Source organism: Electrona antarctica (assembly GCF_951216825.1).
Source record: "Electrona antarctica genome assembly, chromosome: 5".
Taxonomy (NCBI): domain Eukaryota; kingdom Metazoa; phylum Chordata; class Actinopteri; order Myctophiformes; family Myctophidae; genus Electrona; species Electrona antarctica.
In genome coordinates, this window is record NC_136810.1 from 7,118,800 (window position 1) to 7,262,978 (window position 144,179).

Below are 144,179 nucleotides of genomic sequence, written 5' to 3' on the forward strand. Positions count from 1 at the left end.
ATTTTTTAAATTTCAACATCAGGCCTAAATGGGTTAAACGTGAATTTTAGACTCTTGGTTTGTTTCAGGCCATTGTACTGTGTGGTATATAGAACATAGAGTACCGCGTTATGGTGTCATGCCTCTGCCAACCAGTGTCTGCAGTATCATGTAGTGAAATTTAATGAGTGTGTTTAGGTCACAGTGACCTTGAACTTTGACCTTTGACCACCTACCTCTAATCAGTTCATCCTTTAGTCCAAGTGGACTTTTCGACCAGATTTCATGACATTCACTCAGGTGTTCCTGAGATATTGCATTAAGAAGGTCAGTGCGGATGTACATTGTCTAAAAACGGAGGAGGGAGGGAAGCCCCCCCCCGACCTGTGGGTCGGGTCCCCACGTGATTTTTTTCTTCCTGTGGCATGTGGAATTGACTCGTCAAACAAAATGTAACACCTCAACTGCTACAATTCCAAGTTCTTGTCAGGGTGGCGGGTCCTGCCGTGGAATTCTGGATCAATCAGCTTGATGAGGCAAATTAATAGGAGTGGAGACAATATTCTAAGAAGTGGTGATGTTTATGCTTTAAAAAATGGTGCATTTATATAGCGCCTTTATCCAAGGCGCTTTACAGAGATTGTGCATTACATTCACCCATTCATACACCGATGGCAGCGGAAACCAAAGGCACCAACTAGCACATCTGGAGCAATTAGGGGTTCAGTGTCTTGCTCAAGGACACTTTGACAGTAACTCTGGGGGAGCCCGGGTTCGAACTGGCAACCTTACGGTTACCATCCAGACACTCTACCCCTGAGCCACCGCCGCCCCTTTATGTGCATGATATCATGGGGAGAAATACAAGAGACTAGAGGGTAGAGTGGTATGGTAGTTCTGCCAAGAGCACAGGGCTGAGATCATAGGACGAACTGAACCACAACAAGATAGGCTGTACCAAAACAATAGCTGTCAGGCCTGGTGGAGAGTAAGACAGATTCTATAGGCTCTTACAAGCTACCAAATAATAAATGTCATAATGCATTATATATAAGTACTATAGTTATTAGAAAGTGATTGTACAATATAAAGGTTACATAATAGAATAATTCTTCTGCAGTCCCCAGTTAAAATATTATTACTTTGGGGGTGAAAAGGTTGAGAACCACTCGCTGCCCTAAGAGATGAGATCACTGACTCCTCTCACTGGTCTAATCTGGACCCATGAAGACTCACAGTGCCCTCTTCAGAGATGAGATCACTCCTCCTCTCACTGGTCTAATCTTGACCCATGAAGACTCACAGTGCCCTCTTCAGACCGGCATCCCTCTGGTCTGTCAGACAGACAGGAAACACTGCAGTTTTTCTGTGTGTGTGTGTGTCTACATGCATGGTTCCAAGCCCATGCCTGTGTGTGTGTGTGTGTGTGTGTGTGTGTGTGTGTGTGTGTGTGTGTGTGTGTGTGTGTGTGTGTGTGTGTGTGTGTGTGTGTGTGTGTGTGTGTGTGTGTGTGTGTGTGTGTGTGTGTGTGTGTGTGTGTGTGTGTGTGTGTGTGTGTCTACATGCATGGTTCCAAGCGTGTGTGTGTGTGTGTGTGTGTGTGTGTGTGTGTGTGTGTGTGTCTACATGCATGGTTCCAAGCGCATGCCTGTGTGTGTGTGTCTACATGCATGGTTCCAAGCGTGTGTGTGTGTGTGTGTGTGTGTGTGTGTGTGTGTGTGTGTGTGTGTGTGTGTGTGTGTGTGTGTGTGTGTGTGTGTCTACATGCATGGTTCCAAGCGTGTGTGTGTGTGTGTGTGTGTGTGTGTGTGTGTGTGTGTGTGTGTCTACATGCATGGTTCCAAGGGCATGCCTGTGTGTGTGTCTTCATGCATGGTGTGTGTGTGTGTGTGTGTGACAACTCAGGTGTGTTCTGTACTTCAGTCCTCTCCTGTTGCTTCGTGATTTATTTTTTCTCTTTTGATAATTTTCTTTCATTCATCTACAGAAACATTAGGAATTTTTGTGAGTTCAACTCTCAACAAGAATGCAGTCTAATTTAAACAAGCTAACAATAAGCTAACAGTAGAGGACATGCGCGTGACATCATCATCATACACGGAAGTTATGCGGGAACGCCTACTGAGTGGCAAAAAACTATACTTTCTGGCCTTGAAAGCCCATACATCCACACTGAAAAGTCATATTTGATTGCATTAAATTACTTTAAACAACATTAAATTCACTTTGTCACTCACATTGCCACTCGATTGCCACTCGATCTGCCATTCACGTTGTGCATGCGCATACCCTCTATAACCTCCCCAGATGGAGGTTCAAATGCATTTGGGCTCCACACAGCTTCGCCAGGCTTTCAGTAAAGAGGAAACATTAACCCATGAACGCAGCTGTAGGTTTTATTTAAATCATTTTAAATCTGTTTAAATCACTTTAAATTGGATTTGACGCAAAGGCCGGTGATGGTATGAGATTTCCGATTTGTCCCTGGGGACACCGGAGAGAGGTTAGCTCAAAGAATGTAAGAGAATGAGAGGGGGCGAGAGACAGAGGGGTGGGGGGGAGAGAGAGAGAGAGAGAGAGAGAGAGAGAGAGAGAGGAGGAGGGGTGGAGGAGAGAGAGAGAGAGAGAGAGAGAGAGAGAGAGAGAGAGGAGGGGTGGAGGAGAGAGAGAGAGAGAGAGAGAGAGAGAGAGAGAGGAGGGGTGGAGGAGAGAGAGAGAGAGAGAGAGAGAGAGAGAGGAGGGGTGGAGGAGAGAGAGAGAGAGAGAGAGAGAGAGAGAGGAGGGGTGGAGGAGAGAGAGAGAGAGAGGAGGGGTGGAGGAGAGAGAGAGAGAGAGAGAGAGAGAGGAGGGGTGGAGGAGAGAGAGAGAGAGAGAGAAGGGGGAGAGCACAGAGAGAGTGGTGGGAGAGAGACGGGAGAGAGAGAGAGAGAAAGAGAGAGAGAGAGAGAGAGACAGAGAGAGAGAGGAGAGAGAGAGAGAGAGAGAGAGAGAGAGAGAGAGAGAGAGAGAGAGAGAGAGAGAGAGAGGAGACAGAGAGAACTTGAAGAGAGGAGATCAAACAGATACAGAAAGGGGAGTGTGTGGGTTGTGTACAATGCTGTCAGGACAGGAGAATGAGATTATGAGGATGATAGGATGTGTTTGTTGGAACCATGCGTGTGTGTCATCTAATGTGTGTAATTGTGTTCAGGCCCTCGTCTGGCTTTTAGGCTGAAAGTTACACTCCAACACTTATGTCATGACTGCTGCTGTTGTTTGATAGAAGCAGTACACGTTTCACAGATTAAAACCACTCATCCATTGTGATTCATTCATTAAAACCACTCTAAAGGTTTTCATTCATTAAAGTAAAAAGTAAAATAAATCAGAAATTGGAAAAATTGTCAATTTGGCGTGCTGTAAACCTGACTCGATCCAATTCTATAAATGCCTTCTAAATCAGTAGTTCTCAAACTTTTTTGTTATTCAAAATTATTAAAAAAAATGTAAACACTTTTAAATAGGTTCAAAAATAGCCAACGCAAAAATCTATGCTTTCCTGGAATGGTTTCAGTGGGTATGAACTAAGAACCAACCAAACCAGCCTATACATACCTGCCCCACCAAGAGTATTGTTGGTAGAGCGGTGGACTGTACTGCATAGTGTCAACGCATCTCTACCCAGAAGGACATAGATAACAGAAAATGCATGTCTGTCTGCTTAATATATTTCAGGAAGTTCAAACTAAAGAGACCATTCCAGTGCTGCTGTCAAATTATAAATTAAAAACAGATCCCAGAAGAATGAACTTTCTTTTCCATAGCGGTTGTCTTTGTGTCTCTGGACACACACACACACACACACACACACACACACACACACACACACACACACACACACACACACACACACACACACACACACACACACACACACACACACACACACACACACACACAAAACATATTTATATTACTCCCAAACATCACACACACTCCTATCCTCCTGGTGGAGACCTGTGCCTTGAAGAGGACTTTTTTCTAGTTATCTCTATCTTTCTATCCATTTATCTCTCTATCTGTCTGCTGGGAAACCATAGCCGTCTGTCTGGCATAAAGCCTCTTGAAGTCAAGTCAACCCTTCTCTCTGTCGACTGCAGGAATCAACATCTGGAAAATCAGTTCATTATTCAAACAGGTTAGAGGAAGGAGAGAGAGTGAGAGAGCATACTGTATCAGAAACTGGTAAAATGTCTCTTCTCTTCTCTTCTCTTCTCTTCTCTTCTCTTCTCTTCTCTTCTCCTCTCCTCTCCTCTCCTCTCCTCTCCTCTCCTCTCCTCTCCTCTTCTCTTCTCTTCTCTCCTCTGCTCAGGCAGAAACAAATTCCTGCCGCCAAAACTCTCGGACCTCCAACAGAAAAGAACCTCTGACTTCGTCTCTGGTGTCTTGACATTTTGATGGATGTTTGTTTTCCTTCGTGGACACAGTCCGACAGTCTGTTCGATTTTTCTGATGTACAATTTGTACATGAATGGAATGTTGTTTGTCTGTACTGTACTGTCCTGTCCTGTCCCGCTACATAAAGAGGGAAACATGTGCATGTTTTTGTTTTTATAGGATTCAAAACGGTGTCCTTTACACCTCTGCATGTCATCCCCTGAACCATGCAGCAGGTGGTCCTGTGGGGTAAGGCTGTTCTACTGAGACTTGGGCCTCAGTAGAAGATCTGAGGTCTACCGGGATCTATAAGCTAGGGGCCTCAGTAGGAGCCCTGTGGTGTGCCAGGGTCTATAAGCTAGAGGCCTCAGTAGGAGCCCTGTGGTGTGCCAGGGTCTATAAGCTAGAGGCCTCAGTAGGAGCCCTGTGGTGTGCCAGGGTCTATAAGCTAGAGGCCTCAGTAGGAGCCCTGTGGTGTGCCAGGGTCTATAATCTATAGGGGCCTCAGTAGGAGCCCTGTGGTGTGCCAGGGTCTATAAGCTATAGGGGCCTCAGTAGGAGCCCTGTGGTGTGCCAGGGTCTATAAGCTAGAGGCCTCAGTAGGAGCCCTGTGGTGTGCCAGGGTCTATAAGCTAGAGGCCTCAGTAGGAGCCCTGTGGTGTGCCAGCAGGGTCTATAAGCTAGAGGCCTCAGTAGGAGCCCTGTGGTGTGCCAGGGTCTATAAGCTAGAGGCCTCAGTAGGAGCCCTGTGGTGTGCCAGCAGGGTCTATAAGCTAGAGGCCTCAGTAGGAGCCCTGTGGTGTGCCAGGGTCTATAAGCTAGAGGCCTCAGTAGGAGCCCTGTGGTGTGCCAGCAGGGTCTATAAGCTAGAGGCCTCAGTAGGAGCCCTGTGGTGTGCCAGGGTCTATAAGCTAGAGGCCTCAGTAGGAGCCCTGTGGTGTGCCAGCAGGGTCTATAAGCTAGAGGCCTCAGTAGGAGCCCTGTGGTGTGCCAGCGTCTATAAGCTATAGGGGCCTCAGTAGGAGCCCTGTGGTGTGCCAGGGTCTATAAGTTAGGGGCCTCAGTAGGAGCCCTGTGGTGTGCCAGGGTCTATAAGCTATAGGCCTCAGTAGGAGCCCTGTGGTGTGCCAGGGTCTATAAGCTAGAGGCCTCAGTAGGAGCCCTGTGGTGTGCCAGCAGGGTCTATAAGCTAGAGGCCTCAGTAGGAGCCCTGTGGTGTGCCAGCAGGGTCTATAAGCTAGAGGCCTCAGTAGGAGCCCTGTGGTGTGCCAGGGTCTATAAGCTAGGGGCCTCAGTAGGAGCCCTGTGGTGTGCCAGCAGGGTCTATAAGCTAGAGGCCTCAGTAGGAGCCCTGTGGTGTGCCAGGGTCTATAAGCTATAGGGGCCTCAATAGGAGCCCTGTGGTGTGCCAGGGTCTATAAGCTATAGGGGCCTCAGTAGGAGCCCTGTGGTGTGCCAGGGTCTATAAGCTAGGGGCCTCAGTAGGAGCCCTGTGGTGTGCCAGGGTCTATAAGCTAGAGGCCTCAGTAGGAGCCCTGTGGTGTGCCAGGGTCTATAAGCTAGGGGCCTCAATAGGAGCCCTGTGGTGTGCCAGGGTCTATAAGCTATAGGGGCCTCAATAGGAGCCCTGTGGTGTGCCAGGGTCTATAAGCTAGGGGCCTCCGTAGGAGCCCTGTGGTGTGCCAGGGTCTATAAGCTATAGGGGCCTCAATAGGAGCCCTGTGGTGTGCCAGGGTCTATAAGCTAGGGGCCTCCGTAGGAGCCCTGTGGTGTGCCAGGGTCTATAAGCTATAGGGGCCTCAATAGGAGCCCTGTGGTGTGCCAGGGTCTATAAGCTATAGGGGCCTCCGTAGGAGCCCTGTGGTGTGCCAGGGTCTATAAGCTAGGGGCCTCAGTAGGAGCCCTGTGGTGTACCAGGGTCTATAAGCTATAGGGGTGTCAGTAGGAGCCCTGTGGTGTGCCAGGGTCTATAAGCTATAGGGGCCTCAGTAGGAGCCCTGTGGTGTGCCAGGGTCTATAAGCTAGGGGCCTCAGTAGGAGCCCTGTGGTGTGCCAGGGTCTATAAGCTAGAGGCCTCAGTAGGAGCCCTGTGGTGTGCCAGCAGGGTTTTTAAGCTAGGGGCCTCAGTAGGAGCCCTGTGGTGTGCCAGGGTCTATAAGCTATAGGGGCCTCAGTAGGAGCCCTGTGGTGTGCCAGGGTCTATCAGTTAGGGGCCTCAGTAGGAGCCCTGTGGTGTGCCAGGGTCTATCAGTTAGGGGCCTCAACAGGAGCCCTGTGGTGTGCCAGCGTCTATAAGCTAGGGGCCTCAGTAGGAGCCCTGTGGTGTGCCAGGGTCTATAAGCTATAGGGGCCTCAGTAGGAGCCCTGTGGTGTGCCAGGGTCTATAAGCTAGAGGCCTCAATAGGAGCCCTGTGGTGTGCCAGGGTCTATAAGCTATAGGGGCCTCAGTAGGAGCCCTGTGGTGTGCCAGGGTCTATAAGCTATAGGGGCCTCAGTAGGAGCCCTGTGGTGTGCCAGGGTCTATACGTTAGGGGCCTCAGTAGGAGCCCTGTGGTGTGCCAGGGTCTATAAGCTATAGGGGCCTCAGTAGGAGCCCTGTGGTGTGCCAGGGTCTATACGTTAGGGGCCTCAATAGGAGCCCTGTGGTGTGCCAGGGTCTATAAGCTATAGGGGCCTCCGTAGGAGCCCTGTGGTGTGCCAGTGTCTATAAGCTATAGGGGCCTCAGTAGGAGCCCTGTGGTGTGCCAGGGTCTATAAGCTAGAGGCCTCAGTAGGAGCCCTGTGGTGTGCCAGTGTCTATAAGCTATAGGGGCCTCAGTAGGAGCCCTGTGGTGTGCCAGGGTCTATAAGCTATAGAGGCCTCAGTAGGAGCCCTGTGGTGTGCCAGGGTCTATAAGCTAGAGGCCTCAGTAGGAGCCCTGTGGTGTGCCAGGGTCTATAAGCTAGGGGCCTCAGTAGGAGCCCTGTGGTGTGCCAGGGTCTATAAGCTAGAGGCCTCAGTAGGAGCCCTGTGGTGTGCCAGGGTCTATAAGCTAGGGGCCTCAGTAGGAGCCCTGTGGTGTGCCAGCATCTATAAGCCAGGGTTTGTAAGCCTGCTGAATTTATGGAGCTCACTTTTGGATAGCATTGTATCTGGATCACTGATAGACTTTCTGCATATTTTTTAAATATGATTACTTTAAAAGATGTTTTATTTCCTCTTTCTGCATTCCTGCATCTTGCTCTTTTACTTTATTCTACCACTTTCTTTCTGTTGCTCTTCTGCTTCCTTGTCTTTCATTCTGTTCAATTTAATACATTTTTTCCTCTCTGTCCTTTTCTTGCTTCTTCTCCATCTCTCTGACTATCTGTACAATAGTAAAGAAAACAATAAGAATGCATGAAAAGATACAAGGGATACAGAGATGAAGAGATGGAGGTGTAGAGAGGACGCAGGACACCGGGAGAGACAGGACTTAATCTGTCCTGTCCTGTCCTGTCCTGTCCTGTCCTGTCCTGTCCTGTCCTGTCCTGTCCTGTCCTGTCCCTGTCCCATACCGTCCTGTCCCATTCCATCCTGATCCAGTAATAATAATAAAAAGTGAAGATTTTGTGTGAGTAATTATTTCCCATAGATCACTGTTTCCTGTTTCCTGTCAGGGAAAATGAAACAGGAAAAGAGACGTGATGTCATCATCTTGATATCCTGATGGTTTCCATTCCTATTGGCACCAGTCGAACGTCTTCTATCTGATAACAATTATAACAGTTTAAACTGGACCCAGATGACAGACGGACAGACAACGCTTAAAAATTGCCTCATTTCACTGGTTTATGTCTGTTTGTTAACACGGAGAAAACAATATAATCACTTGACTTTTTCGTAAACGTACTGATTAAATAATGTGTTTACTCATGTGTTCTTGCCCCTTTAGATTATGCTAGTTAAGTTATTCATTTTCAAAGATTTGCACTGTCATGTTGATCTGTGTGTGTTGTCTGTGTGTGTGTTGTGCTCTTGTGTCACAGGTCTTCATCTGTGTTTCAACTTTGACACCAAGAACCCCAAGGTAATTCTGGGCTCCAAGGATGCACAGTTTGGTTACACAATCCAACAGCATCAAGTGGGAGGACGACAATGGTAACACACACACGCATGCACGCACTCACGCACAGACACACACAGACACACACACACACACACACACACACACACACACACACACACACACACACACACACACACACACACACACTCTGTTATGCCTGTGCAAGATTAGCTGAGAATTCAGTCTCAAGGCAGAAGTTAGGTGCATGTTCTAAATCCACTGTTTGGAGTTTAATTATTCCTTACAGACAGACAAGGACACATAAGGTTTTGTCCACTTTGTTTTACAAGTTCTCCCTTCCTGTCCCAAGCTGTCCTCCACACTCCTTCCTCTGTGTGTGTGTGGGAGACGAGAGCAGACTAGAGGAGAGGAGACTGTAGCCAATCAGAAGGACATGACACGTACAGATTTGATGGACGGTGTTGTCATGACTGTGTCAGCTTAGCTAGCAACCACATCAGGTGATGGCTAACGGCAACTTCACAATGTATATTAAAGCATGGGTTCCCAAACTGTGGTCCGGGGACCCCTAGGGGTACTTGAGGGAGTTCCAGGGGGTACCTAGCTCAATTAGAGATAGTTAGGAACCAAATGGACCCTTATGGGTCTGTAACTCAGAGAGTGTACAAATGGAACCAAATGGACCCTAACGGGTCCATTTGGTTCCATTTGTACACTCTCAGAGTTAAATTAACAGTGGATTTACGATATAAATTGGGGTACCAGAGATAGAAATGCCATTACATCGGGGGTCCGTAGCATAATGTGTGTGAAACTGGGGGTCCATGAAATTAATATGTTTTGGAATCACTGCTAGAGCTGTAAAAATCCTCCCTTATCGGGGTCACTGGCATATGTTTTCAAATGGGGGGTCCGTGGGCTAAAAAATGTTGATTTGGGGGTCCTTGACACGAAAAAGTTTGGGAACCACTGTATCAAAGAAAGACATTCCAGGACCAGTGGCCTTAACACAATGAGTGTACAGTATGTGTTCAATGTTTATGGACTTTCTTAGATGTATTAATTGTTTGTTTGGGAACCAGTGAGCTAGAGCACAGTGCTTCAAGCTGCTTCTGATTGGTCAAACTATGGTGTACTGTACAGACCTCTTCTCTATACTGTACATGTGTGACTCTGCAGTGCTGCCTGTATCAACAACTGTAAATAAACACTTCATCCCTCCTCTTAAACCCCCCATTCAAACAACACATCACCTATGCTAGGTGTAAGGAGTTCTTTACCAGATGAGCTCTGGGATATGGGGACCATTAAGGGGATTCCAGGGGTCCCTGGTTAACAGTTTAAGGGCCCCAGACGGAGATCACCGTCAAGTTCAAGTTCATGGTCAAGTGCCCCAGACAGAGATTGATAAATGGGACGGAGATTAATGATATCAAAACCGGTCGCATCGCTCCACAGCCTAGGAGCGCTTGTTGCCCAATCCTCGGTGTTGCACAACAGTGACACGTCATCGAAAATGTTCCCTGCCTGTTTAGCGGACGAAAACGAAAATATTAAAACGTTCATAACTCGCGATCTAAATCATCCCGTCTAATTATGAAAAAAGATCCTGTGTTAGACGGCGCTCCGCGGTCCAGTCGCTAGTCGCGATAGATTTATTCTTACCTCCCGTTGTTGTCGATCGACTCTAGAGTGGTGTGGCTATTGTTAGCTGCTTCACAGACATTCACAACAACTTCCGGTGCGCCGGAAAAAGCGGTCCGGGCGCTATAAATGATGGGCACATTTTATTAATGGATTAAATAGGTCCGGGCCCTCAAGGTGTTAAATGATTGATGGTTAAGAACCAAATGTGTGTAACTTTGGTCCCAGGGATAAGTGTTGATTTAAATGAGGCCTAATAGGCCTAATCAAACTGGCAGTCCTTTAAATGAAGAAAGCTTGAGAAACACTGCTGTAAAGAGAGGGTGGATGATACACAACACGAGTCCTATTCAAATCCACAGGATCATGACTTCTTATTAGGGGTGTAAAAAAAATCGATTCGAATTAGAATCGCGATTCCATTATGAACGATTCAAAATCGATTCATAATTTCCAAAAATCGATTTTTTTTTTTTTTTTTTTTTTTAGATTTCTTTTTCTGGTTACAGTTACAGGAGTTTTCACTACATGGTGTTTGTGGTATGAAATGTAAGCTCACCCTAATCACAGTAAACATCATGTCTTCAGTCATTTTCAAGTTACTGTAGTCACTTCAGTTCAAGACTGGAGTAGATTGTGATGAAATCCTATGTATTGAATCGAGAATCATTTTGAATAGAAAATCGTTTTGAATCTGGAAAAAAAAATGCTTTTGAATTTGATTTTTTTTTTTGGGATTGAGAATCGAATCGAATCGAATCGTGACCCCAAGAATCGGAATCGAATCGAATCGTGGGAGACCCAAAGATTCACAGCCCTACTTCTTATGTATGTGTCTTGTTTGAAACATTTTGTGTTGTCACTGCTGTTGTATCCTACTGGCTCACCTGCCAGTGAGGAGCCTCCACCAGGAGGACTCTGTCCTACTCCTCCCGCTCTAACACACCCCGCTGAGGTGCCGCCCCAGCCGTAAGAGTACGTGCAGTAACAAATATCACCCTAACCGCCAGGCTTCCCTCCCCCAATCACGGGCCAATTGTGTTTGTATAGACGCTCAACAACGCCGGATACACTGCGGTGGATTCAAACCCTCAGCTTCTGCGGTGGTGGGCCAGTACTTTTACCACTACGCCACCAGGCTGAGTGCCTTCCCAGATGTGAGTCTTGACTAGCGGTTTGGCTGCTGTTTGATAAAGAAGGACTTTAAATCAACAGTACACCAACCACCTGCTAGTGGCTACTGGAACATTTGGGTTTCGGACGGTTGATAGCTTAGTTTGTCCTACCACTTTGACTTCCAAACATCATTTACACTACAGGTTGTTGTCCATCCATCCATCCATCTTCAACCGCTTATCCGTAGTCGGGTCAGGCTAAGGAGCAGCGGTTCTACTCCGAGTCTCTCTCGTGTGACTGAACTTCTCACCCTATCTCTAAGGGAGATGCCAGCCACCCGTCGAAGAAAACTCATTTTGGCCGCTTGTATTTCGCTCATGACCCACACTTCATGACCATATGTGAGAGTAGGAACAAAGATTGCTCGGTAGACAGAGAGCTTTGCCTTCTGGCTCAACTCTCTTTTCGTCACAACAGTGCGGTACAGCGACTGCAATACCGCCCCTGCCGCTCCGATTCTCCGGCTGATTTACAAATCCACCAGCCACATGGACAATTAATCACTCATAATTCTGTGTTATTCTGTTCTCAATTTCTTGTTTAGCTGCTTATTAGCTACTGGTTATAGATGCCAGCAGACAACAACACATCCTTGTCTCCTGTCATGGGAAAGAGAGAGAGTGAAAGAACCTGGAGGAGACTTTATTGCTGTGTTGTCTTCCAATGAATCACGGCGACGTCGGCGAGATGATGGAAGACCTCGGGACAGCTAGGTCCTCTGGTGACACAGCGACGTCGGCGAGATGATGGAGGACCTCGGGACAGCTAGGTCCTCTGGTGACACAGCACTTGGCAGCGTTGACAGAGGTTCCATTACCGTACGACCGTGGGATGTGGAGCATTAACACAGCTTGACTGTATTAATCTCCTCTGTCCACTAAATTACAGTTTGATAATCTGTGTCTGATGTATATCTGATGCTTCTCAGACAGGGTCTGTGAGGGACTCCCTGTCAGCTCTGTAATGGCTGTATAACGCCAGCAATGGAATCTACGGTTCTGTAAACTGTACGAGTACGACACACACAAGTTATAGTCGTAATACCGTACACATTGTTATGATACTTTACGCTTGCTTCTTGGCTGCAGTGGGTCTCAGTCTCTGGTGGAACATCTCATCCCTCAACTTCATGTCTGTGTGGCTGCTTTCCATGGTTAGAAGACACTGAAATAAGTTGATAAATAGAGAGCACGGTAATGCCAGGGTTGATGGTTTCATTCCCTGTAAATATAGGCATTAGCACGGCCAGGTTCTATGATCTCATTGTTGTGTGATTTCCCCCCGCCTGTGCCTGGGTTGCTCCCATGGGACTTTTAAGGACAGATAAATGATAGCAGATATACGGCCAGTCGGCCCACTAGTCATAGGTAAATATACGAGCTCTCTGTCATTCTCTCTCCTCAGTAAAACCCTGTGGTTGTGGACGCCAGGTGAGATTTCCCAACATTCCTTTCCCCCCCTTTTTTCTCTCTCTCTTTTGACCTGGAAGTCTCTCAGCCGTGATGGGGTGTTTGGGCTCTTCCAGGATTGCCTAATATGTTGGCCTTTGAAGTAGCAGGTAAATAAGTGGAAAATATTTCGTTCTGTCTGGCGACCTGTTCTGCTGCATCCTCAGGCTCACTGATGACTCTGGAAACTATGTGATGTGGTCTGTCATGCTGCTGCCTCCCTCTGGGATGAGGCGGGGAAGTAGAGCAAACAAAGCGTGCATCGCTCCAGGTTTGAAGCGTGTTTTTCATCTGTTGTTGTTGTCGTCTGGTGGGGTTGATCATTCCAAGGATGCAGGATCATTCGTTACATGTGTTACCAGTATTTATAGTGTTTTTGCTTACAGCAGATGTTGGAAGATCGCAGGAAAACTATTCTTGGTTCCGTTTAATGGCTCTGCTCTTTAAGATGTTCCCTAAATTTTGCTAAGCAGTATGCTAAGCAAAATCATGAAACGCTATGCAAAACCCCCCACAAGAGCGGGCCCATAGCAAGACATGAATGCGACTTTGAATGATCTTTTGTCAAATACATTTTGGGATTAGAAATCTATCTTTAGAATTTTGGGTCCACCTCCTTGGCCAACATCGTGATCTCAGTGTTGGTGGCTGAGAGAAGTTGAAATGATTTTGAAATCTATTGGGTGTTGACCTTTAAACTCCTTTACTGTTGTCTGGGTCAGAGCCTCTGCTCAGTGAGCAGATGATGTAAGATTATGTGCTGCCAACCAGTGAATGTTGTTGTGGTATGTGGATAGGGGTCAAGGGTCAAAGTAATTGACCTGTGCAGGTACCAGTCAAAGACGAGGTCAGACTGTATAGGCGGTAGGTTCCTGCAGCTGTGTGTGTGTGTGTGTGTGTGTGTGTGTGTGTGTGTGTGTGTGTGTGTGTGTGTGTGTGTGTGTGTGTGTGTGTGTGTGTGTGTGTGTGTGTGTGTGTGTGTGTGCACTGTGTGATGTGTGGTCGTGTTTTTATCTGCTCATGCCTTTGACTTGTGTCTGTGTAAACATGCTACTGTATATGTCTGCACTACAAAGTCTTTACATTCCGCTGTACATACCCAGCATGCTTTGTGGTTACAGCTCTTGTCATCTGGGACACGTTAACACATTAGCAGATTTAGCACCATCCATCCACCAAACCTCCAAACCTCACATTCCATCACTGTCACACAACCAATGCTCCCCTAAATCCTCTAAACCCAGAGTCTCTTGCAGACCGGCGCTGCTACTGACTGGACCGGGTCCAAATACAATCTTCTCATCTCTGAACAATTCTGTCCTACTGAGACACAACACTGTCTGTACTATATTAGACAACGTCTGTCCTATAGAAACAAAACAAAACAGAACGGTCTGTCCTGCAGACAGTAAAGAGACGAGCATTAAATGGTAAATGGTGCATTTATATAGCGCCTTTATCCAAGGTGCTTTACATAAATTGTGCATTACATTCACCCATTCACACACACATTCATACACCAATTGCGGCGGAAGCCATGCAAGGTACCAACCAGCACATCGGGAGCAATTTGGGGTTCAGTGTCTTGCCCAAGGACACTTCGACATGTAGACAGGAGGAGCCGGGATTCGAACTGCTGACCCATGGATCATTGGACGACCTGCTCTACCTCTTGAGCCACAGTCGCCCAAGCATTACTCATTTTAGACAGACAGACAGACAGACAGACAGACAGACAGGACTATACCCCAAACGACCAACCAGTTTGATTGTACCTTCGTGTTAACCCATTCGAACCTGGAAAGTATCTCTGTCATTTTAGATTTTAGCTATATATAAATAGCAACATAATTATGTTTTCAGAAAGCTCTTAGGATTTAGAACAACATGGTTTTAGAATAGTGGTTCTCAAAAATAGCAGATATAAAAACTCACAGCGCACCACTTGCAAGCTTTTGAAAATTATGAAAGTGTTTTTTGTTTATTTTGAAACACAAAACTCTTCTCTTGGGGGAGGGGGGTCCCTGGGTCCCTGCCACAAACATTTTCAGATGGGGTGAGCAGCTAAATACATATCATTTTATGGATCCTTCTTGGCACAAAATGGTTTGAGAACTAGGCCTACTACTGATTTAGAAGGCTTTTTGTAGAGTCGGCCTCGGGTCTTAACAGTAAGTGTACCAGTGAGAATTCTAATAGTAGGCCCAATAGAAAATAGTGAAAAAAAAGAGGCCGAGTCATGTGGTGTCAGACCGGGAAGTGGATCACCGGAGGACAGGGGTCAGTCAGACACCCAGAATGTGTGGTTTGTCTGTTTGTTTGATGTGGCTGTGAAAAGCATCAGTTCTCGTTTCGACCCTCTGTGACTCAGCTGAGTTCCCAAACGGCTCTCCAGAGCACAGAACCTGCTGTTTACTCTGTGCTCTACGCTAATACTGGACAGAACCTGCTGTTTACTCTGTGCTCTACGCTAATACTGGACAGAACCTGCTGTTTACTCTGTGCTCTACGCTAATACTGGACAGAACCTGCTGTTTACTCTGCTCTACGCTAATGCTGTTTACTCTGCTCTACGCTAATACTGGACAGAACCTGCTGTTTACTCTGCTCTACGCTAATACTGGACAGGAGACGTCCCAAGTCCACTGGTCACTGTTTACTCTGCTCTACGCTAATACTGGACAGGAGACGTCCCAAGTCCACTGGTCACTTCAGCAGCTATAGGACTTTAAATGGGCCACAGCATCATCACCCTGTCAGGATAGATGGATGGATATAGACCGATATATTGATCCTTTATGGGTGTAGTTCACTGTAGTAGAACACAGTCAAATCCTCAGTTTGAATTTCACTCTGAGAGTACAGTACAAATATACCCAGATGGGTTGATTTGGTTGAATTTGTACACTCTCAGAGTTACAAATGGATAAAATGACTGATTGTACTAGCTGTGCTCTTCTTGCCTTTTTGTTTTTATACCGTATACTTTATTGGCACCATGGGAGACCAAGTATGTCAACAACACAAGGTACTCTTTAATGACTCATACAGTATACTATAGTCATCAAATGATGGTTGGACGAGTTTATTATAGACGTCAACAACACTGTAGTCACATTGATATAAAATTACTGGTTTTATAGGTGATGTCTCTCATCCGGGAGGTTCTTGAAACACATTGAGGAACCTTTGGTACAGCAGCTTCATATATTTATTTTTTATATATATCTTTTATATTTCTCAGATTCAGCTAGAAAAGGTGGTTTAATGTGTTTTGATGTCACACTGTATATCTCTCTACCATTATCCCAGAGTAATCTAGTAAGAGAGTAATGACACTCCCGTTGACTCTCATTGTAACAATGGAATGCGGAAGTGCTCATTCTATCTCAATGGAATAGTTCCAGCCATAGGAGCAATGTTTGGAACTATCGCCCATAGGTACCCGCTTTGCGGCGAGATCAAAGCGTGTCACCACTCTCTTACTAGATTACTCTGCATTAGCCCTACCTTATCCCTATCTCTCTGCCTCTGTCTTTATATCTCTGTACAGTATCTCTGTCTATCTGTCTTCCAATGTCTCTGTCTATCTCTAACTCTGTATCTGTCCGTCTATCTGTCTCTGCTGTCTCTGTGTCTCAGCTTGTGTTGTCTGTGTCCTCCACAGGCTTCTGGTTGGAGCTCCGTTTGAGACCACTGGGAAACATGAGACAGGAGATGTCTACCGCTGTCCATTGGACACCAACGGCAACTGTTCCAGACTCAACCTGGGTACAACACACACATGGTCGCACGCACGCACGCACGCACGCACGCACGCAGGCAGGCACGCACGCGCACACACACACACCACCAGACACCACACTTCTTGACCCAAACCCAGAGTTAGAACCACATGACCACATGAGAGAGACAGCTGCAATGTGGTGTTGCAGTTTGTTCACATTTGTCTGCTTACAGTATGGTTTGAATTGTGGTATGTGCTTGATTCCTTGTTCCATCTATTTCTCGGCGCTGGTCTTGCATGCAGACTGGTTTTCTATTATTTCAGTTAATTCATTATGTTACATTATATTACACTACTTGTAAACCAGTAGGCCTCCTACCAGATACCAGAGTCAACATTTCTGTCATGATTGTTATCTGTGTGTAAGTGTGACGTGTGGCCGATTAAGTCACAAGAAACTATTAATAAAGTGCACTGTTTTAAAGTGCGGGTGCATATTCACTGTGATACTCTATAAAAACTCTGTAGCCGAACTACGCCACCTTTGAGAGGTCTGGTCCTCTATTAAATAATACAAAATATAAAAACAAGGCAACACAGGTTCGAGTTTAAAACCAGGTAAAAGAGCATAAAAATAGCTAAAAACACAGGGAAGGACTGAAACCGAAACCAGCTATAAGGAAGATAGAGAATTACAATATTTATTATAAAATTAGGCCTAATTACATGGGTACCTAAAACACCAATTAAAGACAAGACACATGCTAAAAACTCTTAAAACAATCTAGTCCTTCAACATGTGCAACATTAGCTCAGAGGTAGGGATTGGTGCAGGGGAGGTTCTCTGGAAGAGTAGCCTGGAATATCCTGGTCCTCTTCACAAACAGCTCCTGCAATCACATACACAGGTAGGCCAGTACAACGGTTCCAACATCTCCTATTAAGCAAACGGCTCTGGTAGACAGGTATGTGAGCGAGTACTGCATCAGAAGGTTACTTACAGCGGCGGCCGGCATCAGAACCGGCCACCTACACTGACACGTAAGCAGCACTCGCTCCCTCTCTCCAGCCTCGTCCGTCTGGGTCGTCTCTCTCGGTCCCCTCGCTCCGTCACTCTTTCCGTCCCCTGCTGCATTCTGTGGGTCTCTCTCATGTTCTCCGGACAGCCCCCCCATGGGCAAGGCCAAGCCGGGCACACACCAGCCTGGGGCCGCGGTCGTGGCGCTTACAGTGTCGAAGGCATGGCTCTCATGGCACTTACAACCCATCTGTGGTCGACGAACATGGCTACCGCTGGCCCCCAGCTGGGGTGTCCTGGCCCCAGCCCATGGAGCTGCCCCCATTCCTCCTTCTCCCAACACAGCCTTCTCCTTCCTCTGTTTTCTCTCTCTGTCCCAAACACTGTCTTCTCTTATATAGAGGCTCCTGGTTGACCACACCCAACCCAGGTGCAGGTCCTTAAAGCTGCAGGGCCTTAATTAGTCAGTGGGTTAGTGGCAGTCAGTGGAAACAAGGTTATATAATATCATGCAACTCAAAACACAAATGCATAAGCAAAACAATAAAGTAAAATCACTCGACAATAATCTCACTCTACAGCAACTTAAAGAAAACATTTCAAACATGCAAAAGGATAACACAGCAAAAGCACAAATATCACAATAAACCAAACATCTACATTTCCACCGGCTCACATAAGTGCCAAGTGGTTCTCAACCTTCAATCAAACAATCGATTGTGTTCCACCTTGGATCAATGGAACTAAAATAGTACATTTTAAGTTCTTACTGGTGTCAATATTATGGTATATTATGATTCAAATCTAAGTGTCGTAGTTATTTGCCCACCATTGGGCCCGGCCCACAGGTTGAGAACCAGTGGTTTAGTGTCACTTTGAAGTTTTCTTCTTTCTTTTTGTTACTGTCCAGGGAAGATGTCCTTGGACAATGTGTCTGAAAGGAAGGATAAGATGAGGCTGGGGATGACTCTGTCCTCCAACCCTAAAGACAGCAGCTTTGTGGTGAGTTCAGTCTAAAGACAGCAGCTTTGTGGTGAGTTCAGTCTAAAGACAGCAGCTTTGTGGTGAGTTCAGTGGCACATCTGTATTCACAGCAGCTTTGTGGTGAGTTCAGTGGCACACCTGTATTCACGGCAGCTTTGTGGTGAGTTCAGTGGCACACCTGTATTCACAGCGAAAAGAGCCGATCTACAAGCTCAGAAGATGTCGCGATGCAATGCTTTGTGAGTTTGTAGATCAGCTATTTTAGCTAATTTGTGACATATTAACAGAACAAAAGAAACATTCTCCCATAATGTACAACATAGGGAAATGAGTGCACAAAGTATTGGTCTAGTAAATGAAAGATAATTAATAATAATTAACTGTATAGAGGGTATGCGCATGCTTAAAGTGAATGGCACATCGAGTGGCAAATCGAGTGGCAAAGCAACATGCAAAGTGAGTTTAACATTGTTTAACGTTGTTTAATGCAATCAGATAGGACTTTTCTGTTTGGATGCATGGGCTGTCAAGGCCAGAAAGTAGTTTTTTGCCAGTCAGTAGGCATTCCTGCATAATTTCCGGGTTTGATGATGATGTCACACGCATACCCTCTATTGTTTTATATACAATTTATTGCTATAATAATGTGTGCTTTTCACAAAATCCCAAGGCAACACCAGGACTTTTCTCACGGCACACCAAACGTTTGGGAGCCACTGTACTGTAAACTACAACATAATCTTTGTCTTTATTCAACTGGTTTCCAACGCTCTGTCTCCATGCAGACGTGCGGTCCACTGTGGTCTCATGAGTGTGGCAGTTCCTACTACAGCACGGGCATCTGTTCCAGGGTCAGCCGGAACTTCAAGTTCTCCCGAACCATCGCCCCCGCCCTGCAGAGTAATAATGACCTTTTTCCGTCATACAGTACTGCATGACGGAAGCATTTGTGTCAGTTGTCAGTTTCTTCTTAATGCTTATTGCTAAGCTTATATAGCTTGCTGCTTATCAGAAATGGACATCTCTAGATATTTTTTAATATATTTTCGTGAACAAAAATGACGAACAGATAACAGCTTTCAGGGGATGTAGTTCCAGACTCTATATACCGTATACGTAGCATTCAGAGATGATGGAATATCTGTCTGGCTATGCGACCATACCCTTTCTCGCCTCTGGCGTTTTTTTGCGAACTCACAGACTACTACTGTCTCAGGAGACATTGCTTTGCCAATGGGTTCCCAGATTGCCCTCACACTAACCCCCGCCCTGCAGAGTAAATGACCCCATGTCCCCACTGACCTCTGCGACCCCCTCACTGACCCCTTATGTCACATGTTTCAATATAATACGAAAAACTACCAAAAGGCTAAATAGCATAAAAAATAAACTTGGGACTAGTGGAAAAAAACACTTACCCCTGGGCCTGGGTTCCAGACTATATTTTTAAAATGTATATTTTGGTCTGTGTATTTTTAAATGCACCTGTGAAAATATAGTTAAAATCTAGTATATTTTCTTTTGGCGTGTGTCCCCTGTGACCTTCGCCCTTCAGCCTGTTTTCGGCCCTGTTAAACACGAGGGTTTCTCATAAAGTTTGAGACACAAACACACGCACGCACGCACGCACGCACGCACGCACGCACGCACGCACGCACGCATGCACACACACACACACACACCAGTGAAACTCAACAGAATCCTCAGTGTTCATTTTACTCTGAGAGAGTGTACAGATATTTGGAACAAATGGATACATGACTGTGTACTGGTGGTATTTGAGTTTGCTGTGTTTGTTGTTCCGTTGTGTCTGCAGGATGTGAGACATTCATGGACATTGTCATTGTTCTGGACGGTTCCAACTCCATATACCCCTGGTACGAGGTCCAGCACTTCCTCATCAACATTCTGAACAAGTTCTACATTGGACCTGGACAGACCCAGGTGTGTTCACACACACAACCATTAAAACACTTGCCCACTACCTCCCACGGAGGCCCGGGCTCCATTCCTGGCAGTGGACACAACCAACAGCAATTATCAGTGTTCACGGGTGGGAAGCCAGCAGGCTATGGAGTGGCTAGGTTTTTGGTTAGATGCCTGAAATAAAGTATGTAGTTAACGCAGGCTTAATAGATTTGAATGGTTTGTTCTACCACATAAAATAGGTCAGCAATTACCACATGGGTTCTAATGCATTGCATTTGTACACTCGAGTTAAGATGAAGCTGCTGTGTTGTTGTTGCTGCTAGGTGGGGGTGGTGCAGTACGGCTCCAGGGTGGTGCATGAGTTCAACCTGAAGGACTACCAGACCGTAGAGGACGTGGTGGATGCAGCGCGCAACATCCACCAGAGAGGTGGAGAGGAGACCCGCACCGCGCTGGGGATCAATGTGGCTCGGTACAACCACATCTACAGTATATTAAACTGGCTTATTCATTAGTATTGATGATGTTTTATTGCACTTTCCTTTGAATTATGTAGAAAGGTACTAAGGACACTAAAGCCCCTAACCACACCAAAGGGTCAAGACGGTTTTAGCAAGGGGCACGGTGGCACAGTCGGTAGTGCTGTCACCTCACAGCTAGAAGGTCCTGGGTTCGATTCCCGCTGGGGACGCTGTGGGCGCTGGGGGTGTGTTCCCTCCTCCGCGTCATCAGTGCCCATACCCGAGGTGGGGTTGGCGAAAGGGCCTTTCTGTGTGGAGTTTGCATGTTCTCCCCTAGGGTAGGTACCCTCACAAAAACATGCAGTAATCCTGGTCTCTAAAACTACCTCCCCCTGGCCTGATGGAGGGGAAAGGAACTGGTCGGAATAACGTGTTCCTTCCACGCGCTACGTCCGGCCAGGGAAATTCCCCCCTGTCAGGTGAAAAGAAGCAGCTTGGACTCCTCATGCATAGAAGGAGGCATGAGGTCAGTCCGCTGCCCCCCCCAGGTTGGCAGAGGAAGTGTAGCGCCCAGGATTACATTAGATAATTGGCACTGGGTGAAAGAACTGGGTTGCAAAATCGTGGGATAAAAAAAAAAAAAAAAAAAAAAAAGACTGTTTTAGCGTTGTCCCTGCGGACGGTGTGATATGTCTTGTTGTACGTTGACCCACGTTGACCCTAGTGATTCAACGCATGGAATTCAATGGCCCAAACCACACCAAAGGGTCGAGAGACGGTTTTAGCGTTAACTCCTTGCAACCGTTTGGACCCAAGGAGTTGCATGGTGACCCTTTGGTGTGGTTAGGGCTTAAGGGCGACATGTAACACAGGCTGGAATTGAATTGGGGAATTGCAGTTACATGATGGAAGCCTGTACAATCTCTGTTTATGGCATGCCATTGTAGTATGTGATACCTGACCCAGAAGAGTACTCTGTCATTACTCCATATTGAAATAAAATCACACCCGTGTGAACTGAGTGGTGCAACTCCCAACCCCAACCCCCCCCCCCCCCCCCCTCTCTCTCTCTCTCATTAGCAGGCAACAGTGCAGCACTATCTCTCTCTCTCTGTTTCTGGCACAACAGCGACCCTACTGGTACTCATGTGTCACACATGAGTCACACACATAGTCACAAACATAGGTTAACGTCACAGACATTGCTGTTCCTTGGAGTGGTTGCACCACTCAAAAACCTGCGTTCAATCCTTCAATATGTAAGAGTTAATCGGTAATGAGCCGTGCAATCATAGAACATTAGGCTAATAGCCTCCACGTCGTGTACTGTATAATGTCTTCATAACCATGTGGCGCTCAGAAGACGATCCCACTTTTACACCATGTTGCAACCATTAAAAAGTATTTTCATATTCTGAGACACTCTTTAAATAGATACTCTTATTGGGACTGTGTGCATCATAATTTACTACTCCTGCAAGTTGGATAAGCTGTAGAAAGTACCAGCTGAGTACAACCATTTAGTACCACGTTAACAAAACATACATACATACATACATTGTGCATGATTTCTTTGAGAACCGCATACTGTTTGTTGTGAAATATCCCTTACATACTGTTCTCCTGTATTCTTCTACTGTATATTCCAGTGTGGTTTTTGGCAGCAAAATGTGATTTTAGTTTTAGTCATAGTCTTTTGAATAGTTTTCATATAGTTTTAGTCACATTTCAGTCACCTGGAATGCCTTAGTGTTAGTCTAGTTTTAGTCGACTAAATGTCATGCGATTTTAGTCGACTAAATCGACAGTTGATTTAGTCGACTAAAATGTATTTTGGTGGGCCTTGATGCAGTCGTAATGACTGATTTTACACTTGCTGAAAATAGCCGATCTACAAGTTTACACAATGCGTCGCAGCGCGACGCATTGTGTAAACCAAGCATGCAACCAAGTGTAAAATGACTTATACTGGATCTCTAGTCCACTAGTCGCTTCCTAACATTTTAGTCTAGTTTTTATTTGTTGACGAAATTGTCAGTATATTTAGTCTTAGTTTTAGTCACCATAGCTTAGTTTTCATGTAGTTTCCATTTAGTTTTCGTCAGTGAAAAAGGGTAGTCGACGAACATTTTTCGTCTTAGTTTTAGTCGACGAAAACAACACTGGTATATTCTGTATGCGACTGCTACATTTTCCCTATTCTGGCCATGTCATTCAGTGAAAATAGACGATCTAGTTACAAACTCAGATTTGGTGTAGAGGGGGAAAAGGAGGGGTCAAATCACAGACCCCTAGGGGAGTGTATATATAGGGTGGTTAGGTGGTTACCGTGGTTCATATATTACTGTAGATCTTTTATTGTTGTTTCGTCTCCTCTCCCTGTTCAGTTCGGAGGCGTTTGAGCGTGGGGGCCGTCCAGGAGCGAAGAAAGTCATGATCGTGATCACAGATGGAGAGTCGCATGACAGCCAGGATCTGGTGCAGGCTGTGGGCGACAGCGAGAGAGACAACATCACCATGTATGCCATCGCTGTGAGTCTGAACGTCTACACAACAACAGCCACAACCACACATCCAGACTCACAGAAAACAACCACACATCCAGACAGACAACCGCCATGATTCAGTGGCGGTCAATTTTATTTATAAAGCACATTTAAAAACAGCCGACGGAAATAAAAACTGATTCTGGTTCTGACTCACAAACAACAACCATAATGTTGTTGTCGGGCAGAAACTCCATATTCCCAAACTCCATCCATACTCCATCCATACTCCATATTCTCCATATTCCCAAACTCCATCCATACTCCATCCATACTCCATATTCTCCATATTCCCAAACTCCATCCATACTCCATCCATACTCCATATTCTCCATATTCCCAAACTCCATCCATACTCCATCCATACTCCATATTCTCCATATTCCACATTCTCCTTTTTTTGTTTTACTTTTTTTGTTAATTAATGCTCTACTTCTACTTGATCGTACTACAGCGTCACACAAAAGTGGCAGATCTGCAAGCTCGAGACACGGCACAAAGATATGCGTGTTGAGCTTGTAGATCTGGTATTTTTGCCACTTTAGAATTTGAATCCTGAAAAGTAACAGTTTTGGACATACAGTGTTCAGTTTCCACCCAACATAGTCGATATTGAAAACCAGTCTAATCACCAAATCTAGTAGTAGATACAGATCAGAATTGTACACCATCACGTTGAGTTGTGTTGTCTCCAAGTGGTGTTGGGTTGTTGGTCGGCATGTAACGATTCACTCAACTCACGATACGATTCGTATCACGATATGAGGTTCACGATAAGATTTTTCACGATATTAAAAAATATATATATTTTAAAGAGAAATGTTTTTTTAATTTTATATAATTTATCTTCCCCCATGAGATTTTTTATTTAACTACATTGCAAAAGAAGTAGCATTACTTTTGACAGTGCAGAAACATAATTGCCTTCCTTGATGAGCATCAACGACCATCATCACCTGGGCACAGTCACAGACACACACAGCTCCCCTCTACAGTGCTCTACTACTGAAAGTGACTCTCATTTCTCTCCAAAAGCACTTGAATATGATGGAATATGACTAAAGCTCACATTTCACATCACATACTAGCCCCCCCTAAAAAAAGATTTTTTTTATTTCAATGAATCAATTCATATCGTTGGGATTAATATCGATATATATCGATATACGATATATCGTTACATGCCTAGTTGTTGGTGGTGTTGTTGACTTGCAGTTTGTCTTTAGGCTGTTGTTGACTTGTGTTGCTGTGTTGTCACTACTGTAGGTGTTGGGTTACTATAATCGGCGTGGGATCAACCCAGAGTCCTTCCTGAAGGAGATCAAATTCATCGCTAGCGATCCTGACGAGGACCACTTCTTCAACGTGACGGACGAGTCAGCCCTGAAAGATATCGTGGACGCTTTGGGAGAGAGGATCTTCAGTCTGGAAGGTTCTAACATAACCTTTGACCTCTTAGTGGTTAGGGTTTGCATAATGAACTCCCTGTGCTTCATAAAATACAAATAATAAATCTATATACAAACACATACAGTATAAACACACTACAGTAGTCCCTCTCCTTGAATAAAATATATATATCTCTGCTGTCGGGACTAGGAAACCTCATAACTCCAAAATGTTCATTTTTCAGGAAATGAAAAATATACATTTTTCAGGAAATAAAGAAAACCTTATATTTTGAAAACAAAGCAATACAGCCTCATCAACGTTGGTGTTGTAACTTTTTATATTGTCAATTACTTCCATGAGATGGGGAGAGGTGGTGGAGTTAGTTGCTTTAGCAGACATTTTGAGGGTGTTCAATAGCACTGATTTATGCCAAGAAAATTTAGTTATGAGGTTTCTCCCGACAGCAACGATATTATGCATACTATGCTATACAAATGTGTAAACACGCTACAGTAATCCTATATGTGACTGACAATGGTGTTTATTTGTTCATTAGGATCAAAGAGTTCAGGTCAAGGGTTTAACCTCCAGATGGCTCAGGCTGGTTTCTCCTCTCATATCGTCCAGGTGAGACCTTTAATACATCTTTTAATTTGCTTATAAAGGTGATAGATTTTAATTTGCTTATAAAGGTGATAGATTTTTATGGAATAACCATCTTGCCACAATGTGAATATAAGCAGGGCCTTTTTTGGTATTCACTATTCAGCAATACTGCTGGGAATATACATATAAAAGCATCAGGAACACACGCGTGAGCCAGCTCTCCCCAGAATGAATAGCCTACTACTGATGACCTGTTTCTGCTGTAGCTGAGAGAGAAAGAAAAGGAAAACCAGAAGGGTATGGCTCCACGTAATTCTTCCCAAGATGAGTTTTCTCTCTCCCTCGTTCTTTCGCCTCGCCGTTCAACTCCGTCTTGCTTAAAGACACTTGATATTTTATTGTTTTTCTTTTTAACATAAATGATGAGTCTCTCAGCATTTGCGTCAGCATGTTGAACATGAGTGATGTGTTGAAAGTCATGCCCTGTAAGTAAGTTTGGAGGGATTTAGGTTTTGCAAGCAGAGTGTGCACTCACTTTCCACCGGTTGGTTCCCAATGGGAACCGGTTCAGTTCTTTTTGGTTCTTAGTCCATGAGCCAGAGCTCCAAAACTGGAACGTTAATTATGAATTGAGTGGGAAAAACCATACCTATATCAGATTGTTATCACCATGAAACTTCCCTGGTTGATTACTTACACGAAGACAATGATTTATTGTATTACACATTTTACATTTTTAAATTATGTAGGAAAATATGCAAAATAATAAAAAATATGAAAAAGCTACTACTGTGGAAGGGTTATCATCTATTGATTTACTTGTATTGATCCTATAAACAATTTAATATAGGTCTAGTTTTTACCACCAATTTTGGAGCTCTGGCTCATGGACTAAGAACCAAAAAGAACTGAACCGGTTCCCATTGGGAACCAACCGGTGGAAAGGGGGTCATTGTGAACACGCCTGTGTAGACGCATCTTACTGAATCTGAATAATGTGCCCTGCTGTGCTTGGATTTAGACGAGCACAATTGCTTCCTGCTCCCTCTAATTAGATGCACCAACCACCACTTGACTCATTTTAAGAACAATGCGCGCAAAGCCGCGCATTGCTGCTCCGATGGATGCAACAAATACATTGCAACTTACGCAATGTCGGGGGCGTGACCGTGACAATCTCGTGTCGGTTGAAATATCTGGTGGTGGAAGATGTAAAGTAGCAGTACCACAATATAAATAATATACTCTGTTACAAGTAAAGGTCCTGTATTAGAATGTTTACTTGAGTGAACGTACAAAATATACTTATTACAAAGTACTTTGTCGAAAATAGGGCTTAAGTGTTAATGTGTGATAGTGTGTGATGTGTGAAAGTAATTGTTAACTACAGATTTCAAAATACTAGTAATGTTAAAGTACCTCAAAAGTAGAGTAGAGTAAAATATACTTTCCAATTTCCTTTTGTCCCTTACTGTTAACTTGCAGAGGTGACCGATTCTAAGCAACATCATGAATGGAGTGTGAATGTATGGATACTGCCTCTCGCTGTTGGGAGGACAGAGGCTTTGTATGGATACTGCCTCTCGCTGTTGGGAGGACAGAGTGTGAATGTATGGATACTGCCTCTCGCTGCTGGGAGGACAGAGGCTGGAGTGGAACAGATTCCTGAAATATTATTTCTTCTGTTCATTAGGAAAAAACAAATTCATACCTGACATGATCACAGTGTTCCAGGAATGTTAGAGTGAGCGAGGTTTAGTGTGCTGGGAGAGTAACTGGAGAAGGAGAGAAGATGGCGTTGTGGAAAGTATTTTTTCTAACAGAGAGCAGATGGTTCAGCATAGAAGATCACTGCCAATTGAACTCACCAGTGATGGAAGTACTCACATGTTTTACTTAAAGTAAAAGTATCTATACTGCAATGTAGATGTACTCACTGTAGAAGTCACCTATTATTCTAAATGTACTTGAGTAAATTACAAAAGTATTGGCATCATATACTTCACAAAAGTACTCGATGCGCAGAATATCTCTAAGTTCAAAATATATATACGTCTGAAGTGGTTAGTGTTCTTGTAATAGTAATCCTCTGAGATGTAGTGGGGTAGAAGTAATCCTCTGAGATGTAGTGGGGTAGAAGTAATCCTCTGAGATGTAGTGGGGTAGAAGTAATCCTCTGAGATGTAGTGGGGTAGAAGTAATCCTCTGAGATGTAGTGGGGTAGAAGTAATCCTCTGAGATGTAGTGGGGTAGAAGTAAAAGTATTGACATTTATAAAAGAAAGTAAAGAAAATACCTCAAAATTGTACTTAAATACAGCACTTGAGTACATGTACTTAGTTTCTTCACACCACTGGAACTCACACACACACACACACACACACACACACACACACACACACACACACACACACACACACACACACACACACACACACACACACAGTAGTAGTGACTATTATTCCAGGTATCCAGTATTAGCAGCTCCTGTTGTCTGTTGGCTGATGTGACTAAATGTCTCTCTCTCTCTGCATACCTCACCTCTGTCTCACGACCTCACTATTACAAAAACAGACTGAGACTACACATATTTATTACTCGGTACCTCAGAAGTACACATAAATCCTGCCTCAGAACTATTATGTAACTAAGGACTTATTATGTCAAATACAGAGTGTCTTTTTTTTCATGGGAGAAACAAATTAAGAGCATAACTTTAGTAATATTCACTGTTTAATGGCCCAGAAGGTGATGTATTGTTTTTACTAGCTGTTGGCTTCTTCTCTTACTATGCCTCTTTGTTGGAATGAAAGATTATGAAAGCTTAACATCTAAACCAGGGGTTCTCAACGTTTTTGGCCGGGGACCCCTGGAAATGCTTTGGCAATGTCTCGGGACCCCCGCCCCGCCCCCTCCCGACCCCCAATATATATTTACTGCTACAATAACCTTAATAATAGAGACAATACACCATAAATACTGAAACCAGATCATTAGGGAAGGTGTATGCATGTACTATGTGTACTATATGTAAACTCTTCATTTCCACTTTCCAGCCATTCAGTTGCAAATGCCCCCCCCTCCCCCCCTCCCCCCCCCCCCCCCCCCCCCCGAGGGGTCGCGACCCACGGGTTGAGAACCCCTGATCTAAACTATTGACTGTTATCAATCGTTAATATGTTACCAGTAAATGTATTTATTTCCCGCCTGGAGTTAAATAAACACTCAGATTTTGGGAGCCCCTATAAGCCCATGGCAGTGACGGCACCATGCTCTGGGTGGCTTCACATGGGAAAAAAAAATCCAAAGCAAATGTGATGTGAAAAGAAAGTTGTAAAATAGGGTGAACTTTCCCACTGTTGCCCTGCAGTGTCCTGGACACATCAGTCCAAACTGAACCGCAAATGCTAGAGTTTTATTGCAGATTTAAATTCCCGGGCAGTGTGCTGCATGTGCTGGACGGGACAGCCGTCCATGTGTCCCCCAGCCGCAGAGCTTGGCTGGGGCCAGAGAAACGTTGCAGCTCCACGCAGACTGCTGGAACTAACTACATATGCCAAGGATTGGGTCAGCAGTCAGCACCTTCAAACTGAGAGAGATTCAGGCTTTAATCACCTCCATCTTTAGATGATAAAGTTGATGTGGCTACGTCAGCCTCAGCTGGTCTTGTGTGTATAGCAGAGTCTGAGTGTATAAAGCTGAGAGGTGGGACAGACAGACATAGGGAAAGCTGACAGGGAGACAGTGTAGGAGAGACAGACAGAAGTGAGCCTGACAGGGAGACAGTGTAGGAGAGACAGACAGAAGTGAGCCTGACAGGGAGACAGTGTAGGAGAGACAGACAGAAGGGAGGCTGACTGGGAGACAGTGTAGGAGAGACAGACAGAAGGGAGGCTGACTGGGAGACAGTGTAGGAGAGACAGACAGAAGGGAGGCTGACTGGGAGACAGTGTAGGAGAGACAGACAGAAGGGAGGCTGACAGGGAGACAGTGTAGGAGAGACAGACAGAAGGGAAGCTGACAGGGAGACAGTGTAGGAGAGACAGACAGTAGGGAAGCTGAGAGGGAGACGGTGTAGGAGAGACAGACAGAAGGGAGGCTGACAGGGAGACAGACAGTGGGAAAGCAGATAGCGAGACACAGGAGAGAAGGTTCTGGTGGATTCTAATCCTATACCAGCTGGGTCTTGAGATAGATGGAGGTCTTAAGTACACAACGGTGGATATTGACAATATGCAAATGTCAATTAATCTCTCTGTCTTCTGTTCTGTGTAATAAAGAAAAAAATCTTCAAAATAAAAGCCTCTGCTAGTTTCTGTTTTGGTGCAGGAGTTGCATTGTATGCATTAAAAAAAACAAAAAAAACATCACATGGATGCACCTGGGACGTATCCTCAGTGATGTATCCCAAGGTCATCAGGGTTTCGGGTCTCGCAACATCATACCCCTCACTCAGGTGACCCAGCCGGGGTGATCAAGTCCCGACTTACGTCCCAGTAGCTACCCTCGATCAGTCCCATTAGGGAAAGACCAGGGCCACACAATCCGTTCCTCCGGAACTACTCTACCGGGACTGGATATGCGGGAGGATCGCATCAATCTGGCACGTGGAAGGACTAGGCTCTGTGGGTTGACTCCTGTCCGGGCCCCTCCTACATCTCACCAGGCCCAGCACCTTTATAAGTTTGCTATAAAAATATTAAGTGAATTATTTTTGTTATTGCTATTGTTGTTGTTTAGGACGGGGTCCTGGTTGGGGCAGTCGGTGCGTACGATTGGACCGGAGCCGTTTTGAAGGACACCAAACATGGGAAGGTGGTCCCACCTAGGTCCTCATATCTGGAAGAATTCCCAGAGGAACTGAAGAACCACGGAGCTTATCTTGGTGAGTTCAAGGTTGTACTTTATTGTTACATCTTGTGTACAGGTACATAAGAGTCAAACTTTATTGTTACATCTTGTGTACACGTATATATGAGTCAAACTTATTTTGGTTTGGCTTCCTTCAGACAATGCAGCAGCAAGACAACAGCAACAACAATAATGATAAAACTGTAAAAAGATCAATAGGAAGAAAGATAACATGTGCATAAAATCTTGCATTATAGTATATTGTATACTACACCAACAGCATTGAGGGGTGTTCAGGCTGAGCATCTTAACTGTTTCCTGTCTGTCTGTCTGTCTCTAGGTTACTCCGTCAGCAGTTTGATGACACGTGGGCGGGGCCAGCTGTATGTGGGTGGGGCTCCTCGTTTCAACCACACGGGGAAAGTCATCATCTTCACCCTCACTAACCAAGGCAACCTCACCATCCTTCAGGCGTTGCTGGGGGAGCAGGTCAGAGCACACATAGACACACACTTTTGGATGGAGCAATGCCCCTTGGGTGTGATATAAGGGTAATATGCTGTCTGTGAGTTACTGTTTTTAGAAAATGTTTACCAAATATGGCAACATGAAAACTATAGATACAAATCTTATTACAAGCACTATTAGAGAAGTAGTGCCTAATTGCCTGCACATAAGAATTGGTTGCTATGCAATGTTTACAATTAGAACTTTCTTCATCTTAATGCACAGTTATGCCTGTCTTACTTTGTTGTTTCCTCATAATGCATGGCATAGAAACGCAAATATCATTAAATCCCACCAGGCTTTAGTTTAGACATACTATTGGTCCGACTGTCATTAGACCGACAACCTGCCTCAAGCCCTAACCTAACCCTAACTGCAAGCACGGAGCAGCGCATGTTCGACCTCATGTCCGACTGTTATTTCCGCATGTCGATCTGTTGGTGTGTCTAATCTGCGAATGCATCCCTTAACTGGAACCCCTTTTGGTGTTTTTCATTCATATGATGCTGCTATATAAATATTTGAAGTTTTTCAGAAAGCTTAGGTCAGGATTTAGAGGCCTTTTTAGAATCGGCCTCAGGCCTAAATGGGTTAAATCCCACCTTTTATACTGTTTGAAAATGTAAAACTACACCTTTTACAGTCACCAAAGCATTTAACCCATGATATATACCTGAGGTAGATTCTAAAAAAATCCTTCTAAACCGTTTTCTGAAGTGAAAAATATGTTGCCATATTATACTGAATTGCTGAAATCTAAAATGAAACGGATGCTTTCCCTTATTGAATAGGTTACATTTGAATTCAAATTAGCATTTGACATGCTTTAACCGTTAAAGCATTTGTCGGCCCATAACAGTTTTATCTTTTCCCCCCTCAAGCTTCAGCTTCAATTCAGCTGTGGATAACACCTTGACCTACAGTTAGCAGAGTGTAGTGTGGTCTCACATAACATAAGCGGTTGCAGAGGAATGAATGGCCAACACCTTCCAAGGCTAAATTGAAAAAAGGTTCAAAGTTGAACACCACCTGCTGAGGCATGTAATGCAAATTTGCTTCACCACCGGAAGCTCTGCCCATCCGTCACTCATATAGAAGCTCTGCCCATCCATCACTCATATAGAAAGCTCTGCCCATCCGTCACTCATATAGAAGCTCTGCCCATCCATCACTCATATAGAAGCTCTGCCCCTCCGTCACTCATATAGAAGCTCTGCCCATCCATCACTCATATAGAAGCTCTGCCCCTCCGTCACTCATATAGAAGCTCTGCCCATCCATCACTCATATAGAAGCTCTGCCCATCCATCACTCATATAGAAGCTCTGCCCATCCATCACTCATATAGAAAGCTCTGCCCCTCCGTCACTCATATAGAAGCTCTGCCCATCCATCACTCATATAGAAGCTCTGCCCCTCCGTCACTCATATAGAAGCTCTGCCCATCCATCACTCATATAGAAGCTCTGCCCATCCGTCACTCATATAGAAAGCTCTGCCCATCCGTCACTCATATAGAAGCTCTGCCCATCAGTCACTCATATAGAAAGCTCTGCCCATCTGTCACTCATATAGAAAGCTCTGCCCATCCATCACTCATATAGAAGCTCTGCCCATCCATCACTCATATAGAAAGCTCTGCCCATCCATCACTCATATAGAAGCTCTGCCCCTCCGTCACTCATATAGAAAGCTCTGCCCATCTGTCACTCATATAGAAAGCTCTGCCCATCCATCACTCATATAGAAGCTCTGCCCCTCCGTCACTCATATAGAAAGCTCTGCCCATCAGTCACTCATATAGAAAGCTCTGCCCATCTGTCACTCATATAGAAAGCTCTGCCCATCCGTCACTCATATAGAAGCTCTGCCCATCCATCACTCATATAGAAGCTCTGCCCCTCCGTCACTCATATAGAAGCTCTGCCCAGCCATCACTCATATAGAAGCTCTGCCCATCTGTTACTCATATAGAAAGCTCTGCCCATCCATCACTCATATAGAAGCTCTGCCCCTCCGTCACTCATATAGAAAGCTCTGCCCATCCATCACTCATATAGAAGCTCTGCCCCTCCGTCACTCATATAGAAAGCTCTGCTCATCCGTCACTCATATAGAAAGCTCTGCCCATCCGTCACTCATATAGAAAGCTCTGCCCATCCGTCACTCATATAGAAGCTCTGCCCCTCCGTCACTCATATAGAAAGCTCTGCCCATCCGTCACTCATATAGAAGCTCTGCCCCTCCGTCACTCATATAGAAAGCTCTGCCCATCCGTCACTCATATAGAAAGCTCTGCCCATCCGTCACTCATATAGAAAGCTCTGCCCATCTGTCACTCATATAGAAGCTCTGCCCATCCATCACTCATATAGAAAGCTCTGCCCCTCCGTCACTCATATAGAAAGCTCTGCCCATCCGTCACTCATATAGAAAGCTCTGCCCATCTGTCACTCATATAGAAAGCTCTGCCCCTCCGTCACTCATATAGAAAGGAAGTCAACGGGAAGCGAATATATAACTTGCGTGAGTGGGACAGTATACTCTAATGGGGCTTCTTAGCTGCTGCAGTGATATCCAATCCAATCCACTTTATTTATAAAGCACATTTTACAAAGTGCTGTACAGAAGAATAAAACTAAATACACTGTAGCTAAACCTCTGCTGCAAGCTGTACCTTAGCTATGTTTTGCTTTTAACTATGTTTGTATAAACTGTTTTAACCTGTTGTACGGCGACCTTGAGTGCCCTGAAAGGCGCCTTATGAATAAAATGTATTATTATTATTATTATTAAACACAGAGAACAACAGCAAACACACGAAAAATACAAAACGGATAGAAAACATGGACCATAGAAACTCAACCGGGGTTAAAATCCACAGTGTAGAGGTGGGTCTTTGATATAGAACTGAGACAGATTTATCAACGTCGTAGTCATCTTATAGTTATTATACCATAGCTATCAATCTGTCACGTGCGTGCGTGCATGCACACGCACGTGCATGACACATGGTCATTTATGTGACAATCTACTAGTTGGCTGGCCATGTGCTCCTCAGCTGTCCAATCAATTACTGATGTTCTGTTGCCATCGGCAACAGCCGACAGAACACAACCAACCACTGGAGAGGGAGAGGGAGAGGGAAAGAGTGAGGATAATTCCATCCAATTGTAACACAAGCATTATTTTCAAGTATTCTTTTCAAAAGCCACAAAAGAATATATAATTATTTCATTGTGCAACCATTGCTGTTGATCACATTCATTATTTTCCAAATTCAAGTGATCATAAAAGCTTTTCCAGTTTTTCTCAGTTCATCTAAAGCAGGGGTGCCCAAAAGGTAGATCGCGATCTACCAGTAGATCACAAAGGCTGTGCAGGTAGATCACATAACATGCCCCTAAAGAGTATTTCATTTAAATATATTGAAGAAAAAAATCGATTAAAAAAAAACATTTCTCCCCCTCCATTTCCCATTCCAAGTGCATTTGTCTTATACTGTACAGAATGTAACACAAACTCTACTATTCCGAAGCCCCCTCAGGTACATATTGAAACTATTTTCAGCAATGGTATAATAATTGATTTGGTGGGTAGATCTTGCCGAGCCGGTCATTTTGAAAGTAGCTCTCAAGTCAAAAAGTGTGGGCACCCCTGATCTAAAGTACCTTGGATGGAGAAATGGCAGAGAGATAGAAGGACATGGGGTTTCTGTCCTGGGAGAGACAGAATCAAAGCATTCACAGAGAACACTTACTGCACTGTTTCGCGGATGTCATTTTGAAATGACAGAGTGCGTTTGTGATGTTTTAACGGGTTTCTAAGATCAATGAAACTCTCCTCTCCTCTCCTCTCCTCTCCTCTCCTCTCCTCTCCTCTCCTCTCCTCCCCTCAGATCGGTTCATATTTTGGCAGTGAGCTGCTCTCTGTGGACATTGACGCTGATGGACAGACAGACGTGTTGCTGGTCTCGGCTCCCATGTACCTCAGCGGGGGATGGGAGAGAGGGAGGGTCTATATTTACACTGTCAGACCACAGGTACACACACACACACACACACACACACACACACACACACACACACACACACACACACACACACACACACACACACACACACACACACACACACACACACACACACACACACACACACACACACAGTCACAGTCACAGTCACAACACATGACCCACCTTGTTTCTTCTTGTTTCAATCCTTTCATTCTCTCTCTCTCTCTCTCTCTCTCTCTCTCTCTCTCTCTCTTCAAGGCTCCATTTGTTGCAGACAAACACACAACAACACACAATTGTATATAACCTTATCACCAGGGGACTATGGTCCAGTACAATCAGTAAAATGCATTGAACAAATCAACAATTGGCTGTGCCTGAATTGTCTGAATGTTGTAGCCTGCCTCCCCCTGGCCAGCCGGGGCGCCTGATGGAGGGGAAAGGAACTGGTTGGAATAATGTGTTCCTTCCACGCGCTACGTCCAACCAGGGAAACTCCCCCCTGTCAGGTGTAAAGGAGCAACTTGAACACTCAGGCATGAAGGAAGCATGAGTTCAAGTCCGTTGCTCTCCCCAGGTTGGTGGAGGGTGTGTAGAGCCCAGGATCACATTAGATAATTGACACAGGGGTGAAAAATGGGTTACAAAATCGTGGGATAAAAATTATAGGAAAAAAGAAATTGTAGCCAAGAAAGAAAAAACTCAACTTCAAATAAAAACCACAACCCCTGCCACAAATCTTGGGGAAGTCATGGACTCTGACCTGAATTTCAACAGCCACGTTACAAATTCAGCTTAACATGCTGCAGTCCCCAGATGACAGTGAAGTGATAATTGAAGGACTTTTTTAAGAGCCTAGTCCTTCCATGCGCCAGAAGCGTACCTCCCAGCCCTGGCAGAGTAGTTCTGGAGTAGTTCCAACGGATTGTGTGGCCCTGGTTTTTCCCTAATGGGGCTGATTGAGGGTAGCTACTGGGACGTAAGTCGGGAATTGATCACCCCGGCTGGGTCGCCTGAGTGAGGGGTATGATGTTCGAGAGACCCGAAAACCCGATGACCTCAGGATACATCACTGAGGATACGTCCCAGGTTTTTTTTTGTTATCTCTCTTGGACACATGTATTTACAATACACGCACACATTCTTGTTTTGATTGTGTTGTTCCACTTCATGCTTTGGCGACGATGTAAACGTATGTTTTCTCATGCCAAGCAAGTCCCTTTGAATTGAATCGAATCCTATATAAACCCATAGGACATTAGACTCATTGAAAACAGACGTCCCTTTTTCTGGTGACTGATATTGTCCTTCATGAGGGGGCCGTGTTTTTACAATCCTTTTTTCCTTTCTTTTCTTTACAAGGACAAGTCAGCAGAACTATAAGGACTTGTGTTTTCAATGAGTCAATGGTTAAATTGGGGTTTGAAGTTCAGCGAGTTTATAGGAGGGGGATATGTCTGATAAAACAAATATCAAACATCTCATCTAAATATTGAATCAATGAATCAAGCAACTTAAAAACTTTGTAGGGTGCACACAAAAGCCAGAGTATAATGTAAAATGAGCCCAGAAGTGTTTGGTTAATTACCCTTGAAGAGCACATTGCACAACATATCTGGAACAAACTGTAATTTTCTGCTTTATTTCAACTCCTTATTTTTAATTGTATTCAAATGTCCTTTCATAGTGTGTTGGCTTTTGCGTTATGTATCTTAATACTGTTTTATCTTAACCCATCAGAGAGCAGATCTACAGCAGATCTACAGCAGATCTACAAGCTCATAGCACGGCACCGAGTACCGCGCTACAAGCTTGTAGATCTGCTATTTATTTTTTTTAATCGTGAAAATGTGGCGCAAATCTTTATATATATTCTTTCAGAGCGAACGTTTTTAACTCATATCTTTGCTTCTGGGGGGTCGCTGGAACAACATATTTTCAGACGGGGGTCGGCGGCCAATTACATATATTTTTGGGGGTCCTTGACATGAAAATGTTTGAGAACGTCTGACATAGAAACTCAGAAAACTTATACGGCATTTTGTAGAATCGTCCTCCGGTCCAAATGGGTTAAAGCACCTTGCATTACATTGTTGGTTGAAATGAACTGTCCTGACCTTGCCTGGCCTTGCCTTCTCTGCCTGTGTTTGCAGAGACCACTGGTAGCCCAGGGCTTCCTGGAGGTGACTGAGCGCTCTCAGAACTCCCGGCTGGGTTCGGCCCTCACCTCTATCCCTGACATGAATGGAGACGGGTTGAGGGAGGTGGTGGTCGGAGCACCGCTGGAGGACGACCACCAGGGGGCCATCTACGTCTTCTACGGAAAGAACCGCACCATCCAGCACCACTACATGCAGGTGAGAAGCTGTACCATATAAATAAGTAATTCTTTATAAAATAAACCCAGTTACCCCGATCATCACCCATCGTGTTGTTATATTGTGAGCACAGTCTCTGGATCATGTCATGTCAAGATTTCACTGCACATTGTTGTGTGAGGGAGTGATACATTAAACCTCTTTGAGTCTTTAAATTCTCATTGACAATGAATGGAGAATTTTACGTCAGTGTCTGAGCAAATAGACAATGTTATACGTCATGATGATGTACGATGATAAGAGCGCCCCTCACTTCACACGGGTGTGATTTTTTGTATCTCTGCCTGGCTGTCCAGAGAGTATCGGCGTCAGGGATGTCGTTGGGTCTGCAGTACTTCGGTCGCAGCGTCCATGGAGTGTTGGACGTCAACAGAGACGGGCTGGTTGACCTGGCTGTGGGAGCGCTGGGAGCTGCAGTCATCATCTGGTTAGACACGCACGCACGCACGCACGCACGCACGCACGCACGCGCGCGCGCACGCACGCACGCACACACCCCATCTGAAAATATGTTGTTCCAGGGACACCCCCCAGAAGCAAAGATTTGAGTTAAAAGCGTTCGCTCTGAAAAAATATATATATTCAAAGATTTGCGCCACATTTTCACGACTTTTCAAAAATAGCAGACCTCCGCGCTACGAGCTTGTAGATCTGCTATTTTTCAATAGTACAACATAATGCTTAGTTAAAACACCAAAAGGGGTTCCACACACACACACACTAGTGCTGTGTGGCTCAGGGTTGTTTATGACCCGCAGGTCCCGGGTGTTCCAACCACCGATGCGATGCCATTCATTGGTCACACATGTGTGCGACATGGCAGAGATTCAGAGAGGTTGAGGAGAGAAAAGAGAGACTCACCTGTGCGTCACGGACATACAGTAGAGTTATACAACAACAAGACTGGAGGCACACAGACGCTGAAAGAAAACACCACTAAAGACCTGAGAAAAAGTCTTTGAAAACGTTCGGTGTTAATGTTGTCCTTCTCACTTATAATCTGAGCGGCCACGCGCACGCACAATCACACACACACACACACTCACTCACACACACACACACACACACACACACACACACACACACACACACACACACACACACGCACACACACATGCACACACTTGCGCGCGCCGTGGAAGTAGGCAACAGTCACAGTCACGCTGTTTTGGGATTTATTGGTGAGCGGAGGATATCGACCAGCAGTGCAGCTCCACAACACTATCGTAGGCTCCGCAAATTTCCTTCCAGGACAATCATTTGTAAAATCCCAGTATACATTATCTAACCCGCCTTAGCCCGCCGCCAGTTAAAAGTTAAAATGTCGGCTCGGCTCAGCCCACCCTGCGAGGTAACCCGTGGGACCTGGGGGTTACAGGTCAGCCCGCACAACACTAACACACACACACTCACACACACGCACATAGTTCATGCTTGTTCAAACATTTTCATGTCAAGGACCGTGTGTGTGTGTGTGTGTGTGTGTGTGTGTGTGTGTGTGTGTGTGTGTGTGTGTGTGTGTGTGCGTGTGCGTGTGTGTGTGTGCGTGTGTGCGTGTGCGTGCGTGCGTGTTGTGTACAGGTCTCGTGGCATGGTGCGTATCCAGACCAGACTCACCTTTGAACCTGAGAAGGTCAACATCTTCAACCGAGACTGTCGTTATGGAGGGAAGGAAGTGACCTGTATGTCTGCCATCGCCTGCCTGAGTCTGGAGCCCAAGACGGGCATAGGAAACACCTCTGTAGGTAGGTGGACACTACAGACATAGGACACACATCTAATAATAATAATAATAATATCTCAAACTTATATAGCGCTTTTCTGAGTACCCAAAGACGCTTTACATGGGGGGGGCTTTACAGAGGTAACAACAAAATAAAAACAACTTTATTAGAAAAAGGAAAAACACTAAAAGCTATAAAAAAAAAAACATTAAAAAAAGAAAGACAGTGAGAAGGGTTAGCTAGGGAAGGCAATATTGAAGAGGTGGGTCTTGAGGGCAGTTTTGAAAGTTTGGAGGGTGGGGGCATCTCTGAGTGCCTTACAGCCGGGCTCCACCGGGCGCGTCAGCGTCGCGTCTCCGTCACCGTCAGGGAATGTTCCCTTTTTAATCAATGAAGGGTGGCTCCACTGCCCGCGTTGCGTTGCGTTGACGGAGACGCGACGCGTGCATTAAAATTGAACCGGTGCGTTTTTTGACGCACGCGACGGAGACGCAACGCGTCCGGTGGAGCCCTGGCGTTAGGGAGGGCATTCCACAGGGTTGGGCCAGCAAAGGCAAAAGCTCTGTCACCCCACGTACGGAGTTTGGTTTTGGGGATGTCGAGGAGGTTTGCATCACCAGACCTGAGGGAGCGAGAGGGGACATGACACTTGAGGAGGTCACAGAGGTATGGGGGAGCCAGGTTGTTGCTTTGTGGATTCTTTGTTTAACCGGTAGCCAGTGAAGGTCACGGAGGACTGGTGTAATATGATCTCTGGAACGGGTATACGGGTATTGGTGAGTAGACGTGCAGCTGGAGGTAGGTGGACAGACATAGGAGGACACACATCTGTAGGCAGGTGGACAGACATAGGAGGACACACATCTGTAGGCAGGTGGACAGACATAGGAGGACACACATCTGTAGGCAGGTGGACAGACATAGGAGGACACACATCTGTAGGCAGGTGGACAGACATAGGACACATCTGTAGGCAGGTGGACAGACATAGGAGGACACACATCTGTAGGCAGGTGGACAGACATAGGACACACATCTGTAGGCAGGTGGACAGACATAGGAGGACACACATCTGTAGGCAGGTGGACAGACATAGGAGGACACACATCTGTAGGCAGGTGGACAGACATAGGACACACATCTGTAGGCAGGTGGACAGACATAGGACACACATCTGTAGGCAGGTGGACAGACATAGGACACACATCTGTAGGTAGGTGGACAGACATACTGTAGGACACACATCTGTAGGCAGGTGGACAGACCTAGGACACACATCTGTAGGCAGGTGGACAGACATAGGACACACATCTGTAGGCAGGTGGACAGACATAGGACACACATCTGTAGGCAGGTGGACAGACATAGGACACACATCTGTAGGCAGGTGGACAGACATAGGACACACATCTGTAGGCAGGTGGACAGACAGACATAGGACACACATCTGTAGGCAGGTGGACAGACATAGGACACACATCTGTAGGCAGGTGGACAGACAGGACACACATCTGTAGGCAGGTGGACAGACATAGGACACACATCTGTAGGCAGGTGGACAGACATAGGACACACATCTGTAGGCAGGTGGACAGACATAGGACACACATCTGTACGTAGGTGGACAGACATAGGACACACATCTGTAGGCAGGTGGACAGACATGATAGGACACACATCTGTAGACAGGTGGACAGACATACTGTAGGACACACATCTGTAGGCAGGTGGACAGACAGACATAGGACACACATCTGTAGGCAGGTGGACAGACATAGGACACACATCTGTAGGTAGGTGGACAGACATAGGACACACATCTGTAGGCAGGTGGACAGACATAGGACACACATCTGTAGGCAGGTGGACAGACAGGACACACATCTGTAGGCAGGTGGACAGACATAGGACACACATCTGTAGGCAGGTGGACAGACATAGGACACACATCTGTAGGCAGGTGGACAGACATAGGACACACATCTGTACGTAGGTGGACAGACATAGGACACACATCTGTAGGCAGGTGGACAGACATGATAGGACACACATCTGTAGACAGGTGGACAGACATACTGTAGGACACACATCTGTAGGCAGGTGGACAGACAGACATAGGACACACATCTGTAGGCAGGTGGACAGACATAGGACACACATCTGTAGGTAGGTGGACAGACATAGGACACACATCTGTAGGCAGGTGGACAGACATAGGACACACATCTGTAGGCAGGTGGACAGACATAGGACACACATCTGTAGGTAGGTGGACAGACATGATAGGACACACATCTGTAGGCAGGTGGACAGACATAGGACACACATCTGTAGGCAGGTGGACAGACAGACATAGGAGACACATCTGTAGGCAGGTGGACAGACAGACATAGGAGACACATCTGTAGGCAGGTGGACAGACAGACATAGGAGACACATCTGTAGGCAGGTGGACAGACATAGGAGACACGGTCCCTGGAACAACATATTTTGGGGGTCGGCAGCCAATTACATATGATTTTGGGGGGTCCTTTGACATGAAATATTGAGAACCACTGACATAGAAACATGAGTTTTTTTCAGAAAACTGTCATGATTTAGAAGACATTTTTAAAATGTCGACGTCAGGCCTAAATGGGTTAAGCTAATCTACCCTGACCCCGACCTACAGGTTGAGAACCACTGACATATATAAATGCAGGTGTCTTCCACACACCCCACTGAGATACAAAACAAACTCAATGTGAGCCAGGCCACCTCAGCAGGTGGTCTATAGCTGGCGTCAGATCTCCTTGCAGCCTAATATCTGACTTGAGAGCATGCATACCTCGCAGTTAATGTAGCCTGGGGAGATCAAATGCACCAGGTCACATTGAAAGGTTAGGTGTAACTACATACATATATATATAGTCTGTATGTAGGTAGGTACATTTAAGCCTGCCTATTTTTATTATTGTTTTTTTGGCGGGGGTATTGTGGAAGCCATATGTACAGGAGACAAATACCTGGCATAGCACAGAATTAAAACCAAGTGAGTGTTGGCTAGACTGCAATGGTTAAATCATTGTCACACTTGTCACAGGGTGATTTAAACGAGGGGGGGACACAGCCGGCCAGAAGAAGGGGAGGATTTATCAGAGGTCTGTCCCAGAGGCCGACATCCACTGACTCAGACTAACGTGTGATGTATTACTATAAATAATGCTTTTATAGCAGGTTATTAGTTTAATAAGAAAGACCGTTCCTGTTGTCTGTGTCATTCTTTCCTACAAAGGAAAACGGCTCCAGCTATTTTTATTATGTTTAAGGCATTTAGGGACTTTGTTTTCGTGTTCAACACAACTATCCCCGCTAAACTATCTACCATGCATCCACGCCTGCACCATCAATGCTTTTATTGGGTCAGGAGATAAACTTTGAAGTCCGTTTCAGCTCCAAAGAGTAACGGCTGCTCGCTTTATTAGAGCAGAGTCTGTTCCGTTCCGCCGCGGCGCAGAGTCCGTTCAACAGTACCTTGTGTGAGTCAATGTAGTAGCTGTTGGTGTGGTGTGTGTGCTGCGTGTGTGCGTGTGTGCGTGTGTGCCTGTGCGTGTGCGTGCGTGTGCGTGGTGCGCGTGTGTGTGGATAATTGGATAATTGGGTTCAGATGTGTCGGCTGAGGCCAGTGGAAACCTCGCTAACGTGCTAAGCCTGCAGGCTCAGGAGACTCCTTACAACACACACACACACACACACACACACACACACACACACACACACACACACACACACAAACAGCCCTGTCAATCTAACCTCTCCCGCCTCCTCCCTTCATCCCTTCTGTCTCCTATCCATCCATCCGTTAGACCCTCATATGGATGCCATTAGACACACGCACGCACGCACGCACGCACGCATGCACGCACGCACGCACGCACGCACGCACGCACACACACACACACACTCATACACATGCATGCATGCAATACACACCGCATATATTCAAAGAACGCAATTATGAGATTCAATGAGATTCAAGATTCAAAGTATTCTTTGTCCCTGTCTGTCTGCAGTGTTGTTTTTGGCAGCACATTTTGATTGTAGTTTTAGTTTTAGTCTCTTGAATAGTTTTCTTTTAGTTTCAGTCATGTTTTAGTCACCTGGAATGACTTAGTGTTAGTCTACTCTAGTTTTAGTCGACTAAATATCATACGATTTTTGTCGACTAAATCTACAGGTGATTTAGTCGACTAAAATGTATTCTGGCGGGCCTTGATGGTGTTGTGTTGAGCTTGTAGATCTGCTATATTCAGCATGCAACTAATTATATAATGACTTATACTGGATCTCTTGTCCACTAGTCGCTTCCTATCATTTTAGTCTAGTTTTTATTTGTTGATGAAATTGGAAGTATATTTAGTCTTAGTTTTAGTCATCATAGCTTAGTTTTTATTTAGTTTCCATTTAGTTTCCGTCAGTGGAAAAAGTTAGTCGACGAACATTTTTCGTCTTAGTTTTAGTCGACAAAATCAACACTGTCTGTCTGTCTGTCTGTCTGTCTGTCTGTCTGTCTGTCTGTCTGTCTGTCTGTCTGTCTGTCTGTCTTTCCATGTCTTCCTGTCTCCTTGGCCAGGGCTGTTAGACAGTATTTGCTGCCTGTAACTAAAGAAGCCCAACCAATGAAGAATCCTAGTCTGTAAATGTTTTGAAGGTTATTTTGTAAAAAAGTGCTAAATCTGGGTCTGGACATTCCATGTGCGCCGCACAGGATTGGACTTCTGTATAGTGTTGCTTTTTATTTGTTTTGTATTTGTGAGTATGGTTGGATTGCAAAATGTTCTAATCAATTTGAAAAATATTTTATTAACCACTTTAAACCTGGCATCCCTAGTATTTTGGTATATCGTAAAATCCGGCCTCTAGCTCAGGCTGCAACCAACAGTGATGAGCTCATATATAGAGTTACACTTGTACTCCACATTATGCCAGCATGTCATTTATACAAATAAAAACGAACGACTCTGAGCCAATTTAATGAGTCTTACCTCAGCCTCCCAAAGCTGTTATATAAGCACACACTCAACCAGCTCACTTAAGAACAGTTGTGAGGTCAGCGTCACTGCCAGACAGTGCCAGAGAGACAGACTGCTTGTTGGACGAAGAAGAAGACAGGTTGAGGTCTAACAGAGAGACAGCTGAGAAATGCATCGCATCAGCATATACACTTTATATTCCTACTCTAAAAAGCCTTGCTTGGAGTCAAAGGGATATATCTTGAGCCACCCCTTAACCCTTATTCCTAAACAAATTTGCCATTTTTTAACTATTTTAAAAAACCTTTTAAAATAGCCGATCTACAAGTAAATGGTAAATGGTAAATGGTGCATTTATATAGCGCCTTTATCCAAGGCGCTTTACATAGATTGTGCATTACATTCACCCATTCACACACACATTCATACACCGATTGCGGCGGAAGCCATGCAAGGTTAGCCTGACACTCAGCCTGAATTTTCATTTCGTTTCACTCCATTATTCAGTCTGAACGCCCTCCCTACTACAGCCGTTTCTGAGATGGGCGTTGACAAAGAGGCAGTCTTCGGCGATTGGTTCACCCTTAACCAATCACAATAGTAGCAAAGCAGATGACAAGGCTCCGACCGCAGCAGGCTGAACTTAGCCGTGGTTGAGGGCATGTCAGCGGTTATGCGATTATGCAACAGTTACCAAAAAAAACAAACACGTCAACTCAATGTCATTGTAACTAACATTTTCGAGCGAAAAAATATTTTTTTGAATGAGACTTTCACCCAGTATGAAGCTAAATGTGACACCAAAAGAGTAGCATAAGTTGCTATGCTACTGGCGCAGCCATGTTTGTTTGTGTCTGGACGGCGCTGTTGTTTTGACGTCATCGAGTTGAAACGACGCTGATTCGTCGGTCAGATTTCCAACCGAGTCTCAGACCTCCTTCGAGAGCGTCACCAGACCCTGAATCGCCTGAATATATTTTTTTAATGGGCGTGGCTAGCGATTCAGGGGCTGGAGCCAGGCTAATGCAAGGTACCAACCAGCACATCGGGAGCAATTTGGGGTTCAGTGTCTTGCCCAAGGACACTTCGACATGTAGACAGGAGGAGCCTGGATTCAAACCGCCGACCCATGGATCATTGGACGACCTGCTCTACCTCCTGAGCCACAGCCGCCTACAAGCTCACAAATGTCTCAATGTAGATTGGCTAGTTGAACTATTTTAAAATGTTTTTTCAAAATAGTAAAAAATGGTAAAATACATTTAGGGATAAGGGATAAGGGATAAGGGTGGCGCAAGATGGAGGAGCACAAAGACTTTTCATTTAAGTGCAAATATAGAATACAGAAATACAGAAATAAGAATACAGTGTGATGATGTTACCATCCAGGTTGCAACATCCATACATTTGTCTACAACATATTTTCAGATGGGGGTCGGCAGCCAATTACATATCATTTTGGGGGTCCTTGACATGAAAATGTTTGAGAACGACTGACATAGAATCATCAAATCATCAAACTGTCAGGATTTATAAGACATTTTGTAGAATGGTCCTCATGTCTAAATGGGTGAATCTCCTCTCCTCAGAGGCGTGGTACAGTGTGGTGTTGGATGTTAAATGGATGAATCTCCTCTCCTCAGAGGCGTGGTACAGTGTGGTGTTGGATGTTAAATGGGTGAATCTCCTCTCCTCAGAGGCGTGGTACAGTGTGGTGTTGGATGTTAAATGGGTGCATCTCCTCTCCTCAGAGGCGTGGTACAGTGTGGTGTTGGATGTTAAATGGATGAATCTCCTCTCCTCAGAGGCGTGGTACAGTGTGGTGTTGGATGTTAAATGGATGAATCTCCTCTCCTCAGAGGTGTGGTACAGTGTGGTGTTGGATGTTAAATGGGTGAATCTCCTCTCCTCAGAGGCCTGGTACAGTGTGGTGTTGGATGTTAAATGGGTGAATCTCCTCTCCTCAGAGGCGTGGTACAGTGTGGTGTTGGATGAGGTCTAAATGGGTGAATCTCCTCTCTCCTCAGAGGCGTGGTACAGTGTGGTGTTGGATGTTAAATGGGTGAATCTCCTCTCCTCAGAGGCGTGGTACAGTGTGGTGTTGGATGTTAAATGGGTGAATCTCCTCTCCTCAGAGGCGTGGTACAGTGTGGTGTTGGATGTTAAATGGGTGAATCTCCTCTCCTCAGAGGCGTGGTACAGTGTGGTGTTGGATGTTAAATGGGTGCATCTCCTCTCCTCAGAGGCGTGGTACAGTGTGGTGTTGGATGTTAAATGGATGAATCTCCTCTCAGAGGCGTGGTACAGTGTGGTGTTGGATGTTAAATGGGTGAATCTCCTCTCCTCAGAGGCGTGGTACAGTGTGGTGTTGGATGAGAAGAGGTTCCCTGCCAGAGCGGTTCTGGACGAGTCCGAGAGACAGCAGCAGCCCAGGAGACTCACCCTGCAGACTGGACAGCAGAGCTGTGACCGCCTGTCTTTCTACGTCCAGGTAGAATATGGAACAAGACGAGACGAGACACATTCACTCACCGGACAATACTATGGTTTTTAACCCATTTTGGGCGGGAACCCCTTTTGGTGTTAGCATTATGTTATGCTTTAGCTATTGAAAAATAGAAAATCTACAAGCTAGGTCTGCTATTTTTGAAAAATCGTGAAAATGTGCCTCAAAATTGGAATATTTTTTTTCAGAACAAACGTTTTTAACTCAAATCTTTGCTTCTGGGGAGGTCCCTGGAACAACATATTTTCAGATGGGGGTCGGAGGCCAATTACAGATCATTTTTGGGGTCCTTGACATGAAATATTGAGTGATATAGGCCTAGAAACATAGGTATTTCAGAAAACTGTCAGGATTTAGAAGACATTTTTTTCAGGCCTAAATGGGTTAATCAGACATGATTAGATTTACATGTTATCTCATTTATTTTGTTATCTTTTACTCGATGATGTACCAATCTTGTACATCAGTCATCAGTCATGTACTGCTGTGGTTCTCAGCCTTTTCAGGAAATAATCATATGTGACTAAATTTGACTGAGGGGCTGCCATTGGATTTTTTTTTTAATTTTCGTTTTTTCATGTCATATGAAAGCAGGGAATCATAGCTTCAAATTGACATATTGGTTGTTCAGTTTGACCCACCAGTTTTGGAGATATGGCTTATAGAGTAATGTCTTGCAGAAAACAGCGAGTTGAGAAAACAGGCTTCAAAGGTTCACTTCTGTGGACTCTAACATTACACCTAGCTACATGTTTGGGCACTTATTTCATATTTACATGACGATTTCAGCTCTGACACTTATTTCAGACATACTCTAGTATGTGAAGAGTCTGCCTGTGCTATTAACTCATTAAAAAAAAGGGGGGAAAAAATGGATTTTTCTCCTCTGGTGAAAAGCTGTAATTTGCGCGATGGCAGTCTCTCAGTCAAATCTGGTCACATATTTGTACTGAGGACCCCACCCCGACAAGTACTTGTAGAAGTTGAGGCATTACATTTAGTTTGACTTGGTTCCACAGATAAACATTGTGAAAATATATTATAATATTATTTGACAATTTGGCCAATGTTTAACCAGTTTTTATAGTGTAGTTTGTTGTCTACTTTTGATGCAGTAATGTTCTTTTTTTAATTTAATTTGCCGTATTTTCTTTTATTTTGAACGGTGCACACCGCTCCAATGACTGGCGGCGTGTGTCCCTATGTCCTGTGTATGTCCCTGTATGTTTGAACAGCTGCAATACCACTGGGTGACCTAAAGTGGCACTGTTGAGCCTAAAACACACACACACACGCACACACACACACACACACACACACACACACACACACACACACACACACACACACACACACACACACACACACACACACAACACACACACACACACACACACACACACACACACACACACACACACACACACACACACACACAGTCCAGGGAGGAGGGCAGACACACAGCATATGGTACAATAAAATACGTTTTAACTTAATCTCTCTCTCTCTCTCTCTCTCTCTCTCTCTCTCTCTCTCTCCCTCTTACTCCTCCCAACAGGAGACAACAGATTATGGTCGCCCCATCATGGTTTTCATGGAGACAGGCCTACAGACCCCAGACGACGGTCCGGTGTTGGACCCAGACTGGCCCACAAGCCTCAGAACCCAGGTCTGGCCTGGTGGTACTGATTCTAGTTCAAACATAATACAAAATGCTTCTATCTTTTCTCCTGCCTTTTGGGACATGAGTGTGAGACAAACTTATGTTAAAACGTGTAAGTGTCAACTGTCACACAAGATACCATCGAAACATGTCAAGATTGAATGTGACTTGATATATGATTCCCATCATGTAATATTTATTCATATGGAGGTGTTTTGATCCTCGTCTCTCCCCGTAGCTTCCCTTCTGGAACGGCTGTGAACAGGAAGAGAGATGTGTGCCCGATCTTATCCTACAGACACGCACCGATCTGCTGGATGTCAGGTCTGACACACACACACACACACACACACACACACACGCGCGCACACACACACACACACACACAGTCCCAGACACATTTTGTCGCTCACAGGTGGAACACCATCATTACTTTTCAGGAAATGTTACAAAAATAACCTTTATCCAGTTCACCATCATCAATAATCAAAAGTTAACCCCTTTTGGTGTTAGCATTATGTTATGCTTTAGCTATTGAAAAATAGCAGATCTACAAGCTCATAGAGCGCCACCGAGTGGCGCGCTACGAGCTTGTAGGTCTGCTATTTTTGAAAAATCGAAGAACGACTGACACAGAAACATAGCTTTTTCAGAAAACTGTCAGGATGTAGAAGACATTTTTAGAATCTGATCTCAGGTCAAAATGGGTTAATACTGTTACTAATAAGATAAGTAAGTTCTACTTTCACTTTGATTTTCAAAATGTTTCCAAAACAGCATAGATTAATACAAGCTCGCAACATACAGCAGCTCATGACACATTGTGATTTGTGAGCTTGTAGATCGGCTATTATCGCTACTTTTGTGCGTCACTCTTATAGTAGGGTAACCATTAAAACCAGAAAAGTGTTATTTTTGTATTGGCTATTCAAAAATAGCAGAAATACAAGCTCACAGCACGTCACTTTGTGCAGCGCTGCGAGCTGGGTTAGGGTTAGTTAGGGTAAGTTTGAGAACTAACTTGTTTAGAAGTCGTTTGTAGAATCTGCCTCAGGTCTTCATGGGTTCATTATCTTAGTCGTGTTATAACGGTTCCAATCCTCCCCTCTGCTCTATGCTCCCAGACAGTTCTGTAGCGTGAAGGAGGAGAGAGCTGGCTGGGCTCTGTGTGGCCACCAGGGGGCGGCCCTGGACCCCGGGTACGTGGTGGAGGCCGGGCGGAGGAGGATGGTGGTGTACGCTCGCTTGGAGAACCAGGGAGAGAACGCCTACAGAACCACACTGAACATCAGCCACTCCACCAACCTGCTCTTCTCTTCGCTCATCGTCAAGGTACACGGGAGCAGGATTCAGTCGTGGAGGGGTGGAGTCAAGGGGTAGTGTAGCCCCTCTCGGGACCCCCCGGTTGAGCTCTTTTCGTCATCACCCGGAGGGTCCCTTCTCATCGGTGTCATACTAAATGGAAATTATGGAATACAGACAGACTTACCGTCACAAACGCCTTTGCTGCGCTGAATGTGTGATAGTGACATGTTCCAAAAGAAGCATATATCGGCTATAGGAGACAACGGAAACATCAACGAACTTTCCTTTGGCGCAGAAGCCGTTAGGTATTTGTAATCTTTGTTTGACCGTTTTGGCAGCTCTGAAATTCTCTCTTCCTTCCTTCCTTGACTTCATTATTGACATCCCATTGTACCGCCTCCAGCACCAGGTTGGCTAGCTGCGCGTCCCTACGTTCCTGCCTCTGATCTGCTCTGTCGCAGATAGCCTAGGCTAGGGGTAGTGGTACTTTAGGCATGTACTGTACTGTATATATTTGTAGGTAATAATAATAATAATAATAATAATAATAATAATAATAATAATAATAATAATAATAATAATAATAAAATTGTATTTGTATAGCATACAGTATATGAAATGCAGCTCCTCTCCACACTGCAGGACCAATCCGATATCCAGATGGAGTGTCACTCTGTGGAGAGACGGTCCAATCAGAAGATGTGTAACATCAGCACTCCCTTCTTGAAGTCCTTGGCCCAGGTAAGTACAGTACCAGCAGTGACGTAGACTCTGTGGGGGGCGGCGGGGCTCCAGCCCCCATGAGGAATTAGACCTGAATATATATATTCGCCTCCGCCCGTTCGCGCAATTCTCGTCTTTGCATTGACTTTGTAATGTAATCGCGCCGCTCTAACCATCCAAGTCTGAACGCACCTTAACACCTCTTTTGTCCTCACTGTCACTGCCTGTCCTCTTGTACACAATAGATAGATAGATAGTTTTTATTAAAGTGTCCTACATCATAAGATGCCCAGCCCGCACAGGCTTACAAGACACTCACAAAATTGTACATATACACAAATAGACAGTTACTCATGGATACATCGTTCTCCAACGTAACTGCCATGCCTTCTCAATACATGCAGATCAGGCATTCAAATGCTAATCTGGTGGCTTGTTTTCACCTGCCAGGTAGGGTATGCATACAGTACTGTACTCTGCTTAGGCTACTAGTTCACAATGAAACCACCACCAGGTAGGGTATGCATATAGTACTGTACTCTGCTTAGGCTACTAGTTCACAATGAAACCACCACCAGCAAGAACACCCTGGCTGGCAACAGCGATGCCAGCCTGCCGTTGAAACCTGCCGCCGACCCAGCGACAGAACACAGAACCGTCTCTGTCTACATTCACTGCACCTGCATTTAGTTATGCAGGATGTTGTCCACAACATCAAAGAGTGTCAGGATTTCATGGTAGTTGTTCGTGACATAATAATACTGATCAGAAATTCACCAAAGCGACTAGCCTGGTTTAAGGAGTAGCCTACCATGATGACTCAGTGCAATCATGGTATTTAAACATGCTCTTCTGTTTATAATCTAAACACTGTGACACGTTTAAAAAGTGTTACAAATAAGTGTATAGAACCTAAACGCTTGGGTTTAGTGTGAAAACAAAAAAACCTGAGACGCTTCCCAGCCTGGAGAATAGACTTTTTCATAGGTCTAGCAAGCTTTGTTTCGGTGAGTAGCTACCTGGTTTTGTTAATTTTCGGGAAATTCTAAACCCTCCACAAGCAGCGGAGGCGGTCCCCACAGGGCGTCAGTGAGAAACTCGCTGACGCACTGGACCAGGGCTAGGTCAAACATATATTAGCATTATTACATGGAACATCAGTTTATCCCTAAACCCCTCTAGACTAATAAACTGGACCTGAGTTGGCTCTAGTCTGTATTCCGTCTACACAAAATCTCACACAAAAATTTGTTATGTTGTGAAACACAATATAAAAACATCAGCAATTCAGCACTGATTTCCACTAAATGTATTGGACTGTAATATGTCATTAACAGTGTTACTGTAACTTTTTTACAGATTAGGTATTTGGCGATTATAGCAGGACATAATACAATCACTACATCAATTTCTAGAGTTGTTACACAATATGACTAATAATAGTTATTAAACAGGAAAAGGAATATGCTTTGAACAGCAGCCATTGACTTGGTGGCTCATTAGCCTAACGACCATTCCTATAAACCTGATCACAGCCCCACCCCTCTCTCTCTCTAAGGCCCCCGAGGGCTGACTTCAGAGCTGCCTGTCTGAAAAGGCTCTGTTTTATTATCTGGGTCCAGGGCAGCAGCAGGTTATTACTGGCTGTTCCTTTACAAGGCGTTGGCTGTGTGCTGGATGCTGTGGGACGTTAGCCAGGGGCAGGCAGGCAGAGTGCTGCCTGGAACAGCCTGTCAGCTGCTGTACTGGGGGAACATCTGAGCTGTACAACTTACATTCAATTTCAGTTCCTCCTCTCTGGTTGGAGGTGTGTTGATTAGCCCGTGCAAGGGGTCTAATTGCGAACGCAGTGAGCACTAACTATGAGACCTAGCAGAACATGTCTGTCTGTCTGTGTGTGTGTGTCACGCTGTAACACCACCCGCCCGCCACCAGAGGGCGCAGCTGTATCACACACACACACACACACACACACACACACACACACACACACACACACACACACACACACACACACACACACACACACACACACACACACACAAAACTTGACTTAAAAAAAAAACTTAAAGAAAACTTTTTTTTAAAACACACGCATGCACACACACACACAAAAAAAACGTGTAAAAAAACGTAACTTAAAAAAAGATCTAAAAAAAACCTTTAAAAAGTACGTAATTTATTCTAATTGTTGTTATTGCCATTTACGAGCTGCGTTCGCTTCCCGCGTTTGCGCGTCTTACTGGTAATAAATGATGTACAGTAGCTGTTCCCACAGCAACAACAACAGTATGTGAATGTTTCCATAGCGACAGTAAAACACTGTGCCTGTTGTGTTGGCAGGTGTCCTTCCGTCTGGAGTTTGAGTTCAGTCGCTCCGTCGTCCTGGACCACATACGGATCGTCATGGAGAGTGGCAGGTGTGTATGTGCGTGCATGATGCGTGTGTGTGTTTGTGCGTGCGCCTGTGCGGGGAGATCGTTTCATCCAGGGCCGTTCACTCTAGTCTTAAAATGAGGATGTACAGTGCTGTAGACTCCCCACTCGGTGTTTACCAATGAATTGAGACCTGTGTGTGTGTGTGTGTGTGTGTGTGTGTGTGTGTGTGTGTGTGTGTGTGTGTGTGTGTGTGTGTGTGTGTGTCTGTGTCTGTGTCTGTGTCTGTGTCTGTGTGTGTGTGTGTGTGTGTGTGTGTGTGTGTGTGTGTGTGTGTGTCTGCGTGTGTCTGCGTTTGTCTGCGTGCGTGCGTGTGTGTGTGCGTGCGTGCGTGCGTGCGTACCAGTGAGGGGGAGGAGGGTTACCCAGAAGACAACATCAGTGACCTGTACCTCCCTCTGAGATACCAGGCTGACCTGCTCTTCACCAGGTGAATCTCAACAGCTACACTCACCTCCTAGTAGCATCTGACTGATTCAACTACACTCACCTCCTAGTAGCATCTGACTGATTCAACTACACTCACCTCCTAGTAGCATCTGACTGATTCAACTACACTCACCTCCTAGTAGCATCTGACTGATTCAACTACACTCACCTCCTAGTAGCATCTGACTGATTCAACTACACTCACCTCCTAGTAGCATCTGACTGATTCAACTACACTCACCTCCTAGTAGCGTCTGACTGATTCAACTACACTCACCTCCTAGTAGCGTCTGACTGATTCAACTACACTCACCTCCTAGTAGCATCTGACTGATTCAACTACACTCACCTCCTAGTAGCATCTGACTGATTCAACTACACTCACCTCCTAGTAGCATCTGACTGATTCAACTACACTCACCTCCTAGTAGCATCTGACTGATTCAACTACACTCACCTCCTAGTAGCATCTGACTGATTCAACTACACTCACCTCCTAGTAGCATCTGACTGATTCAACTACACTCACCTCCTAGTAGCATCTGACTGATTCAACTACACTCACCTCCTAGTAGCATCTGACTGATTCAACTACACTCACCTCCTAGTAGCATCTGACTGATTCACCACCAGACACTCATGGGCAGAACAGGAGTTAAATATAAGATAGGACTTTAACAATGAAATATCTCTCTCTCCATCAGAGATGCCAGCCTTCCTCCTCATTTTGACATCAGAGCGGGTTCCTCCTCAGCTTCCTGGAGCCAGACAGACTTCAACCTCACCTACCAGGTCAGTGACAACACTACCCACACCTACAACCACCATGTCAGAACCTCACCTACCAGGTCAGTGACAACACTACCCACACCTACACCTACCAGGTCAGTGACAACACTACCCACACCTACACCTACCAGGTCAGTGACAACACTACCCACACCTACACCTACCAGGTCAGTGACAACACTACCTACACCTACAACCACCATGTCAGACAACACTACCCACACCTACACCTACCAGGTCCGTGACAACACTACCCACACCTACACCTACCAGGTCAGTGACAACACAACACTACCCACACCTACACCTACCAGGTCAGTGACAACACAACACTACCCACACCTACACCTACCAGGTCAGTGACAACACTACCCACACCTACACCTACCAGGTCAGTGACAACACTACCCACACCTACACCTACCAGGTCAGTGACAACACGACCCTCACCTACACCTACCAGGTCAGTGACAACAACACTACCCACACCTACACCTACCAGGTCAGTGACAACACTACCCACACCTACACCTACCAGGTCAGTGACAACACTACCCACACCTACACCTACCAGGTCAGTGACAACACGACCCTCACCTACACCTACCAGGTCAGTGACAACACTACCCACACCTACACCTACCAGGTCAGTGAGAACACTACCCACACCTACACCTACCAGGTCAGTGACAACACTACCCACACCTACAACCACCATGTCATCACTCCCCGAACCTCATCAGACATCCCCCCATGTGTCGTCTGCACAGGAGACAACCTCACCATCCTCCACGGAAATTAACCCCCGACCAACGATCCTTGACTGCAACATACACATCACAAATTACATCACCTCAAAAGGACACTACCACCCGAATGCCACAGAGGAGTCTATGCAACCAGTTCTTATATTAGAATTGGTTGCATAGAGCTAGCTCCCTGGACCAGAGCTAGCTCCCTGGCCAGACGAAGGGAAGAGATCCACCGCAAACCTCGTTAGGGAAGGTACCCTCTGAGTCGTTACCTTTGAGATCAATCTACTGTAAATGGTGGATTCGAATATCGAACCCACGGGGTGGCTGTTGCCAAAGAAACAAGGCTCAGCATGAAAGCACCTAATTCGGTGACGTCACAGCATGACCTCACATCGCCTTATACGGTATAAACTGGCGTACCTCGAGGAGCAGTGCAGAAGTGCAAGTGTAAATAATAGCCTATCAGTAATAGAAGTTTAAGTAATAGCTTATCAGCTGAACTCAACCAAACAAAGACCTCTAATAAACCCTAATAAATACTACTAATAATGAATAACATCAACGAGGCATCACCAGCGTTTCCAGCAAATCTGTCTCAACCATAGTGATCCGCTCACCCCCCATAAAAACTAGCTACCTTTATACAGTCCTAATTATCATATGCAGATTCCTAGAAGTAATAGGAATACCTTAATTGTCGAATGTTTAAGCATGTTCTAATCATGTATACTTTACTTACTTTTTTACATTTTGGAAAGAATAGCCAATTTAACACAGAGGTCCCCACTCACCTATCCTGTCACCGGTGAGCCTACCAGTAGAGATTGGCTCTTTTCAGCGGCGGAGGGAATGTCCCACAGGCGGAGGGAATGTCCCACGGGCCCTGATGCGAGATTGACAGCCCAGCGGCGGGCGGGCGAGCACCGTGAAGGGCCCTTCACAATAAAGCGTCTCCCTTTACCTTTACCTCCCAATGAACTATATTTTACACTGGTTACTATTGACAGGAAATGTAGTCTTAGTCATGGTAACTTAACAGCGTGTGTTTGTGGGAGAGAGAGCCAGAGAGAGAGAGAGAGAGAGTTTACAGTATACTACGGTAGGAGCGCCCCCCCGTGGGCCCTCTTCCCCCGCGGGCCCTCTCCCCCCGCGGGCCCTCTCCCCCCGCGGGCCCTGATGCGACCCCTATATCGGCTCTATTGGTACTAAGTGAACCATGCAGTGCCAGTGCAGTCTTTCACAGGTTCTGGATTTGTTTCCATACACTACGGTGCAGTTTCAGATACGTTTCTCAGAACCTCATTTGGGACCTGCTCAGGAGGTGCACATCCCACGTTTTTTTTCTTCTCCTAAAATAGCGAATATAGCACATCTACAAGTTTGCAGATCTTTTTTTTTTAATGACGTATACCTCCTCCTTCAGGCGTCGTTCTGGTCATAATGGAAACATTAAAACGGGTTCTGGAAGGTTCTATAGGTTCCTTTGTAGCTGAAAAGAACCATGTGTTGATACTGGTCCCTCCCTGTTCTCCCTGCTGCAGGTCCAGAACCTGGGCTTCTTCTCTGTGTCAGAGGTCATGTTCTGGGTTGATGTCTGGGCTGTGACCTCTTCTGGGAACCAGCTGGTGAACATCACAGACTACAGCATCGAGCCGGTGAGACCAGACTTGCTTCAGTTTGACGTTACTGAATTAAAGGAGAATTCCATGCTAGAAGGCTTTCTTACCTTTCTTACTTTTCTTTGTAGTCGTTACGTCCCCACCAAAGAGGTCCAGGTGTTTTTTTGTGCAAAAACTCCTTATTGGTTATTTCCCCTACCATAAGCCCTCAGTGAATTGCAGAAAGGTAAGAAAGCCTTTTAGTATGGAATTCTCCTTTAAACACAAGTCTATTTGTGTTCAAAAGCGTTGTATGTCCAAAAGCGTTACATTTCAGTAAAATTTGCTCATAAGCTCTTGTTACTTCATTGGTTAAATACTTTATAAAAACCCCAGACAAACATAAGGAACAGAAAGAGGAAATATACAAGGTGTCTGCCTGACAGCAGTGATGTGTCAATGGAACTGACATGACCCTTACATGACCTCTCCTCTCAGCCTACAGCCTCTCACTGTGTTGTGCCCGACCAGCAGAGTTCCATTCACACCCCAGAAGACCTGTCTCACCTCTCACAGCTGGTACTACATTCCACCTGTCTGTCTGTCTGTCTGTCTGTCTGTCTGTCTGTCTGTCTGTCTGTCTGTCTGTCTGTCTGTCTGTCTGTCTGTCTGTCTGTCTGTCTGTCTGTCTGTCTGTCTGTCTGTCTGTCTGTCTGTCTGTCTGTCTGTCTGTTCATTTCTCTCATCATACAGTACTGTACACTACACACGCCATAATATTTTAGTCACCGTGTGTGTGTGTGTGTGTGTGTGTGTGTGTGTGTGTGTGTGTGTGTGTGTGTGTGTGTGTGTGTGTGTGTGTGTGTGTGTGTGTGTGTGTGTGTGTGTGTGTGTGTGTGTGTGTGTGTGTGTGTGTGTGTGTGTGTGTGTGTGTGTGTGTGTGTGTGTGTGTGCGTGTGTGTTGTAGAACCACAGTAACAGTGTGAGTATAGGTGTTGAGTGCAGTCTCAGTGTTCCAGCCTACAGAGAAGTCAAAGTGATGGTCAGAGGACAACTACAACTCCACACTCTACTGTCTGTAAGTTGATGTGTGTGTGTGTGTGTGTGTGTGTGTGTGTGTGTGTGTGTGTGTGTGTGTGTGTGTGTGTGTGTGTGTGTGTGTGTGTGTGTGTGTGTGTGTGTGTGTTGTACCAGGTGAGGTTGTAATTGTCTGTCTCTGTATATTGTTGTTATACAGGGTTATGTTTGTCTGTATCGTATCCATATGTCCGTCCATAAACCAAGTTTAACCGCCGCTAATCTGTTTATGGGCATATTTCTGTACCATTGATCAGATTTATATTACAGTATGGTACTGATGGTGTGTGTGTGTGTGTGTGTGTGTGTGTGTGTGTGTGTGTGTGTGTGTGTGTGTGTGTGTGTGTGTGTGTGTGTGTGTGTGTGTGTGTGTGTGTGTGTGTGTGTGTGTGTGTGTGTGTGTGTGTGTGTGTGTGTGCTGTACCAGGTGAGGTTCAGATCTCTAGGCATGCTGGTCTCTGCTTCTATCCAGCTGAGTCCCTCCAGTCCCATGTTCCTACAGGAGGAGCGGCCGCTTAGACAGGTATCACAATAACACACTAACAAAATACATTTGATCTACCGGTACACACAACTACAATACAGTACAACACAAGATGATGTATCACAGTTGTCCAGTTGTGGACAAAACACAACAGCCTCACTTTCACCTTTGCTTCTGTCTCTCTCTGTCTCCTCTTAGAGTTCTTATACTGTCTGTCCCTGCTACACTGTCTCCTCCTTAGCTTTTCTTCTGTCTCTCTCTGTCTCCTCTTAGAGTGCTTACTGTCTGTCCCTGCTACACTGTCTCCTCCTTAGCTTTTCTTCTGTCTCTCTCTGTCTCCTCTTAGAGTGCTTACTGTCTGTCCCTGCTACACTGTCTCCTCCTTAGCTTTTCTTCTGTCTCTCTCTGTCTCCTCTTAGAGTTCTATACTGTCTGTCCCTGCTACACTGTCTCCTCCTTAGCTTTTCTTCTGTCTCTCTCTGTCTCCTCTTAGAGTGCTTACTGTCTGTCCCTGCTACACTGTCTCCTCCTTAGCTTTTCTTCTGTCTCTCTCTGTCTCCTCTTAGAGTTCTATACTGTCTGTCCCTGCTACACTGTCTCCCCCTTAGCTTTTCCTCTGTCTCTCTCTGTCTCCTTTTAGAGTTCTATACTGTCTGTCCCTGCTACACTGTCTCCTCCTTAGCTTTTCTTCTGTCTCTCTCTGTCTCCTCTTAGAGTGCTTACTGTCTGTCCCTGCTACACTGTCTCCTCCTTAGCTTTTCTTCTGTCTCTCTCTGTCTCCTCTTAGAGTTCTATACTGTCTGTCCCTGCTACACTGTCTCCCCCTTAGCTTTCCTCTGTCTCTCTCTGTCTCCTTTTAGAGTTCTTACTGTCTCCCCCTGCTACACTGTCTCCCCCTTAGCTTTTCTTCTGTCTCTCTCTTACACTCTCACTCTCAGATTTCCTACTGTCCTAGACAGTCCCCCTATCAGCTTTACTATGGTCTACTAAGAAAGAAAATGCTTTAACAAAGAATGCAATAACTCTCCCTTAATAGCCTATTGTCTGTTGTATTTCTGTAGCACAGTGACTGACAGTGAAGAGGTGCTATCAGTGATAGAACAATGCTGCTATCTGCAGTCCAAAATGTGTATTACAACAATCTCAACTACTCCTTACAAGTCTTAAATACTACATGTGTATCTATGTATATTCCTTTATAATATACATGGCTTAAATTGAATAGTGGAAAATACCTTTGTACTGTATATTCTTATCATTCTAAAGTCAGAAAACAGGAAACTGTTTTAAATGCCATGGTCATTTGAGAGAGATGTTTAGCCATGGGATCACCTTTTCCTTCATCTAGAAAACCCATCACTCAAACATCATAAAACAACCAGAAGACTCCAGGAAAAATGTTACTGAACATGTTTAAAGGCAAAACACCCCGTTAAAGCTACCTAGGTCTGCATGAACTCACACTTATTGAAGTGTGTGTGTGTGTGTGTGTGTGTGTGTGTGTGTGTGTGTGTGTGTGTGTGTGTGTGTGTGTGTGTGTGTGTGTGTGTGTGTGTGTGTGTGTGTTATAGATTGTGTTGGAGATGCGTAGAGAGGACGAAGTGACTATTCCTTTCTGGGTCATCCTGGGCAGCTCATTGGGAGGCCTACTGCTATTGGCCTTACTGGTCCTAGTTCTCTGGAAGGTACTCTCGCACCGTCTCACACACATTCACATAGAGTTTGCAATCTGACTTTTCTTTCCATGCATATTTTAATTATATTTTTAATCTGTCAGCTGGGCTTCTTCAACCGTCGGAGGAGAGAGGAGGAAGAGGAGGAACAGGAGCCAGCAGCCAATGGGAAGCCAGCAGAGCCAGAGCTATGAAGGCACCAATTGGCTGTGTGACTCTGATAGACTGCCCACTTCACTCAGGGACCCTACAGCCCCAGACAGCCAGACTGTCACTGCCCACCAGCAAATGTTAAACATTTTACGTTACTAGTGAGAGCAGAGGAGGAAGATCTAGAAGAAGAGTTCTGGTTTGTCAGGACAGCGAGGGATGTGTGGATGTAAAGAGATGAAATGTAGACAGAGAGAGACTGGACTGACAGTACCTAGTGAACACTCACTGGGTCATTTTTACTAAATGTTTGCACAGCCTCTAGCTGGCAGTGGCACCAAGAATCATATACTAGCTCACAAATCAACTTCCACTGTTACTGGAAGACATTTTGAACTTCCCTAGTTGATGTAAAGTCTGATTTGTTGTTAATTGAACAGTGGTGTCGCTCACCGAAAATAGCGGCCCTGCGTTGAAAGCCTGTAGATCTGCTATTTTCAGTGCACGACACCCACAAGCAGCTACTGTATGTAGAACTAAGGCTTTAGCATCTCATCTTTCATCAAAACCCACACTTTCAACTCAAAGCACATCTCATTATGTAAAGGATAATGCACAGTGAGAGGGCATTGTATGCACATTTTCCTGCTTATTACGCACAACATTAACAAAGTCAATAATTTGACATGAAATATGAATTTAAAGATGACGTTATTAGCTTACAAGCTTCCACTGAATGGCAACGTAATCAGAGGCAGAGCAGCTGCATACAGAATACAGATTGCCTTGATGGACCAAGGTATAGAACCGAGTATTCAACAAAGTTGTGTTATAACATAAGTAATTATATTATAAAAGTATGTAGAAAAAAAAGGTAATGTGAGGATACAGATGTTTTTATATGTAAATAAGAGAACTTTATTCTGATAACTGGTTCAGAATACGACACTACCTAAAAATGTCTGGTTTTTAGTATCAAACGCTCCCAAAATGTAAATGTATCTTTATGACTCATTGTATATTAATGGTTTTATATCTGATGCACTTTGGTTGTATAAAGCTGAACTTGAAGTTTGTTTTGTAAATAATATGCGACTGTACCGCCACCACTAAAAGTTGTCAGAGAATTATTACGGATAGTGGCATTATTGATAGAATAAACCAGGTAACTGTGGTGACTGTGTTTTATCAAAGTTATCGGCTACCAACACGACAGCTCTGGTGTCCAACCTCTGGATTTGTCTGTCATATAAAGTTATTTGATATAAAATAGCATCTGTGTACAGAAGTTTGATATTTAGGATCTCTCTCTCATCCTACAGCACCCCGTTTCTGTTTTATACATTTAGGCGAAATTTAAAAAGTCTTCTAAATCCTGACAGTTTTCTGAAATACCTCATGTTTCTATGTCAGTGGTGCTCAATATTTCATGTCAAGGACCCCCAGAATTATGTGTATTTGGCCACCGACCCCAATTTGAAAATATGTTGTTCCAGGGACCTCCCAGAAGCAAAGATTTGAGTTCAAATGTTCGCTCTGAAAGAATATATATATATATATATTCAAAGATTTGCGACACATTTTCACGATTTTTTAAAAATAGCAGATCTACAAGCTCGTAGCATGGCACTCGATGCCGCGCTATGAGCTTGTAGATCTGCTATTTTTCAACAGCTAAAGTATAACATAATGCTTAAAACAAGAAGGGGTTCCCGTCCAGAATGGGTTAAACAGGGCTGACAACTTCTCAGAGACTGAACACAGCAATTTATTTTGTGGCCTGTTCGGGGGTTTTGTTAAAACTTTGCAAGAGAGCAACGATAAAATCACTGAAAACGCTAAAGTCAGATGTTTCTTTAATAAATAAAAGCCCTGGTACAGTGGTCTTTAAAATGCCATAAAACAATCACAATAATACCAATAAAATGATGTAACACTTCTAGATAATGAACTAAACTAAAAGTTAAAAATGGTACGTCAGGAGGGGACACGACAAGGAGACGTTCAGGTCCAGGGACATCCTTCTGGTCACGGCCACCCACACCCGGCGGTATCTGCAAAAATAAACACCACCTAAGTAGACGGCCACTCCCCACACTCAAGATGCACACAATTGCAATTGTTTTTTTTTATCAATCAACCTCTGCTTTGGTGTCAGTCAGTGGACAAGGATATAAAGGCAACAAAAACAACATACGGTACAAAAACTAAACCAAACTAAAATGCTAATGAGACAACAATGAACTGAAGCAAACCCAAATCATAATATTCTATATTCCACCAACAAAGTTTACAAAAACACTGGCATATATCCTGCACCACAGAGGCATGGGAGGTGTTGGTAAGTCCTACCCATTTGGGATTTGGGTGCAAAGTGAAAATATTGCAAATGGTGGCTGATGGATTTATAGCTGAGGCTATAAAAGGAGACCAGATACCTCGACCTTATAAGACTTCACTGGAAAAGTGAGAACCCCAAAGTATCAAAACCCAAAAGATGACACAAGCTCTTAAAGTATTGGTCTGAATCCTGTTTTCGACTTTATCACGTTCCGTGATTAGGATTCTTGTTGATGACGCTTTATCTCATAGGGTGAGAGAGTATGTTTATCCTCATCTTTAAGGGCAAAGTTGTTGTCATGTTGTTTTCTATTTAATCTTATTTCCCTTTGGTACAATCTGGAGTGGGCGACAGCTGATAGTGGAATTAATACACACGCAAATATTGATATGACATCACTGGGTGACAGGGCAGTCCTGTGCACCAGATACAAGAGGATTTACAAGGTATTTTTTAACATAGTAATAAGATGTGAACATAAAATATGAAACAATAAATCATAATGTAAGAAAATACCCATCAGTGGCCTTGAACAAAAAGAAACCCATAAAGATATCTCTCATTACATCACCCATTTTAACCACTTTGTGGTATTCTCACATTAACATGGCTGATTTCTGACATTTCCACAGGCCCAATGTTATAGGAGCACAGTTGTGGGTTGTGGCTGTGAAGATGAATGGCTGAACCAACTATGCACAGTTAATGCACATCAACGCCTTTACAGTAGGCTACAATGAATAGAGTAGCATCATGATGGATTGATGTCACCAACATAATTGTGTTGTATATTCTTGTACAAATTCTGTTTTGACAAAACTGAAATCCATCCATCTGTGTGCTTCTTTCCTGGAGAGGTACATCATGAGTAATTGCCACTGCTCAGCACCTCTTCAGGCAAATTTGCTTCAGCTACCACAAAAACACAACATTTTGAGAGAGTACAGTGCAAGGTTTCCAACTAAGGGCCGATTCATACTCCTATTTTACCGCTGTAGTGCCGAAATGATTTCGGCTCGTCAGACATTTTCAGTAGCACCGAAGAGCCGACTTTAGGATGGTACCCTCCCCACCGGAACCTCAAATGACGTCACATTGTAGGCTCTACAGAGCCGAACCGACGTTTATTCGGCTCTAAAATAGGAGTATGAATCGGCCCTAAGCCTTACTCTGAGTCCAGTCACAACCATACCATCCTTCTACTCCATGCTAGCCACAATGCCTTCTACTACTGTGTCACTTGGGGGCAGTACAGCACTAGTCAGGAATATTCCCCTGGAGAAGGAAACTGCTACCAAAGAGACAGAAAGTGTCATATATGAGACATCTGTTTTTGAATCATCACCTTCACTTTGCGTCAGTTCAGCTACAACAGCTCTCCTCAGACCCAAGATAAAGCATCCGTGATGGAAGGCCTGTCCACACTGGCTGTGTTTGTCCTCCTGAAGGTTCAGTTCACACAGCTGTTCACTTGGAGGGCATCCAGAGATTCGTCCTCCTGAAGGTTCAGTTCACACAGCTGTTCACTTGAAGGTTCAGTTCACACAGCTGTTCACTTGGAGGGCATCCAGAGATTCGTCCTCCTGAAGGTTCAGTTCACACAGCTGTTCACTTGAAGGTTCAGTTCACACAGCTGTTCACTTGAAGGTTCAGTTCACACAGCTGTTCACTTGGAGGGCATCCAGAGATTCCAGACACACAAGCAATCTTTTTGTGCAATTGCTTTCCCCTCAATCACTCATCCAGACTTCTTTTTGCAAATGACACCTCTCGCCACGTGTAACTGTATCACAGATATACTCACAATGTCATTTTAGTATCACATACGATTAGAGACACCTACTGTAAGGTTTTATTGCCTATGCATGGTGTCAGCAGTGAATAAACCAAGTTGAGTGAACTCAGAGTGAAAGAGTGATGTGACAGTTCAAAGAACTTGCCTAGGCTAGCGGAGGAGGAAATCCTAGTCTGATTGGAGTGAAGCTGTGCTCAAATGTGAGAACTATTCAGCCCTACCTAGGCCTAGCCCTGATCCATAGCCGGCAGCAAAGGGCATTAGAGCTATGGAGCAGAGCTACCCTAGGCCAGTGGTTCCCAAAGTGGGGTCCGGGGACCCCCAGGGGTACTCGAGGTAGTTCCAGGGGGGACCCAGCTAAATGATATACACTTCTAGCTATATACTTCTATATACTATAGTTCTCATACTTGCATAGCCTACTTGTGTATGAGAACTCAATAAATCTTAAATGAATCAATCGAAAAAAGTACACACCCTCTCACACACACACACACACACACACACACACACACACACACACACACACACACACACACACACACACACACACACACACACACACACACACACACACACACACACACACCCCATTCAAAACAACTTGTGTGGCACAAGGTGCGGCCAGATTTTAGTGATGAGAGCCCGCCTTGGAACCCAGTTAAATTGAATTGTAAGTAAATGTCAGAAACATGCTCAACCCCCACCTCCACTTTGAGAAGCCAACACTGATAGACATGTAGATTAGATTTACACCAACACTCTCTAAAAAAAACTCTTGACAGAACTCGTAGTCTATCATTCTGATAGATTAGTCCTCATGACGTACTCTTTTCCTCTATTTTTACAGTTTCTGTAAAAAAGAAAAGAAAGAAATCTGCCTGTTTGCCATTGGTTAAAGCTGAAGAGGTGGATGCAGTCCTTTCCATAATACAAAGACAAGTGACTCTGAAAATGACTATCCCCAGTTAAGGACATGTACTGGTTACTGTACAGAAGAGTCTCATTCCAGGACTATGAATATCTCCTGGTTTGGTTTTGGTGTGAAGCATCATGTTGAGTTCAACACAATGGAACAATGGCAATGCCTCCCCTCCCCCACCGGGTGGCGCTGAATGTCTGAGTGATTTCAATCATTTGCATGTTGATCACATCACACACGCTCGATCCTTGGTTCGTTTCAGTTAGATGCATTATTGTTATTCCTGATTAAAGCAAGACCAGAACTCCTTAAATTAAATAAACTATACAAAATATAAAATCTCAGAAATATAATTTTCATCGGTGTAAGTCCAGGTATGCGTATACTCTGTACTATAAGTGACGGCCATATTATCCATAGCACTTTTTAGACTTAGATAGCATTTGAAACAGACTTATAGCATGTCATGTAGACAGCACAATAATTGCATTGTATGTAGTCATAGCACATCATAGTACATATGTATAGCATAGTATAATATATATGTATAGTTAATATGTATAGTGTCATTATATAGATATGTTCTAGTTACGTTCTTAGCTTACGCATGTTTCTTGATAAATGCATTTTATATATGTGATGTATTCCCATGCTTTTGTTCTTGCCTAATGTAAATCGCTCTGGATTAAGAGCGTCTGCTAAATGCCTAAATTGTAAATGTTTCTACATACCCGCCCGGCCAACAGCATTATAGGTAGCGAAATAGTCTAATATGGAATGATGCCTAAATATAGCCTGGCTAATAAGCCAGACTCAAATCACACTGTCGCCGCCGGCAGGCAATTTTTTTTTTGCCAACGGCTGATTCGGTCTGTATATAATTATTGTAATCAAAAGTTTGTATTGATTTGTTTAAATTAGCATTGATCCTTTGTGCCATGCTTATGTTGCTGGCTGCTGCTACACAGTTTGTGGTTATTAAATCAATATCAGCATGGGCATATAATCACAATGATAGAATACACGTGCTGGAAAAAAACCCATTTAAGTTTAACCAGTGTTCACAAGCTTATAGTAGTTCATACGTTATATCCAATTCGTTGCGTTGCTTTTGTATTAATTTAGTGCCTTGTTATTGCAATTTTCATGTCGTCTGAGCAGTTGACATTAATGTCTGTCTCATGACCTGGAGTCAAATTACTAGTCAAATTAATTTAGCTTCTTACAGTATTTGGATCAACTCTTTGTTGGAAAAGATGGGTGGTCCTTAAAAGGACCGTTGTGTTTAGAGCAGAAAGAACAGTTTACTTGGAGCTGGTGTACTTGGTTTGATTGAAGAATTTATTAACAGTTTGCAGAATTACAGTACATTTCAAGCACAAACTCAATACAAAGGCTGTTAACTGTGAGTGGACGACCCAATTAAGCATTACACTTGTTTCCAATAGGGTCCACCATGTTCAAATCATCAAAACATTTAGAGACGTACAAATAGACACTTCTATAGACAGAACAGGAATTCATCATAAAGGAGGTAAAAAAGGGAAAAGAAACATATACAGTGAGGGGAAAAAAAGGGGTGGGCGGTGGGGGGTTTCACAGCCTTGGTGCCTTCAGACACGGCGTGCATGGCCAGCTCACCGGGGAGCAGCAGGCGGACGGCGGTCTGAATCTCCCTGGATGAGATGGTGGAGCGCTTGTTGTAGTGAGCCAGTTTGGAGGCTTCACCGGCGATGCGCTCAAAGATGTCGTTGACGAAGGAGTTCATGATGCACATGGCCTTGGAAGACTCTTCCAAGGCCATGGGCAGCATCATGAACTCCTTCATGAACTCCTTCTTCCAGGAAGAGACACCGGTGTCAGGGTGGAACTGCTTCAGGACCTTGTATATGTAGATGGCGTAGCTCTCCTTCCTGCGCTTCTTGCCGCTATTTGCTGCGGTCTTGGCGATGGCTTTCTTGGAGCCCTTCTTGGGCGCTGGTTTCGCTACTTCAGGCATGGTTCTTTCTGTGTGTATTGAAGAAAAGAAGTGACCTGTTAGTGGCGTTGCACCAGCATTTATAGCAAGCCTATGCAAATGAAGTATGCGACTCCCAGGATATGATTGGCTTCTGCTGGGACCCACAGAAGGAGGAGTCTCACACTGTCTTTGTTTCTGCCAATCTTATATCTTGACTATAGCGTGCGTGTGCCTGTGTGTGTTTTTGATTGATTGATTGATTGAAGAATTTATTAACAGTTTGCAGTTTTTCACGTTCAGCTCCGTTCATTTGTTTGTTTTCCTTGGAGGAGCTGCGTTGGGTCCCCAAGTCGGCTCCGTGGCCGTACCTTGAGTTGGCTGTGTGGCCGTGACCATCTCTTGTGTTGTCCTTGTGTTGGGTCCCCAAGTCGGCTCAGTGGCCGTACCTTGAGTTGGCTGTGTGGCCGTGACCGTCTCTTGTGTTGTCCTTGCGTTGGGTCCCCAAGTCGGCTCAGTGGCCTTACCTTGAGTTGGCTGTGTGGCCGCGACCGTCTCTTGTGTTGGTCTGCAGGTGATGCTCAGTGTGCCTAAGAAAGCCAATGATGCTATGAACGTTGCCATGTTGGAGGGTTTCAACGAGAGTCTGGACCAGGGGGACTTGCTCCTGCATGAGAGTTTCCAAGTGTGGAACCCAAAGACCTTCATCCAGAAGGGCCACACGTGCATGTCTCTCACCCGGAAGGATCGCAGCCACCACCTGTTCCTGTTTGAGAACTCGCTGGTCTTCAGCAAGGAGATCAAGGACTCAGCTGGCAGAACCACGTACAGGTATGTGAAGAAAGTGTTGACATCAGAGTTGGGGGTGATTATTGAAGGGGACCCCTGTAAGTTTGCTCTGTGGGCAGGAAGGACCCCCACCTCTCTGACAGTAGTTAAGGCATCCTGTATGAAGGCCAAGCAGGAGTGGGTTGAGAACATCAGCCAGGTTGTGATCCAGGAGAGAGTAACACAGCGGCAGGAGCCTCGGGCCTCGCTCGGGTCGCTGCAGTCCAGTTCTGGAAACAAGCTGTGGAAATGGCTGAGCAGCTGCATACCCAACCAGCGATAGCTCTTTTAGAAAGGACTAGCCGCAATTTGCAACACTATATATTTTTTTAATCCGTTGAATCTAGATTTGCCATTCTAGATTCAACATATTACAAAACATCTAGTGTTGCAAATTGTGGCTAGCCCAGGACCAAAAAGAGAGAAATAGCCATCACTGCCCACCAATGCCAACAAACTGTTTGTGGGAAACACATCCTAGTCCTGCACTATTGGCAACTTATTGTATATAGTTTTATTGTATTTTACATATCATTAATATCTGTGATCATTATTGTTTCCTTGTCTATATTATTACCTATAGTATTTGTAACGAAGACTCTGACTAGGACGTTGGGCTATATGTCATATGACATGTTTAGTATGACAATCCCTATATTTGGGCCCGAGCCGACCTAGTGCTGATATCAGATAGATATGGTAGAACCATATATGGATAGATCTAACTGGCTTAGTCATCGTGACAAGCCTGGTCGGAGAATATATAGAGGGTCGGCTTCAGGGAGAAGGCAGAAGTCAAAGCATCCTGGTTTAAGTTCTAACCGGACACCACTGCGGGGTCCTAAGCTAAGTAATCAGCAATACAGCCTTGAGCTATTTTATATGGTCCTTCGGAAGCACGGATTAGGGCTTACCGCAGTAACGGGATGCTGAAGTCTTCCAGACACATACGAACCAAGGTATCTGGCTTTACAACCCATATACCTTGGGTAGCCAATCCCTGACTCAGTGGCAAGATTCTAACCAGATGGTAACCCAGTTGCTGCCAGAGCACGAACGCTCTGTCGGTCCTGGCTGCTCCGCAGGTGAGCAGCAGTATCTCGAAGTTGTGAGATCCACTCTGTTGCCGCCAGAGCATGAACGCTCTGGCAGTCCTGGCTGCTCCTTAGGTGAGCAGCAGCGTCTCGAAGCTGTGAGATCCATTCTGTTGCCGCCAGAGCATGAACGCTCTTGCGGTCCTGGCTGCTCCGTAGGTGAGCAGCAGCGTCTCGAAGCTGTGAGACCCACCCGGTTACCAGAATCTGGATGCCAGAATCTCGGAGCCGTGAGACCTCCCCGGCCCTTAGAGTCAGAGAGCACTGGTGATGTGCAGGAAAGAGAGAGCACTGGTGATGTGCAGGTAAGAGAGAGCACTGGTGATGTGCAGAGCACTGGTGATGTGCAGGAAAGAGAGAGCACTGGTGATGTGCAGAGCACTGGTGATGTACAGGAGAGAGAGCAACCATTGACAGGGAACGCCCTTAATGGGTGGCATGTGATTTGATCTTGAGGTTTTTATGACCCACCGTAACATCAAAGGAAGAAAGCGCGAAGCTTGGACGCCCTCAATGGGGTGGCTTGAATGGCTGACGTTTGCTGTTCAAGCCTCAGTATGCTTGTATTGGGGTGGCCTGAGGGGTCTACTGTTCAAGCCTTCTTGATATGGTACAGATTTCCATGGGAAATCTGGGGGTGGCAATGAGTGTAACGAAGGCTTTCACCTAGAGCTTCTGGTGGATATCATGAGAGCATTGTCTGGACAGCATGATGATGCAAGGGCATCGGAGCTATATCAACCCTCCCATAGATGTTGGAGCAGTCGGAGGACGGCAGAGGCTTCGTTCACCGATAGGATATCGAGATGAAAGTGCAAGCTGACAGACCAGAAGTCCAGGTTCATAGGGACCGAAGTAGTCCAGCAAGGAGGCTGGACGGTCACTCTTGCAGAAATGACCATGAGCATAACCGGAGACGAACAGTCATCATGCATGGTACGGTAGTAGCACCCAATTCTGCCGATCGTACACCAAGTAACCAGCAAGACGGCAAGAAGCCGTATGTCAGTACTGTAATAGCGGCACACACCATCTTGGAGTATGCGGCAGGTTCAAACGACTGAGTTTAATGGCGAAACGAGATTTGATATGACAGATGAAGCTGTGTTATCAGCAATGGACGTCGTCATGCAGGCAAGAAACTGTAAACTACAGACTAGGAGTGAAATGTGGTGGAAGGCACCCTCTGGCTCTTCACAGTATTAATAGGAGCCGGACCCGGTTGAACCGGAGAGCAGATGAACCTTTGCGGAACCCTAGGACACCTAAGATCGAGACGGGACAGGATTTACAAGAGGAATTACCGCAGCCAGCAATCTTGACTATAGCAGGAGAGTCCTTGCATGTGGGCTATCCACCGCCTAAAGGGAGAAATGTCATGTTAAAGGTGTGCAAAGTTCTAATTTGCAATTGTGGCAAAGTAATGGAAGTATATGCAGTTCTGGATGATGGTTCGGGGCGAACCATTTTGTTACACACAGTTGCCAGGCAGGTCGGAGTGAGGGGTCAACCTGAAGAGTTGCGTATCAGAATCATGAGAGATCTTCAAGTTTTGCACGGGGTGGCTGTATCTTCCGAGATATCTCCTGCCGTACAGCCAAACCAAGTCAATAATATTGAGGGAGCATTGATCGCCAAATAGCTTGGATTGTGAGCATACACAGATCGTCAGCAGACTAATGGAGAGAGATTAACATCTTCGAGAGCTTCCCTTGCTGGATAACTACCAGGCCTGGCCTGTTAGAACCTAGTCGAAAGAAAGGAAAATTGTCTGAGTCTTCTGGATGCGGTATAGATTTCAACGTGAAATCTGGGGTGGCTGTAACGAAGACTCTGACTAGGACGTTGGGCTATATGTCATATGACATGTTTAGTATGACAATCCCTATATTTGGGCCCGAGCCGACCTAGTGCTGATATCAGATAGATATGGTAGAACCATATATGGATAGATCTAACTGGCTTAGTCATCGTGACAAGCCTGGTCGGAGATTATATAGGGTCGGCTTCAGGGAGAAGGCAGAAGTCGAAGCATCCTGGTTTAAGTTCTAACCGGACACCACTGATCTATCTATCTATCTATCTATCTATCTATCTATCTATGTATCTATCTATCTATCTATCTATCTATCTATCTATCTATCTATCTATCTATCTATCTATCTATCTATCTATCGTGTTTACATACAGGTAAAGCAATCACATTATTGTGATTTCTGTAGTGTTACACTAAATACACTAGACTAGAATACTCAATACGCATGACTGTATTATTTTCTGAGGATTTCAGCTAATTTAAAAAGTTATATGATTTTAACAGGTGCCCTAGCCTAACCTGAGCTAATGCATTTTATCATATTAAAAGCATAATGAGGCTTATATCGTATCGTATCGTATTTTGAAGACATGGGTTCTGGAACGTTCTAGGTTACTTTGTAGTTGAAAAGAACCATGTGTTGATGCTGGTCCCTGCTCTCCTGCTGCAGGTCCAGAACCTGGGCTTCTTCTCTGTGTCAGAGGTCATGTTCTGTGTTGATGTCTGGGCTGTGACCTCTTCTGGGAACCAGCTGGTGAACATCACAGACTACAGCCGGTGAGACCAGACTTCAGTTTTAAATGAACAAAAGTCTATTTGTGTGTGCAAAAGCCTTGTATGTCCACTCCAAACCTGTTACATTTCAGGAAATGGACAAATAAAACATTTTCCAATGGATAAAATGTAGTAATTTAGTCACAAGCTCTTGTTAATGCTTTTCATTGGTTAAATATTTATAAAAGCCACAAACGGACTTAACCACTTCCGCTTTCATAATGTTTCAAAAAAGCAGATCTACAAGCTCACAGCGGGTCTCACTGTACTATTTTCAGGATGTAGCCACGGATTTAATTTCGGAGAGCACACAAAGATGAAATAGGGAGATACAAGGTTTCTACCTGAGTTTCTACTATTGAGTTGACATGTAGGGCTGTCAGGATTATGACATTTTACTTGACAATTCTTTGTCACTCAAATAATTGCGAATCACGATTTAATTGTGATTCTTTTGTTGAACATTATTGGAACATTATGAATGAAGGCTTTTTTAGGCTTTGTAAACATAAAGGTGCACTGGGCAGATAACACATATTTAATAACTTTATACTTAAAAAATAAACAAGTAGGGGGGCACGGTGGCACAGTCGGTAGTGCTGTCGCCTCACAGCTAGAAGGTCCTGGGTTTGATTCCCGCTGGGGACGCTGTGGGCACTGGGGGTGTGTTCTCTCCTCCGTGTCATCAGTGCCCATACCCAAGACGGGGGTTGGTGAAAGGGCCCTTCTGTGTGGAGTTTGCATGTTCTCCCCGTGTCCCCTAGGGTAGTTACCCTCACAAAAACATGAAGTAATCCTGGTCTCCAAACTACCTCCCCCTGGCCAGCCGGGGCGCCTGATGGAGGGGAAAGGAACTGGTCGGAATAACGTGTTCCTTCCACGCACTACGTCCGGCCGGGGAAACTCTCCCCTGTCAGGTGAAAAGAAGCAGCTTGGACTCCTCATGCATAGAAGGAAGCGTGAGGTAAGTCCACTGACCCCCCCCCCCCCCTCCCCCCCAGGCTGGCAGAGGAAGCGCAGGGCCCATGATTACATTAGATAATTGACACTGGGTGAAAATATGGGTTGCAAAATCGTGGGATAAAAATTTAAATAAAAAATAAACAAGTTCAAAACGCATCACATTCTGCTATTGGCTATTTCCAGTATTTTAACATGGAAATGATTATGACCATTATGCTAAATACTATTGCGATTATCTCAAACATGACATGACCTCTCCTCTCAGCCTACAGCCTCTCACTGTGTTGTGCCCGACCAGCAGAGTTCCATTCACACCCCAGAAGACTTGTCTCACCTTTCACAGCTGGTACTGTATGTCTGTCTGTCTGTCTGTCTGTCTGTCTGTCTGTCTGTCTGTCTGTCTGTCTGTCTGTCTGTCTGTCTGCCTGTTCTTTCTCTCTCGTGTGTGTGTGTGTGTTAGTGCTGCACAATGAATCGAAAAAAGATCGAGATCTACATTGAGACACATTTTGTGAAGAATCTTGAAAAATAGTGCAGCACTAGTTGTCTTTCCAATTACACGTATGTATGTTTTTGTTGTTTTAATAAATATTTTCATGGAAAAAATGAGAATCGTGTGAGAATCGATTCTTGTGGAGGAAAATCGAGATTAACATTTGAGCAAGAATCGTGCAACACTAGTGTTTGACTCCCTCCAGTCCCATGTTCCTACAGGAGGATCGACCACTTAGACAGGTTTCACACATCACACAATGATAACACAAACACACGCTAAAAAAATACATTGACACACAACTACAATACAGTACAGCACAACACAAGATGGTGTATCACTGCTCCAGTTGTGGAAAATAACAACTGTCTCCTTCTCAGCTTTACAACTGTCAAAAGAAAAAAAATGTTTTTAACAAAATAATGCAATAATTCTCCCTTAATAGTGTATTTTCTGTTGTATTTTTGTAGCACAGTGAGTGACAGTGGAGAGGTATCCGACTGATGATTCAGGAGAGAATGACACACCTGATGGAGCCTCTTCACCTGCAGCGTCAGACCTCGCTCAGGCATGACCTGGTGTCATCAATATTGGCCAGCAACTCTACATCTGACCTCAAACCTAAAAACCCTTAGATCTCCATATATGGAGCAGACCTCTCCCTTTTGACTGATACCTGTCCATTTAGACTAGCCCCAAAGTTATGTGCCAGTGAAAACTTCTCAACAGGCCTGAAAATGAAGGCCCTATCTGGGCCCTCATCAAACCCTGTACACTCAAGACACTGTCTGTAAATCAAATCTTGACCTACGTATTTCTTACAGTATATATTCCCGGCTAAACCAATCAAACACATACCGTAGCGTTTTTTTTTTGTCAATACTGCAACATAAAAATACTCTGTTACAAGTAAAAGTAAAAGTCCAGAATTAAACATTTACTTAGTAAAAATCTATTTTACTTTAGTAAAAGTACAAAGGTATTGGCTTCAAAATGTATAAAGTACCAAAAGTAAAAGTACTCATGTGTAGAATGTCCCATTTAGTTTTCAAATGTATAATAAAAATGTGATGCATTGTGAGCTTGTAGATCTGCTATTTTCAAATTAAATCTATATAGGTCTGAACTGGTTAATGTATGTTTTGTAATGATAATCAATTTACAATGTATTAGTAACTAACGTTTTGAAATAAATGTAGTGGAGTAAAAGTACAATATTTGGATCCGAGATGTAGTCTGTGGATATGGAGTAAAAGTATGGGAAATACTCAAAATGGTATGATTGATTGATTGAAGAATTTATTAACAGTTTGCAGAATTACAGTACATTTAAAGCACAAACTCAATACAAAGGCTGTTAACTGTGAGTGGACGACCCATTTAAGCATTACACTTGTTTCCAATAGGGTCCACCATGTTCAAATCATCAAAACATTTAGAGACGTACAAATAGACACTTCTATAGACAGAACAGGAATTCATCATAAAGGAGGTAAAAAGGGAAAAGAAACATATACAGTGAGGGGGAAAAAAAGGGGTGGGCGGTGGGGGGATTCACGTTCAGCTCCGTTAAATTGTTTGTTTTCCTTGGAGGAGCTGCGTTGGAGGAACAGGGCGCTTTGGGCTGGCGGAGAGGAGGCGGAGAGTGCGGGAGGACGTCAGAGGTTGGCAGGCAGCCAGGTTTTTGACAGCTGTCACAGTAGACGGAGGAGGAAGGAAGGAGGCGCAGAGCGATAAATGTTTGGAGGCGCAAAACTTTGAATAAGTATTGTCAAGTTTTGTGCAGTAACTCAATCATTGGTGGTTCTCTCTTGGCCTTTCTTTTCTTTTCCTTGCTCTGCTTATGTGTCATCCCCTTGGCGTTTAATAGCAGTAGTGTCTTCAGTTCTGTGTACCTATATTAGTGCAGAAGAAGGACAGTGCTAGGCTAGCGTGGGAGTCGGGAGCCTATGGCTTCCGAAGGGAGTGGGGGGGTCGAGGGAGGGGGGTGGAGGATCCAGGAGAGGAGGGGTAAGAGACCCGCACCGAGTGAGGAAAATGTCAATGTCCCTGAAAAACAGAGGAAAACTAGCCCGGACGAGCTTGTAGTGCTGTACAGAGTCAAAGGAGCTAAGCCAGGTGATGCAGGCTTCAAAGCAGTCAACCCACTACAGATTGACGCAAACTTAAAGAGTCAGATCGGCGGGGGTTTTGCAGCTAAAGTGCTGTTCAATGGTGTACTTAGAGTCATATGTGCAAGCAAAAAACAGTATGACAACGCTATGAAAGTGAGTAAAGTGGTGAGCAGAGTTGAGAGGCTAGATGCTACACCTAAAGAAAGTGAGGGAAGCAAGGGAGTTGTTTATGGAATGTTCTCAGGTCTGTCAGAGAAAGAAATACTGGATAATATTGGAGGTGGAGAGGTAATTGCTGTTAAGAGATTTGGGAGCAGAGAGGGGGCACGGGGGGACCCGCCGGTCCTGCTGACGTTTAAGGACACTCTGCTTCCAAGCAGAGTGTTTTTGGGGTCAATGTCCTATCAGGTGAGGGAGTATGTAAGACCACCACTGAGATGCTACAACTGCCAGAGGTATGGCCATATTGCGGGGTCCTGTCGGGGTAAGCAGAAGTGTGCTAAGTGTGGGGGAGAGCACAGTATCACGGAATGTAACGCAGAAGCCCCTAAGTGTCCCAATTGTGGGGGGACCCATGGAGCGGCTTATCGGTGGTGCGAGCACACTATTAAGGCTCGGAAGGTGCAGACAGTGAAGGAGCGAGAAAATGTGACATATGCTGAGGCAGTGCAGAGAGTTGCAACGGAGGGCGGGGAGGAGAGAGGAGGGGGGAGTGTAACGCAGGGGAGCAAGCAAGATGAGCCAAACAGGTGGCCACCAGACATGCTAGTAATGACCAAGGAGTCATTTCTGGCATTTATGGCAGAGGTTCTGAAAGCAGCAAGGCCCATTCTTGCGAAAGAGAAACTCAACGGCTCAGACCTCCTTAAGGAAGTGATGATGGTAGCGGAAAGGTTCCTTGGGGTTAAAAAGGACCCAGCGGTAGTGCACCAGCTCATTCTAGATGTAAACAACAAGAGGGGACAGGGCCGGCCGGGGAGCAGGGAAGAGGTAGGAGACACTGTGGGTGCTAGTGGTGTAACCGAAGGTGAATATGATGAAGTGGGCATTTGTTAGTCTCCTTATGTTCTGTGTCCTACAGTGGAATGCTCTGAGCCTAGTGAGGAATGGACAGGAACTAAAAAAGTTTGTTGACAGGCTCGAGAACGAGCCAGAGGTCATTTGTGTACAAGAGACGTGGCTGCGGCCGTGCCTGGATTTTGTAATCCCAGGGTATGATAGCTTGAGACTGGACAGGGCAGAAGTAGTAGGAGGGGAGGCAGGGGAGGTTGACAGGACCCATGGGGGCTGTGCCACTTTTGTAAAAAAGGGGCTCCAGTATAGGAGACTGGGGCTAAGTGGGAACCTAGAGTGTGTTGCAGTGGAGGTTTGGGACAGCCAAAAGCAAACGGATGGATGTAATGGCAGTGGTAACCACAATGAGGAGGCTAATAGCACAGAGGTCGGGAGTAGGAGCAAAAAGAGTGTGACTGTGATTAACTTCTACAACCCCTGCAAGAGCCTGGTGCTGTCAGACTTGGACGAAGTAATGGAGAAAGTAAGGAGCCCAGTGATAGGGGCGGGTGACTTTAATGCCCACAACCCATTATGGGGTAGCGGGCAAAGGGACAGAAATGGGGGTGTGATAGAGGACTGGCTGGAAAACCACGGGCTGGTAGTCTTAAACGACGGGAGACCAACGAGGTATGACATTGCTAGGAACACGTCCAGCCAACTGGACCTAACGATAGCATCCCCTAGCTTGGCAAGAGTTGGGGAGTGGGAAGTTGATGAGTCATGTAACTTGGGCAGTGATCACTATACAATAATACGTTTGGGAGAGAGCTAAGGAAGGAAGAGGGAGAGACGGTTCCTAGGTATAATTTTGCTCGGGCCAAGTGGGACGAGTTTCAGGAAAAGGCGGAAAACCTAGTGGGACAGGTTGACAGCGAGGGCTCAGTGGACAAGTGGAACAATTCATTGTGCTCTATGATCCATGATGCAGCTAGCGGTACCATCCCAAAGAAGCGAGAGGCCAGGGCCCGAAAGCGTGTCCCCTGGTGGAGTAAGAGGTGTGATGAAGCGGTTAGAAATAGGAACAGAGCATTCCGTAAATTAAGGAAGTACCCAATGTGGGAAAATGTAATTGAATTTAAGAGGCTAAAGGCGTTGGCAAGGAGGGTCATAAAGGAGGAAAAGAGGAACAGCTGGAGGGCTTTCTGTGAGGGAATAGGGCCAGAGACACCAATAGGGCAGCTATGGTCAGCGGTCCACAAGATGTCAGGGGTTTATAAAAAGAGGTCTATGCCGGTGCTGCAGAAGGGTGAGTTGGAGGCAGTGTCTAACAAGGAGAAAGCTGACATGCTGGTAGAAAGCTTTCAGGAGGTGCACAGGTCCGAGTGTGCAGGAGAAGAGAGGGGTAGGAGGAGGGCGGAGGTCTTGGCAGCCAGCCAGTGGAAACTGGCAAGATGCTCTGAGAATGACAGCGCAGTCAATGTCTTCTTCTCAATTAAAGAACTGAGGGAGGCTGTAATGGCGGGGGCAAACACCTCTCCAGGGCGGGACAGGCTCTCCTACGAGATGCTTAAACACCTGGACGACCTTGTGTTGGAAGAGGTCTTGGCGTTGATAAACACGGTATGGGAAGAGGGGTACCTACCTAAGGAGTGGAAACATGCAGTAGTGGTCCCGATCCTGAAACCGGGCAAAGAGGCGTCTGACCCTGGGTCATACCGGCCAATAGCACTCACCTCAGTGCTCTGTAAAATAATGGAGAGAATGGTCACAAACAGGCTGGTTTATTATTTGGAGTCCAGAGGACTATTTGTCGAATTTCAGAATGGGTTCAGGAATGGGCGGTCCACAATGGAGTCTGTGGCACTGCTGGACCAAGACATAAAGAGGGCATTCAGCCATAAAGAGGTGGTAGTAGGGGTGTTCCTGGACATTGAGAAGGCATATGACTCTCTGTGGAAGGATGGGCTATTAATTAAAATGCATGACCTAGGGGTAAGAGGCCGAATGTTCAACTGGGTGCAAGACTTTCTGAAGGACAGAACTATACAGGTCCGGGTGGATGGTGTCATGTCTAAAAAAGTAGGCATAGAGAATGGCACCCCCCAGGGAAGCGTAATCTCTCCAGTGCTATTTAACATAATGATTAATGACATCTTTGCTGGCATAGGAGGGGGGTTTGGGCTGTCCCTGTTCGCGGACGATGGAGCAATCTGGAAAAGGGGGCGCAATGTAGGGTACATTCTGGGACAGGTCCAAAAAGCCTTGCCGAAAGTAGAGGAGTGGGGCAATACATGGGGCTTCAGGATATCAGCGCCCAAGTCAAATTATGTTATTTTTGGATTTAAAAGGAAGCTGCCTGCTCTTGGACTGAAGCTGTATGGGTCTCCACTGGGGAAGGTGAAGGTATTTAAGTTCTTGGGAATCTGGTTTGAAGAAAGAATGACCTGGGCGGTTCACATAAATAAAATAGTGGAGAAGTGTGGAAAGGTTATTAATGTCCTGCGAAGCCTAGCTGGGTGTGAGTGGGGAGCTGATAGGGGGACGCTGAGACTGATATATCAGGCCATGATTAGATCGGCGATTGACTATGGCAGTTATGTGTATGGTGCCGCTTCGAAGGCGGTGCTGGGCCGGCTGGACGTCCTGCAGGCCAGGGCACTGAGGCAGTGCTGTGGGGCCTTTAGGACGTCCCCGGTCCCAGCGCTGCTGGTTGAAATGGGAGAAATGCCTCTGCGGCTAAGGCGCAGCAAGCTGGGGCTGCAGTACTGGATGAAGCTCAGCGGGAGCAGACAAGCGTTTCCAGCCAGATGCCTGCTGCAGGAGGGGGAAGGAGGCAGTAGGTACGAGCCGTACATGCACAGAGTTAACCAGCAGGCCAGAGAGCTAGGACTGGGGCAAGGAGGAATAGCAGAGCACTCAGTCTGGGCACAATCCCCTCCATGGCTGCTTCCTGAGCTCGACATTGAGCTACGCTTCCTCCAGGAGGAAGATAAGAGGGAGGTTAAAAATAAAGTGGAGGAGTACCTATTCAAGGCCGCTAGGGGGGGCAAGACACTAGTGTATACAGATGGCTCTAGAGACCCAGCCAGTAGGAGGGCAGGGTTTGGGGTGTACATTGAACAGCTGGAGCTGGAATACAGTGTGAGGATCTCCGACAATAGCTCAGTCTTTACCACAGAACTGCTAGCAATCCTGTGGGCAGTAAGGTGGGTGGAACAGGGGAGACCGAGAGAGGCAGTCATATGCTCAGACTCTGCTGCAGCACTAGAAGCCTTGAGAGGGGGCAAAAGCAAGGCCCGTCCGGACATAGTGCTGGAAATCCTGTGTGCCATGGGCAGAATTGGGATGGCGAGTGAGGTAACCTTCTGTTGGGTCCCAGGACATGCAGGGGTTGAAGGAAACGAGAGGGTGGACCTCCTTGCCAAGGGAAGCCTGGGTAGGGAAGTAGATGTCCATCTGCCCCTGGGGAGGGTGGAACTTAGGGGAATGAGCAAAGAGGGACTGATAATGGAGTGGCAAGGGGAATGGGAGAAGGAGGACAAGGGGAGGCACTACTTTCAGGTGCAACCTAAAGTAAACAAAGAATGCTTCTGTATTACAGCATCACGCAGAGGCGCAGTAAAGTTATGCAGACTGAGGCTGGGGCACTGTGGCTTAAATAAGAACTTGTTTCTCATTGGGAAGCACGACACAGGGCTCTGCCAGTGTGGAAAGCCAGAAACAGTGAAACATGTTTTCTTAGAGTGTAAGGAGTACAGCATAGAAAGACAATCCCTATTCCTAAGGATGGCAGAGGCAGGAGAGGAGTCCTTTTCAGTTTCATCTTTATTTGGCCATAATGAGAACCACCAAATAACCTCTGAGGCAGTTCTGCAGTTCCTGCATGACACTGGACTATATGACAAGATTTAGGTGAATAAATCACCAGACCAGTGGAGGGCAGTAATACGCCTCGCGGCGTCCACACTGCCGGAAATCAACAAGAAGAAGAAGAGGAGCTGCGTTGGGTCCCCAAGTCGGCTCCGTGGCCGTACCTTGAGTTGGCTGTGTGGCCCAAGGGGGCAGGCAGGCTTTCCAACGTTGAAGCTCTAGGTCCTAGTGGTAGGAGGAGGGACTACAGGCGGACCCGTGGATTCATGACCGGGAAACCCCGTGCAGCTGGGCTTTAACGTTGAGCGCTCAGTTGCCCTACGTCACTCAGGACCTCAAAGTTGAGGTCCTGGGAGGGACTTCCGGCAGTCTTCCGGGTGCTTCAAAACGCCACTGAGCAACTTCCACTGACATGAATAGCTGGGGGGGCGGAGCTTCGCGCTAGTTCAGTCTCTATTATATATATACTCTATGGTGTGGCCGTGACCGTCTCTTGTGTTGTCCTTGCGTTGGGTCCCCTAAGCAAATGTACTTAGTTATATTCCACCACTGATTAGTATATTATTACTATTACTAGTATATTACTATTACTGACGACTTAGATAATTATTATTATTATAACTATTAATAAACTACCTGTAGTTTTCAATGTATATTTATGATAATAAAGAGTTGTTGCCATTGCCATTTAGTTGGGTTGTAAGGTTGTTGCAGATGTTTATTGCAAGAGTGGAACTGTTCGTGTGTGACAGGTTTCAGTGGGGGTTTTCTTTCTAGAAGGACTGAAATCTCGACTCTGATTGGTCGAAAACCGAGCGACCAAATGAGCGGAAGTGAAGAGTTGGACGAACACTGCTCATGTGTTTACATTGTTTGAGCTACACGTTTTATGTGTTTGCTTGATAAAAAAATATATATAAAAAATGACCACACTAGTTTTGGACAACGGCGCTTATACAGCCAAGATAGGATACAGTCACCAGAAAGTCAGGTAACAATGTTAAATGTCAGCGGTATTTTAAATCGCACCTTTCACATCATATCCATGAAACACACAAGCAGTACAATAATATAAAATAATGCAAATGATTATTGAGTATTGGCATGGCATCATGGCATGTGTTCTATACTAGTGGTAGGCTGGTAGCAACTAGCAGGTTAGCCACGTTACGTGGTATTACCGTAGCCCCGAATCGATACGTTCCCTCAGTCCTAGCCCTGAAACATGACTGCCATGATAATCATCATCATGATGATTATCATGGCAGTCATGTTTCAGGGCTACCTCAGTCCCTACGCTCAGCTCTGGTCCGTCGCGTTAGAAAGAGCTATATAAATGCACCATTTACCATTGTAGGAATTCAGCAATCCAGTCAAACACACAGACTTCATTATTGTTCTGACCATGGGGTGCAAATTTCAAATTGTGCTACTGTTATCTACTACAAACTTCTATTAACATTGAGTGACTGCAGTTTCTTGCAGCGGTGAAATCTCCCTATAAGGCATGGACCAGAGCTAGAGTGACAGTAGAGACATTATTTGACCCAAACATCTGACAACTGTTGGGCTCTAGATCAGGGGTTCTCAACCCGTGGGTCGCGACCCCTCTGGGTTTATTTTTTATAATTTGTGGCTGGAAAATGGAAATGAAGAGTTTACATATAGTACACATAGTACATGCATACACCTTCCCTAATGATTATATCTGGTTTCAGTATTTATTTATGGTGTATTGTCTCTATTATTAAGGTTATTGTAGCAGTCAATTTATATTGGGGGTCGGGAGGGGCGGGGTGGGGGTCCCGAGACATTGCCAAAGCATTTCCGGGGGTCCCGGGCCAAAAACGATGAGAACCCCTGCTCTATACATTGGAGATCTTTATGATCCTAGTGATTCCATTAGCAGGACTGTTCTAACTACTAATAATGTACTCGGGCCGTACCTCACCTGTATTACTGCAGCTACTGATAATGTATCAGTAGCTGATAATGTGTTAATAATGCACTAATGGACAGTAGATAACGCTTCTCTCTTTCGCTCTGTCACAGTGTGGTTCCAAACTGTCAGTTTCGCTCCAAGACAAACAGAATGAAGACATTCACAGCCAACCAACTAGACGAGATCAAAGACCCATCTGGCTTATTCTACATCTTGCCTTACCAAAAGGTCACTGCTCACTGGGTTCCTATTCATTTAGTTCAGCAATCCTGACGAAGTGGACTTTATTCACGTATTTGTGTCTTTATTGTGGCACAGGTGCTGTTGTGTGTTTCTTATTTTGGTGTTGTGTGTTGCTATTATTTATGTACAGGGGTATCTGGTGAACTGGGACGTGCAGAGGAAAGTGTGGGACCATCTGTTTGGAAAGGAGATGTTTAAGGTGATGAGTTCTATTCATTTGTACTCTTTCTGCTGTAGTAAAGCTACAGTAACATGAGAGGCTAAGAGCCTGTAGATCTGCTGATGAGAGTGGGATGGAGCGGGATAAAAGACTGGCTCTTCTACCTTTCGAAAACCTGCTCCTTTCAAAATCTGCCTGCTCCACTCCTCTTACATGGTGTCGTCCTCATGGGCTCATTGTATGCTGTGGGGACAATATCTATAAAACGATATTGCTGCTCTCATTCATATCATTGATTGGATTCATCTCTTATCTTATCCAGGTGGACTTTGCAGAGAGCAGTATCGTGATCACGGAGCCGTATTTTAACTTCTCGTCCATCCAGGAATCCACAAATGAGATTCTGTTTGAGGAATATCAGTTCCAGTCGGCTCTCCGAATCAATGGTCTGTTTAACTGTCAACTTTTGTCAAATGCAGTTATTTCATTTTTTTTACATTATGTTTATTACATTAAAAATGCAGGCCATGTAATGGCATGTCAGCTATTTATTGATTTATTTTTATTCAACTTAAGTTGTTTCCATCCACCGTGCTGAACAGTTATGATGAAAATGTCAAATACACATGGTGGGCCAAACCAGATGAACCTTGTAAAGCATTTAAAACACTCAAACAACGGGTACATATACAAATATTACAGTAAATATCAGTAAGTAATACTAATCCATTTGATACCTTCTGATTTTTAACTAAGATAGTTCTTTGCGTGCTCATGGTAGGTAGTATAGTGCCAATCTAATAACTAATACCAGCCAGAGAGCATGAGTGGTGCAGTGGTAGTACCTGCCCACCACCATGGAGCCTAGGGGTTCGAATCCACCATGGAGCCTAGGGGTTCGAATACACCATGGAGCCTAGGGGTTCGAATACACCATGGAGCCTAGGGGTTCGAATACACCATGGAGCCTAGGGGTTCGAATACACCATGGAGCCTAGGGGTTCGAATCCACCATGGAGCCTAGGGGTTCGAATACACCATGGAGCCTAGGGGTTCGAATACACCATGGAGCCTAGGGGTTCGAATACACCATGGAGCCTAGGGGTTCGAATACACCATGGAGCCTAGGGGTTCGAATCCACCATGGAGCCTAGGGGTTCGAATACACCATGGAGCCTAGGGGTTCGAATACACCATGGTGCATCTCAGGCTGAGCGTCTACTCTGTGTGTCATTAATGGGGGTGTAACAACTGTTTGTCTTCCAGCTGGTTCTCTTAGCGCCAATCACTACTTCCTGTCACATCCATCAGAAATCTGCTCCCTTGTTGTTGACTCTGGCTTCTCCTTTACCCACATCGCCCCCTACTGCCGCGGCAAGATGATGAAGGAAGGCGTAATCAGGTACAAATAACAATGACCAACAATAATGGCAATAATAGTAACAATACTTTTACTACTATTAAAACCAAGTAGTACTACTACTAGTGTCTGCTATTAATAACATTGATAGTATACTACTAGTATTAATAATGATAATTAGATCCATAATTGTAGAAAAGAGTGTTTATTAGTGTGTGTTTTATGTTTCAGGGTAAACGTGGGAGGGAAGCTGCTAACCAATCATTTGAAGGAAATCATCTCATATCGGTAAACGAGACCGACCGTCTATTGGTCAGATTCCGCTGTCCTGTCCTTAGTTGTACAAGATGATTGGCTGATAAACTTGTCGACTATCATTATGATTTGTTATGTTGTTTTGTCTTGTCTTGGGAGGTCAAAAAAGCAAGTTTGGTTCTTTAACCCATTTAGGCCTGACCTCGAAATTTCAAAAAAATATTCTAAATCCTCCAGTTTTCTGAAATAAATATTTTCACGATTTTTCAAAAATAGCAGACCTACAAGCTTGTGGATCTGCTATTTTTCAATAGCTAAATTATAACATAATGTTTAAAACACCAAAAGGGGTTCCCGTCCAGAATGGGTTAAGTTTGCGAAACACTTCTCCTGTTAAGGTTTCTTCTATTCTTTCCCTCTCTGTCTCCCCTTCTCTCTGCTCTCCTTTAGGCAGCTCCATGTAATGGACGAGACTCATGTAATCAATCAGGTGAAGGAGGATGTTTGTTATGTTTCGCAGCAGTTCTTCAAAGACATGGAGACCGCTCAGTAAGACATGCCTCTCTCTCTACTCTGAGCTGTGTTGTGAGTGTTGCACAGTGAGACATGCCTCTCTCTCTACTCTGAGCTGTGTTGTGAGTAGGGTTGGGATTCGTTAGGATTTTAACGGTTCCGGATCCTTCCCGGATCCCTCTTAACGGTTCCGGTTCCTAACGGTTCCCTTAACGGATCCTAATATTATTTTTTCCCCCTTTTTTCTGACATAGATTATGCTTATATTATAACTAACCTAACCAAGTACATAATAAACACAAATTCATTAATTCAATTATTGAAAATGCACTTTACAATTATGAGGTGGCACTATTATTTAAACTTCACCACCACCACCAGCAGCTAGCCACCACAACAATATCATTGTTGCAATTTGTACTGTATATTGCAATTTGTAGCCTACTGTATATTAAATATACAGTACACATTGCAATAATGATATTGTTGTGGTGACAAATGTTGTCTTTAATGTTCAGATTAATGTAATATGAAGGACCCCTTACCCTAATGGAAACAAGTCATAGTGCTTTCTTGGATTATAAAATCCTTTTAGCAGACCTTGTATTGAACTGTATAGGCTACGTTCCTGTGCTTTTTTCTGCAAACTGTTTATAAAGTAATCAATCTATGGAGGTATATGCACCTAAACGCTGGGCTCTCAACAGTCACGCGATTAATTTAGAGCCAAATCAAAAGCAGTTGAGTTGCTTATAAGTTGTAAAAAATAAGTGCAGACAAATTGATTTGGCTCTATAGTTAACGTGATTCATAAAATATCAGACAGAAAGACGTCGAGTCATTGGCGTTCTAAATTAACACCATTAACAACAGTTGTACAATACGCCTAATGAAAAGCTCTGTAGACGTTAGTAGTTTTTATTTTCTATTACGTTACTAGCCTGGGGAAAGTAAACCAGCCTTGCATCAGATCGTCCCCCGTCGGCTGTGGTGAACCTGCGGGGAGAGCGGGCACGGCTTTCCGCATGGCTCACAAACGCGATGTGCCTAGATTATTCTCGTGAGTTGTGGACTCGTGTAGGCATATTGATTTTGAGATGTTTCCTCAATGTGGACGTGGTACAAGTTGCAACAACCTTTGCAGAGGGAACTATAGCATCGCATTTATTGCACTTTGCGTGCTCACTGCTCAGCCTCAGTCATTTCCCTCTCTGTTAACCACACTTTGAAGAGAGATCTGTGCGACATACTGTCCCAGTGTCCCACTCGCTCCGCGGCGGTCGCTGAATGCACAGAACAGTGGGTGGGCGTATCCTCCCCGACCCCACTCACTCTGTAGGTGGGGTGACGTCACCCCAGGCTCTGCTTGCATGCACACACAGACACAGCGGAGCTAAATGACGACTGATGAGAACCGTTTGGGGAACCGTTAATAAAAAAACGATGGAACCGGCTCCGGATCCGCAATGTCGGAACCGGGTCTGAAATGGACCCGGTTCCGAATCCCAACCCTAGTTGTGAGTGTTGCACAGTGAGACATGCCTCTCTCTCTACTCTGAGCTGTGTTGTGAGTGTTGCTCAGTAAGACATGCCTCTCTCTCTACTCTGAGCTGTGTTGTGAGTGTTGCACAGTGAGACATGCCTCTCTCTCTACTCTGAGCTGTGTTGTGAGTGTTGCACAGTGAGACATGCCTCTCTCTCTACTCTGAGCTGTGTTGTGAGTGTTGCACAGTGAGACATGCCTCTCTCTCTACTCTGAGCTGTGTTGTGAGTGTTGCTCAGTGAGACATGCCTCTCTCTCTACTCTGAGCTGTGTTGTGAGTGTTGCTCAGTGAGACATGCCTCTCTCTCTACTCTGAGCTGTGTTGTGAGTGTTGCTCAGTGAGACATGCCTCTCTCTCTACTCTGAGCTGTGTTGTGAGTGTTGCACAGTGCGGTGGTGTGTCATTATCTACTGTATTCTATGTAGTTAATAGTTGTATTTTGTGTTTAAGGTTAAAAGGAGAGGAGAATTCTGTAATGAGAGATTATGTTCTACCAGACTTCAGCAACATCAAGAAAGGTTTCTGTAAGGTAGGAGTCTGGATCTGTTGATTACTAATGTGGGCATGTACTGGCGGCACACCCCTAAATGCATATTTAACCCATTTTGGGCGGGAACCCCTTTTGGTGTTTTAAACATTGTTATAATTTAGCTATTGAAAAATAGCAGATCTACAAGCTCATAGCGCGCCACCGAGTGGCGCGTTACGAGCTTGTAGGTCTGCTATTTTTGAAAAATCATTAAAATGTGGCGCACGTCATTGAATATATATTTCAGAGCGAACATTTTGAACTAAAATATTTGCTTCTGGGGGGGGTCCCTGGAACTACATATTTTAAGATGGGGGTCGGTGGCCCAATAGAGATAATTCTGGGGGTCCTTGACATGAAAAAGGTTGAGCACCACTGACATAGAAACATAGGATTTAGAAGCCTTTTTTTTTAATCGACCTCAGTCCAAAATGGGTTAAAAGGGTAACAAAAGGGTGTTGTGTTTCAGCCACGGGAGGAGATGGTGTACACAGGGAAGTATAAGACAGGAGAACAGATTGTGTTGTGTTTCAGCCACGGGAGGATATGGTGTACACAGGGAAGTATAAGACAGGAGAACAGATTCTGTGTTGTGTTTCAGCCACGGGAGGAGATGGTGTACACAGGGAAGTATAAGACAGGAGAACAGATTGTGTTGTGTTTCAGCCACGGGAGGAGATGGTGTACACAGGGAAGTATAACGGTGTATAAACGGTATAAACGGTGTTGTGTTTCAGCCACGGGAGGAGATGGTGTACACAGGGAAGTATAAGACAGGAGAACAGATTCTGCGCCTGGCCAATGAGAGGTTTGCGGTTCCTGAGATGTTGTTTCAGCCCTCAGACATCGGTCTGCAGGAGATGGGAATACCTGAGGCTATAGTACACTCCATCCAGCTGATGCCTGAAGGTTAATACTACTACTGTAATCCTGTTACTAATGCTGCTACTACTACTACTACTAATAATAACCTTGTCTATGATTAAAATACTACAAAGACTTTTCCATCCATGTTTATTTATCGCTATAATTCCTTTATCAACAAAAAGATTGTCTGAAGTGAGTGTTAAACCACTTAACGCCTGCATCCGTATTGTGGGGAATTGTGGTGCTATAGTATTTTCAGAGAAAGCCTTCCGCACAATAACACAGAATACAGTAGTATAGAGTCCTGAAGGACTTCGCTCAACCATATTGGGTTTAAGTGGTTAAATCATTTCACTGAAACACAGACAAACTGTTGGAGCTGAGGTTGATTATAAACTTAATATTTGTGTTTTGTGTGTTTCAGAGATGCAGCCTCACTTCTACCAGAACATAGTGCTAACGGGAGGAAACACGTTGTTTCCTGGTTTCAGAGACAGAGTTTATAGCGACGTCAGAGCTCTTGCTCCTACTGAGTACAAAGTAAATGTACTACTGCCTGAAAAGTAAGTCTGTCTGTCTGTCTCTGTCAGTAACAGGTGGTGTGTCTTAAAAGCTTTATATTAAAGTACTTAAGATATACTAAGAGCTGTCAGCCAGAACATAACACACTTACGAGTTTGCGAGCTTACAGTTCTGTTGTTCTGTTTTACTCTCCTATAAGTTAACATGAGTTGTTACATACTCCGTACAGTGACTTAAATGGGTAAAATACAGTTCAGTGTTCACCAAAACCTGAGGAAGGGCTGCGGCCCGAAACGTTACCATTCAATAAAGATATTTTGGGAGCATTCATTGGTGTGCAGATTTTTCATTTCTTCTCACCAAAACCTTTCACTGCACTTCTGTTCTGTCTTTTACAACTCTACTCTGCTGTGTGTCGTTGTGTTCCAGTCCCATCACATTCTCCTGGGAGGGGGGGAAGCAGCTGGCAGACAACCCAGACTACGAGGAGATGATCGTGACCCGTGACGAATATGAAGAGAACGGACATTTCATCTGTGAAGAGAAGTTTGATATCTGACAGTTCATCAAGCAATGTAACTGACTTGACACCGTGTTCAACGCCGTATCTGCGACCGTTTTACTTCTTCTTCCCTTTTCTCCCAGTGTAGATATTATGCAAATTCCCAACAATTTCCATCCTGATCAGCCTGCAAGAGTCACTAGTGCAGCAAGTTAGCAACAGAGATCACCCTCCCCGCTCGACTTCCCTGCCTTGAACACAGACAATGGAGTCTTCGCTATGCCCCTCCACAAACCATCCTTTTCCAATCCTACGCTAGCAACGGTTGTTAAGCTGGCAAGCTTTCTCTACCGGAACAAAAATGTCGATGTGTGTGTGTATATGGGACCAAAAACACAAGAGGAGAAATGTCGAATAGGACGGTTTGGAAGGGGCTTAAGCCGGGTGCACCGCACACTCGCACAGAGGATTAAAACCCCTAGTCTCTGTGGTAGTGGTGGGCAGGAATCCAAACCCTATCTGAACCCTTAATTCTTCAGTGTTTTCTCATTCTGTCACATACTCAATGTTTCTAGAATCATAGGAATGTACATAATGTCTCTGATCCTTGCTCTCTTTGCTGTTGTTTTTTGTTTTGTATTTTTTTTTACCTCTGGTTTGATACTCTATATTTATAATATGTAATAAAGTTTTCCACATTAAAGTGTCTGTCATTAAGAAGTGTATTTAAAAACTCACATTTATTCTATTTGAAGATAAGCTGCTATGTTTTTTATGATAGGAAAATAGTATAATTGACTTTGACTTGCACTTTATCATGAATAATCCCCAACATTATTATTATATATTATTAAATATTTTTGATATTCTGTATATATATATATATATATTTGATATTCTGTGCAGTATTTAAGGACAGTTAAAATGTTGACTGGCGTGAATAAATACTGTATACTTTTTGTCTAAAATCACTGACATTCTGTAATTCAACCACTAGATGGCAGTAATTGTCAATTAACACTACGCCGTCAAATGGTATTCTAGCCATCTGCACTGCAGTGCACTCGAGATTAACGAAATGTATATTCCATCAATAAATGTACCACCTGGCACCTGTAGCCTAAATATGAACATAATTATATATCACTAAAATTAAGTGTAGACAGTGGATATATGAGGCTGTAATTAAGTGTTTCAACTCTGGCCTACACCACTCCAATGAGTGACCATACGTATAATATTGTGTATGTACTGAAATTGGGGGGGGGGGGGGGGGGTCTAAACAGGTTAATGTTTTATTTTTTCATATAAAAAAATGATATAAATGAATTTTATTTTATGAATAAATAACACTTCTGACCGGATATGTATGTTTGATGTAAGCGGAAGTGACGCAGATGGTGCGCAATGCGCATGCGTGCCTCCTGGTGTTGCTGGTGGTCAATGAAATTTGATTTGAATGATTTAAAAACATTGTAACCATTTCAAATGTTTACGGAATCGTTACAAGGTAAACCGAAAGATTATCTTTATTATTATTATTATTAACTATTACTTATAGAACGTTTCTGTCGATTCGTTGTCTTGTTTGTCTGCTATGTACAGGTAAACTACCTCGGCTGTTTACATACAAATGGCGTTAGTTCACAGCTCTGTTTTGTTTTTACGGTTAGTCTCTTCTCTCTTTACTTTTTTTTTCTTTCTTTATTTTTAAATTACTGTTGCATGCCGTTTTCGCTTTCGATTACAAGCAAGCAGTGGCCGGTGGTTGTGGGCATTCATTGTCTTGCTTATGTTCTTGCGATTACCGTTTGACTGGCCAAATGAAATGAAATAAAGCCAACGGTAGAATGTAAGAATGGAGCTCCGTCTCCTTTTCCGTGCTGGACTCCCTGCTGGGTGGTTCTCCTCAAACATTTTCATGTGAAGGAGTCCTCCACATCTCTCCTCCTAACCATAATTACATTTACAATTACATATTGAAAAGATGTGACCTGGACTCTCGTATTAAGAGAAGATTTCTCAGCATTTTTTCAAAAAACAAATCTGACGTCACGTGAGTGGCTACTGGCTATTTTCGAAAACCCCAAAAATAAGAGTTGAACAACAGTTGAAAAAACGGATCATTTTGCAAAATTGCAACATTTCAACAAGGATCTATGGAGGACAGTGGTCGCATAACCGCTTTTGCTACATAACCAGTGCTTAAAGGACCACTTCACTTCGTATCAGATGAGAACTCCAGTTTAATGTCCGGTTGAGATTTCAATGTTGTGTATATGAATGTAATCATAACGATTGAATGTAAATCTGTAGTTATAATCTTGTCTCTCAGATTCTGTTAGTGTGGAAACTGTGGATATGGCCCGATGATCCTCAGCCATGGATGACACTTCAGACAGCCTCTCAGACGTGGACAGTCTTGGATGTCTGGACCAAGCATTCAGTCTCAGTGACAGTGGTTATTTGTTTGAACACAGTGTCAGTACCATCGTCACAGCAGACACGGTCGCGGAGACACCCAGGTAAACCTACTCGCCTGTCTTCCTTGTTTAACCCACAGTTTTCTGAAATAGCTATGTTTCTATGTCAGTCGTTCTTCGATTTTTCAAAAATAGCAGATCTACAAGCTCATAGCGCGCCACTCGGTGGCGCACTATGAGCTTGTAGATCTGCTATTTTTCAATAGCTAAAGCATAACATGATGCTAACACCAAAAGGGGTTCCTGCCCAAAATGGGTTATCTCATTAAGACCTGGCTGATTCTACAAATTCAGTACATGTTTTCAGACCCCCAAATTGCTATACATTTGGCCACGGACCCCCATCTGAAAATGTTTGTGCCAGGAACCCTCAAAAGAGAAGATTTGTATTAAAAAAACACTCAAGATTCTTCAAAAATGTTCCAAAATAGATGTACAAGCCTGTGTGAGCTTTTAGATCTGATACTTTTGTGAACCACTGTTCTAAACCCAATATCCTACAGATTCATTTTGTTTTTGGCTTTTTGCCTTTTAGTGAAGATAGACAGGAAAGTGGGGGGGAGATAGCCTGGCTAATAATCCTGACTCAAATCACACTTTCGTGTGGTATTTGAGTCTGGAGATGCTGTGTATGGATCTTGTTTCCCGGGGGGCGGGTTCAAACATTTTCTCTTTGATGCAATTGGTCAGAGCTACTGTCAGTCAAAGGTCTCAAGCATTGAACATCACTGTACCAAAGCCCGCCCATATTGCATACCGTGTCCCGATTGGCCACACCAGTTATCTGGTGTAGGAAATGGGCATACAATTGAGCCTCTCCAGACCGTAATCCGCCGGCAGGCAATATTTTTTTGCCAACGGTTGATTCGGTCTGGCTTATTAGTCAGGCTAGGGGGGAGAGACATGCAGCAAAGGTTGTCATGAACGGGACTCGAACACACGACTCGCTGTCAGGCCAGAGCCTATATGTGGCATGCACCTGGACCACGAGGCCAGCGGGCGCCCATCCTACAGATTTCTGTATTTGCTATATTTAGCTAAAATCTCAAATGCTTTCCCGGTATTAACGAGTTGAAGATCCTAAAGTTAAGTCATTGATTCTTTCGGGTCTCACAAATAAGTCTGAGTCTCACAGCTTTGTTTGACAAGAGACTGAAGACAGTTTTCCAACCTTTGTCATGGAAACAGGAAACAATCGCAAAACCAATCCCAAAAAATCTTTAGGGTGGTACTTCATAATTGTACCTATGACATGATTTCCAAAGCAGTAAACATAGGGTTGTTAGCGACTGTTCTAGCTGTTAAATGTTTTGCCCTTTACCCACTTAGTTCTAATGGAGCTAAGTCAGCTAATTACTGATGATTATTTATCAAAAATCTCATTGTATGAGTATTTTGTGAAAGCACCATGCACTTATTGTCCTCCCCACAAATCCCCAAAGATATCTAGGTATTGGGTCAAAAATATTCTATTTTGTGCAATGTTCATATTGGTCATCCCTAATGTAGCATTTTGATCTCTCTTCGTTTTTTGTGTGTGTGTAGTCCTCAGGTGGGGAGAAGGAGGAGGCATCATAGTCGTGCTGATGAGGATGTTCAAGCTGTAAGGAGTGGCTCTATTCACATGGTTTTCAAAGCAAAATATACATTTAACACAACCCAACATTCACATTTTGAAGAAAAGTTCTTTAATGACCATTTATGGTTATTTTCATTCATCATGTTTGTCTGCTGGAGCATTGAGGAGAGAGAGAAAGAGAATGTGTTATTTTGTCACCCTGTTATGGGAAAAAATATATTTATCCAGTCGAGGTGAAGCTGATATGAAATATCTTTGTTTGTCGAATCCAACGGTCTGGAATGTCCTGTCCCCAAAGCCCAAGAGGACCTTCACCCTGAGCTAACTCCCTGACAGTCCCTGTGCTCCTCTCAACCGTGGTGTCACCTCCAAGCTCTCCAAAATGAATGCCCTCTCATATCTTTTCTTAGTGTCTGTATACCTCTCTCTCCCAAGCTGGCAAGATAACCAGTATTAACCACACTTACACTTAACCAGCTAAGTAATTAGTATACCTGACATCAACATTCGTATACCTGACGTCAACATTTGTCTGACTCCGAGCTGACCAGCCCAGTGTCTCAAGTGAAGGTGTGTGTGTGCGTTTGTCTTTAGGCTGCTGTTCGACTCCCAACCCCAGTCTCGCCTCGTGGAGACGGGAGACGAGAGAAGTCCAAGCGAAGCGTGTGTCTTCAGGCTGCGGAGCGAAGGGTGTGTCTTCAGGCTGCGGAGCGAAGGGTGTGTCTTCAGGCTGCGGTTCAACCTCCAAGCCCACACCTGTCTCCCCGCAGGTCCAAGCGAAGGAAAGTCAATCCTTCTCCGAGGCAGAAGCAGGAGAACAGCGCCCCCGCACAGACTGCCGGCTTCGTTCCTGCTTCTTCTCTTCCTGACGACAACAGTTTTCTGAATCTTTGGCTGGATCCTTGCCAGCCATCTACATCTTCATCCTCCTCATCTTCATACTCCATCTCATCTTCCCTGTTCTCCACTCATGGCTCAGCAGCCTCCGCCTCGGAGGGAGAGGATGTATCTGTGGACAACAAAGCGGTTGAGATTGACCCCTGTGGTCCGGCAGGCACTGCCGCTGGCCAGTTCTATCGGGACAGGAGGAGCCCGGTTGATGTAGGTTCCCTGTCGTTCCTCACAACCGAGGAGAGAGCCTGGCTCGGCGCTGAAACCACAGGTACACAAAGGCACCGCCGTCTTGGTCACATGTACCCTGGCGACCCTATTCTGGGCATGTCAGAATAGGTGAACATTTAGGCAGATACATAAGCTCAAAGTGTGATTTGGTGTAGAGGGGAAAAAAGGAGGGGCTAAGGCCTCACTCAGACCTTTACTGCATTGCTGTATGCTTGTTGGATGAATGTTGTGTAGTGTCATGGCCGCCCCAATGCATTTCCAATGGAAGTCACATGGTTTGACACAACATTTGTGTTGTATGAGGGGGAGGGGCGCAGTCGAAACACAGCCGAAAGCCATACAACAGCTTGTAGTCCAAAATGTGGACTACAAACCATGTGACCTCCATTGGAAATGCATTGGGCAGCGGCCATGACACTACACAACATTCATCCAACAAGCATACAGCAATGCAGTAAAGGTCTGAGTGAGGCCTAAGAGTGTGAAGTTCAAAGATTTCAGCACCCTTTGAAATGATCTGGCGATAATGTGGTCAGCCGGTGGTACATGTTCTCACCAGCAAGGAGGAGAGAACTGTGCAATATTAGCTCCACTGATTTGTACCTCTGTCTGTCTATCAGTAGAGCAATCAGCTCCTCCCCCTCCAGAGGAAATCCTCATCACCAGCGATGATGAAGATGTAGCCATGGTTCGCTTTGTTCAGTTGGAGGAAGACGAGGTTATGGCCCGACGAATGCAGGTACAATGACACTGGCAACTCTTCTCTACAAATCACACTTTAGCACATGAGTGAATGCAAACAAAGCTGTGTGTGTGTGTGTGTGTGTGTGTGTGTGTGTGTGTGTGTGTGTGTGTGTGTGTGTGTGTGTGTGTGTGTGTGTGTGTGTGTGTGTGTGTGTGTGTGTGTGTGTGTGTGTGTGTGTGTGTGTGTGTGTGTGTGTGTGTGTGTGTGTGTGTGTGTGTGTGTGTGTGTGTGTGTGTGTGTGTGTGTGTGTGTGTGTGTGTGTGTGTGTGTGTGTGTGTGTGTGTGTGTGTGTGTGTGTGTGTGTGTGTGTGCGTGCGTGCGCCATAGGAGAGATAACGATTCTTCCAAGACACAATCATTGTGTAGACGTCTTGTAAATTATTAAGTAATGCCAGATGTTTAACTCTTGAGATCATAACATGAAACCAAATGGACCCATACGGGTCCATTTGGTTTCCTTTTATGCTCTCAAGAGTTATATATATATATATATAAAAATATCAGAGTTCTAGTATTTCTTTTTTATATATAAACTCCTCCCAAAACGTTTGGAAACTTAAATTTGTTTGATTATTTCTCCCCTTCAGTAATTCCAATTGGTCTTGTATTTCATATCGTTGATTAGTCACCTTTACAATGAGGTATAACTTGTAAGCATCGTGGAATGAGAAGCACAGCTAAATGTGTGGGTAGCAGAAATGTTGTTCAATTATGCATTTTATCTATGTTGAATGAAAATAGCTGTCTTATAAAAGAGATTTTGAGTATCTACAATACATAACCAAAGGTTTTTTTACCAAAGAAAATGTAACATCACTTTAACAAGTTTCCAGCTGGGCAGAGCTGCTAGGTGTACACATCGTATGGCTAATTCACTTGTTTCTTAAACTTTTATTGTATTATGTCACGTCTGTTGCCATTAGGAACAGTTTGACAGCGAGCAAGCAGAACCTCCGTCTTCATCCAGGAGCCACCAGCATCATCACCACCACCACAACCACATGGTGAGGCTATTGTCCTATTCACATCTCATGGGGGTGGGGGTCACTGCCCTTGATTAAAACGAATCCTGCTGCACATTGTCGGAAAGTGCGCTTCGTTTGGCAGGTGTGAAGGCTCATTCGAATCCTAATGTGCATCAAAGAACCACATTTTACTACGCCAAAAAAACGGGTTTCGCTTCACTTCCAATCGCACTTGATTTCGATTCGGTGATCGAATGAGGAGACCGAAGCCCTCATCGAAATATGGTCAGATGAGCACATTCATCAATTGCTTATGAAAACACAGCAGTGTACAGAGTATTCTGTCTGTCTGTGCGCCGTAAACATGGAGGGCTGTCGCTGTGTGCGGGGATCCAAGTGCTGGAGACTTTCTTAATCTAGATTAAATATAAATACTGCAAAATTAAACTGTATAGCTAACATGGCATATGCATAGTAGCATACTAATTTGATGATCGGATAGCCTAATCTATATGAGTACAGATTGTAAACTAATTAAGGATAATGTTGCGCTCCCGTCTCCATGTGCCTCGGCCATGTGCCCAAAAGTACAATCAGTGCGTGACAGGCACACACACTCACACACAGTTGTCAGTCCAGTCCCCGACGGCCGACGAAACACATGAATCCACGTTACCCATAAGTCCTAACTATTACTAGAAGCATACTTTTAACACCATAGATTTCACTGTGTAGTTTATGAATTGAACACTGATAAAGTTCTCTGCTGCGTTTCCAATGGTGAAGATGACAGTGCAGTGTGAAGGCAAACGCAGCAAATTAAATATGCAAGAATCCCAACTTTTCCGCCCATTCGCATCGAGTCTACCGAAGTATTAGGTGTGAATGCGACCTTAGACAGAAAGTTCGATCCTTGGCCCAACCTTATTCTCACTTTATATGCTACCCTTAGGACACCTTATCAGCACTTTTATCAATATTTATTACCATTTTAATGCAGATGACATCCAGCTTTATTTTTCCAACTGCCCTGCTGATTTTAATGTTGATGTTTTTTACTTGAATGTATATCAGCTATCAAAGCCTCCAGCTAAACAATGACAAAACTGAGGTACTTATTGTTGCCCCTGAAAACATTGTGCCTAAGGTGGAGGACTGTATTGAGCCCCGGCTCAAACCCAATGTGCGTCCAGACCTCAGGATTTCACATGTCACATCTATGCACCTCGAGTCTCGACACGCATTAAATCAGTTCCCCGGACATGCTTTTTCCACCTTGTGAATCATAACAAAGCTAAATTGGAGGTTGAGGAGAATTTCATTGTCTTAAATACACTGAACACCTGGAATAACATCAAAGTCCATTTTAAAAAAAGTCACCCTTGGCTCCTATATGGAAGAACCCAGATTGTCTTCCCTCTTGTCAGGACCCAGTATTCAGGGTTTGGCATGATAAGGGACTGGACCAGCTTGCTAAACTATATAACAGAGGCATAATGGAGTCATTTGAGAATCTAAGGAATAAATATTCATTACAACAGTCACATTTCTTTAGATTTTTACAAATCCGTCATTATGTAACAAAGAACATGCAAGCCCCTAGGTCGGACATCCTTCCTTGAAAATATTCTTACACAACCTGTGCCAGAAAGATTCCTGGCCTCCTTGCACTGGCTTCCGGTGAATTTCAGGGTTCAGTTCAAGGTACTGGTGCTCACTTTTAGAGCTATGCATGGTCAGGTGGCCCCGGGTTATTTAATTGACCTGGTCAGGTGCCACATTATGTGCCCAGAAGGGCCCTTAGGTCTACAGAAGAGGGTCTGTTGGACCCACCCTCCACCAAACTAAAAACTAAAGTTTGTAAATCATTTCAGGCTGTAGCGGCCAAATGGCCACTAGCTCTGAGATTTGCACCCTCTGTGGACATTTTTAAAGGAGAATTCCATACTAAAAGGCTTTCTTACCTTTCTTTGTAGTTGTTACGTCCCCACCAAAGAGGTCCAGGTGTTATTTTGTGCAAAAGCTCCTTATTGACTATTTCCCCTACATAAGCCCTAAATGAATTGCATTGAATTGAATGGGAATTGAATGGGGCTATGGGGTGTTGTGCTAATTCGCTTATTTCCATCGCTCAAAATTATATATTGTTTGTATATATCCTCTCTTCATAATGTAAATAATATCCCAAGCGGCACACTTTACTACTTATTTCGATGGAAATAAGCGAATAAGCACAACACCCCATAGCCCCATTCAATTCCCATTAAATTCAATGCAATTCATTGAGGGCTTATGGTAGGGGAAATAGCCAATAAGGAGTGTTTGCACAAAAAACACCTGGACCTCTTTGGTGGGGACGTAACGACTACAAAGAAAAGTAAGAAAGGTAAAAAAGCATTCTAGCATGGAATTCTCCTTTAAGAACTGCCTAAAACGTTTCTATTTGAACAAGCATTTGTGGATGGTTCATCTTGAACTTATTAACTTATACTTACTAGATTTCGGATTGATTTCTGATGCTTGTATTGGGTTTTTTTCAGCTGAATTGTACAACAATTGTATTTTTATTGCATGTAAAGCACTTTGTGAGACTGTGAAAGGTGCTATATAAATAAAATGTACTTACTTACATAACCCACTACCCAGTAAGACCTGAGGCCAATTCTACTGCTGGTATCTGTTCCTAGACATTAATGCAAGAAGATTATCAATGCATGTACATAAAGATTAAGGTGCTGCCTGGGCCGTGGCTCAGCGGTCCAGGCACCTTGGCTGGTAGTCCAGTCTGGCAGTGTGCCGCGGGTTCGACTCCCGATCCCGACGGCCTTTACTGCATGTCATCCCCCCCATCTCGCTCCTCATTTCCTGTCAGCCTACTGTCTGTCCCTCCATAAAAAATATAAAATAAAGGCGAAAGCCACAAAAAAAAAAAGATTAAGGTGCAGAGGCAGTGTCAAGTTCAACCATAGTCCTCAAAGGTTGCTTTACTGGTTGGTCCATGAGGAAAAACAAATATGAATCCACAGGTAAAACATACCATATAACCTACAGTATATTATGAACAGGTTTCAAAACGGCCAGTTTTACCAGTCGTTAATACGATTTATGTCAAATCTTTTGCCATAGGAACAGTTTGAGAGGGACCAACGGGAAGCTCAGTCGTCTAGGAGCCATCAGCATCTGCACCAACATGACTACCATGGCAACCACCATAGTCACATGGTAAGACTTAACGCTGACTGTTCATTTCACCAATCACACATGACCATAAAACTACTAAGACTCTGACATCTTTATTACTAATGCAGAATGACATTAATAATGTGCTTTTTGTGAAATTGACCTTCTATTGAACCAGCTCAGTGGCCATGGCCTTGTGGATGGAGTGTCCGCCCTGAGACTGGGAGGTCGGGGTTCAATCTCCGGCTGGGTCATACCAAAGACTCTAAAAATGGGACCCAGTGCCTCCCTGCTTGACACTCGGCATCAAGGGTTGGATTGGGGGTAAGGCCTCACTCAGACCTTTAATGCATTGCTGCATGCTTGCTGTATGAATGCTGTGAGTGTCCGCCCCAATGCATTTCCAATGGAAGTCACATGGTTTGAGGACTACATTTTGGACTACAAGCTGCTGTATGGCTTTCGGCTGTGTTTCGACTGCGCCCCTCCCCCTCATACAACACAAATGTTGTGTCAGACCATGTGACTCCCATTGGAAATGCATTGGGGCAAGCTGTGTCACACCCTTTGTATACAGCAAGCACAGAGCAATCTGCAGCGACCGTGTGAGTGAGGCCTTAGTCCCTGCGACATACTAGCGTCATGTCCAGGGGGTGTACTTGTACATCAAGCTGCCTCACGCTACAGAAACAGGAGATAGGCTCCTGCCCTATGGGCCTCATGGCTCGGCAAGGCTACTTACCTTCTATTGAGCAGTCTTTAGGATGGGAACCAACACATGGGCACCGGTCACGAGGACGTCCCATGCTAGCATATGTGGATGTACTCGGAAAGATGCAGGAGCGCAAAGCACCAACGAGCTGGACGCATGTATGGAGAACCAGGATGACTGGAAGCGACGATGGAAGGCTTGTCTGAGGATGACCTAGAGAGATCCTATCGATTGTGTTAAATGTGTTTTTTTTTTTTTTTTCCCTGTGTAGTTAAGTATGCTGTCAAGCACCGTTTGGACTCCACCTTGGTTGGATTCTGTCCGGGTGGCTGCTGTCGCTCCTTTTCTCTATGGAGAAAATGGTAAGACCCTGATGTCAAACAGTGTTAACTTTGTGGACTATGACGAAAAATGCTCGACTACCATTTTTCACTGACGGAAACTAAATAAAAACTAAACTATGATGACTAAAACTAAGACTAAATATATTGGCAATTTTGACAGGAAAACTAAGACTAAAATGTTCGGGAGGGACTAGTGGAGAAGAGATCCAGTAGAACTAAAATAAGTAATTTTATGTTTGGTTGCACTCTGAAAGTGGCAGATCTACAAGTTAACACCCTGAGCAGCAATAAACGGAGTTCTCCGTCCTATCAAATGGTAACGCCCAGCGCTCAGGACGGAGATTAATAAAAGGATGGCGATGTATTGATATCAAAACCGATTGCATCGCTCCACAGGCTGGGAGCGTCTGTTGGGCAACATTCGATGTCATTTCCGGTTGGGACGTCATCCAAAATATTCCCCCCCATTTTAGCGGATCAGATGGAAAATCTTAAAACGTGAATAACTCTTGATCTAAATCATTCCGTCCAATTCCAATCAAAGATTATGTTTTAGACGGGCCATCGTGGTCCCGTCGCTAGTCGCGTTAGAATTAATCATACCTCCCGTTGTCGATCGCCTCAGGAGTGTTTGGGCTAAATCTACTTCAGCTACATCCGGGATAGCACCTGGTGCGTCGCTAAATGTGCTCTGTTGCTGCAAATCGCTGGGCGCTCTGATTTAATGGTCCTAAATACCCCTGGGCGTTCATGGTACAGGTTGTGAACTTGTAGATTGGTTATTTTCAGCAGCAAAGGATTAGATAATGTCCTAACGTTTTGTGTGTGTGTGCGTGCGTGTGTGTTACAGATGGGACGTCTAGACAGCGTAGTAGAGGAAGGGGTTCCCGTAGAGGCTCCCGACGCGCCCCTCCACACCTCCTTGACGGTTCACCTGGAAACGACTACGAGGTCAGGAGGCTGATCCAATCAGATAATTCCTCTGTTGTTTATGTTTCGCCATGCATGATCTAACTCTGGGTGGGCTTACATTAAGTGCTGATTGAACACATTTGTTGCTCTATGGAAGTCAAACATGCTTCTTGTGTAGGTGGAAAAGACCTGCATCCAAAAATAGTTTCATGTACATGATAAAGTAACATTTTTAAATATTAAAAACAGACCATCTGCCAGTAGGCTATATAAAACATAATTTATAAAACTAAAAACAAGAAGAAAAAAAAAACAGTGTAGGCTCTATAATTCATGTTATATTACCCCTTGATTTTTTTTTAGACCTGTTACATCAAGATCTTTGGTTACTGTTGCTAATGAACGCTGAACAGCTATAACTGAATAATTTAACCAGCAAGTCTGAGTGTGAATTTAGATGATTGTCAGGAATAGATACGCTTGTGTTGAATTTATGCTCTGTCTCTCAGTGTGAAAATAGCACATCTACATTGCGCAACAACAAAGTATGAATTTGTTTATGGGCTATTGTCTGAGTTTTTCAAATACGCTAGTCCTGCGATGTACCTATATTACAAATGCCTGCTATGGATTACAAATACATGGTTGCCTAAAAGGTCTTCTGTCCCATTCTAATCAATAGAACTGATTCTCTAGACTAGAAACACTTTGAGACCAGAACCACAAAACATTTTCTCTACGGTCTACAGTTCATAGTTATGTTGATGTAATATTGTGTTTGTGTTACAGGCTCTATTGGACTTTGAGGAGAGACAGGGAACGGTTGTAGGAAAGAAGACTTTAAGTAAGAGTGAGATCAACAGGTTTCCCACCAAGAAATATGACTCTGCTCAGACCGCTGCAAACACACGGTCAGTCTCCTGTCTGTCTGTATGTACAGTATGCCTGTCTTGCTGACATCTGTCATGTCATCTGACATCTGTCTGTTTGGTCCATTTTTTAGATTCATTATAATTTCTCTGTACTTTATCATTTACCTGGGTTCGCTTATTGACAATTGTGATGATGGTTTTACTGGCCAATGTCCAGAGAGTCATTCTGAGTGATTTTGAATGTTGGCCCTTGATAGTAGCCCTTATATGTACCTTTGGTATTGTTCTGACTGATTAGCATCACTATTTTGGAGCAGATTGCCCAAACTGTAAAAGCACTTCTGGTACCAAAAGTTATTTTTTTAATTCCTAAAAATTCTTAAAAATCTTAAATGTGTAAAAATATTTAAAAATATTTAAACAGTCTGTAACAAGCTAAATACCAACAAGCTAAATACAAACTTTGTTGTAATGTTGTGAACTTACTTGTTAAATTTATTTTATATCACTCTGTGGGGTTTGAAAGTTACCTGCCCTGTTGTTAACGTCAGTCACGTGGCGACTACTATATAAGGGAGGTTATCATATACTGATTACTATCACCTGATGAAGGCCGTTCATGGCCGAAACGTTGTGTCATGAGTTAACGGTGTTTTAACAAAATAAACACTGTTGGAGCAAGGACTGTGCGGACTACTTATTCTCTCTATGTAACCACCTTTTGTCCAGCACCAGCAAGGAACTGGATGTGTACAAGCCACCTGCTTTTTAAACTGTTTGCCTGGATGTAAACAGTAAAACTGTAAAAATGTGGTTTTCCTTAGGTTGATTTTGAATGAAACTGACTAATTGACTGATTGATTGACAGGTGTCAGATCTGTTTCTGTGATTACACCTGTGGAGAAGAGCTCAGGATGCTATCCTGTTTCCATGACTACCACGTGGAATGTATTGACAAATGGCTTAAGGTAGGAGTGATAATTGTTCAGTCTACATCGAGACCATGGACCAAATCTAATTGTATTCCTAGACCAGTGGTTCCCAAACTGGAGGTCCCCAAATGATTTTTTTTTTGTTGGGGTGGGGATCCCGGGTGCAGTACTTAGTTTAGACAGTTTTTGGTTTAGACTAGTCATTGGTTAGACCAGTCATTAGTCCTACAACTACAACCTATCTCAATTTACAATTTAGGCATTTAGCAGACGCTCTTAATCCAGAGCGATTTACATTAAGCAAGAACAAAAAAGCATGGGAATACATCACATAAAAAAGCATTTATCATGAAACATGCGTAAGCTAAGAACGTAAGTGGAATATCTATATAATGAAACTATACATGTAAACTATACATATATACTATACTATGCTATACATACTGTATGTACTATGACTACATACAATGCAATACAATTATAGTGCTGTCTACATAACATGCTATAAGTCTGTATCAAATGCTATCTAAGTCTACAGAAATGCTATCTAAGGGTTTAGGGTAAGTGCTATGGGCCATGATGGAGTCTGAAAAGGTGTGTTTTCAGACTACGGCGGAAGATTGGGAGTGATGCTATCTCAAACCCTCACCCTAAACCTAACCTCCCATGGGGCAGCACACCTAAACCTAACCTTAACCCATGTCTAACCAATGACTAGTCTAAACTAAGTATGCATCCCGGGGGTCCCCAGATGATTAGCTCAATGTGCAACATTTTCTCACTCAACAGTAAACAAACCAACATACAGTATTATACAGCGTATCTGCCTATTTCTAAAGTTACAAGTTACAATACTACTATATTATACTATTTGAGATCATTTCACTTGATTTTCAGTGGCTGGACTGATTGGTTTGTGATGTTTCTTTATTTTTTTAACAGGTAAACGCTACCTGCCCTGTATGCCGCTGCAACATGGCTGAAGGCGAGTCTCTGGCTGGTCAAGCATAAATCCTACCTCAGACTGACTGACCTGTCTGTCTTCATTCTGGTCATCCAGCCTCTACCATACAAACGGATAAGAAGGAAGAGACTAAAGTCACGTGATTAGACGCCGGGGCTGCCCCATGACACTCATCGGTGGCAAATCTCGCACCGGAAGTTCGATGAAATACATGGCAGTGGATGGAGCCAGCTGGACCAGCTCATGAACAAACATTATTTATGAACGATTGAGACCTTTTTCATCGAACTTCCGGTGTGAGATTTGCCACTGTCATGGCAGTGGCATGCATTGTTCATTTATTTTATTCAACTCTGCAAAGTTGTTTTTACATGTTTGTTCTCCAACTAAAGTCCTCTTTGTAACAAGAACTGCCCCCTAGGTGCTCTTGTGCAACATGTAGGAATATATGCAACTGCAGACCAGTATTTTAATAATTGAGACTAGACGAAGCTTCGTACTACACCATCATGGTGGAGTCCAGTCATGTATTTTCCTTCCATCTGTTCCTAGCCTCTACCCAAGTCTCTCTGCCAGTCCTAACGCAACAGGAGTTCAGAGATGCTGGAGCTTTTTTATGTTTTTTTTTTTTTTTTTTTACTTTTTACCTGTTGTTTTACCTGCTTGTTTAACTATCTCTGTTTAACAAAATGGCTGCCATTGATTGTTAATGGTTTGCTTTGTTCCCTTTACATTTAAAGCTACATTCCACTCTTCTGTCACACATTCAGTCTCTGTCACAGTCGGGGCGACACTGGCATTTTAAAGGACAATGCTGCACCACAACACACACACACAGGAGGTGTGTCTGGCAAAAAAAACGTTTTATTTTTTAATTGATTTATATTGTTTTTACATAATAAAAATAAATTTTAATATTTTGTCTGTGGGTGTGCATGTGGATGTTAATTTCCCATATTGTATCCCAATCTGTACATTCTCTGTTCTGTGTTGATACTATGTTTTGACATACAGTATGACCCAAAGCAATAGTAATATCTTTGGTTGTCAGACAAATTCAGTACAGTACAGGCAGGGGACAGCCGTAGCTGAGTGGTTAGTGAGCACGCCTGCAAGGGGAGCCAGAGCCTCTGCTTATCCGAGTACTAGGTACGATTCCAGGCCTGTGTCAATAGAATCAGCATTAAAAAAGAGAAAATACAGATGAGACGGGAAAAAAAAGTACTTCATAGTCTACCTAAAAACGGCAAAAGATGGTGCAAGTCAGATATCATAATTCAGTTCATCTTTTGTGATCCAGTTCATCTGTGCAAAAAATAGTGCCGTTCATCGATCACAATTCAGTTCATCTTTCATGAATCTGTCATTGAATTATTGACTACTGTCCTTAATGTCCTCGGCTACTAGTAATCACACAGTGGCAGGAAAAAAACGTGGTGTCTCAGGTTGTGTCCTGAGTCCCTCCATACGAACAGACGTGGTGTCTCAGGTTGTGTCCTTATACTCCTGAGTCCCTCCATACGAACAGACGTGTCTCAGGTTGTGTCCTTAGTCCCTCCATACGAACAGACGTGGTGTCTCAGGTTGTGTCCTTATACTCCTGAGTCCCTCCATACGAACAGACGTGTCTCAGGTTGTGTCCTTACTCCTGAGTCCCTCCATATGAACAGAAGGTGAGCAGGATGGTATTATTGTGTTAAGGGTGCTCTGTGCTCTTCCATACAGTGCTGCGTGTGTAGATTGTCCATGGCAGGAGATCTGATCCAATAATTCTCTGCAGTTTTGACAACTCGTTGCAGCCATTTCCTCTCAGCTTGGGTAGTATTTCCAAACCACACTGATAGGCCTGCAGCCTGTTGGTGAGGATGCTTTCGAGGAGTCCTCTGTAGGTCCTACTAGACTTGGCTGAGGACCAAGTCCTGCCTTCTTCAGCATCCTAATGAAGTATAGCTGCTGGCACCGAATGATTTAACTGCTCATGTTATTAGGCTATAGGATGGCTCAGGGTACAGCAACTTTCAATGATGGGCCTTGTCTACACATGATACACTACACCTCATTGATATGCATGTAACCTGTCTAACTAGTTCACACTTCAGGGCCCCCATGTTGGATTGTATTTAGGGGCCCCGAATGGATTGGAAATCTAAATATTTATTATTAAAAACAAAAAAGGCCCCCTGACTGCCCGAATACGAGACATCTCACCCCGGTGAGTTGTCTTCACTTTTTGACATGTCGGGGTGAGTTGTCCGGACAGCTCACCCCGGAAAGTGAAGACATCTCACCCCGGTGAGATGTCTTTACTTTCCGGGGTGAGCTGTCTTCACTTTCTGACATTGCGGGGTGAGTTGTCTGTACTTTCCGTGGCACCCATTACAGTAGGCATAATTCAATTTCGGATCTAACTATCGGTTCCTACAGACGTGCGCAGTCACGGCTAATTATTTATTTATTTAACAGTAAAATCCGGTGAAACACTTGTAAGGAGTAGAGCGTCTCTCTCTCTCTCTCTCTATGCAGCATTGAGGGGGGGGGGGGTCGTTTGTGGATAATGTTTGCGCTTCAAAGGCAGAGTCTGACGGCTGTACAAAGTTGCTAATTAGACGCACAACGGACGCATGATCAATCAATCACAGTTCTAATAGGCCTATACTGACTGAATTACATCTGAATAGCAAAGCAATATCGATGATGATCTTGCTACTGCTAGTTACATTAGCATGTGAGAAAAGTGACAGCCATCTGGAGTAACCAAATTGAGAGGGGTTCAGTTCACATTTCTTCAGAAGTTTGCACACACACACACACACACAAGCCTTGAATTCATGGTGATCTTTTGTTTAAAGACATTTTCAACAATTTAAGATCTCCATTTTGGCAGGAATATGCTTGGAAGATGGAAACAATGTTGCACATTCATCTAATCATATGGGTAGGCTACTGGGTAGCCTACATACAAACAATAATGTTTGTATTTGTAAGGTTTATTATGCATTTGACCGTGACATACTTAAAGGCGAATTCGACATTTTACTGTGTCATAAATATATTTACATCTGTAGCCTGTAGTTTCTATATTTAAATAAACTACATTACATTTGACCGTACATTTAACTCTTGTGTTATATTCAGTAAAGTATAGCTCAAAGGCTACATATTCAGTCAGACTTTTGGTGAGTTGTGCTGACAACTCACCCCTAAACGTGAAGACATCTCACCCCGAAAGTGGCCAAAAGTGAAGACATCTCACCCCGGAAAGTGAAGACATCTCACCCCTAAAAAAGCAGGGGTGAGATGTCTTCACGTTTAGGGGTGAGTTGTCTGGACAGTTTTGAGTGAGTTGTCTGGACAACTCACCAAAAGTGGCTTTAGGGGTGAGTTGTCTTGTTACCGACTGCCCCAGGCGGCCGCCTATAGAGCGTCGCAGTCCCGCCCCCTCGAGAGACCCGGAAAAGAAATCGCCGTTCATTATTCTCATAGACATTTCGTAAAGTATTTATTTAAAGACGGTTACGCCGCGGACAAAGCCAACTCGAGTCGTGACAACTCATGACAACACAAACAATATTTTGGACCAAACAAATAATTAGAAAGAAGAAAAAAACGGCAGGTTACAACACTTTTTTTGTTGTTTTTCTTCTTTCTAATTATTTGTTTGGTCCAAAATATTGTTTGTGTTGTCATGAGTTGTCACGACTCGAGTTGGCTTTGTCCGCGGCGTAACCGTCTTTAAATAAATACTTTACGAAATGTCTATGAGAATAATGAACGGCGATTTCTTTTCCGGGTCTCTCGAGGGGGCGGGACTGCGACGCTCTATAGTTTTTCCTTTTTAGGTCCCTTCCTAAAATCCAGAATGACTTCCTTCGTTTTGTCCACATTGATTGAGGTCGAGGACGTCACTGACTCGTTTCCTCCCTTATTATAAATAAGGCCCAGGGATGGTCGTCATCGGCATGCTTTATTAAGTTGTATCTCTTTTGGGTGGAAACCAAAGACGTTGTGAGTTGATTTGGAGCAGCTACATGCATCGTTCGTTGCGCATTTGCAAGGTCATGTCGCTGGCTTCCTTTGACAAAGAATGGAGTCAATTAATGGACGCAACAATAGGCCGTAGGCCTATATTTGTGTTGAAAACCGAGATTAATGACATGTCAACAATTTAACACATGGATTAAACACCTTAATCCAAGCTGCTACACCGTTGTACGAGGGATCATAATGTATCTGGCCCAGCTGTTGGCTTTCCGTTTTAATAGCATATTAATCGGTTTCAGCTGGAAAACGGCATCGCCTGTGGAGAAATGTAGAACGTCGAACTAGTTTGCTACAAAGTACAAACTAGAGGGACGTCTCAGTTGACTGTGCAAATCTGCGCCGCCGGCCGGCAGAAGCCAAGCAAATGTTTGTGTTAACGTGTGTGACGTCAGCCCAGCGCTCTGGTCAATGTGGTGACTGTGGTGTGGTCATCATGGCCATTTTTTGGTCACGGAACACGTTGTGTTGCGTCAGTGACGTGACGTCACGCCAGAGTTTATAAATCCAGATGATTGGTTGTAAATCTGTAGTTAAACTTTGGCGTCCACAGAGCAGCATCATCATCATCTCCTTATCCATCCAGACGAGACTGACTAAAACAATGGCCACATTGCATACCGAGCAGCAGCCTCCTCACGTCACCTCAAGTCAAGCTGAGTCATCTGCGCAGACTGCGCAGAATGCGCAGATGACTCGTCACCAGTCATCTATTGTCCCAAGGCAGTTCTGCCTGCCAGGGGGGCCTGTAGGGGGGCCTGGACCACAATACTCTGGGCTTCATCCTTCCATCACCGTACCCCCTGGAGGGAGGGGGGTGCAGCACCACATATACCACATAGTAACGACGATGGGCCAGCAGGGAGCGCCAGGAGGAGGCATGGCTGCCCCTCTACGGCAGTGTAACCCCGGCTCCAACCCCCAGGGGAGCATGGTGATGGCCCCCACCGCCACCACGGCACGCCATGATGAAGAGGACGACGACGACAAGACGGAGTCCTCCAAGAGGAAGCTCCGTCTGGACAGCAACAGGGAGTCTGCCAGGAAATCCCGGCAAAAGAAGAAGGAGTACGTGGACCAGCTCAAGAATGACATTGACGCGCTGGAGGCCGAGAATAAACAACTGAAGCAGAAGATGTATCACTTGGAGAATTATTGCAGGGAATTTAATTGCAGTTTTTAAATTGCAGTTTGTGTCACTGGTGATGTGCCCAGCGGTCAGAGACCACATCTTTGGGCTGGGACGGGGGGGACTCTGGTGGAGGCATAGCCCCCCTATAAGCCCCCTCCCCATGAACCCAATTGACTGACTTCTATATCATATGTAAACAAATTCATTACCCCCGCTCTAAATAGCCACTCCCTCCATAATTTTATGGAGCCATTTCTGCTTTGGGGTTAATTTTTTTTCTTCTTTTTTTGAATCTTGGGTTATTATTTATCCTGTCCAATGAATAGCCCCATTCTGTCTGTGATTACAGTATAGAAGGAAATGCAGTCTCTGCATTCTGCAATCCTTTTGTTTCTCAGCAGAGCCAGTGTATTCTTCCCCTACCCCGCCTATACAACTATTATCTCCTACTGAACTTTTTTTTTGTTTTGTTTGGGGGACCTGCTGCTATAGTTGTTGTGCATATATAAGATAATTGATTGATTGAATTTGATTGAAATATTTATTAACAGTTTGCAGAATTACAGTACATTTCAAGCACAAACTCAATACAAAGGCTGTTAACTGTGAGTGGACGACCCAATTAAGCATTACACTTGTTTACAAGAGGGTCCACCATGTTCAATTCATCAAAACATTTAGAGACGTACAAATAGAATGCCCCTACCAAACACTACCATGTGTATAAATGAATAGAAAGGATGATACTTTGTGCATTATTTTTTTACATTTCTTATCCATACACTGAAAAAGAAAGAAAATAAACTACTGTATACTGTAACTTCCATAGCAGCTGCAATGCTCATGGAAATTGCTGTAATAACTGTTTTTAAAGCCACAATAAAGCCCCCTTGATGGCCACCTTCCTCTCCTGTTGCTGCTGCTGGGGCCTTGCTCACTGTGGTGAAGAGACTTGGGTGGCTGGTGGCTCAGTGATCCAAGGACCTCTGCTGGTGGAGGGAGGTTACAACCTCTTGACAGGTTCAATCACCACCCATACAGTATGCATGGTGACACTCAAACTCAGGCCCCGGGGGGCCACTTCTGGGCTGGCCCGCAACCTGTAATTTATTGATTGGCCCCCAATCAGTCAATACAAGAAATACAATTATTGTACTATTGTTTTACTATAAGAAGGAAGAAAAATCATGCCATGCCAAAATCATGCCATTAAAGTACTTGAATTAAATGTAACTAATAACATTACTATTACATTAATGATATCCTGTATCCTTTGTACCCTTTGTAGCATTCATTTGGACTGTTTATATTTATGTTCATTACTTGACTACCCCAAATTACAATTTACATTTGCAGAAATCAGCAGCAGCAGCAATTGTTGATGCCAAAAACGTCACTTTTTATAACTCCAACAATGACAGATGATTTAGCTTATTTTTTTAACCATCTCATGCCAATCATGTAGCACTATATGTTTGAGTTGTCAAAATACAGTTTCACCATTTTGACCCCTTTCCATTTTCCTGATTCGACCCTCAGGGTAAGCTATTTGAGTATCCCTGCGGTATATTGCCGCAGTCCGGTGGAAACATTGTATATTGTGGGATTTCCCTAAAGAACACCCGACAATGTGAGTGCGTTGCCTTGGTAACCAGACACGCTGTCAAACAAAAAGCAGCCTTGAACTCGAGACACGCCCTTGGCCATGTGATAGGCCAGGTCTACGTACCTAACCTCCTCCTACGCCAGTGCGAAATGACGCGGGCACCGCGTCCTAATCAGCGGCAGCCGAGCTCTCTCAGTCAGAGTTTAACAGCGGCTGGTAGGGCAAACGGGCAAACGGACAAACGGAGGCACGCCGCACTTGAGACTGTCGGGCAGTACGTTTATTCATTCTACTTTGCGACCCCTGCACATACTTAATGTTAATGTACGTGTTGAAGCCATATCCTCACTCTTGTTTTCTATGTCATAGGCTTATAGGATGGGACCTGGAAACAGGTCCCATCAGGAGCAGAGAGGACGCTCAGGACGGAGAAGGAGCCTACTATAAGGAAATCTTGCATGTCCCTGTTACTCCACTGCAAACGGAGAGCGGCGCCAAGTAAAGCTCGTATCCAGGACACCTACATAACGGGTGAGTAAGAAACCTCTTATCTATAAAGCACTGTTGGGAGCACAGTAGCTTAATTCCCCATCTGAGAAAGACTATTGACTTACGGGCTTACCTGGCTGCTGATATTACCAGTCTATGGAAAGAAGAATAGAAGTTATGGATAAATACTTTACCTGTCACATACTACACCTGTTGACTGGAACCCTGTGGAAGGAGAAACCTTCACTGAAGCCTATTCTAAATGCCCTATTCTAAACCTAAGCTAAATACTCACCTGGTCAAGGTCCCGAACTAAACACTCACCTGCCGGTCCGCTGGAGCCGCCGTCGCCGTCCACCTAGAAGAGAAAAGGCCAAATTATTAGTTTATTATCCCCATCACCGCCCCTCCAGAGCGGAGCGGGGCCACCGGAGAACTGTCTTTCTGTTCTTCTTCTTTCGTGTATCTTCGTCATATGTCCAGCTCAGTGTCAGAAAGCCACGCCATTGTCTCTGGTCCCACATGGAAGAGGCCAGCCTCTGAAGGAGGTCTGTACAGAGGACAGGTGGCAATTATGTGGTCGGCAGTCTGCTCAGGCTCGCCACACTCACATGCTGCGCTGTCTGCCAGGCCCCACTCCTTCATAGACGATCCGAAGCGTCCGACCCCAGTACGGAGGCGGTTTAACAGGGTCCAGTGTCGGCGTGGTAGGTATTCTCCTTCGACTCCGTCTCCCGGGTCTTGTGTGTAGTAGTGCAGCCGTGTGGGCTCGGCCGACTCCCATTCCCGCTTCCAGGTGGTTGCCAGCCATGCCCTTGTCGACAGGTCCTCAGGGATGGAACCAAGCATGTCTTGTGCTCTCCTGTTATAGGGGTGGCGGGACTTGAGTCTATTTGGGGGCGCTGCCTTTGTTGTTATCTCATGCAGGATATGCCAGTTGTTATCTTTAGACTAACTCACCTCTCGTCCCCTACCAGCTCAGTGGCCTTGTGGTTAGAGTTTGATCCCCGGCCGGGTCATACCAAAGACTCTAAAAATGGGACCCAGTGCCTCCCTGCTTGACACTCAGCATCAAGGTTTGGATTGGGGGTAAGTCCCTGCGACATACTAGTGTCATGTCCAGGGGGTGTACTTGTACATCAAGCTGCCTCACGCTACAGAAACAGGAGATAGGCTCCTGCCCCTATGGGCCTCATGGCTCGGCAAGGCTACTTACTTACTTACCTCTCGTCCCCTGCAGTGTGAAGAACCCCGGAGCAATGGACTCTATTATGTTGATATGCATTGAATGACAAATTACTTTAAGTTGCATTTATTCCTGGCAACCCCTGTGCATCCTTGGTTATTATTGGTATCAGACTTCACAATATCCAAAACAAATTTGTTATTAAGTATGAAAAAGACACAATATTTTGTCTTTTTCCCAAATAGCAAAAACCGTCGATCTACAATCCTAACCCTGACCCTAACCCTAACCCTGTACACCCATAAAATCATGATGACACTATGCCTATTTGCTCAGACACTGTGACATACAATTCTCCATTCATTGTCAATGGTTTGTGTAGAACAAAGTTTTTGAACATACACTAAAAGTGCAGTACTTAGTTTAGACAGTACTTAGTTTAGACTAGTTATTTGGTTAGACCAGGCATTAGTCCTACAACTAAAACCTATCTCAAACCCTCACCCTAACCCTAACCTCCCACGGGGCAGCACACCTAAACCTAACCTGGCTTAACCCATGTCTAACCAATGACTAGTCTAAACTAAGTATGCACCCCACACTTTGAGGGGCTAGTGCCCCTCAAAAAACATAAATTGTTTCACCATAAACAAAAATATACAATCAATCAAAACGGTGAATTGTCCAACCTATATAGGTCAATGCCCAATGATGCACCTTTCAATAACTATTGTACCCTTTGTGGCCTACCCATTTTCAGCGTACCTGTGTGCACATATTCAGAGTGCTTGGAGGCCAGTCTGATGACCGTAATGTCATATTGATGACATCAAGGATCTCCGTATATGGGCATAGAATACTTGGAAGCCAGTCTTCATCATCAGTATCATGATGTAATATTGATGACATAGCCGGGATCCCCATACTGTATGGCCATAGTATACTTGGGACAGGGTTAGTAATAGTATAGTAATGCAGTGTGTCGGAATAGCAGGCTTTGGAATGCCGCAACAGGCACAGACGCACACAGAGATTGCATGTATATAATTATCATACTAGTTCGACTGGGCCAATGCCCATTAAGACTGATGCCCATTGGGAAGTCATGCCTGTCTGGTTATGCAATACTCATTCAGTCATTGTACCCATTGTCAGATTACGTGTTGTACCCATCTATCAGTGTCCCTTTTATGCCCATATATAGAGTTCCGTTTCAGCCATGTTGTCCATATGAAATCCAGGTCATTATATGACGTCAGTATTGATGTCATATTTTGATGACATCAGGGTACTCCATATATGGGTATTTACAGATGTATTTATATTTTTCGGAGAAACCAGCCAATCCAACCAATTTCCCACTCGGCACCCTTGATTCTTCTGCGATATGCACGTCAAGTTTGAGCGAAGTTGATATTTTCGGTGCAACACATCGTCTCTCTAGGTCCTCAGCCCTCCATCGTTGCTTCCAGTCATCCCGGTTCTCCATGCAGCTCGTTGGTGCCTTGCGCTGCTGCGTCTTTCTTGAGCACATCCACATGTGGGACGTCCTCGTGACCGGCGCCCGTGTGTTTGTTCCCACAATACTTTGCTGGCAGGCAGCTCTTGGTGTGTTTGGCAGTGAGTGTCCTGCTTGTCCTGGCTACTATTTTCTGTTGTCCTGGCTTCCTGTTGTTGTCAGAGGTGGATGCTCTGATGGGATGTTATACTGTAGGCGATAACCTTTCTTGGCGTTCAGCCGGAGGCCAGCCTTGGCTCACTCAGACTCCACTCTGTTTAGGAGCTCCTGAGCTTGTTCTACGTGGTCGGAGAGCAGGCTGATGTTGTCCGCGTAGTCGAGGTCCGTCAGGACTACTGTGGGGTGTCGTCTCCACCTCCTTGGTGTTATAGTGTAAGGCCAAGATCCTGCTCTCATCCATAACACGTAGTCTAGGGCTATGACGAAGAGGAAGGGGGCTAGGGTGTCCCCTTGCAGTACCCCAGCCAAGATGTCAAACTCCTCATTGTTGCCATCTGGGGTCACCACCTTGGCCCTTGTAGCGGTGCGAATACCATCAGACGGGGACAACTTCTGGCTTACAATTCAAATTAATTTTATTTCCTATACGGTTTAACTAATACTAAAAACAGGGGAAAAGGGAGGTGGAACAAGTTGGCGTCAAGTTCAAGTTCAAACACATGTGTGCCACTTCCTGCCTATAAGTACTCACAGCATGGGCCCAATCCTTAGAGTATATATGAATAGAGACGTCACCCGAGTTCTCCCCCCATCCACTTGCATTAAGTTGCTCAAAAGCGCATGAGGCGATTTCACTCCTCCTTCCTTGTAGGAACAGAGTGCATTCTGGGATTGATTGGGCCAAACACATGAACGCGCTGCCATTGCACTGAAACCGCGTTCACGTGTCATCATGAACGTGCGCAATGATAGTCAACGGACCAGCGCGTTCATGTGTTTGGCCCACGCTGCAATATCAAATTCGGCCACTATGGCCATTGCGCCTCAGGGTTTCCATCCGGGTGCCGTCTCTATTCATATATACTCTAAGGCCCAATCCCACTGATTAGGGATGACACTATAGGTGTGTATGGTCATTATCCTATCTATTGTCTTCTTTAAAGTGCTATAAACAGTGCAATTCAATTAAGCTATATTACAAAACTATATTCAACAGCCCTTGTTCCTGCATACAGTACATGACCTTTATTGCCCGGAGTAAGCCGTAAGCCGGACACCGTAGGATTGTCATCATCGTGCCTCTGTGGATCGAACACAAATGTTTAAGAAGTCTTGAAAATAGCCAATCTACAAGCTCACAACATGCTGCAACGTGCCACATTGTGATGTGCTGTGAGCTTGTAGATCTGCTATTTTCACTAGTTTGGGTCCAGGGGGAGACGTCAAATTTCTCTTTTGGGTCTCGAGGTAAAACGTTTGGGAACCACTGCTGTAGACACCTCTAAACTGAACTCTAAACTCACCTCTGAATCACTGCTGTAGACACCTCTAAACTGAACTCTAAACTCACCTCTGAATCACTGCTGTAGACACCTCTAAACTGAACTCTAAACTCACCTCTGAACCACTGCTGTAGACACCTCTAAACTGAACTCTAAACTCACCTCTGAACCACTGCTGTAGACACCTCTAAACTGCATGAACCACTGCTGTAGACACCTCTAAACTGCATATTGTTTTTCTTTTCAATGTATTTTTATTGAGGGTCTGAAATTTCACATCTGTTCGATCGCAATACGATGCATATAGAACCACCCATTTATTTGAGGGGATACAGCTTTTGTCCCCACACGTCTCAATATTTGCCATTTAGAGTTTAGAGTTTTATTAGGATCCCCATTAGCTGGTGCATAGCAGCAGCTACTCTTCCTGGGGTCCACACAGAACATAAACACATGACATTCGACATGAATGACATTACAGGACTATGATATATAAATAAAATAAAATAAAATAAAAAATATAATAAATAATATTTGATCAACAATTTCCTCCTCCACCTTCTGATTCCCCATTTTCTTTTTTCCCAAAAAGCATATCATCATATCTGCCTCAGTTACATATTAGCCTTCCATTCTCCTGGGGTAGAAAACAAAAGCCATTGACAATGAAAGGAGAAATTAGGTCAAATATCCGCCAATTATAACGTACATTTTGTCCCCACACGTCTCAATATTTGCCATTGACGATGAAAGGAGAAATTAGGTCAAATGTCCACCAAATATGATGAATTTGTGGCAACACAAACATTAAATGCCATTGACAATGAAGGGGAAATTTACAGTACCTTATATGTAGACAATATGTAGCAAATCGGCTAAGCAATCGCATAAATTCAGTTGTTCATGAGATGATGTATAATGATAAGAGCGCCCCTCACTTCACACAGGTGTGATTTTTAAACACATTATAGAAAAACAACAAATACCACAATACAGACACATAATATTGTTTAAATAAAATGTATAAATACAAATAAAGCTGTAGAAAGTTATACACAGTAGGGATGTGGGGATGTAAACTACTCTCCAGGCACTTTATTATCTTAGTTAACTTGTTCTCCAGCCTCAGCATCAGGAATATACAGAGGGATGCAGCCTCCCAGTTCCAACATCTCCGGCCAGCCATCATATTTATTGTTTTCGCCATCACTTTTTAGAAGCTATACAAGAGGCAAGACAGACAGACAGACAGACAGACAGACAGTAATTGGTTGGTGGGAGGCATGAGAGATAATGTTGTTGATCCTTTCCTTTCCCACGAAATATACTGCTGGTAAATAAGTGAATGTTCTATATTGTGTTTAACATCTATGGATATGACATCTATGGCTTTAAACATTTTAACGCAACACAACTTGAGAGGCTTTCCAAGTTAGCTCACCACACTTATTTTATACTACTACTACTACTACTACTACTACTTCTACTATTATTATTATTATTATTATTATTATTATTATTATTATTATTATTATTCTCGGGATCCCTCAGGAAGAAGTAACTAATGTTGCTCTGGAGAGGGAAGTCTGGAGCTCTCTGGTGGAGCTGTTGACCCCAGCGCCCCGACTACGGATAAGCAGTTGAAGATGGATGTATGGATGAAAGCTGTTTGTTGTGTTATTGGACAATACTGTAGTAAAATAGGAGTAGATAGCAGATTTCAACAATATGTAATGTAGCAGTTGTAGGAGTATTTGATACCTTCTCAAAAGGGGTCTTGACCATGGTCCCTTTCCATTTCCCACCAACAAACGCCCAGCTGTCTCTGTAGCCTATGTTTTGGACAGTAGAACTTCCCAGGTCACTGATCAGCTGCCGTGCTTCGGCTGTCAATCTGTCAATCAAAACACACAAACATTTGGTGACCCCCCCTGTAGTAACTCTGAGGACCCCCTATAGGGCCTAGGGGTTCCGTTCCCTGTTGAATTACTATGCTATAGTTGTGTTTCATTAAAAAAAAAAGGCTCTTTCACTCCTCGTCTCCTCTGATCTCCTGTCTCTACTCTGGTTTTGTTACTTAATCCTTCTTCCATGATCTAGGATCATGATCTAGCGTAATTCTATTTGTCTTATATCTCATCAAAATGTATATTCATATTCAGGGAATGAATGGGAACAGAGCCTAATCTATGCTTCATATGTCCTAGCCTGGCTAATAAGCCAGACCGAATCTGCCGGCGGATTACGGTCTGGAGAGGCTCAATTGTACGCCCATTTCCTACACCAGAGAACTGGTGTGGCCAATCGGGACACGGTATGCAATATGGGCGGGCTTTGGTACAGTGACGTTCAATGCTTGAGACCTTTGACTGACAGTAGTTCTGATCAATTGCGTCAAAGAGAAAATGTTTGAACCCGCCCCCCAGGAAACAAGATCCATACACAGCATCTCCAGACTCAAATACCACACAACAGTGTGATTTGAGTCTGGCTTATTAGCCAGGCTACATATGTCCATGCTCAACTTTGCTCAATAAATATATGCTAAATTCATTGTTGTCATTGTTGTCTGACTGAAATAGAAAATATATTTAATTACTTTACACCAGTGCCGTTGGACTTGTTGGACGTCTGTCTGTTTAAGAACTGTCGTTAAATGACGAGGATATAAACCATAAAATTTAAATGTTTGGACTTTGGACATGTGGGGGTTGTTTACTTTGTAGAAGGTTCATCGCATGAAGCCATCAAAGCCAGAGAGCCCTCCTCGATGTCCTGCAGGAACTTGATGAGAGTTGCAGTCTCTACAACACACACACACACACACACACACACACACACACACATGAACATTTAAAATCACACCCGTGTGAAGTTCTGTGAACTGATCGGTGCAACTATACATACTGTACTGGTACTATTTGTGCTGTACTGTACCGTATGGGTGTGTGGGTGTGCTTAAATTGATGACTTAAGCAGGAGTAAAGACCCCTCCTCACTACTCCCTAGGGGTAGGTCATGCTCAGACACACACACACACACACCAGGAAATGTTCTTTTTGAGAACTGTAGCCGACAAAAATCGGAAAAGAGGGAATGTCCCAACAGTAGTAGAGAATGACTCACTTCAGGACTTCAGGTCCTCACAGTAAACGGGACTAACAATGTGTTAGTTAGTTATTGGGAGCGGCTAGCACAGCTCACAAATACACAAGCATAATCCATAGGGATGAAGCTCGTTAATTTTAATTGATAACAAGATTATTAATCCAACACTTTTTCCCAAAACAGTTTTTTCTTTGACAGTAAACGGAACCCCAAACCCTGAAGCTACACAGAATTGCATGTTAGAAGTGACATTGCATAGACATGGGCCCTATTTTGCGTGTCTTAAGTACCAGGTCTTATTACTTAACTTAAGACCTGGAGGCGTGGTCAATGCTGTTTGGCCACTCAGAATAGCCAAATGGCATTGATCACGCCTCCAGGTCTTAAGTTAAGTAATAAGACCTGGTACTTAAGACACGCATAATAGGACCCTATAGACTTTTATCAATCAATCCCAAGCTGTCATAGCCCCACAGTCGGATACATACAGCCAGCCACAATGTAAAATTGGCTATTGTGTCAAAATGTTAAAATATGTAGTATTTAAAAAATGGTCTTAAGTAATGGAAAGTATACATGATGTGAATCTGCACAGTACATATCATTAACATACTTAAGTTTATCCTTCAACTTTTCTTTAATGCCCCAAAATGACTAGATATACAGGTTTTGCAGCAATTTGTAGAAATATTAGACCTTAATTGTCAAATGTTTAAGGATGTTCTTGTATACTGTGTATGTATGTATGTATATTTTACTTTACTTTTTTACATTTTGACCTGAGATCAGATTCTAAAAATGTCTTCTACATCCTGACAGTTTTCTGAAAAAGCTATGTTTCTATGTCAGTGGTTCTTCGATTTTTCAAAAATAGCAGATCTACAAGCTCATAGCGCGCCACTCGGTGGCGCATATGAGCTTGTAGATCTGCTATTTTTGAGTGGTGCAAACCACTCCAACAACTGGCTTTGTTAGTACCCGTGTGTGTGTGTGTGTGTGTGTGTTTGTGTACCTGTCCCTCAAAAGAATGAGCATGGTTACTATGGTCACTGACATTACGTCAGACCACAGCTGATCAGGCTATATAAGACATTGCACCACTCAGTTCACACAGGTGTGATTTTTCAATAGCTAAAGCATAACATAATGCTAACACCAAAAGGGGTTAGCATTAGACATTAGTAGATAGAAATAGAGCAAGGTACATGTGCATTTTATCAACAAATACAAACAGCATAGACTTAAAGACCTCAAGACTGACCTGGATGTACTTGACTGCACTTGGACTGACTAGGATTATTTAGTATAGGTACTAAGAACCATTTTGGACATTATATATAGGAATAAATATTACGTTCATTATCTATCACCAGTAAAACGAGCATATAACGTACAGTATGAAGTAATATGGATCAATATGCCAGTGCAACCCTTGGCAGATACTCATGCTCATGCCAGGCTATGTAGTTATGTATGTAGTTAAAATAGGCTATACAAACATATTTGGCACGTATAATGTATAATCTATCACCAGTAATACATCTGCATATTATTGGAGATGTGAGTTCTGTAATGTTACATACCACCATCATACATGTTGAAGTGTCCTGTCGTAATGACTTCTGCTGTTTTCCCTGCAGGACAGACAGCCACATAGAGGGACAAACATAGACAGAACGACAAAACACTAGTGAGACAGCAGTTTACGACTGCAATCATTAACTGATGTTCAGAGTAATTATTTTGAGTAGATCTGTATGAAGCTTGATTTATTCATGTTGTGAGCTTGTAGATCAGCTATGTTCGGTGCATGACACCATCATGTTGTGAGCTTGTAGATCAGCTATGTTCGGTGCATGACACCATCATGTTGTGAGCTTGTAGATCAGCTATGTTCGGTGCATGTTGTGAGCTTGTAGATCAGCTATGTTCGGTGCATGTTGTGAGCTTGTAGATCAGCTATGTTCGGTGCATGTTGTGAGCTTGTAGATCAGCTATGTTCGGTGCATGTTGTGAGCTTGTAGATCTGCTATGTTATGCATGTTGTGAGCTTGTAGATCAGCTACAGTATGTTCGGTGCATGTTGTGAGCTTGTAGATCAGATGTTCGGTGCATGACACCATCGTGCAACGGCGTATAAATCAGGCTTATCTGCTAAATAATTCTTAAATTGTAAGGAAGAAATTAAATCTGAAATGTGTCCCTCTATTACTCATTACTTTCTCTCTGTCCCATCAAATATTGTTCTTGATACAGAAGTAGATAGTACAGTATATTATGCAGTATCATTTACTAAAGGCATTAAGTCTTAATATAATGTTATTGATGTGTGATGAGTCAGATACCGTTTAAAATTACTATGTTTATTCCACTTCCTGCGTTGTTCAGCATAGTTCCAAGAATCCTGATAAACAGAGAAAAACTTCTTAATATAATGTTATTGATGTGTGATGAGTCAGATACCGTTTAAAATTACTATGTTTATTCCACCTCCTGCGTTGTTCAGCACAGTTCCAAGAATCCTGATAAACAGAGAAAAACTTCAAAAGTGGGCATTGCTACAGTCTCTCCTACAACATATCTGAGTCAGGTTCCTGTAGTTTGTCTCTCCTTTACTGTCTCCCTCTATGCTTTCCTATGGTCTGTCTCTCCTCACAGTCTCATACTTAGCTTTCCTCTCAGCTTTCCTACTGTCTGTCTCTCTTACACTGTCTCCCTCTCATTCTTATACAGTAGTGTCTGTCTCTCCTACACTGTCTGTCTCTCATTCTTATACAGTAGTGTCTGTCTCCCTCACAGTGATCCTTACATTAAAGGACCACTTCACCACTTTTCAACCTATCTTCATATAATAGGTCCTCACTAATAATCATGATAAAATGGTACGATTTTTTTCTACTCAGTCTGTGTCTCATAGGAGGGCTGTGGGCAGTTTAGAAACCGTCTTCCAGTGACATCATCATTAGGCAGATCTTTTTTTAAACCTATATGAAGATAGGTTGAAAAGTGGTGAAGTGGTCCTTTAAGTGATTCTTACATTAAGATAAACTGGACTTCTGCCATAAGCAGATGCAGACAAAAAACATGCACAAAGCCAGACGGAGACGTGACGAGGCAGACAAGTCAGTTTGATTATCTTACAGTTTTCCTTGGACGCAGATTTTGGGCATAATGACGTTAGCAGCTCCAGTGAGCATATAGAAACTGATTTGATCCCCTGGACAACTCTTCTCAGAAGCACATGGGTCTGCTGTGGACAGATATGAATGTTGTTAATCCTACTGAAGACTACTATACTCTGGTCAGACACATATCCCACTGTCCCAGTCCTACATACCAAAACAAAACATTTAAAAAACGATATGTTTCAAAATATATAAGTTGTACAGAGGTGTACACACACCCATACACGCACGCACGCACCCATGCAAATACGCACGCACGCACACGCCAATATGGTCAGTTTAAATGAAGAGACACTTTAACAGTTAATTGGTGGTTTGAATGGCAGCCTGCATGATGACTAACCTTTGACCTTTGCCGTCTTCGGTGGAGCACTGTGGTCTGCGTATACATAAGCTATAGGACACAAACAGTTTCACAGTCAATACATACCCAGTATATACTTAGAGGATAAAAGCTATAGGTAGGGGTGTAACAATATAGTAACTGTATCGAAAAATCGATTTTGATTTCAAGAATGGAAGTATATCGAAATGTAAACAGCAACATTGACTTTGTATCGAATCGTTTTGCAATGCAAATAATCGATTGTATCAATACTAAGTACCGTACTTAGTATTGCGTTGTATTTAGCGATTTTAAGAAGAAAAAATAAAAAGAGGGATTTAATTACTTTTCCATTCAATAGCCCCACACAGGGGTCTATTGATAAATGTGTGTATTCTCTGTGTTCAGGTCAAGGTACGGGTTTGTCTATATGTGTTCAAATATAATGTCTATGTATGTATGCCAGAGAATCATTTTGTTTACTTATTTATATCCATATCCATATTATATCCATTTATCCATTTTCCTTTAAAAAACCTGCACTATCCACATCTTTCACACAGATTTAATTTCTTTGCTATTGTTACTGTATCGATGTAAAATCCTTGAATCGTATCGTATCGCCATAATGTACCAGTATCGTCCATGTATCGTATCGTCAACCATGTATTGTGAATCGTGATACGTATCGTATCGCTGTTATCGTTACAATGATACTGTATTTGCAATTTTGCATGAGATGGGGTTAGAACTTGTTAAACTTAACATTTAAACTCATATCAAACAAATAAGGTTTTATTAATATCTTCCAAATATTATCAAAGTATTCCCAGGCACCTCTTGACTGGCATCACGGCACCCACTTTTAAAAACTTAGATTTTGAGATGTTTTATGCAGAATATAGAATAGTATTACCTTGTTTTGTGTAGTGTGGCATGTAGTTTAAGAAACTAATTATGACCATGACCATGACCAACAGCACTGCAACAATCTTACATAACTCTGGAAAACAAAGTCACACACACAGTCACACACACAGTCACGCACGCACGCACGCACGCACGCACAGACACACATTTAACATTTAATATTTATTTGCATTCACATTTAACAAGAAATTCTTGAACACAAACAATAGTGGATGCGCAAACTTGGAAAACTCTACAACAAGTGGGTCCGGGGGGAGATGAAGGTTGAAGATGGAGGAGAATGGGGAATAGTATGTAGACACAACAGATTCAACAGGTTTCCCCCAACCAGTCTAACTACATATACAGTATGTGGTCTGAATGAAATGGGAATAGTTTGCATGTAGTGTGGGGTGGGGTTGATTGATGCAGTCGTCAGACCTGTCCTGAGGTAAACTGAAGCCTGGCCAGATGGAAATGGTTATGCTTAATTGTGCACGACTGTCGCCCACTGAAAATAGCTAAGCTTGTGTCTGTGTGACACCCGTGTGTGTACAGTGTAGGTATAATTATACGTATGTAAATCAGGTTTAAATAGACTCTGGGCTTGGTGTGACTGTTACTGTATGTGCTTGGACAATATTCACACTTGGTATTTAATTTCACTTAGTATTCACACAGTATTATTGTTAAATAATTTGTTCACTAATGCTTCTTTGTTCTAATATTAGTGTCTACACTGTGTTAGTCTCTGGGCGCTGTTTTTCACACCTTTTGCTCTCTTGATTTTGTCCAAATCTCTCAGAAATTGGTACAGATGATCTCTGGACCTATCCGATTAAAACATCACAGGCAGAATTTTGATAGTGCGTATCGTTCGGCCGTAATTGGCATCCAAAGTTATTTTTCAAAAAATGCCACAAATCATGAACCAAACGTCCAATCCACCCGGATTTTGAATCAGATGTCGCGGATGGTTTAATCAACCAAGACCTATAAGCAATTCCATTTTCATCCATAGGGGGCGCCGCAAATGCAAAACGTGTAACCGTATGTTTCAGAAAAATGGTTGGATAAATCCCCTCCAAATTACTTACACATGATCACAGGGGTGACGTGACATTCGAATTGGCTAACACAATTAGTGGGAGGGGCCTATATAAGCGATTGCGGCAACCACACTTTTCCAAAATTGCGACTTTTCTAGTTAAAGATGTCCTTAATATATTGTGGGGTATTCAGAAAAGTAAAACCTTTCGGTCAAATCTTCAGAAAAAAAGGCCAAATCGTACCGGTTTCGTGGAATGACTCATATATGGAAAAGCAAAACAGAATATATGGACATTCCCCGCCAGGACCGGAGAGCACACGATCTGATCTGACACACATTTTTGTGCACTTCCGCCCGTCTCAAATGTAATATAAGATTGTATAGATAGTACAGTTCCAGTAGGTGCATGACTGTGTAAATAGTAAAAACAATACATTTTGTATTCAGGCTGGCATGCCGTTATGCCAACCAGCTAGCTGGCTATAGTAGCCTGTAGGCCTGGTTGACATCACACCAAGCTTTTTTGGCTTTTCTGCCACGCAACGCGCCTGTGGCATGCGCCTGGACCACTTGTCCAGCGGGCGCCCCATCACACCAAGTTTTAAATTAAGTTCTACATTTGTATGCTATTTGCATGTATGTTATTTAGTTGGCATAAACTAAAGCCATTTTGTGTAGCTGACACTGTTATGTTATGTATTGTGTGACGACCCTCTCCTACCCTGCCTAACATGGCCACTGCTAGGGTTGATCCCACTGCACATACACTTGCACGCATGCACTGCTTACACGCTGATGATCATTCATTAAATAAATATATTTGTATACACTTTTAACTGTGCCTGTGTCTCCCTTTTGTTGCAATCATGAGTCAGATTGTAACAATTGTTATGTCTTAAAGTTTAACACAGTTTAACAGTAAACTGTCTGTCTCAGATTCCTAAGTAGATGGCATGTTTTTTGATTGATTGAAATATTTATTAACAGTTTGCAGAATTACAGTACATTTCAAGCACAAAGTCAATACAAAGACTGTTAACTGTGAGTGGACGACCCAATTAAGCATTACACTTGTTTACAAGAGGGTCCACCTTGTTCAATTCATCAAAACATTTAGAGACGTACAAATAGACACTTCTATATAGTCAAAGAACAGAACAGGAATTCATCATAAAGGAGGTAAAAAGGGAAAAGAAACATATACAGTGAGAGGAAATGTTTTGGTACATAAACATAAAGTGCCTTGATGTAGCAACATTGTCTAAATGATTATGTCTGTGAAAGATGGCCCAAGCCATGTGTATTAGCCCGTGCCCTTAGGCTAATTACTTGAAGGTATTTTAATTGTTAAAACATATACAGTATGTTCATACAACCCTATACCTGCACAAAAACTCAGCAGTAACATACCGTGTGAGTTAATTTCAACTTACTTCTGATAATGTGTGAATTCTTCCTGTACATCTTGCCTGTAAAAAGGTTAAGTTAGGTTATTCAGCAATATATTTTCACATTTTTTAGTGGTTAACACCAAAGAAACACAACACTTATGCCATAGTGTAATATATGGCATAAGTGCTCCAGACTTCCCTCTCCAGAGCAACATTAGTGACTTCCTCCTGGGGGATTCCGAGACGTTCCAAGGCCAGTGAGTCGATGTATTTCCTCCAACTGCGCCTTGGTCTGCCCCGGGGTCTCCTCCCAGTCATGTCACAATAATCCATAATATTTAATATATTGCACAGCAGTGCTATATGAAACCCTATTGCCATGACATTTACGGTTCACTTCACTCTATAGTACAGTGGTTCTCAAAGTAGGGTCTGGGGACCCCCAGTGTCCTTGAGGGAATTAGAGTCGAACTACATACTAACTACATACACAGTGTGTTTGGTCTAACAGTTAGACTCTAACTGTTAGACCAAACACACTGTGTATGTATCACATCAGAGATGAACAATGTTGCTATTAGTCCACTATTAGTGGTTGATGTATCAGGAAGTCAGAATATCATTATTTAGGCATTTGGTAAAATCATTTCCATCATATGATAAAAACGTTGCATATCAAATGTCTCACAGCTATTTATAGCATTTCATAATTATACAGTACATATAGCATTATAGCATTTGATCAATTTCGTGATACATCAATATAAGCACAAAACTACCAGGCCAATTAGCATTTAGAATGATCACGGCAAGTACAGCAAGAGAATAAGCATGCATGCATGACCAACACCAATACAAATCTCAGTTCACTGGTGACAGGATAGAAACCTTGTTTAACGTATAACCAATAAGAACAGTGATGGAAGAAGCTAAACTAACAGGTTAAAGGAGTGGTTTAAAGGAAGATATAGAGAATACTGACCAATGCGTATGCTGAACAGAATGTCTTCTTCTTGTCTAAGGTCCTGTCGTATGATGTGTTCTTGTCTAAGTTCCTGTAGGTTCTATAGTATGATGTGTTCTTGTCTAAGGTCCTGTAGTATGATGTGTCCTTACACACACGTATTCTAACACTGAGTGTCAATGTGAGGCTGACTGACTCCTTTTCTGAACTTCCCGTCTTACCTGTCCAACAGGTGCTATCCTGGTCCCGTATAAGCCACACCCTCTCACTCTCAACTAACCAGCCAAATGATGACTACAATAATTAAATCATTTATAAAACCTCTTAAGGAATCCAAAGATATAGGGTACAATGGGCTTCTAATGTACAGATAATAAAAACAAACACAGCGATTCCTGTTAGCCTGTCATTTATCGACAAACATCACTTTATGGCTTATGGTAAACGATAAACTCTTGTTTACATGGTGCAGAGCTTTGTTCTCAGAGAGTGACAGACATACTTCTGTCTCTGACTCTGTTTGTTTATTGGTTGTTTTATTATTGTGTGTATGTGTGCGTGCGTGCGTGTGCGTGCGTGCGTGCGTGCATTTTAAATACATTTCCTGGACTGGCACACCCTACTCTCCAGGCCTCTCCATGCCCCTGTTCGAAGCTCGTCGAAATTCACCCTCGATATTGTAATAGGACACAATCTTATGGAATCTGGTCACAATCAACCTCTTCTCCAAAAGTCTCTCATCTCCCCCACACCCTACAACAACGTATAATTCATATGTGTCTAAGTATTATACTTTATAGTTAAAATAATGAATATTTTGGTGCTCCCTCAGGCCTCAAAATATATTTTTTGACCCGGACACAATTCATCCTAGCTATGAATAAATTATGAATGACCACAATGATCTCAACATCGTGTGGAAAAACTACACTTAGGTTTTTATTTATTTTTATTTTGTCTAGCTGAAAAAAGGTTCTAATGTTGAAAGGATGATTAAAAACTTAATATTTAAAAAAAACAGAGCTTATTTGACTGCAGTGGTATGGAACTATGGATCCATAAATGTTAGTGAACTGTCATCTTGAGCTTCTGCATGGTGGTCCACAAGGACATCAGAATCAAACTTCCTTTTAGTTCAATTTAGTCCATTTAGTGTTTAGTGTACAATCATTGAAAATGTGACAGCACTTTACTGTGTAGGCCAAGGGTTCCCAAACCTTTCAGGTCGTGACCCCCCCCCCCACGAATTGTAGGCATTACATTTAGTTATTATTTAGTTATTATTATATAATAATATAATAACTAAATACTAAATACTACTAATATTGTAGTAATATTATTACAATATTTTGTTCTCATGGATATTTTGTTCTCATGGAGGAGGTGAAACTCCTCAAAACAATTATAAAAGAAAAGGACGCCTTGGAGAATAGGATGGAAAACCTGGAACAATACACAAGGATGGATGACATTATTATCACAGGCCTGAAAACAAAGCATCAAACTTATGCGAGGGCCGCGGCTGACACAGACAAAGGCGAGGATGCGCCTGAGCATGAGCTACAAACACTTGAGCAACAAGTTGTCACGTTCTTCGAAAGCAATGAAAGAAATGTACAGATACCCTGTATACACTTATAATGTATTATTATTATTATTATTATTATTATTATTATTATTATTATTATTATTATTATTATTATTATTATTATTATTATTATTATTATTACTGTTTAGTGAGAAAACAATGTTACACAAAGGACATTAAGCTAATCATCTGGGGACCCCCCAAAATAACTGGGGGACCCCCCTGGGGCCGGGGTCCAACCCCCAGTTTGGGAACACCTCTACACATATATCTTTACCTGGTGAATAGAACAGACTGCTGATCTGTGATTTAGATTGTTATTAGACTTTGATTGAAATATTATGTGGCTAAATTATTTAAGCCTAGTGTGTGTGTGTGTGTGTGTGTGGGATCAGCATCTCCAAATCTGAGGCCATGGTTCTCAGCATTAAACCAATGGATTGGGCTGTTCAAGTAGGGAACAAGAAGTTGTCCCATGCAGGTGAAGGAGTTTAAGCATCGCAGGGTCTTGTTCACGAGTGAGGGGAGGACAGAGCAGGAGATCAGCCAGAGAATGGGAGCAGCAGGAGTGGTATTGCAGTCTCTGTTGTGATGAAAAGAGAGCTGGGCCAGAAGGCAAAGCTCTTGATAGAAAGAATACGATTGCGGATACAACTGGCCGAAATTAGTTTTCTCAGAAGGGTGGCCGGCCTCAGGCTTAGAGAATAGATAGGATTAAGGTGAGAAGTTCATGCCATACGTGACAGACTCAGAGTAGAGCCACTGCTCCTTGACTTGGAAAGTGGTTCGGGCATCTACGGATGCCTCCCGGGCGTCTCCCTATATTATTTGGGAGGTCCTCGCTCCACATTCCACGGCAAAGTACGCACTGGTAACCTAGAATATGCCATGGCTATAGGCACTACATACAAGCCAACCATGCTTGCTCCCCAGCATCATTACGCTTCTGGGGTATAGAAAATATCTCTACCTCTTCACGAGGTGGAGACATTATCAAGAAAGTGCTATGCAGAGAGGCCCATTGGATACATACTCTTAACACATTGGAACCCATGGGCCTAAACGAGGAACTGAAATTGTCCTGCTTCCTCTAATTTTCCTTCAGAATCCCTCAAGTGTCACCACCAGACCACCACTCAGGCTGCTTCTGCTCTACACTACTGCTGCTGTGCTGCCCCTGGCGCCCACCCCCCATTGGTGCCCTATTACTGTTCATTGTGCTGTATGTCCTTGGCCATTTACCTGTTTTTTTGGCCCCCAAAGCAGTCTATTCCCAAACTAGGTTTGGTCTTCTGCCTCATAAATTATGTACTTCAAATATGAAGTTGACAGTTGTCTCTTAAACAAAAAATGTTGTTCTATTTTTGTACTATCCTTCCTACATCTGTGTATTTATAGTCTGTAGCCTATATTTATAGTCTCAATGCACTTTAATTTTCATCTGGATAATTCCTCACTTGTAGGTTCCACATGAAAAATATGTATGAATTAATGATTGCTGGCTGTGTGACATTGGTTAACTAAGGGCCTGCCCCCTGTACCATGTGTGTACTTAAGCCGTACTGTGTTGCCCCCTTGGGCTATGACCTGACGAAGATGTAACTTAAACATCGAACCGTTGTCACTTTTTATTTGCACCCTGTTATATTAAACCAAGGGCCGAAATCGTCTGAGCTGCTCCAGTGCCTTCTTTTTCACATGTTACCTGTCCTGCTTCTGAGATGCACCAGACTGGCCTGTTATAGGCTAGAGGCGCGGCTGGAACTCCCTTCTACACAAACTGTACATTTTGAATCCTGTGTGTGTGTGTGTGTGTGTGTGTGTGTGTGTGTGTGTGTGTGTGTGTGTGTGTGTGTGTGTGTGTGTGTGTGTGTGTGTGTGTGTGTGTGTGTGTGTGTGTGTGTGTGTGTGTGTGTGTGTGACTGTGTGTGACTGTGTGTGACTGTGTGTGACTGTGTGTGTGTGTGTGTGTGTGACTGTGTGTGAGACTGTGTGTGACTGTGTGTGTGTGTGTGTGTGTGTGTGTGTGTGTGTGTGTGTGTGTGTGTGTGTGTGTGTGTGTGTGTGTGTGTGTGTGTGTGTGTGTGTCTGTGTCTGTGTCTGTGTCTGTGTCTGTGACTGTGTCTGTGTCTGTGTCTGTAGACAAAAGGTATCCTTCCTCCAAGTAGTACTGCTTTTGCAGACTTGAAAAGAAAAGAGTCCAAGGCACTCCTTCTTTGGTGAAGAATTAAATAATTTATTTTATGATGAGCAAGGCAAATAAATAACAGGACCTACGTGTTTCGACCAAAAGGTCTTCATCAGGGTCTATCTGCCAGCTTGGCTTGTGTCTGTGTCTGTGTCTGTGTCTGTGTCTGTGTCTGTGTCTGTGTCTGTGTCTGTGTCTGTGTCTGTGTCTGTGTCTGTGTCTGTGTGTGTCTGTGTGTGTGCAATGTGCATGCATGCATTTGTCCAATTTTACTTACGCCTTTTGTCCACACGGTGAGGCTGTTTTACTATTTTACGTTCCCTGAACTCAGAACTCAGAAAAATGATGGCTTGAATCTGTTCTCATTATCCGGATAATGGAGGGATGATTATTCGCGTTGTCTTTGTCGGAGCAACTGTTTCAGCTATTTGAGTTTTTACTAGCCTACACATAAACCACTTTTACTTTACTAAAACTACTAGCTAGTAATAGTAGGGCAAGTAGGTTATTATTGTTTTACATCACCATTATGACCTAATCATAGCAACCTGAGTTAGAATTATATATTAGTGCCCCTCACTTCACACGGGTGTGATTTATTTTTTATTTAGATTGAGATTAAGTATTTTTCTGCCCTATTTATTTTATTCGTTTATGAACTTCTTTAAACTAGGATAAACATAATCCTGCACCCTAAAAACAACAGATAAAAAAAATCAAGAAATCTTGAATATTGTTGTTTACTATTTTAGATGTCCATCCATGGTTGCCCTGATAACCAGGTAGCCAATCACGCCGCCACGTCGCTTCGAGCGATGGGATGTAGTTCTTCTACTCTCGGGTAGGAAGTGACGTGCTGCTGTGTGTTAGTGCAAGTGGATGGAAAAAAAATTGCAGCTGCAGGAAAAATGGCTACAAACAGCGCACCGCTAGAAGGTGGGGAAATTAATAGTTTTTATTATTATATATTTTTTACTGTAAATGTGCGCGTGTAAAACTTTAAACCCCATATATAGCCAGGTTTGCCTGTTGTAGATGTGTAGTTGGACATTTTACTCCATGACATAACCTCATTATTTCCTCGTTGCTTGTAGGCTACTTTTGTTGGCAGAGCTGTGGGTGAGTTTGTTTTAAATTGTTGAATCAGTTTGTTCAAAGTTCATGGAAGAATGATCCCGGGTTTGATCTCGTTATGATGATGATATAGTTGAATGTTTATCGGATGTACTGTCTGGGTGCTGAAGAAGTGCTTTTCTGCTGTTGACTGGCTGTGGTTTAGCAGGGCTATGTGGGGGTTGTTGAACCCCTTGGAACAAAGTTACTAAAACTATACTGGCAAAGTTCTCCCTGACTACAAACAAGAGTCAGACATAATTACAACAATGTCCCCAGGGGTTGTTATTACACTTTCATTATACAAATTCCTAGAGTTTTATACTTGTTATTGTGAAAGTGTACTAATGGAGGTCCATTGGCTAAAAAAATGTTCTCATTCAGGATAAATGAACACTGGATTTTTACTGAGTGTGTATCCCTGCATGCAGAGGGGTACACCCCCTTCCCCCCACGCCCCCACAAACCCCCAAGATTTCCTGCTGAAGTCCCCCCGAAACACACACGCATGAATACAATAATTTAATGGAATGCTCCTAGGCACACTTTTTGAAAATGTGTCATCAGATCTGTGCATAAAACAAAAAGCAAATAATAGGTGTCACCATGCAGTGCCACCACCATTACACATCAATGAAGCATGAGAAAACATGCAGGGAACATCTTTTTGGAGGCAGTTATACAGTACACTAGCTAGCAGTGAGGGAGCAGAGAGTCAGGTGAGTGTCAGCCGACAGGTGAGTTAACCCGGCAGCAACAGTATCCACAGTTAGTTATTTAACCAGTTTTCCATGTTTAGTTGAAGTTAGTTCAGTGTCTATTTGTACGTCTCTAAATGGGTTAGAGACTTACATTGGGTAAATTGGGTTGTCCACTCACAGTTAACAGTCTTTGTATTGAGTTTGTGCTTGAAATGTACTGTAATTCTGAAAAACTGTTAATAAATATATCAATCAATCAATCAATAAAAAAGATAAATGCTTCCCAGATTATCAGGTATTATAATGTGTGTGTGTGTGATCTAAAGTGTCAGATTTTTTTTTTTTTTTTACTAGTCCTTTAAAATAATAATAATTAATAATGTTGAATTTTAATCATGGGTTTGATTATTTACAACATAAATTGATGCCCATCAATTTATCTTTTGCGAAAACACTGGATATTTCACTTGCTATCCTGTTTGTGGAGAATAGAGGCTTAATGGTGCAGAAAAGATTAGTTGAAAGTATTTCCATTAACAGCTTTCCAGCTTTTTATCTATCAGTCTCTCTTAGATACTGCTGACCTAGGCATTTTCTTTATGTTTTAGCACCGGTGGTTAAAACTGGAGAAGCAAGACGTAACACATTTCAGAGAGATAGAGAGAGAGAGAGAGAGAGAGAGAATGTGTGAGGAGGAAGGAAGTTAAGGAACCAGGAGAAAAGTGTGTGTGCGTGCTTTGGGGTGTAAATCTGGCGAATCAGCAGCTTGGACAATTAGGCAATAGGGCTGTCACGATTATGACATTTTACTTGACGATTAATTGTGGCCTGTTGCAAGGATCGGCTTTGATTTCACTGATTTGTATTTTTATTGCTTTACTGTCATCATGGGACATTGGGACACACAGTGGCCTTGTGGACGACATGTGGAAGACTGCAGCTCACATCTATGTATCCACCACCCCATGATCTAATTCTAATACCATGTCACCCACGCCCCCATGACAGTAAAGCCTGATAGCGCTGATGTCGGTCTTGCACACAATGTGCCAGAGCACGACATGTTGTGTGTTATTATTATTCAAGTATTTTTATTGAAGTTTTTTTGCACATGAGACAGGACAAACAACAGATACATGACAACAATTACAGAACAGATACAGGACAAAACAACAACACCAGTACTCAACATTAATGTATAAAATATAAAAGTCTGAAATACAATGTAAAAAACCACAAATTATACATTTTTGAAATCAACTAACTGAAATAAAATACAAAAAAAATACAAAAAATACAAAAACATAAATAAAAATAGAGGGGGGGGGGGGGGGGGGGGGGGGGTGGCCAAACTACATAGAAAATACTACCGCAAAGTAGGTTAGAAACGGTTGCCAAACTCTGGTATATTTCTGAGTGGAGCCCCTGATTGTATATTTAAGTTCTTCGAGTTTGAGATGTGACATAACATCCTATGTTGTGTGTTGATTTGAACCCACCCACGTTGAACCCACATGCAACTAAATAGAACTTAAACATTTGGCGTCACTTTGTGCTGCACTGTGAGCTTGTAGATCTGCTATTTTCATTCTTTCATTTTATTCAGACTGAAAGCCCTTCCCACGGTAGCAGTTTCTGCAAGGGGCGTTGCCAAAGCAACAGTCTTCGGCCATGGGTTCACAGCACACTAACCAATCAGCGATGGGTTCACAGCACACTAACCAATCAGAATATAGTAGCAAAGCAGATGACTGTTTGTGTCAATGTGGCTAACCCGGTTGCTAACCAAACAAACACGGTCAACGAGTGCTACTGTAAACTAGTCTCTCTGTTGACTCCGTCAAATTCAAGGAAAATAGGGTGCTGTTTTTCCTTTATTTTTTGACGATGGGTTCTCAGATTGCATGTAAACAAACATGGGTGGGTGGCCGAATACATATCATTTTGGGGGTCCTTGACATGAAAAGGTTTGAGCACAAAACTGTTATAGCAACATATGGGGCGCTAGCCCCTCCTATATCCAGCACAAACTTTGTCCTACACAAACAGTAAATTCCCATTGACAATGAATGGACACTTTTACGTCCTAGTGTCTGAGCAAATAGACATAGTGTCTATTTTACGTCATGATTATGTACGATGATAAGGGCGCCCCTCACTTCACACGGGTGTGATTTTTCAGAAAACAGTTGCAGTACGTTTTAACAGCGGGCGAAAGCCAGACAAATTTTTCCGGAAGTGCTTTATTTGTCTATGGGACCCGACGACAGCAGGTGAACGGCCGATAGTCGAAAAGTGGGCGGAGGAACGTCGCCCGAAAAGATAAAAAATAATTCATCTTTTCGGGGCGATACTGGGCGATTGGGCGATGTTCGCCCCGCTGTTAAAATGCATTGTTAGGATTTAGAAGACATTTTGTAGAATCTGCCTTAAGTCTTAATAGTTTAAAAGATCCTCCTGTCACGTATATATATATCGTAGCATATGTCCTGTGTTCTGAACAGGCCAGGCTCAGTAATATTTAGCCCAGAGGAGAACGGCAGGCTCTGCTCCGTATCTTCATCTTTTTAAGTGGTGCAACCACTTCCTTAAGTGACTTTGTGTGTGGGTGGGTGACTGGGTGGCTGGCTGGCTGGCTGGCTGGCTGAGCACGAAAATAGCGTTCCTGTGGGTCTGTAACTCCCCCCCCCCCCCCCCTTCCCCCCCAAGCCCCGGGGACCCCCACACGGAGTTGCATCACTTACTTCACACGTGATTTTTTGTTTTGTTTTACCCAGCAGCAGCAGCGGATGATGACCAACCACACATTAAAGCTCATAAAGTCAACTTGGTTACTTATTTCCCATGTTTAACGGTGTTGTTTTGCACTTTGACAGGTTTCTGTAATGTTGTCAGTGCTTTGTTAACATCAGCTATCCTATAGGTAGTGAAAAAGGTCAAGGCTTTGGAAAAGCTTAGTTATATCACTATAATATCGATATATTGCCCAGCCCATTTGTCAATAGAGGCCATGTATCGCGAAATGGGGCTTACAATGACTATATACTGTATAAATGGCTATAAGTAACCTTCACCATTAATCCCATTCAGTTGCATTAGACCAAAATCCTTTAAAAAAAGGACATTTCCTCACTAGCCTCACTAGAAGATCACCAAACAGCCTGTGTCTCATTTGTCATTGCAAACCCTTTCCTCCAGTCAACCAAGCTTTTGTGGAGTATTTGTACGATTTGTACGACTATCCATCAGTGTCTGATGAAGGCTGGATAGCCCAAACGTTTGTCCCTGTTCATAATATGAAATACACAATTTGAACTGAATGAAGTCTTGGCGTGTGCGACCCACTACCGTTAGTTTTGATCTCCATGTATGGGCATTCCCATATATGGGCTTAATATTGATGACATGATCAGGGGTCTCCATCCATGATGATGTCACGAGCCATGACCATATATGGAGGCGTGGGGTGCTGCGGGGCCCGAAATAGGCCCGCGGGCCGGACTTTGAACACCACTGCTGTAGTGCAATTGGACATAGTAACAGTCTGCTCAGTTTGGTATCGTATTGTGGTCTCTATCTTCCTCCAGCAGTGACGTGGAGCACAATAATGCTGGTTATCTCTACAGTATGTACTTTACTCTGTACTCCCCCCCCCCGCATGTCCCACCTCTGGCTTCCTTTTATGGACTGGAAGAACTTGGGCCATCTTGGGGTTGTGGCTTTTTTATTATGGGAGATAGTTTGGCTCCATATTGTTTGTATCGATCCTCCTCAAACACTTTCCTCTCACTGTGCATGGCCGACATCTGTACTGTAGTCAATATTCAATTATTCATTGCCATTTAACCCATTTTGGGCGGGAACCCCTTTTGGTGTTAGCATTATGTTATGCTTTAGCTATTGAAAACAAGCTCTACGAGCTTGTAGGTCTGCTATTTTTGAAAAATCGAAGAACGACTGACATAGAAACATAGATTTTTCAGAATACTGTCGGGATGTAGAAGACATTTTTAGAATCTGATCTCAGGTCAAAATGGGTTAAACCAGGGCTGCTCACTGTTTGCACTCAGCACATTACTGAACAGGACATTCAGTATAAATATAAACCTGCACAAAACCAATTATTGCTTTACAGTAATACAATTTACAATAAAGTCAGAGTCAGACAGAATGGTTTGAATAAACATATACTACTCACTTTAGACACCTTAGTGTCATATTAAGGTAATATCCAATACAAAACTGCATGTGCATTTAAAAGGCGACTTCACCCATTTCAACCTATCTTCATATATATTATATATTTTTACTTTAACTTCATTTCATTCATATCTTCATATAATTGCTCCACACTAATTATAATCGGGTACCATTTTTGTCTTCTGTGTCTCAGAGGACGGTTGTGAACACTACAGTTCAGAATCCAAGCTAATAGAAGCTGTAGGCGTTCTATTCCTGGAATGTTGGCATGCTAATGGCAACCATTGTTCTCACATTCATAAAAATCTAAATTTAAATTTAAATCTAAAACCTGCCTAATGATTATGTCACTAGTACGTGTGTTTCTGAAGTGTGACTCCACAGTGTCCTCCTAATGAGACACAGACCGTGTAGGAAAAGATTGTACCATCTTATGAGAAATTAGTGAGGATTTAGGTATGTCAATAATCACAGTTAAGAAATTAATCAATTAAACTTAACAGTTAATAATTAATAAAGAATTCTGCGGTCCTATCATTATGTGGTGCTCTGTGAATGTAATGCTGTCTGCGTGGCGTGCACGTGTGGTGAGGAACGCACATGTGGGCCGGTTAACCCCCCCCCCCCCCTACCTTGGTAGCCACAGAAACGTGTCTGCTTTTGCATGTGACGTGACGGACAAGTCACTGCACGTTTCATCTTATTTTATTCCTCATTCCACATCATTCCACAAAGATGCCATTGCCCGGCCCTTTATCTCAAATGGTCAAATAAATACTTGATTAAGGAACATAATATGCCTTTTGTATTCTTTCTGTATATCAGCAAAGTGTAGATTCTTATGTTAGACATTGAGGGAAATTACAATTCTCAGTTAAAAAAAACCAAAATGGCGCTTATCAACTAAGCGGTTAATCGATCGATAAGGTTATCAAAATGTAACAATTATCAATTAATGACTTAATCGATAATTCCCATCCCTATAGAGGACCTATTATATGAAGATAGGTTGAAAATGGGTGAAGTGAAGTCGTCCTTTAATTCTCTTTAAAGCATATTAGAACGTACCAGTGATGACTGTCTTGTTTTATTTTGCGAACCATATAGTTATATTGTCACTAAACACTAACTTAAAGAACCTCATTTGAATTATGCAGTATGCAGTTGCACCCTCAAATATATTTTAACTGAGATGTCCATCACTTTGAACAACATGCAACACTTATTGCAAAGTAATAGACAACAACATTCAATCAGACGGTTCTACTTTATTTCTTTGAAGATTGTTGACTGAAGTCTTTGGTTAATAAATAACATCACCTCGATTCATGATGTGAAGAGAAAAACTAGGATCTGCATTTGACCCAAACATCTGGCATCGGTCATGCTCCATTGAATGATAATATGTCATGACTACCAACAAGTGCGGTGCGCCCCTCAAACAAAACATTACATACCGGTAATAAATTAATTTAACTACTGGTACATTGTTCCCTCATTTGGTTTGAAGGTGTGTCAGTTGGTGAAATCACTTGGATAGACTAATCCAGCACGTTACCAGAATAGCGTGACCTTCTTTTCTATTTATTTTCAGATCCTCAGAGTTTTTCGCTATACAGTAGCTGTTGCTCCTGGCAGTTAGTGATTTAGCTTCAAACACTTAATTGGTAGTGGAATGTTTAACGAGCTCTGCTTCATTGTCACTGCCTGCTGGAGCCTGGCCACGATGCTGACGTCAACACAGCTGATAATAAGACAGGCAGCAGGCCTGCCTCTAACTAGGGCTGGGCCATATATCCATATCATATTGATATCATGGTGATATGAGACTGTGATGAGATATTGTATCTGACCCTTTGCATGTATTGAACCGAGAGTATGAGCTAATGCCATCCGGTAGGAGATATAGAACTCCACGGTGTGTGTATAAATTATAAAATAGATTTAACCCATTTTGACCTGAGATCAGATTCTAAAAATGTCTTCTACATCCCGACAGTTTTCTGAAAAAGCTATGTTTCTATGTCAGTCGTTCTTCGATTTTTCTAAAATAGCAGACCTACAAGCTCGTAGCGCGCCACTCGGTGGCGCGCTATGAGCTTGTAGATCTGCTATTTTTCAATAGCTAATGCATAACATAATGCTAACACCAAAAGGGGTTCCCGCCCAAAATGGGTTCATTTGTCCCCCTGTCAATCAAAAATTCTAAATGCTCAATCAGAGATTGCCAAATGGCAGCAACCGTAACTGACTAGATGCACTTTATTGACTCGTTGACACTTTTGTCAAGTGGCATTGCTTCCTCAGCCTAGTGGGAATATGCGTGCGCCGTTTCACTGCCCTCGGGCGCTGCATTCATGATTTGCAGCATTTTGTACGAAATGGGCCACTCTCACCAACAGACTCATCTTGATCACATGACTACAGAGATCATGTGTACCGATTTGCGAGAGATTTGGATGAAATCTGTGCGACTAATGTAAACCATGTGTGCCACCATGAGGCTGATTTGGGGAATATTTGGGGCAGAGGTTCGTTGTTGGCATCCAGGGAGTGAGTGGATGGGGCCAACGGTGCCGGAGATTAGCTGCTAACGGACGGACACACACACACACTAGGGCATTAAGCAACTAGTTGACTAGTTTACTAGTCGATATTTTTTTTTCCCCGATTTTGTAGGCCTCAAGATCAGGTAGATTATAGTTATAGTCACCATGTACACAGTTTTTCAATGTACAAATATTTATAAAATAAATAAATAATAATAATAATGTTTTTTTAATATATATATATATATTTTTTTACATAATAGGTAGTTAAACAACTAGTCGACTAGTAAACTAGGCAACTAGTCAACTAGTAAAAATGACTAGAAGTGAATGCCCTAACACACACACACACACACACGGACGGACGGACGGACGGACGGACGGAGTGCAAAACATACTCTCCCCATGCCTTCGGCCTGGTGGAGACAATAAGAAGGCGCTGGAGCAACTCGGATGATTGGATCCTTTTCATTTTAATAGCGGTGTGCAAAACGCAGAAAAAAAAAGATAAATCTGACATCAAAACATTTTCTTCTGTTTTTTTGCACCCTGCTATGAAAATGGCGCCTTCTTCTTGTTGTATACCACATTAATTTGATTTTGTCCATATCACCCAGCCATACTGCTATGAAGGAGGGAGGCAAATAGAAAGTTAAAACACAGTGAGAAAATAGATGGAGAGACACACATGTAATGATTAGGGATGGAGCTCGATAACCGATACCTGATAACAAGCTTATTGAGTACCTGGTATCAATAAGCTTTGGGCTGATCAAGCCTGTTACCCAGCATAGCGGCCCATGACATCATGTTTAAACAGTCGAGACAAGAGGCGATTGAGAAATAAATGTTATCCCACTATCCCACTGTCCATGCTGGCACAAACATGTCAGCCTCAAAGTGTATTCATAGCCTATCTGCCAACCAGTGCTGTCCGGGTAAACAAAATGACGCTTTTAAAGTGACGGTACACATATTAACCAGTTAACAGTTTATTTAATATTATTTTATTGGTAAAAAGGTCAATTGCCTTCCGTCTGTTAGAAAAGTTCTATATTTTGCCCTATAGTAAAAGATTCACGGTTCTGTTCAGAATTTATTGTCTGCCGTCTTTTCCACAAAATAATAGAAAATGCTCGATAGTGGGCTCGATAAGAACCCGGCTCGATAAGCCTGATCGATAAGGTGTTCGTTATCAATAAAACTTAACGAGCTCCATCCCTAGTAATGATGGTACAGAAAAAGAGAAAGGCTGAGAGATGAGACGGAAGAGACCGACAGTCCATATGATACACAAAAAAACAATACACGGAGGAGAGAGAGACATGCGTGTGAAGAAGAGTTACAGACAGACAGTCAAGGTGCACACAACCTCAGACAGACAGAGAGAGAGAGAGGAACAGACTGAGAGTCAAGGTGCACACAACCTCAGACAGAGAGAGAGAGAGAGAGGGGAACAGACTGAGAGTCAAGGTGCAACACAACCTCAGACAGAGAGAGAGAGGGGAACAGACTGACAGTCAAGGTGCAACACAACCTCAGACAGAGAGAGAGAGGGGAACAGACTGACAGTCAAGGTGCAACACAACCTCAGACAGAGAGAGAGAGGGGAACAGACTGACAGTCAAGGTGCACACAACCTCAGACACAGAGAGAGAGAGGGGAACAGACTGAGAGTCAAGGTGCAACACAACCTCAGACAGAGAGAGAGAGGGGAACAGACTGAGAGTCAAGGTGCAACACAACCTCAGACAGAGAGAGAGAGGGGAACAGACTGAGAGTCAAGGTGCACCACAACCTCAGACAGAGAGCGAGGGCAACAGACTGAGAGTCAAGGTGCACACAACCTCAGACAGACAGAGAGAGAGGAACAGACTGACAGTCAAGGTGCAACACAACCTCAGACAGACAGACAGAGAGAGAGAGAGAGGGGAACAGACTGAGAGTCAAGGTGCAACACAACCTCAGACAGAGAGAGAGAGAGAGAGAGGGGAACAGACTGAGAGTCAAGGTGCACACAACCTCAGACAGAGAGAGAGGGAGGGGAACAGACTGAGAGTCAAGGTGCACACAACCTCAGACAGAGAGCGAGGGGAACAGACTGAGAGTGAGACACAGAAAGCCCTTTGACTGTAACCTTGCATGCCAAATTCCACAACTGCACAATAGCGCCAAGCCAGCCTGAACCCAGCACAACCAGCCTTCATCGCCACAATGGCAGAGATAGAGGATGGGGTGGGGGGGTGGGGCTTGTGATCGTTGGTTGGATGAATGGGCTGCTTTGAAAAAGTGCCATGTCATTTCAGGATATCAAAACACAGGTTATACAGCAATGTTTTGCAGATGTTGGATGGCACACACTCACACTGCTAATATTAGATGACACCTTGGTCCATTTGGCTGGTTGCTGTTGGCTATTTCTTAGATTTGAAGAATAGAGTTCTGCAAAAGAATTTCAGCTTTTTGATAAATATCCAATTTCCTTGTTATTCGGTGATTCATCACACATGCTTGTTCGTCTTCTTTCTTGTTTTAGACTGTTTGGATTGTAGGGAGGACCCGTGTCGGCTTCCTTTAACTGATTCTTAAATATATTTAAGAATAAGTCTATTTATTGTTATTCATATCGTTCTACTCTCCTGTATTTAACCCATTTTGGGCGGGAACCCCTTTTGGTGTTAGCATTATGTTATAATTTAGCTATTGAAAAATAGCAGATCTACAAGCTCATAGCACGCCACTCGGTGGTGCGCTATGAGCTTGTAGGTATGCTATTTTTGAAAAATCGTGAAAATATTTATTTCAGAAAACTGGAGGATTTAGAATATTTTTTTAAAATTTTGAGGTCAGGCCTAAATGGGTTCATTGTTAACTGCTGTTGCTGTGACATGTCTGTCTGTCAGTTAGAGAAGGTGATGTTAGTTAGTGGCCATCTGTCTGTCTGTCTGTCAGTCATAGAGAAGTTGATGTTAGTTAGTGGCCAACTGTCTGTCTGTCAGTCATAGAGAAGGTGATGTTAGTTAGTGGCCATCTGTCTGTCTGTCAGTCATAGAGAAGGTGATGTTAGTTAGTGGCCATCTGTCTATCTGTCAGTCAGTCATAGAGAAGGTGATGTTAGTTAGTGGTCAGCTGTCTGTCAGTCAGTCATAGAGAAGGTGATGTTAGTTAGTGGCCATCTGTCTGTCTGTCAGTCAGTCATAGAGAAGGTGATGTTAGTTAGTGGTCAGCTGTCAGTCTGTCAGTCATAGAGAAGGTGATGTTAGTTAGTGGTCAGCTGTCAGTCTGTCAGTCATAGAGAAGGTGATGTTAGTTAGTGGCCAACTGTCTGTCTGTCTGTCAGTCATAGAGAAGGTGATGTTAGTTAGTGGCCATCTGTCTGTCTGTCAGTCATAGAGAAGGTGATGTTAGTTAGTGGCCAACTGTCTGTCTGTCTGTCAGTCATAGAGAAGGTGATGTTAGTTAGTGGCCATCTGTCTGTCTGTCTGTCAGTCATAGAGAAGGTGATGTTAGTTAGTGGCCAACTGTCTGTCTGTCTGTCATAGAGTTGATGTTAGTTAGTGGCCGTCTGTCTGTCTGTCTGTCTGTCATAGAGAAGGTGATGTTAGTTAGTGGCCAACTGTCTGTCTGTCAGTCATAGAGAAGGTGATGTTAGTTAGTGGCCATCTGTCTGTCAGTCAGTCATAGAGAAGGTGATGTTAGTTAGTGGCCATCTGTCTGTCTGTCAGTCATAGAGGAGGTGATGTTAGTTAGTGGCCATCTGTCTGTCTGTCTGTCTGTCAGTCATAGAGAAGGTGATGTTAGTTAGTGGCCAACTGTCTGTCTGTCAGTCATAGAGAAGGTGATGTTAGTTAGTGGTCAGCTGTCAGTCTGTCAGTCATAGAGAAGGTGATGTTAGTTAGTGGCCAACTGTCTGTCTGTCTGTCAGTCATAGAGAAGGTGATGTTAGTTAGTGGCCATCTGTCTGTCTGTCAGTCATAGAGAAGGTGATGTTAGTTAGTGGCCAACTGTCTGTCTGTCTGTCAGTCATAGAGAAGGTGATGTTAGTTAGTGGCCATCTGTCTGTCTGTCTGTCAGTCATAGAGAAGGTGATGTTAGTTAGTGGCCAACTGTCTGTCTGTCTGTCATAGAGTTGATGTTAGTTAGTGGCCGTCTGTCTGTCTGTCTGTCTGTCATAGAGAAGGTGATGTTAGTTAGTGGCCAACTGTCTGTCTGTCAGTCATAGAGAAGGTGATGTTAGTTAGTGGCCATCTGTCTGTCAGTCAGTCATAGAGAAGGTGATGTTAGTTAGTGGCCATCTGTCTGTCTGTCAGTCATAGAGGAGGCGATGTTAGTTAGTGGCCATCTGTCTGTCTGTCTGTCTGTCAGTCATAGAGAAGGTGATGTTAGTTAGTGGCCAACTGTCTGTCTGTCAGTCATAGAGAAGGTGATGTTAGTTAGTGGCCAACTGTCTGTCTGTCAGTCATAGAGAAGGTGATGTTAGTTAGTGGCCATCTGTCTGTCAGTCAGTCATAGAGAAGGTGATGTTAGTTAGTGGCCATCTGTCTGTCTGTCAGTCATAGAGGAGGTGATGTTAGTTAGTGGCCATCTGTCTGTCTGTCTGTCTGTCAGTCATAGAGAAGGTGATGTTAGTTAGTGGCCAACTGTCTGTCTGTCAGTCATAGAGAAGGTGATGTTAGTTAGTGGCCAACTGTCTGTCTGTCAGTCATAGAGAAGGTGATGTTAGTTAGTGGCCAACTGTCTGTCTGTCAGTCATAGAGAAGGTGATGTTAGTTAGTGGCCATCTGTCTGTCTGTCTGTCATAGAGAAGGTGATGTTAGTTAGTGGCCATCTGTCTGTCTGTCTGTCAGTCATAGAGAAGGTGATGTTAGTTAGTGGCCATCTGTCTGTCTGTCTGTCAGTCATAGAGAAGGTGATGTTAGTTAGTGGCCATCTGTCTGTCTGTCTGTCAGTCATAGAGAAGGTGATGTTAGTTAGTGGCCATCTGTCTGTCTGTCAGTCATAGAGAAGGTGATGTTAGTTAGTGGCCATCTGTCTGTCTGTCAGTCATAGAGAAGGTGATGTTAGTTAGTGGCCATCTGTCTGTCTGTCTGTCAGTCATAGAGAAGGTGATGTTAGTTAGTGGCCATCTGTCTGTCTGTCAGTCAGTCATAGAGAAGGTGCTGTTAGTTAGTGGCCATCTGTCTGTCTGTCAGTCATAGAGAAGGTGCTGTTAGTTAGTGGCCATCTGTCTGTCTGTCAGTCATAGAGAAGGTGCTGTTAGTTAGTGGCCATCTGTCTGTCTGTCTGTCAGTCATAGAGAAGGTGATGTTAGTTAGTGGCCATCTGTCTGTCTGTCAGTCATAGAGAAGGTGATGTTAGTTAGTGGCCATCTGTCTGTCTGTCAGTCATAGAGAAGGTGATGTTAGTTAGTGGCCAACTGTCTGTCTGTCAGTCATAGAGAAGGTGATGTTAGTTAGTGGCCATCTGTCTGTCAGTCAGTCATAGAGAAGGTGATGTTAGTTAGTGGCCATCTGTCTGTCTGTCAGTCATAGAGGAGGTGATGTTAGTTAGTGGCCATCTGTCTGTCTGTCTGTCTGTCAGTCATAGAGAAGGTGATGTTAGTTAGTGGCCAACTGTCTGTCTGTCAGTCATAGAGAAGGTGATGTTAGTTAGTGGCCAACTGTCTGTCTGTCAGTCATAGAGAAGGTGATGTTAGTTAGTGGCCAACTGTCTGTCTGTCAGTCATAGAGAAGGTGATGTTAGTTAGTGGCCATCTGTCTGTCTGTCTGTCATAGAGAAGGTGATGTTAGTTAGTGGCCATCTGTCTGTCTGTCTGTCTGTCAGTCATAGAGAAGGTGATGTTAGTTAGTGGCCATCTGTCTGTCTGTCTGTCAGTCATAGAGAAGGTGATGTTAGTTAGTGGCCATCTGTCTGTCTGTCAGTCAGTCATAGAGAAGGTGCTGTTAGTTAGTGGCCATCTGTCTGTCTGTCAGTCATAGAGAAGGTGCTGTTAGTTAGTGGCCATCTGTCTGTCTGTCAGTCATAGAGAAGGTGCTGTTAGTTAGTGGCCATCTGTCTGTCTGTCTGTCAGTCATAGAGAAGGTGATGTTAGTTAGTGGCCATCTGTCTGTCTGTCAGTCATAGAGAAGGTGATGTTAGTTAGTGGCCAACTGTCTGTCTGTCAGTCATAGAGAAGGTGCTGTTAGTTAGTGGCCATCTGTCTATCTGTCAATCATAGAGAAGTTGATGTTAGTTAGTGGCCATCTGTCTGTCTGTCAGTCATAAAGAAGGTGATGTTAGTTAGTGGCCATCTGTCTGTCTGTCAGTCATAGAGACATTGATGTTAGTTAGTGGCCAACTGTCTGTCTGTCTGTCATAAAGAAGGTGATGTTAGTTAGTGGCCATCTGTCTGTCTGTCAGTCATAGAGACATTGATGTTAGTTAGTGGCCATCTGTCTGTCTGTCAGTCATAAAGAAGGTGATGTTAGTTAGTGGCCATCTGTCTGTCAGTCAGTCATAGAGAAGGTGATGTTAGTTAGTGGCCATCTGTCTGTCTGTCAGTCATAAAGAAGGTGATGTTAGTTAGTGGCCATCTGTCTGTCTGTCTGACTGTCTGTCTGTCTGTCAGTCATAGAGAAGGTGATGTTAGTTAGTGGCCATCTGTCTGTCTGTCTGTCAGTCATAGAGAAGGTGATGTTAGTTAGTGGCCATCTGTCTGTCTGTCAGTCATAGAGAAGGTGATGTTAGTTAGTGGCCATCTGTCTGTCTGTCAGTCATAGAGAAGGTGATGTTAGTTAGTGGCCATCTGTCTGTCTGTCTGTCAGTCATAGAGAAGGTGATGTTAGTTAGTGGCCAT

At 43.8% G+C, this 144,179-nt stretch overlaps 5 protein-coding genes across 8 annotated transcripts in view; 4 read left to right on the forward strand and 1 right to left on the reverse strand.

Moving 5' to 3' along the window:
• Positions 1-4,622: 4,622 nt before the first annotated feature.
• LOC306923248 (integrin alpha-11-like) lies at positions 4,623-60,716 on the forward strand (the record flags this gene model as incomplete). Its single annotated transcript, XM_079501281.1, has 32 exons — positions 4,623-4,644; positions 4,936-5,366; positions 5,498-5,753; positions 8,404-8,515; positions 16,380-16,483; positions 18,368-18,459; positions 19,227-19,341; positions 20,258-20,385; positions 20,694-20,842; positions 23,219-23,363; positions 24,644-24,809; positions 25,326-25,396; positions 30,116-30,260; positions 30,567-30,715; positions 34,632-34,775; positions 36,902-37,105; positions 37,423-37,553; positions 38,708-38,871; positions 46,211-46,353; positions 47,927-48,037; positions 48,270-48,355; positions 49,156-49,363; positions 49,979-50,077; positions 52,403-52,479; positions 52,842-52,925; positions 53,629-53,716; positions 56,010-56,123; positions 56,565-56,645; positions 57,034-57,144; positions 57,571-57,666; positions 59,199-59,312; positions 59,405-60,716. The coding sequence occupies 32 exons, from the start codon at positions 4,623-4,625 to the stop codon at positions 59,492-59,494; spliced, it is 4,230 nt and encodes a 1,409-aa protein (XP_079357407.1). The 3' UTR covers positions 59,495-60,716.
• A 2,610-nt stretch (positions 60,717-63,326) lies between these two features.
• Positions 63,327-66,507, reverse strand: LOC306923249 (histone H2B 1/2-like; the record flags this gene model as incomplete). The annotated part of the gene is made up of 2 exons (XM_079501282.1): positions 63,327-63,374; positions 66,109-66,507. The coding sequence occupies 2 exons, from the start codon at positions 66,505-66,507 to the stop codon at positions 63,327-63,329; spliced, it is 447 nt and encodes a 148-aa protein (XP_079357408.1).
• Positions 66,508-80,220: 13,713 nt separating this feature from the next.
• Positions 80,221-88,566, forward strand: actr6 (actin related protein 6). The gene is made up of 11 exons (XM_079500644.1): positions 80,221-80,404; positions 81,466-81,583; positions 81,729-81,797; positions 82,081-82,204; positions 83,025-83,160; positions 83,350-83,406; positions 83,824-83,922; positions 85,881-85,959; positions 86,697-86,868; positions 87,251-87,389; positions 87,778-88,566. The coding sequence occupies exons 1-11, from the start codon at positions 80,337-80,339 to the stop codon at positions 87,905-87,907; spliced, it is 1,191 nt and encodes a 396-aa protein (XP_079356770.1). The 5' UTR covers positions 80,221-80,336; the 3' UTR covers positions 87,908-88,566.
• Positions 88,567-89,221: 655 nt separating this feature from the next.
• On the forward strand, positions 89,222-103,582 carry LOC306922762 (uncharacterized protein). Of its 3 annotated transcripts, none has more exons than XM_079500583.1 (12): positions 89,222-89,360; positions 90,186-90,375; positions 91,879-91,936; positions 92,507-93,074; positions 93,655-93,773; positions 94,703-94,783; positions 97,871-97,966; positions 98,908-98,998; positions 99,831-99,931; positions 100,682-100,803; positions 101,633-101,732; positions 102,639-103,582. In XM_079500583.1, the coding sequence occupies exons 2-12, from the start codon at positions 90,233-90,235 to the stop codon at positions 102,705-102,707; spliced, it is 1,548 nt and encodes a 515-aa protein (XP_079356709.1). In that variant the 5' UTR covers positions 89,222-89,360; positions 90,186-90,232; the 3' UTR covers positions 102,708-103,582. The 3 variants fall into 3 exon arrangements, with proteins under 3 accessions (XP_079356709.1, XP_079356711.1, XP_079356710.1); XM_079500585.1 differs by having other exon boundaries at positions 93,658-93,773; XM_079500584.1 differs by lacking the exon at positions 89,222-89,360 and adding an exon at positions 89,431-89,518.
• A 26,024-nt stretch (positions 103,583-129,606) lies between these two features.
• pik3c2a (phosphatidylinositol-4-phosphate 3-kinase, catalytic subunit type 2 alpha) overlaps positions 129,607-144,179 on the forward strand; it is a 108,900-nt gene continuing 94,327 nt past the window's right edge. Inside the window, exons 1-2 of one of the 2 annotated variants that reach the window (XM_079501665.1) lie at positions 129,607-129,717; positions 129,876-129,900. The gene's annotated coding sequence lies outside the window, so the exon portion shown is untranslated. The remainder of the gene's footprint in view (positions 129,718-129,875; positions 129,901-144,179) is intronic. The other variant, XM_079501666.1, reaches the window with a different exon arrangement.

Excerpts from the sequence above, each read along its gene's own strand:
- actr6 (XM_079500644.1), top strand. The coding sequence starts at position 80,337 with ATGACCACACTAGTTTTGGACAACGGCGCTTATACAGCCAAGATAGGA. Across the intron at positions 82,205-83,024 it reads GTCGGCTCTCCGAATCAATG|CTGGTTCTCTTAGCGCCAAT; the intron begins GTCTGTTTAACT and ends TTTGTCTTCCAG. Across the intron at positions 86,869-87,250 it reads CATCCAGCTGATGCCTGAAG|AGATGCAGCCTCACTTCTAC; the intron begins GTTAATACTACT and ends TGTGTGTTTCAG.
- LOC306922762 (XM_079500583.1), top strand. The coding sequence starts at position 90,233 with ATGGATGACACTTCAGACAGCCTCTCAGACGTGGACAGTCTTGGATGT. Across the intron at positions 91,937-92,506 it reads CTGATGAGGATGTTCAAGCT|GCTGCTGTTCGACTCCCAAC; the intron begins GTAAGGAGTGGC and ends GTTTGTCTTTAG. Across the intron at positions 93,774-94,702 it reads TTATGGCCCGACGAATGCAG|GAACAGTTTGACAGCGAGCA; the intron begins GTACAATGACAC and ends TGTTGCCATTAG.